Genomic DNA, 144,179 nt, shown 5'->3' on the forward strand with positions numbered 1-144,179 from the left:
TGGCCATGTTGTTAGTTAAGACAGCCCAAACAGTATTCAATCTTTCAGTCAGATCCTTCAAGTTTTTCTTGCACAAACTTTATTAAATTATTGATGATACAATGGTTCAATGTAATAAAAATGCTTCAAAAATATTTCCCGACTTTGATTACTTGGGAAGAAGCAGATCAATCTTACCTGAACTTTGAAGCTTTTTTTTTTTAACCCTAGCATTCCCTACACTAATGCTACATATATTGAATACTGATTATTGCTGTAGCGACCAGACTCTCAATATGGCCAAACACTGGCCAGGAAAAACAGATCTTATTGGGCAGAGACACCTCTGAGCCTGCAGATGTTGTCAGTTTGCCTCTCAGCAGCTCTGGGGTGCAACCACATCTGCTGCTTCCTTCAACATTCTTTTCTCCCTCCTCTGACAGAAGACAAGACCAGAGATTTGTGATTTTGAGTCGGTAAAATCTTATCTCACAGTATGTAAAAACGCACAGACACAAGTTCAGAGAAGACTAAGAGTAATAATCTCTGGTTTAGATAGAGTCTGGGAAGTATTCCCCAGACTTTAAAAATCCATAGATATTTTCTTCTATTCATCTGTCTACATACAATTTTTGCCCCCTAACCTCTCAGCCATAAACTGTACAAGGTGATGGACAGGTCAACTTCCTGTCCATACAGCAGCCTTTCTTCATAGAATCATAGAATGCTCTGGCTTGGAAGGTACCTTACAGATCATCTGCTGCCTTCTGTGTCCTTTCCCCAGTGGGCCAGGGTACTTATCACTAGATCAGTTTGGTCAGAGCCTCATGTGTTGTATAGGTCTTTTCATGAGCAAGTGCCAAGAATCCAGATCAGATCTATTTTTCCATTACAATGGAAAAGCTAGAAGAGAGTTCTTCCAATCACATCCTCCTGTTAACTGTGCTCTGTAGGATTTTTCTTACCTTTGTTATAACTTTGTTTTTCCAAGTGCCTACCTGCTTCTCAGTCTGGCCGTTATTGTAAATGGAGGAAAGAGTTGACTTTCAGGAGAAAATAAAATTCTAGAATATGTAAAAAATTAAATTTCCCTATGTGAATGGAAACCCTTCCTGTATTAGCAGCTCCAGCAGAGGAACAACTGCAAAAGTGCTGCTAAACTTGTTTCCTGACACCTTTTTCTTAAAGTCTTATAATTGACAGTGACGTTTCTTCATACAACTAATGAGAAGGGACTCCACAAAATCTGTCATCAGCAAGTAGATTATTTTGTCCTACAGTACAATACCTTTATTAGGAAGCACGTGGAATTGCCTGCTACAATCAATGCTTGACCAACTGTGCTAGAGAATGCTACCCATACCTCCACCTTTCAAATTAAATTGAAATTATTTTGACCATCAGAAATTTCTGGGGTATACACACTTTCTGCCTGACGTCACTCAGTTATCACTGAATTAAATGAATTTTCACATGTCTGAGAAAGAGTTTCTTAAATGTTACCTTGGACTAGCCAAAAACCCAGTGTTGGGAGAGGGCAATGTCACACAGGTGGCTTTCAAATAGGTTATTGACAAAGATGCAATTTGAAATATGCCAAACCAAATTCAGAATTTAGAATTTAGATATCATGGTTTATTTGAGGTTGTCACCTCAGAGCTACTGTTTTCTTCACAGCATAATGTTGGCATGTAGAAGCAGGCATGTCCCCATTTTTATTTGAAAAATCATAGTTTATTTGAAAAGTCATAAAGTTCTATACTGCTTTGAGATGAAAGCTATTGGAAGAGAAATAAGGTTAATTTTAAAGCTATGTGGAGGACCATAGGCAGCCACTTCTCTGTGGATGTTATCTGTCTTTCTCATGGCTTTCACAGCAGGCATTAATGCTTTTGAGCTTTTCCTCCATTTCACTGAAAAAATTACAGATATTTTCCAACTGAAAAATGTAGTGATTTGCTGAAAAGTGTAGTGAGGAAGATGAGTTAACCAGGAAGAAAAAAAGAAACAGGCAGGGCCTTCTCGAATAGTAAAGTGTGGTTTAAGAACCAGTTTTGAGTTTCCAGCTTTTCTTCCAGTGAGCTCATAAGTCTATGTAGGTGCTATTGAATATCTGTCAGGTTCATTACTCTTACCAACACCTTCCAGGATTACCACCTGGGGGAATTGCATCTAATTTGGAAACATCTGCTGTAAAGGTTTGTACAGAAAAACTTGACACAAGCTTACCCTCAAAATCCGTATATTAAAAAAAAAATCTCAAACTGAAAAGTACTTGTCAGCATTTTGTCTTAGCAGTACAGTAATCCTTAATTTAACAAGTCTCCATTTATTTTGGAGGAGGTTTTGCACGTATAAAAATTATAAAAATTAGGAAAAAGCACTAATGAAAAATGAGAGGTATATTCCTACCTAATATTCCTACTTCTTGCAATTAATCATATTAATAGACTGGAGAATAAGGTTGACATTAGCAAAATAGTGTGACAGTATTGGACAAACCTAATTTGTTCTTATGAAAATTAAGATGTTAAATTGTGGAAGAAAGCTTTGTAGATTATTTATTTTTCCATCATTTTTACCTACACTTTATATCTGAATAAAAAAATGGGATAAAACCTCTTTCTGAAGCAATTAATATAAGAAACAATATTGTTGAATCCTGGGTTGTTTTTTTTTTTGTTGCTGAAAAAAATAATCTTACAGCTGTCTTAGTATTAATATTTTACAAATAAAATTTTAAAAAATGAAAAGCTCTGCTCCAAAAATGTCACATAGAATATTTAATGAGTCACAAAGTACTTTTTATACTTTTAAAAGGAGTTTTCATCAACCAGCGTATTTTCACAAATATCTCTCTGTGAACTCCATATTCTTTGTCAAGAAGTGATGGACTGGAAAAGATCTGACCATATCCAGAGAGACAGATTTATAATGAAAGCAAGCAATATTTTGCAAAAGCCTCAAAAATCTTGTTTTAAGATTTATTTAAGATGTTTTAAATTTTGAACTCTATTCCCAATGGATTATACAGACTGAAAAAGCACAAACAAAAGGAAAACAAGTTATTTGTTCCATCAAAATCATGTTTTATTCATCTTTTATTAATTATCCAGGAAACAGAATAGACATTAAATTTGTAGATGAAACAACCACATAGAAATGTGTTCCTTAATCAGTTTCCTTACATATAGAACTTTCCCACATCCATTACTTATATTAGGTTTTGCTAATTATGAGGGGTTTGGTACTTAAATATTTAACACCTATAAGGCTGCAAATACATGAACACCGGAAACTCCAGAAAAATGGTAAAATTTTCTGATTTGTCTTTCAAATTAGATCTTCCTCTGGGCATTTTTTTTATTTGTTTATGTTTATGAATATATATATGTAAGTGTATCTGAAACAGAGTAAAGATAGGTTAGAGCTCTTCCATATCCAACAACATCCAAAGCAAAATAAGCTAATAACAATAATAATAAGAAAGATTTCAAAGAGTTCAATTCTAGAACATCACTCATCATAGCCCTCACATAAATGAAATAACTTGTTTTTGAAACATTTCTCTTTCTAAAGAAGACAAATCAGACGGATCTGAAAGTTCAATCTTCCAGCAGGGAGCTGATGTTCACAAAGATTTTCAAAACAGAGTTTTCTACCTCCTGGTATTCTCAGAGTAGGTGTTCAGTGCAGGCGCTTCAGATCAAGCAAGCACGCCCAAGATGGTTTTAGAGTAAGTAGCAAGTGTTCTGTCTGCTAACACGGGTCTGCTGCAGATCAGAGATGAGCTCAGGCTAAGCAACGTGTTGCTAAGGCTGCACTGATGGCAATACCCAACCTAGTAAGTGTAAATCTAACATATGTCTCCTGCTATGAGGCAGAGCCTCATGTGACTGCCCTGGAGCCATGCCTGAATAGCCGCTCTGTAGGAATTCAATTTTGCAGAGCCGCTGCGATGCGATTCAGAATCAATGGTCCCATATGTACTCCTAGGAGGATTGTTCCCCAATTTCATCAAGGCAGTGTGCGGGTAGATGGTGGGTCGAATATATTTGGGTTGTTTTCTCAGCAGTTTAATAAGAGAAAACAAGATTCTTCATGACTACTCTTTTTAGCTGTCTTGAGCCTCAGAGTATAACTGATTAATGGCTATGCCATCCAGTCTCCTGATTTCGGATATAATAACAAAACTACACAGTGCTCTCCATGGCTCTCCACACCTGCAGGGAAAATTGAGGCTGTTGTCTGCCATTTTCCAGCCAAACAAGTAAAAAGTTACTTTAGTAGGAGTGAAAGAGCCCAGGGGAAAATCCTGATTTTCTCTTCCCTTCTTAAAGGAAAAAAAATAAGGTTTTTTTAAGTACATCGTATGCTTCTGTTCCACTGTTGAAATAGCTTAGCAAATGCATTTCATGAACAGCTTTAAATTGTTATTTTTAAACATCTTAACAGGTGTGAACTGTCCACTTGAAAAGACATACGCTGATTTCTGTGTAGAAAATTAAAATACCCTAAGGGGTGCAAATACAGAAATCTTTGGGCCAAGCTCTAAATATACTAATCCTCATGCTAAGATCAATGTATATGACTAATGAACTATTAAGATGGTTTGAGTACACTAAAATGTATCTTTTTAATCCCTTCTCTTGTATTCAGTCCAGAAATCTAAGGTTGACAAACTGGAAAACTCAGTAATCAAGTACTGCCTGCAACTAGTAACAGTTTAAACCTTAATTATTTTTTTTTCTTTTGCCTTTTTATTCTTTTATCAGCTGTGGTTTTTCTTTTGTTATATTTCATGTGCAAAAAAAAGAGTCCCAATATTTTGGAGTTTTTTTCAATTTAGGATACTCAATGAAGACATTAGTTTGCAAGCATTAATTTAAATGGGTAGCAATTACTTTAGCTAGAATCTCTTCTACTTTCCCAATGAAAGAGAAAAATAATTTAGAATGTTAAATATTAAGACATGTATTTAACTTACTTCTTTTCAAATTATCTCTATAAAGACTTATAGGAAAGAAGCATCAATTTAATAGTCTTTTTTAGACTGTTAAATAGGATAGTGGCTGTCCTTCCAAAAGAAAAGAAGAGAAATTAGTTGGAGCTTTCTGAAGGAGTAATTTCTTTTTCAGTCCCAGTTCCCTGAAAACAGAAAAGGACAAAGAATACCCATAAGGAAAGTGAAATGTGCTGTTCATGGTGCATAAACTTCACTTGCAGTTTATCTGTTAAAAAGAAACAAAAAAATACGCAAAAAGGAAAGCAACAGCATTTTAGCAAAAAACTTAAAAAAACCAGCATGATGGGAGAGACAAAATAAGAAGGGGAAGGAAATAGATACCAAAAAAAGTGTCAGCAAGGATCAGTGTCTTATATTAACATTGTATTCAGAATTTGGTTTTCAATTGTATGTAGCAATTAAAATGTAGAAATAGTTGTTTTCCCTTTAAAATAAAATTAATCTCAAAAGCAAACTAGCCTTTTATTTCAGGGATCCAACTACTAGACTAAGCACATCATTCCCCTGTAAGGAGAAGGGTTATACATTTAAGCTTCTGCTTTACCTGATCCTAGCAAAAGCCTTCATTTTATCAACCTGCATCATAGATAAGTCCTGCATATTTGACAACTGATGCAAATTTTCTCAGAGTGTCTCCTGTTAGAGTTTTTTTTTTCTATTTTAATAAATGAATACTCACTGATATAGAGAATCTTGAACTCTCACATCCTAATTAAGCGGTTCACATTATCTGTCGGCTACCTGTCCACCAAGATACACTATCTGTCTCTTTTTTCTGGCTCAAGAGATACTTAACACAAATTACAGAAATTTGTAAAGTGTAAGATCCTGATTCTGCAGACCTATGATGACATTACACTCCAGGAATGTAAAATACCTGGTTTCAAAGGGATACTGGATTGTTCAACTTGGTCCACTATTTCCAAGCTTGGTATAATTCACAACAATGAACATTCCATAACTTACAAAGCATTGTCTCTGTCATCTTAAGAAAACAAACCTTATAAATCTCTCTTTCTGAACTCAGATGAGAGTTTTCATTAAATATTCTAATTTCAGTAAATCATCCCTTTCAAACCAGAAGTCAGAGCAAGTTTTGTGACTCGTTTCAGTGACATCTGATTTACAGATTCGGTCAAGAGATATTTTAGAATCAGTTATGCAATTTCACAGCTGCAGGAAAATTCCTGTAAATAAGTGATAGAAGTAATAGTATGCATTACAGATTATCTGTCTCCACCACCTCCAGCAAAAGCTTCCAAAACATACTCTTTGTTAATCAAGCTATAGTTCTGTAGCTTCAGGAATATACCACTTCAATTTGTAGAAAGACCCAGTATATTTTCTTATCAAGTGGTATTTTCAAAGCAAGATAAAATACCTGCAACCTAAAAATAAAAAGTCAAATCCCATCTGTTTCAAATTTTGCAGTTTTAAAACAATATTTAGCAACAGGATGAGCTGGATTTTGATAACCTTGAGTGACTTAAAATCAACTTGCATTTGGGAACTTGCTTGTGGGATTTCTTAGGCATCTCTAAAGAGAGAAAATTATTATGAAATATTGGAATAATATTGAGTTTTTAGGAGCAGAAGAACATGCAGACTATTTTGGGGGGAGGGGGAAGACCATTTGTAAGTATTGGAGAATGAAGATGTGAGAGAGCAGAATTAATAGATAGATGACTGACAGACATGAATGAACAGCATTTCAGATTAAAAAAGAAAAATCTCACCTTGCTTTATTCACATGTTAAATGTATCATTCATTGCTTTGCTATAAACAATATAGAAGAACAAGTGAAATATTTCAGATAACTTTTATTTTTTAAATATATGTTGATGATTCAGAGATTCTTTCCATAATCTCGAAAGCGGTGATGCTATGAAGAAGGTCCTGCAAAACTGAAGATGTAAGTGGTAATCTCTGGGGTTTTCTTCTTTCTGCATGAATATTGACTCTTTATTTCCAAATTAAAGGTATTTTGGGAAATGTGGTATAGAAAGAATGGTCATTAGAAGCCTTGTGACCGTATAGCTGTAAAATACTTGCATCTCTGTGGGGTTGCAAAGTTTGAGTTGGAAGGAAAAGGCGATTAGACTGGTATGAGTTGCAAAGAATTTTGTCAGAGAATGTGAGAAGCTTTTAAGCTATTTGATCAAAATATGCACCCAGAATGATCTCAGTGAATAAAGCACAAAGGTGATATTCTTCATCTGGGAAATAATTTTTTTCTCTTTCCAAAAAAGTTAGTAGAGCACCTCTTTTGGTCCTTCTACCCCAAGCAAAAAGAAAAATTACCTTCAGGAAAGCCAAGTACTTTTGAATTCTTTCAAATTAACTTTTAAATGAATATGTCCTAAAGCTGCCAAATTAAGAAAATTAAATATTGGATTAAGCAGAGAATGTTGAACGATATTCACAGCTCTAACAGCAATAATAATGACTACTATGCTCTGAGGGAACAACTCCTTACCTTGGGGGAGATAAACATGGTCCTTCAGGGGGACAGCAGCAGGTTTTAGTGATTTAAAAGAGGGGTGAAATATTTTTGTATGAATTACATTGGAGCCTTTGCTTCCTTTTTTAATCCTGGAGGGGGGTTGATTGTATGTTCTGACTGAAAAGCCCATCAAGATGAGATGTTTTTCAGAAGGGAAACTGAAACAAGGATACTACATTATAAAAGTGAAGTCATCTGAAGTTGGAGAACAGTGGGGAATTAATGAACATGTAAAGCAGCAATTCCCAAATGTTTCTGTAGGAACCTGTTGTTCACCCACTGAGAGCTGTAGCACAATTACTTGTACTCCCAAGACAGACCTCAAAAAGCTTGAAGGCAGCTCTGAAATCTGTCTCATTATGTGTTATTTTCAGACATAGGACTGGAATTACAAATTATATAGAAAATAACAGCTTGAGTGAATCCTGGGAGGAGCTGCTTTGACTAAGTGCACACGGCACAAGCAAAAGCTAGGAGGAATTTGAAACCACTATGCAGCAGGAAAACAGTGATATAGTTGCCATCATGAGAAGTTTAGCTGATTTACAGAATTGTTGCAATGGATGACTACAAACTCTCCAGAAGGGGTAGTCAAGAAAGGAGGGTATTGATTGTATGTATCTGAGTGATGGTGATGATATGATTGAGTGTTCATGGATAACACTCAGGGAGAAGGCCAACAAGGCAGGTATCATGGTAGGAATCTGTTGTAAATGACTCCATTAGGATGAAGAGGCAGACAAAATGTTCTAAAAGCGTCTGGGAGAAGTCTCACATACACTAGTTTTTGTTCTTGTGGGATACTTCAATTTGCCAAGATGCCTGCTGCAAATGCAATACAGTAGAGAGGATAGAGTGTAGGAGGTTTCTGCAGTGTCATAAAAAGATTTTTCTGGCACAGATGTTGGTTGTTCCCCACTGAATCTGTAGTTTTCAAACAGAAGAGGACTTATAGGTTGGAGGCCAACATGGGCACAGCATGATAGATTTTGATGTCAGAGAAGTAAGGAGTGCGGATCAGCAGAACTGTTACCTTGAAATTCCAGAGGGCAGCCTTTGACCTTTTTAGGAGGCTTTCTGACAGCACCCTTGATAGACATTTCTGAAGGTCAAAAGAGTCCAAGAAAGCTGGACATTCTTCAAAAAAGAAACTCTTGAAAGTGCATCCAGGCCATCCCACTGTACCAAAAGTCATACCAGTGGGGATGATCACTGGCCAGGCTGAAAAGAGGATTTGGTTGGAGTTCAAGAAAACAGAGAGAATTTAGGGCCTTTGGAAGAAGCAGTAGGCAATTCAGGAGGACTACATGGATATGTGAGGTTATGCAAGGAGAAAATTAAAAAGGTCAAAGCCCAACTATAACTTAATCTGGCTGCTGCCTTAAAAGAAAATAAAAAATGTTTCTGTAAATTCATTAGCAATGAGAAGGCTAAGGAATATCTCCATCTTTCACTGGATGTGGGGGGGGAAGGATGAGAAAAAGACTACCTACTTAATGCAATCTCTGATCAGTTTCTATTGGACAGACCAACTATTCTCAGAATACCTAATCCCTGAGCTGGAAGACAGCAATGGCAGCAGAGTGAAGTCTTGATAATCCATGTGGAAATAGTCAGTTACCTGCTACACCACTGAGAGAGACACAAGTATATCAGTCTGAATCGGATTCACTTAAGAGAACTGAGGGAGATGGAAGTATTTAACTGAGCCACTCTTCATCCTTTTTCAGCAGTCCTGGATGACCAGGGAAGTGCCAGTTGACTGGAGATTAGTAAATGTGACAACTCCTTGGTGGCTGGTCACAAGTGCTGTTTCCCTGGCCTTATTATTGGGTGAGTCCTGCCTAATAATGTAGCTATGATATTTTATGAAAAATCCTTTGTTAGGATTTTCCCCTCCTGAGGAGCTGAGGACCTCAGGAAAGAAATGTAAACAATAACTATCTGCTGTTGTGGAATGCAACAGGTGCATCTTATATTGGTCCATGTGGATTGTTTTCAATTGATGACCAATCACAGCTACTTGTGTTGAAGCTGTGAGTAGTCACAAGATTTTGTTATTCATTCTATTCTATTCTTGTTCTTTCAAGCCTTCTGATAATCTTTTCCTCTCTGTTCTTTTAGTATACTTTTAATGTAGTATTTTAATATAATATATCTCATAACATAATAAACCAGCCTTCTGAGAAACATGGAGTCAAGCCTTGCGTCTCCACACATGGGGAGTCCTCAACATAATAGCTTTATCAGTGATCTGGATGAGGCAATTAGGCACACAGTCAGTTTGCAGACAACTCCATGTTTGGTAGGAGAGTCAGTCTGATGAAAGCTCTGCAGACTTCTAGAAAAGCTGGATTGGCGGTCCAAGGCCAATTGTATGACACTGAAAAAGGCAAAGTACTGGATCTTGCATATGAGTCACAACAACCCCAGGGAACTCCCCAGGCTGGGCCAGAGTTTCTGGAAAGCTTCCAGAGAGAAAAGGATCGGGGCTTTCTGGTCAACAGCATATGAACAGTGTGGGCCTAAGGGGCTGAGAAAGTCAATGGCATATGGCCTGTATCAGAAATAGTGTGGCCAGAAGGTTTTGGGAAAGGATCATCCTCTGTTTGGTACTGATGAGGCCACACCTTGAATCCTATGTTCAGTTCTGGGTCTCTCACTACAAGAAAGGCGTTGGTGTACTGGAGTGTGTCCAGAGAACAGCAGTGGAGATGGTGAAGGGTCTGAAGCACAAATTCTGTGAGGAGTGACTGGGGGAGCTGTGAATAAAGGATGCTTAGGCAAAATCCATGGGAAATTGATAGCCAACCCAACTTGCTGCAGAAAGTGTGTTTGTCAGTAATGAAGGTAAAAAAAAAAACAAAACCAGAGATGAGAAGCTAACGGAGCTGTGAGGGTGCAAAGCAAAATTAGTGTAACTAAAATGCTTTTGTTAGTTTTTGTTTCTTCAGGTTAGGAATTTCAAATTTACAGGGGATTATGTTTCCAGTGATGTATCTCCTGGGCAGGGGCAGAGTCAAATTGCCATTCTTCAAATTACTCTCTAGGATCTGTATTTCAGTGGACAGTTGTCAAATAATACCTTCATATACATATGGGGTAAATAACTGCAATTTTTTAAAAATTTTAATAATCTTTAAAACAATTTATATAGATTAAATTGATCTGTGCCATCTCCAGAAACATAAACAAGGTCTGCTTGTAAGAACAGCAGGAATATGTTATCTGTAATTACCTCACTTGGACAGTAAATCTGAAAGGAAATGTTGGCTAAAAGAGCCCTGCATGGAAGGTTATGGTCTATGAGTGGTGTTGCTTATGGGGTTAGAGAGATGTCAGGGATTACTGGAGTTTTAAATTAGAGAAAAAGTGGCGAATGATTTTGAACCTCAGGGAAAAATGTTCTCTCATTAAACTCACAGGTGTATCAATTTATTCTTGTCTCAATAAACACATAGTAAAAAATAAGTAGTAATATGAATTATATAAATAACTGCAAAGAGCTGTCAAAGTTTTGGAGGGATATGTTGTCCCTTTGATGAGTGTTTCTTAAACTTTCTTGATCTGAAACACTTATTTTTACCACTAAAATAAATAGCTGCACTGAAGTACTGAAGTTCCTACACCTTGTTTCCTGACAGGTGTGATGCACAACTGTACCATCACAAACAAGTAATCTGGTGTGATTCCAGAAAAAAATAGCTTTACTGAAGGTAGAAATGGCTTGGCTCTCAGAATGAAAATCTGTGGGATACCTCTAACTCTATGACTTCAAAGGTTGTTTGACGCAAACTAGCTGTTCTAATACGAAAAGTACTCTGACCTTTTGAGTCAGATAGTACATCCAGATTGCAGAGAACAGAATAGCTAAACAAGACTGTCAAGCATTGTCCTCTGAAATTTGTCTCTTTACGATGCTTGTTTTTTTAACCCTTAAGATTAAGAGGCAAGCATAGAGAAATTTCCAGCTGGATGGTTTGCCACAAGCTAAAGCAATCACTTATCTTGATAGGAATATATGGTGTGAGGTTTTGGTTGGTTTCATTTGGTTTTTTGGTTTTCTTTTTGTTTTGCTTTTATTTTTTCTCATGGGGCACTGTTTATGCCTGCATTCCAGGAACTAGAGATGTCCAGAATCCTTACTCTCTTCATCTGGAATCATGAAACTTGATTACACATGAATATTTTAAATAAGTCTGCTAAATAAAAGGCTGAGTAGAACATTAACTTCAGATTTGTCTAAAAAATGGCATTTTCCCCCCTAGATTCTCATAATTATCCAGACCTGCCTTCCAGTTTCAGGGAGATAGAGTATTAATTTGGGCAAATTCATGTCAATTACCATTGACTTTTCTGATATTTCTCATTAAGGATTGCTATCTCACTTGCAACTGAAATGATTAATTTGAGGTGTCTTGCTTTAAAAATTTCTGTCTAAACCCATGCATTTATTCCTGCAACCTTAAGAATTCCTGTCCTAAGTATCCTAAGATGCTCTTTTAGGTGGCTGGAAAGTGACATCCTAGAAGCAAAGTTTTGAAAAAAATGGCAGTCTTCATTAATACACTAAATGACACAACTGAGGCACATTGGCATATATTTCTTTTTTTTTTTTTTCCTTTTAATGAGAGGAGGATGGAAAATGTAAAGGAATGGAATTGGTTAGTTCTAAGTTGTATTTAAAAACAAACTGAAAAAAAAGATATTAAAGAAAAAATGCAAGACTTTTACCAGAAGCTGTTTCATACCTCATGGAAAATTACAAATATAAACAGGGTTCTATTCTGACACCTCCAAATATACCATAGAAAGAGATTCCTATACATTTAAATAATCCAATAATCTGTTTTCTCATCATGTTGTATCCATTGTTATTGAAGATAACAATGAAATAGGGTATGAACTATTATTAATTAGAATGATAAATCCTGCCTTTTATAGGATTCTATGTAATATTTTGTTGAAATTTTGTTGAAATAGATGCATACAAGATTTTATTCTGTTATACCTTCTTGAAATCAATGAATTTACTTCAGCTAAGGACTAGGGTTTTGCAAAATAGCTGTCATTAAGAGATATGGTGTCTTGTATTTCCCTCTGTCTTTTACAGTGTAATGAGATTTCCATTGTGTCTTGTTCGGTCTTTTCTTTTCTCTGACCTGGGTGCTGCTCAGATAAACATGTTTTCTCTTTTAAAATTCAGTAGCAGTCTGGATTTATTACTCCTGCATATCTGATATTCATTTTCGCTTTTTACTTACGCATATTTATCATTAATTCCAATCTTCATCTTTGTTGTGGTCCAACACCTGCTGTCCCAATACCGAATTTCTTGAAACCTTATACATTGTGTCTTATATATGACCATTGTTTTCACTTAGCTCATCCATCAGAGTTCCTTACTCTCTTTTTGAATATCTTTTAATGCATATGCTCTCTCAATTGAGCATTGTATGCACTATATATGAATAGCAAAATTTTTCTTCATTGTTGAGATGAGTAAACACTAATTCATTTTTTTTTGCCGTATATTCTTATAGCTAATATTTAATTTTGTTTGGCTTTTCTTTAGCTAAAATGGACTGGTATTTTCCCACCTTTTCTGAATATAGAGGTTTTTTGTGCAATATGTGAAGCATGTGATGCTCTAGAAGACAAATATGAATATATGTGAGTTGTAGTGGTTTGATTAATATTGCATCAACATCTTGTTTAGTAAATAATGTACTTATTGCTCCTTTTAGAATATTTTCAGAATAACAATTTTTATATTGCAGACATATTTTTTATGACTAAAACTTATATGAAAAGAGAGTAAATACAGCCACAGGATAGAAATATGTTACCTGTGTAACATACTTCCCAAAAACAGCTTCTGACCTCCATTTAATTCAAAGCTGATAAATCAGACATGAAACCTTCTCATTCCTGATTGTTCTAAAACATTTTAAATGTTGAATTCACTTGAGAAATTTAAATTAAAAAATAAGGAAAATTGTCCTTTTCCAGAAGATGAAGTGATTTTCAATGAGATTGTATTGCATCTGTTTACCTGACTAGGCTCCTGCTCTACCATGAGTCTAATCCTGTTTCAACACTTCATGTCAGTGTGATATTGTGATTTCTCACCTGCTTTCTAGTTCATACAACATCTAAATATGTTGTTATGAGTGTATGCTCTGTTCTAATATTTATTGTTACAACCTTGGCCAGAAATAGATTATTGTACTTGAGTTTATTAAATTCTCTCAAACATTAAAAAATATTCTTTGTATTAAAAAAGTTTACCTCATGAGCAGTAGTGCACTACTGCTGAAGTCAATTACACAAACATTTTTAGATTAATAATAAATAGATTAGCAAACAAATTCATTCTCAGGTGTGGGTTTTTTCATTCAAAAATACATTATTAGCATTTACTAATTATATGAGACATAATCTCTGTTTAAAAAGGTAGGAAAATCCCTCAACTTGTTTGACAATTGAAAAGAAATAAAAATTCCAGTAAACAAGTACTAAAATAATTACTAGCATTTAGCAATTGACATTTAACAATTGATATATAATGACTGAATTGAAAAGACTGTGCTTATATATATATACATTTTTATTAATCTGTCATTTATTTGTGGTTAATGAGCAGTTTCAGGCAATTTTGAATGCAGAAAATAGTCCATTAAGTTATAAATTCATTGAAGTCCCTATACATAAGCTGACATAATATAAAAAATATTTGAAACACTCCATAATTAAAGCTGCTAACATGTAATAACCTGGCTGCATGTTTGACAGTTTTTTTACACACATCAAAGTTTAGCACTGCAAAATATTGTGCAAATAACAAATTAATTTCTAATGTCTTGGATTTAAAGTCATTCAGATAGAAAGGATCATGACTGCAATAAATTTATATTCTAATCCTTGGGTTCAGTGCCTTCCTGTTATTTTGAAGGGCAAGGGTCATAATGCATTTTCAGTGTCTACTAAATCATCAGGAGTTTACTGAATTCATTATATACAGACATTATCGGTAGTGTTACGGAAATATTATACGTACCAGCAAAGTACAGAAAAATGGTTCTTTCTGGTGTGATTTCTTTTGAGTGTCTCTAGCCTGCAGCGCTCTTCGGCCTAGAAGGTCAAAAGCTTTTTCTACTTTGTGCATTTAAACAGTTCTAGGAAGTACAGATAATTCTGCAAATGGCATTGGCTCATCTGACTGGAGTAGACCACAGAAACCATGGCAGGATGATGTCTATTCTCTGTTTCTGGGTCAGTCAGCTTTAAGAGTAGCTTTAGTGGAGACCAAAGGTGCCAAGCTCTCTGTTGAAACACACAGGAAAACCTCACTGATTCATCCCATTCATTTCCTCTTTGGGCAGCTAAGCAAAAGAACGTTGAAGAACACATTTGTATTCTGGCTTTTTTTTGTCTTTTATTCTCAAGAAAAATTGGCTGGAAAATAATCACTTTACAATTTAATGCATTAATTCTAGGGAATTTAGAGTTGAAAAACTTATAGCTTCCTCCAGAAGGTTTTCTCTAAGTTGGTTTTGCACTTGCAGTGACAACTCAGCTTTCTTCCTGACTGTATTTTTCTGATGCTTTCATTATTGGGTCACCAAGGCCTAATGATAATTGGAGACAAATGTGTAACCCTTCTAATACTACTGAATCTTCATTATTCTATTTCAACATTTTAGGTCATCTTCTCGGAAGAGCTGAACAGATGAAAGTGGCAAAACACCAAAACTATTCTAGTGAACTTATAGGGTTAAATGGGCGACCTGATGAGTGACATCAGCATTTAGCTCTATTGTACCAACAGATGCTGGTTCAAAAAGTCCTGCATCAGCCTACTTAGTCACTGGATGTTACTGGACATTAGGAGTTTTTAAGTCACAGCTAAGTCAAGGAAAATGATCAGCCTAAAATTGAAATACACAGTATAATACATATTCTTCCCTCTGTTTATCTCTCTGAAGTAATAAGACCACTAGACAAAACACCGTAGTAGAAAAAGTAAGTTTTACGTTCCTTGACTCAATTAGTTCAGCAGCTGGACAATAGCAGGGGGATACAGCATAGATAGAAAGTTCACATAAAATTCCTATTTGATAAATATTGTCATACATTTCTTCTTCTCAATATTTTTTTCTTCATTGTACATTTTGAAAAAAAAATTCCATGACACTTTTCTTTATAAACAATTCTTTATATTGGCAAGTGATGGAAAAAAACCAACTTGAAAAATGTTGTGTATTTTTATTTTAATATAACATTTAATTTGGCTTTTTAATTACTCTGCACGGTTTACATGAATAAAGTAATTCAAAATACATGAGAACTCTGAAATGGTGGTTTGAAATCAGATGCAATATATGTATATAATATTCATCATAAAATACAGTGATTCATTTATTTTAAAAGTTAATACACAATTCACATGCTTTTTAAATCTTCAGTATACATAGGCAGGTATTTGTATGGTACAATATTGCCCTTTATTCTTTTTATTAAATCAAGCAGGCACTGGGAAAAATGAAAGTAGGGAATAGGCATTATCCAAACACATATGATCCATTTTTCTTTTCTTTAAAATCTGAGTCTATTTGATCTCTGTAAAAACATTTTAAACTATTATAAAATAGATTATAAAATACTATTATAAAATAGAGGCTGCTCAGGAAGTTATCAGATTGATTTCGAAAATCAGGAAATTTTAAGCTAATAAACTTTACCCAAGATAAGTCTTATTTATTTATTTAAGTCTTATCAAAGAGTTTGAAGGCTCTTTTAAGTGCAGGAAGAAGGCTTCCTAATTTTTAGTGCATCTTAGTGATGCTGATATTGGAATTTGGTATTTTTATCAATAGCTCTCTTTTACACCTAGCTGAGAAGACTTAGTTGGTGATTTCTAAGTCAAAAGTGAATTGCTGCCTTAGGATATCCTTTGAGTTTTTGTCTGGCTGTTCATTTATAATTTTTAAGGTATTAAGTTAAACATTTCTAACCCAGTAATGTTGTGGACATGGAATAAAAAAAAAAAAGTAAATCTGATTAAAACTATGCTTATATGATACAGATAAAGATCAAGAATTCATAAAATTAATATAATTAGGCAAAAAGATATGTATTAATGTCACTTTACGTTGATTTTCTTGTCTGATAAATATTAAGGGAAAAATTTAAAAAGTATTAAAGTTAATTTTAAGTTACTTAATCTTCTATTAATATATATGCTCTCTATAGATATACTTAACACATATTTTATATATATATATATATACACACACAAACAGTATATATAAATTATATAATGGTAAGTTACTTAATAGTAACTTAAACTATTTAAATATATTACAAGTGTATAAGTCAGAAGTTTGATAATGTTTTGAGAAGATATTTCCTTATCAGCTGAGATAGAAATGAAGTGCTAACACCTAAAACAAACTAAAAGCCAGTAAATAACGATTAGAAATAAATACTGGTGATTAATTGGAAGAGAATATTTTAAACTGGAGACTTTAACAATTCATGATAATGTCTTGACTTTTATGGATAATTCATTCTTATTATGAAAAATTAGAAAATCATAATAATAAACCATGATAATTTTGATCATATTCTGCTTTGAAAATATCTTAAGCTACCTATTACTCTTACAATGTTGAAGAGTGATGTATCAAAAAACTTTACAAAAAATATTTTCCATTCCGAAGAACTTACTCCACAGTTACTTTTACAGAACACTGCACATGGCAGAGACATAGCAATTTTTATTTAAAAATTGTATTCAACATTAACTATTACACTGAAAAGAATGTAAATGCTCTTCCTTCAGGAAATAATTTAACACTTAGGAACAGGCTTGAGGGCAAAATCATCATGTGGGGAAAGAATTGTCCCTATCACTTGCTAATCTCTTTACATCTTCACTGGAAATATTTGACACAAGACCAGGAAGATCTGCTGAGAACCACATCGGACTCCAGAGCAAAGAATATGTTTAAGCTTTTGTAGCCTTTTTATGATGTCATTTTCACTCTTCTACCCTCAAATAAAATCTTTTTGTAATTGGATGCATCAAAATAACTCCTGTCTTCTACCGTATTCAGTGCTAGCTGTCTTTTGCCTTTTAAAGCCAAAAGGATGTCATTGTCATCATGAGTTAGATCCAAGCAGACGTTGTATACTATAGTGGTTTCTAGTGCCTGAGCATGCAACCCCCTGTACACTAGAAAGATTTTCAAGGTTGTTGAAAAAGATCACAATTGTAGTTATTATTAGCTTTCATATGCTTCTGCAAAAAAATAGTGAAGTTGAGAAGCTGAGTTTAAGGAAAAATAGCTCTATATTAGTCTAAATTTGTTCCTAACAGGGTACTGAATTGAGATTTAAAACCTCAAATCACAAATTTCTTTCCGATACATTTACTTCTTATAGGAGGCTACAGATGAAGAATGTTTACATAGATTAAAAAAATTATTTAAGAAATTAGGTGAAAAATTCCACTGGCATTACTAAATACAAGGGTGGTACTTCTGATTGTGATTCCCGACTATCAGTTTGCCATGGCTTGGGAAAGAAGACTACATCCCTTTTTCTCTTTCCTTTCATTTGCTACAAAGCAACTTGATCTTTTGTGATATTTCTTTGATATCCACTTGCCAGTTCTTCTGGTGGAGTATTTTTGTTTTCTGACTAAAAATAATGTAAGGAAAGTTACATTTACTTCATTATGGAAAGCTGACCTGCAAAGCTTTTAAGTGGAATAAATGAGACTAAATTAACTGGAATTTTGCTGATTTAAACAAATGTTTCATGAAAAGTATGTGCCATCAAAAAGATTAAAGGAGATAAAACACAGAGAAGATAAATCATGTAGTAAAGTTAGGATAGGAAAATGGAAGCAAATGAAATTTTGAAATTACAAATTGAGGTTGACTTTTGATGTATGTTCAGTTTTTTCTGTCAATGCAAATTTTAAATTCCTTTCAAGGGAAATAAGACTTAGGATTATTCCATTTTTAATTTTCAAGTAGAGCACTGAACACACTCAGTTGCCTGTAAAAAATGTATTATTTTGATTGGCACATAAAGAATTATATTATATTATTTATATTTACCGTGAATATCCATTCCCATGAATGTTTGGAACACTCTTCCTCCAATCTTTGAAATCCTGTAGAATGAGATTCATGTGATAACAAGCCATCCATACAGTGATTCAGCAGTACAAGGATTGCCCCTTCCTCTGTCAGAGTCTGTATATCAAAGGTCATGAGATAATTGCATGTACCAGCAGCATGGAGCATTCAGCCTCACTGGTCACAAAATCCTTCCTTGCTTGGAGTTGAATATTAGCAAGTAGACATGGTATTCAGCACTTCTGCAGAGCAGAAACTTTAGTGAAATGTGGGCATCCAGAGAAAATTAATTTAAAAATAAACCTACTTCCAAAAAAGAAGAAAAGAAAGTGTGATCTTTTGTTGAAATACTTTAAAAACTTAACTATGGATTCTTAGCTGGACAGCTACAAATTGTTCTCAAGAGTTCAAAGCCTTGCTTAGTGTTCTTGTTAAAAGGGAAAAGGGTCTCCATTAGGTGCTGAAAAGGTATAGAAATAGATCATTAGGGTTCAAAATAGGGACATTTTTTTTTCCTGTATTGGCTGTAAAACTATCATCAGAAAGTGTAGACAGTAATCTAAAATACTCCACCTCTTCTCTTGATTAAGGTAGTAGTATTCATTCCAAAAGCTTGTTCTTTCATTTTTTGCAAGCAGTTATGTTTCTCATTAAATTTATTCATTGGGTCAAGTTGTGGAAAGATCATAACATGGACTTCTGTTAAGAGAAATAGTAAAGACACAAATAACTATATTTTAAAATATTGTTAAAGTTAGTATATGTAGAAGCATGTGCTTTCAACTGACATTCTTAACCAAATGAAAACTATCCACATGATGAACTTTCCTTAAGAAAAAAATTGTTTCATGGAAGGCTTGCTGAAACTGATAGTAGCTTTCTGTTGGTGGCTTTTTAATAGTCAATGGATACTTAAAATGTATAAAATAAATATGGGACAGGAAGTGAAAACAGTAAAAGGGCATTTGAATTTAGTTTAAAGTCCTACTTAGGTATTAGTTTCCTCACTTGGTTTTGGGTGATAACTGTTGCCCCTTTCTGATATGAGTTAGAAATAGCCCTCATTTTCTCAGCATGTGGTAGCTCTCAAACCTTTAAGAAAATCTGTTCTGGCTTCTCCCCTTCTATCTGCACATGTAAAAATGGAATAGCTTGCATCAAAAGGTAGACCATTGTACACAAGTGTTCCACTGGAAATGTGGGCTTTCACTTCCACAGATATCTTTATTTCTTTTATAACATCTCAGAAAAAAACGTGTTGTGCTTTTTTAGGGTGCCCATAATTTTATTGTCTATCTAGCAAGAAAATGTGTTCTTCTCATTAGGTTGCAATCAGCAAGAGATCATGTGCAAGAAGAAGCATCTATGAGATTAATATTAACCAAGCATCACCGTAAACATTTAATTTTAAGGAAAGCATAAATAAAGCTTCTTCTTATATTGCAACAGAACTAATTATTTTTCCCTAGATCTGATAAAGTACTCTTTCGCCTGATTGTTGATATTAATCTGGAGTCTCAACAGATCAGTGCTCAAAGCCATGAAAATATCTGCAGAGACTGGTACCCTCCTAACAGGCAGCAAGGTTCAGTTGCATCTTATCACATTCCAACTGTGATGTGTTTCGAGGCACTTGCAAGGGCAAGTGGAGGACAGGGTGGGAGGCTACTTGTGCAAATCTGGTTCCTGTCCTCCAGAACCAGAAATACAGATATAGTTGCAGTTTGAGTAAAGCTGTGGTCAAAGAGAGGGAACGCAGATTTAATTCAGCTGAGGTTTAAGTAAATATCAAAGATGTAATAGTATTAGGAGCATTTATCAAAGATGGCAGGCTGTGAGAGGTGCATTTAATATTGTCCTAAAATTAGAACCTGATTTATTGATTCAGTGTGTAGAAGTTAGGAATTTTCCCACTCCAGAATACAAAAACTGTGGTTTAGGTGTTTTCTCAGCATGTGTAACTTATTCAAGCAACAGAAGGAAGGATTTGTGTCACTGCACTGTCCTGTTTCCACTGTGCAAGAATCATAAAGCGAGTAGGGAGGTCTGGTCATGTACTGCCTCAGTACAGAGCAACATGTTCAACTCCCATGCCTACTGTTCAGTTGTCAGTTCCCACAGCTTTTGATCAACCCCCGTGTCAAGGCCCAGAACATCTGGTATAATTTGAACAAATGACAAAGTTAAAAACAGAATAGCAGGTTAGTCTTTTCAGATCCTCATTCTTAGATGTGTCTTCATTTCTGTCACTCCATCACTTTCAGTTTTCTTGCCATAACAGCAAGATGACAGCTCTCTGTGATGGCATTGGCATGTTCATACTCTTTATGACAGTTGTTAACAACACATAACCTATTAGAAAAAGATAGCTTAATTTTTCAGACTTTTGGCTTTTTGTCCTGATTTCATTCCGCTTACCTAATCTCACACAGAATTTCCTCTGAAGTTTTGAGCAATGTTAAGGTCACCAGAATGTCTATTAGCCCATCACAGCTGCCAGTATTAGAAATTGGCTTTGTTAATTACATTTCAGGCACACAGAGCCATCCCAGCTCAATCAATTTATTAAGATATTGTGGCACAGTATGCTCAGTTGCCATGCAGTGCTGTAAGAAAGTGGTTTGCAAACCCTGGAGAAGAGTCTGCAAGCAAGATGAGAGCAAGGGTCCCAGCGGCTTTGTTCAAGAAATGTCCCTTCAATCAGTGTCACAGAGAGCGGCAGCAGGTAAGTCAATATGCCAAGAGGCTGCCTGGAGAACCCTGTGACACCATGGCCCTGTCTCTGACTGGAAGTCTTTGCAACTGCTTTACACAGCTTCCTTTATCTGTGCACGATGAGCAATTGCAGGCTTCTGCACAAAATTTAAAATAATTATTTTCCCAAGAGGAACAGACTCTCACTAGGTATCAAATCCTATTATATTAAATTAAACCCAGTCTGATCTGCCTTTCCTCCTCACTTGGTCATCCTAAATATTTAATTTCATATAGATTTACCTGTTTATTTTGCCCTGGAAATCAATGGTAGAAACCATGCTTACTAGGATTGTCAACGATGTGAGAGTATGGTTTTGTTTATCCCATTAATTACTCTGCTTGGTTTGGTCTCATCTGGGAGGGGACTTGGAGCCATTGCAGCATGATGGATATTAATTATCTTAATTGTTTAATCTAAGACAAATTATAATACTATTATTAAATATTAGAACAATATTATAGAGAGAGCTAATATGAAAAGTAACATTGAATTTTAAGTTTTTCTTATTCTGTTGTATTCAAGTCAGGAGAAAGCAGATTAAATTTCTATAGTTATTGTGTGGCTATTGGTTTTATCTTGGTTTGGGGTTTAGGGATTTCTTTTTTTTGGGGGGAGGTGGTCTTTTTGCTTGGTTGGGTTGGTTATTTTTATTCTTTTTTCCCCCTAAATGAATAAAAAAATTATAGTTATACCTGCAAATGGCTTCAAGAAAATTTGCTAAGCTATAACCTGTTATTTTAGAACTCCCTTCACTCTGCTGTTAGGGTTTTTTCTCCTATTTTTCAAATGAATTTAATAACCATGAAGAAAAGCAAACTAATTGAAATTATTCCCCACAACATTACCTAAATTTAGAGAATGCAATTAACGATGGCATACACATCAACACACTTAATTCTGTAAAACACTTATCTTAGGCAGAAATATTGCCATTACTAATTATAAAAACATAATCTGCAAGAAATAACTAATACGAACAAAATGAACAAGTAAATTGTATTAAAAAGTTAAAGGAATGCTGCAGAACAGAATTAGAGGTAGGAAAAAAAGGGATTCTAGCCTCAAGAAACATGCTCAGTGATGCTTCTGTTTTATTTTGTATGGCATGAGTTGGTCTGTAGTTGATTCAATACAATCTGCTTATCAGAAAATATTAGAAATGTACAAAATATTAGAAATTCTGCCTTTTCTGCTGTAAAAAAATATTTTTTGGAATTTCACATAATGGAATACATTTATCCAATGTTTAAGTGAACTTTAAATCTGATACCGTATGTGAAATGTGCTGCTGTTCAGGTTCAGGATTTCAACTTCTTTTCATACATTTGGTTTTTTGTTCATATAGACTACAGCATTCAGCTTCAGTCCAAATAACACCAGTTCCAAGCCTGTCTTTACCATTTGCCTGAAGTGTAAAGACAGGAATGGCCACCTCTCTTCTCTCTGTTGCTAGTTTCATTTAAAAGCTCCAGACTTTCCCAGCCAAGGTAGGGAGAGCTATTTCTGCAGAGTACATCACTCTTGCCATACATAAAATTGACTTGTTCTGACCATGCCTCCAGACTGGATTTTCTTCTCCATGTAAGATTTCCTCTGCTCCCTGCCTCTACACAAACTTCATCTTACCATTTTGACTTATGAACTCTTTGGAACAAATGGCAAAATTTTACAAAACCTGATAAAATGAACAATTATCAGGCTCTAAGAAAAATTTGGTTTTTTGCATTCACTAACATTTTATATCAAATTGCTGATGCATGGTTATGAAGCGGTTGCATTCTTAGACACTAATGAATTTCTTACACTTTACAGGGGGTTATATTCAGAAAATTTCTGAGGAAAAATAAGTTCATTCATTTGGAAAGCACTGACACTCTGTTGTGTTACCAGCATCACCAGCATCAGCATCTTTCACTGCTTTTTTTTTTTTTTTTTTGTGTAACTTTACACCCTTTTTTTTTTTTCCTCAAGCCTCTTTTAGAGCCCTGGGTTCTCCACTGCTGTGTTTAAAAATACTCTGTATCTTCTTGAGCTCCATCTAATTCCTTGATTTTTATTTTCTGATCAATGTAGAATATCCTGCAACACATTCACTTATAAATGAATGTTAGAAATAAGCATATAATTGTAATTGAAAATCTACATAAATTCCTTTATTCTTTAAAATATTTTTTGGTTTTTTTTTTTACTTATTTTTCTGACTTGTGAAAGTTATTTTGCAGGTACAGAATGAGAGACCATGGCATCAGATTTTTCTGACATTGGCAACTGGAAATCATAGATAAAAGAAATACTAAAACGAAAAGTGCTTTGATAGTATCCTTTGTCAACCTGCTGTGTTAGGATAAATATTGCATGAAAGTTTTATGCTCTATATTAATGCAAAAAGTACAGTGCCTTAACAGCAATGCAAAGTGAGGCATTATGATTGGGTCTTGATCCTGGTACTTTCTATGTTTTGAGTGAGGTTATGTTCTACAATAAACAGCACTAAAATGTTCAAAGTACTTTGGGTGGTGTTAATTGAAGTATGTTATGGTGCTGGCATTTAATGTATTTATTTTTAGTTTCATAGTTGTCATTATGTGGAGGAGACAAATAGTTCTTTCTAGCAATCATGACATGAGTGTCTTAAATTTTATGTTGCCCAAAAAAAAATTTGACATTTTTCTGATATTTTGCTGCTATAAGTGTGGGGACAATCAAGACCAAGTGCAAAAAATTTGTTTCATAAATTTATTTAAATAAAATACCTTAATCCCAAAAATCTCTTGAAACATCAAACAATACCAAAAGAAACACGAGTTGAGGGAGATGCTTCTAGTTGTTTAAATATCAGCTGCACTTGAAAGTTTCTCCTTCCTCTATTAAGTGAAGTACTGGGTTTTGCTGCTACTTTGATCATAACAAGGGGCAGGTATGATATTTAAATCCTGTTGTTTGGATATTTATATCTGCTTATAAACTTAGAACAGTCTTTATAACTGCAGGGTCAGGATGCCTGCTAAATTTTCTGATGCTGAGATGCATAGGTCTGTTTTATTATGGCAAGAACCATGAAACATTGCTGTAAATTATTTTTACTGACAAAGCACAAGTTGCAGCACTCACATTGTAAAAGTGAATTCTTTCAGCCTGTGAATGTCAGTGGCTATTTTCAAGGACACAAATTATCTTCTGGGAAATCTGAGTAATTTATATGACATATTAAATTTTGATGTGGGTTCAGTTAGGTGCTGCTTATTCAAGAAGAAATCTGAATAAATATTAGCATATTTGTGAGACTATCAGAATAGTAAGCAATATAGTTACTATTGTTCATATAAGAAATAAGAAATATTGTAATATAGTTGCTAGCCAGGACTAAAATCAGATAATACTGTGAAAGGCACTGTAATCTAGTTTGAAACAGTGCCCTAATTTGACACTTCAACATTACCTTCCCAATATACTGGGAAACCCTACAGGTTGCTTATTGTCAGCTGGGAGCTCCTAGCCTCAGTAGAGACAGTAATCTTCCCTTGCCTAAGCATCCTGTGTTTGCCTGCTTTCCACATCTGAAAAGCTAGGCAGTTTTTTTTCCTATTACCTAAATCCAAAATTAAACTATAAACTGCATTTTCTACTTTATTGTTGTTGAAAGCTTCCTCTTATTCTCCATTTTTAATTTTGTCTTTTCTCATTTTCTCATACCAGAGGTACTTGATTTCTGATACATTCATTGTCTTCACCTTAGGGTCTTGTATGTTCCTTTGTTTTGTCATTTCCTTTTATTTTTGGGGTGGGGGGAGGGAGCTTATTTCTTTTTTCCCAAATAAATTTCACTGCAATTCATTGCTACACAGTAGAATAATAAGGAGGGATACTGTCAAGTTGCCATTGGTGACACAATACCAATCTTTGACTTCACTTGATATGGAATTGCTTGCTACAAGGATGGGAAACAGCATTAATTTTCTCTAGTAAAGTCTTTAAATGAAAAACTCATAAGTGAATATTATTTCTTTCAAAATCTGAACATTGCTACAACAGAGTTCAAGTTGAATGTATTCCAAGATCCCTAATTGTAGCTGGAGGTCTGAGCCATGGATCTTTGGAACAGCCTTTATTTTCTTCATCTCATTATAGTTTTCCATTGAGGAGACACGGGTGTCTATTCACTGAATTTGTGAATCCTTATTACAAGGAGGATTCTTTCCTTTTCCTGCTGTGTAACATAATATTACCACTTCAAGACCTCAGTCCACTCCTCTGAGGTTGCTTTGTGGACTCTGTGCGTGCAGACTCGAGGTACCGATATAAAATCTGCTCCTTGTGTTTGCTGGGCAAAAGAAAACAGTAATTGATGTAAACAGCCTCTGTTTACTCTTAGCTATGTTGCTTGCAGTCCTGAAAGAGAACAGCAATGCATGGAGGTGAAGCACTGCAGTACAGAGGAATAGTCAATCTGCCCCTTTAAATAAACTTCTGCCAATACATGAACTCAGAGAGCTGGAAGGGACCTTGAGGTCATCTACTGCACTCCCCTGCTTCATGGTTGCATCTCCTACTGCAAGGAGTTACTCTTAAGGAGATGTCTCATTTATCTTGTTCCTAAATACCTCCTGGTGACAGAGTGCACATAGACTTCTAACACTTCTCCTAACCTTTACAGTTTTCCATTAATGTCTAACCTGAAAATCCTAAGTGGAAATTAAGGTCTTTGCAAATTCTCCCATTCACCTGGAATTACAGGCAACAGGTTGTCCTTACAAATTTCTCCCTTTATGAAAATAAACATTTAAAATTGTATTACATTTGAGTGTCTAGGGCAAAAAGTACAGCAAATTCTCAAAAAGTAAAACTGCTCCAAAAAGGTTTACTATAAAAGGGCAACTTCTTTCACAATTTCTTTTGTATAATATTTATTCTAATGAAGTCCTGCAAAGTAACCAAAAAGGGGAAAGTGCCAGTGATTATTTTTGCAATTGTAAATATGATACAAATTTAGGTGTCCCACATCCCAAAACAGTTCCATGTTTAATAAGCACTTGGAGAGAGATTCCTTCAATATGTTTAACTTAAAATTGCCTTGATTTTTCATGTGCTAATGTGCTTGCTGCATACCACATTAAGAAAGTTAGAAAGTTGTCTCTGCAAACACATTGTACCTTGACCAAGAAGTCAACTGTAATGAAAAATTTATTATATTCCACTAAACAGATGGCTTTCTGGAGCCAGTAGTGACATAAAGTCTCTGTCATGCTATCTTTAAATATCACGTGTCCTAGAGTCTCTTAAATCCTTACAGTAATTAATAAGATGAGATCCTGATTACACATAATGACTAGTAAAATGAATGTGGATAGTATTACTTTAATCAAGTTTATATCTAGAGAGATGTATTTTCTCTATACTCTATTTTCTTGCTATTCTTAAGGTTTGGTTTTGGTTTTTTTTCTGTTGAACATTTAGGCAGACTTTCAGAGGACATTGCAAAAGATTAGACTGTAAGATACTAACATGTGAAGATGTGCCAAATACATGAACATTTTAGACAATAGTAAGTATATTAAATAGCTGTGCTCATTACAAATTACAGAACTGTGTATTTCCAAGAAAGAATAGCAAAGTAAAGAAGAAAAGACCCAACTAAATTCCTTTCTGTTGATCACCAGATATAGCTAGCCAGAGAACGAGCTGGTGTGCTTTTCAGTCATTACAAAGGCTGCAATGAAACAATGCCATTTTTGGTGTAACAAAACATAATAAATTAAACACTAGGGAACTGGCTAGTTCATTATACAATTCAAATGTAAATACATATTGCATCCCAAACTTAGAAAAACACAAAATAATATTGGAGTATTTGACACTTTTAGGAATCCAGGTTTTTGAGATGTTTCTGAGCATCTAAAGGAGGCAGTCCCACAGCTACATTTATAAGGGGGCTTTTTATCTCAGGTAGTTTGAGATGTAAATCAGAGCATGCTCAAGCTGTAGGCTATTTAATGAAAGCTCCAAATTTACTTCATCTCTTAGGATTAGCCCAGTTTTGAGTACGTTGCACAGTATATTCAGAGGTGGTTCTGAGCTCTTGCAACACCAACCTTTTTAATGTTCGATGCCTACAGAACCAAATATAATTTGAGCATGTTCCAAAGTGGCAGAACCCTCATATGGCAGGAGGAGAACCCTCACAGAGCAGGAGAAGATTATTATCAGTTACCCAAGATCAGCAAAGGAAAACTCTAATGGTAGAGTACCAGTAGTAGGCTGTTAAAATATGCATGCAAGCTTGTTAGCTTGCCATAGAGTTTCTGGTCCATTCGTTTTGTTTCCACATTTCCTTTTAACTTGCCTGATACAATGTCTTTTATTATATTTTATTTCAAGTAAAACTGCCTTCAGTGAATTCATAGGGCAAAACCAGCAAATTTTACCTTCAAATGTTAGACTTCAAAATTGCAAAGTAATTGCCAGTGAGGTTGATTCTTATGCATGCTTTCGAAACAATTCCTGTTCAAATTTTCTAATATCAAAAGTAATTTTTGCTTCTTCTTGCAGGGAAGGAGGGGGATTTTTTTCCATGATACACATTTTAAACCTATTTAGGTTATATCACATTTCTGTTTTTACACAATTAATTTTTAAAAACCCAATGAATTTTGGGTACTAAGTAACATTTTTTTATTCTTCACTGAGAAAGAAACATCTCACAACAGTCTTCATCAGTAATGATGCCATTGAAAAATGTTGTATAAACCTGGCAATAACCTGTTCTCACAACACATCTACTTAATTGCTTCTGCATTTATAATAGACACAACAGATGATTAATGCTTGGTGTACTGAACAGCAATCTTTGGGAATTACTTAAATAACTTTTGTATAATACCTTAGGCCATAATTATAAAGGTTTATGTAACTTGCAAATGATGCAAATCATGTTTTCTGCAAATATTTAACAAAACACCAGCAGAACAAACTGTGTTTCTGAACAACTATAAACTACTCTTCATTTATTTGGGGCATTCCATAACTTAAGCTAATTATGGTTGTTAGCTGTAGATAAACACATTACTAAAATACCCTTTAGTGCCTTCAAAAAAAAGAAATATGAAAGTTCTACAGTTATTAAATTGCTCATGAAAAAAAGATTGAGAAAATATGTCTCTTTCAAAACTTGGAACAGAAGAGATGCCCCCAGCACCTGTAAATTTTCATCTCCAAATTTCTATTTTTAACAAGGCAATTATTTGTTTATAGCCATGGAAATTTTTATGAATCCATATTGACACCTTGCGGATAACTTGCGGATAAATGCAGTGAGCAAGTTCCTGTACTTATTTAACTTGGAATATATTAGTCCTATTACCTAACTCATAATTAAGCACTGGGCACTGTTTCCATTTGAAGCTCTTATAGTAGTTCTGCATTTTATGAAGGGGTTGTATCTAATATAGTTTTTAGATGTAAAAAAAATATCAAAAAGAGATGGATGTTGACACCTATAAAATATTGGTCTTGCCAAAACTGTTTAGCATCATATTTCTTTTTAATTACTCAACTTTAGATGGGAAAAATGCTTCTAGAGCAATCTACCTTAACCATTAAACTCCTCAGCTCAAATAGAAGGACTTCAAACTTATGGAGGGAAAATTTAGGTTAGATATATGGAGAAAATTATTTATTGTCAAGGTGGAAGATGTTGCCCAGAGAGCCTGGCAGTATTCAAGGCCCGGTTAGATGTGCTGTTGAAAAACCTATCTAGTGAGAGGTGAATGTAGATAAGATAATATTACAATATTTATTTTTCATATCAGATTCTGAAATTCCTTTGCCAAGAAACTTTTTTGTCTACAGAATTGCGGAATCCGTTGCACCATGCAGAGATGCGCCATGTGTGCCTAAATGGCTTATAGATCATTTGCAGAGTTTAAGGAATTAGATGTCAAGAGCTCAGTCAAAAGGAATGTCTTCTGTACGTAATTACAAGAAAAAGGCAATCATTTTGCTTCTGACAATGACAAGAAACATGAAGCAGTCCAGTGAAGAGTAATAGGCATCAAGACCAAGATCTCCCACTAGCTTTTTCTCATTCTTTCTCTTTCTCTTTCCTTTCTTTTTCATTTTTATTTAAATTTTCTTTTGTTTACCACCCTCCAGTTTTCATTTACTTTTTTTTTGTTTCTTCAAATAATGTGTTTAGCTATCAAAACTTTTCAAACCCCAAGTCTTGTCTATCAAATAAGATAGGGTATGAGCCATTCACTAAAGAGTTTTACTTGATTCAATTCTTCAATTCTTGTGGGTCCCTTCTAATTAAGAATATTCTGTGATTCTCTGGTAATTTTAGACATATTAGTTAATCTAATCTGTAGAAAAAAAAAAAAACAACAAAAAGCTCTTTACATAAACTATGTAAAATCATGAGATTAGTATTAAGATTCAGAAACAATGAGTAGTCTGCCACTTATGGCCTCTCTGAGAAGTACAGGTTATTTGCATTCTTCAGAAATTTCTAAAAACTGCTACAGCCAGGAATACTCTAAAATTTGAATCTCAAGTGTTAATGTTTCTTTGAGCAGCATTGTTTTCTGGTTATTGTTGATTAGGATCTGCTTTTTATTTGCTTGACAATGAAACTGGGCAGTAGTATTGAAGCTTTGAGGGACAGATGGGCTGAGCTAATGCTCTCTGGAGCTCCTATCTTGTCTGTATGGATTCTGTGCTGGTGCCCTAAGGAGGGCAGGGAGAGGGATGAAGGTATGTTGTGCAGAACTAGAGTACTCTCACAGGGGAAAACTGTATCTGAAGTGTCTCATTTATTTGTTCTGTTTGTGTTTTCTAACAGAATTAACATACCAGTATATTAAGTAGCTTATTCATTTACTCAAATGTTAGATAAAATCTTGATCTGAGTATCTGAATATATTTATGCCTTGTGAAATAGAATTCATATATGTGTATCATGTACAAACATGTCAAATTAAAAATTGTTTAAGCTGAAGTAAAACTTTGGCCATGAACGTTTTCTTGAGCGATATAGAATCGGATATATGTGAGGTTAAATATTTAAACCAATATCTACATGTTAATGCTGGTTTTGACCTTTTTTAATGCACTTCAACAAATTAAAATACATGTTACCTTAGGTATACCAAGTCTTAAGTAGAAGACACTGATCAGCATTTTCTTAAGCAACTGAAATCTTTGCCTGAATTCCTTTGATAGATTAGAAGAAACTACTGCTGTGAAGCTATGAAAATTGCATATATAGAATACACTGTTCAAAAAACATCAAGAAACAACCCAGAAAAATAAATTCAAATATTTGTAAATGTTTTCCATCAAGGATTTCTGAGTCAGAATTCTTCAGAATAGATGTAATTAATATTTGTAAAACTAAATAAATCAATACAATTTTCCTCTATACAATTAAGTAACCAAGAGCAAAGCATCAGCCTCTCTAGGGATGCCATGTGTTGAAGACTAGAAAAACCTGCACAGCAGATAGACTGATAATGACAAGGCAGGTAAGTGATCACTGTATATAATTTCTAGTTCTACTCTGCATTCAAACCTCTTTCAAACAATTAATTTAGGAATCTAACTCCTGTCTGTAGTTGAACTGGTTTACTTCAGTGAGTCAGAGTACATAAGCTTGCTACACAGGATATGAGCTGTTAGATTACTGAACCATGACCAATATCAGTAAATAACAACAGCCAGCAATTAACTTCTCCTCTTAAGTCATTAAAGACTTCAGATAATGGCCTGGAAAATTTGATGGCTTAAAATGTCAACAACAGCCAAAAAAAAAAAAAAAACCAAGCAAAAACCAAACCAAACCAAAAAACACCACAAAAAATTCTATATTAATGTGATAGTAAGTTTTAACTGGCAAATTTCTTCACATTTTCCTTGGATCTATTGAATGTTTAGAGTTTCTGTAACACTTCAGTGCATATTTCTTGCTTTGCCTTGCAAGTGTCAATGCTGTGCAGTAATACCATCTCTCATGTTGTCAGAATGCTGTATTCATCTGCTTGGCTGATAATGACACATACTGCTGGATAAGATGCTGCTTGGAATATACCTGTGTCTGTCTGACTCTACTCCAGTCTGTTCAAGAGACTATGTTAATTTTTTAATGAAGCCAAACCCATTGGCTGTCCTTGCAGATATTTGGAAAGGTGGAAGAATTAACAATGGTATTTGTGTGCAGGTCCAGGATCAGTGGAAGGTGGTTCATGACAATGTCTAGACCCAGATCCTATTTTAAGTATTGGTAAGAAGGAATTTTGGGAATGAAAGCTAGACAGAATGGAAAGGAAAACAAAAGGTATAAAATGGAAGGACCAGATGTTGAAATGTAGTGAGGTTTTGGTAAATATTTTGGAAGATTTGAGTACAGTATAGAAATGAAACTATGTTAATAAGACATCAGAACACACATAAATATATCATTTAATGTGGGACCTGAGCACAGTAAAAATTCCACGGAACACGGGGTGGAGCCTGTCTTAGTCTGGCTGTATTGCAGTTACCTTTCTTCACAACAGTCCATATGGTGCTCTGTTTCGTGTCTGTGGCTAAAACAGCAGTGATAAGACAGCAGTGTTATGGCTATTGTCAAACAATGCTTGCACAGTGTCAAGACCTTCTCTCTTTCACATTCTGCCATATTCTCCTCCTCCCAAATGAGTGGGCTGGCACAAGAGGCTTGAAGATAACATAACTAGGACAGTTGACCCAAATTGACCACAGGGTTATTCCATACCGTAATACATCATGCTCAGCAAAAAAATCTCAGAAAGAGGAAGATGAGGAAAAAAATAAAAAAACAACACAGAGAACTCCAAGGACAGAGAAGGAGGAGGAAGATGGAAGAATAGATTTTCACAGTACTATAAGGGAGACCCACAACGAAGCAGACTTTAACTGAAGGATTATAGCGCATGGAGAACTCTTACTCAAGGAGAGTAAAAAAGTCAGAATGAAGAAGCAGCAATGTGAAGCTGTTATGTACTGACCACAAGCCAACTTCACCATTGTGCCTCATGTATCAGGGCATCTACATGTGGGCATCTGGATGTGAGACATAAAAATTCAGCTCTTCATTGATGGGGAAACTTGTCCACTTGTGCAGGTTATCTATGAAACATACACAACAATTCTTTTAAAAAATATATCTGAATGCTGAGTGGATAAGTAGGTCTGGCAGATCAATTGCACTGGGCCACTGCCACAATCTGCAATTCGATCACTGTATGCTTACTGTGATGGAGGAAAATGCCAAGTGGCAGAAACCAAACCTTACAATCTATTCCCGTGTCCAAAGCATCATTCTGCATAAGACCTGTGGCAACACAACACCCCAGAAAGAACTATGATGGGACTCATCTCTGAAATAACCCCTGAGATACATGGGCCAGGAAATGCAGCTTTGAGTGTATCACCCTATCTCCCACCAGGCGCAGAAAGATTGAACACTGTATGGGACTGTTAAGTACCAGGCAGTGAATGATGGAAACTGGGGAATAGAAATCCTAGGGTGCACATTTAGCAGAGCCTCTTGTCTGGTCCATCAAAGATCAGAAAAACCTGGCCCTGGCCAAACAAAGCCTTTATTCTCCTACACATATGTCTTTTGTCATTAACAGGTCATAAATACATACTTATAGTGTTGGAAATCATTAGTGAAGATCATCTTTATTGTTGTGGTTATGTTATGATGAGAGGGTTTCAAGTGCTGTGGCAATGTTAATACAGTGGTCAAACCTGTCACTGTATCATGTCTTAACTATAGTTCATCTTCAATAAGTGACTCTTCTACACTGCTAGGAGACACAGTCATTAAAGATTTTTAACTCTATTTTCCTGAATTCTCTTATCCTAATTCTCAAGTGGTTTTGGATTTTACTTTCCTTATTTCTCTTTTCTGTATGAAGAACAAAATTAGAACAAATAGCAAAATGTTCTTTTAGTGTAAAATTTATAAAAATATTCCACTAAGTGATCATTTAGGCCAGAGCTGTCTTATATGTAGAATATAAATGAAGAGTACTTCTAAAAGGAAATATAAAATAAACTATTTTTTCTCCTAAACATAATCTACAAAGCAAGAATGGGGGCACTATACTTTAATTGTTTGAGCTGTTAATGAGAATTCAAACATACTACTCCTAACTTTGAGTATAGAATTTTATTATACAAGTACACTAAACAGCTCTGACTGCTGAAATTGTATCTGACACATAAATATATTTCAATATTATTAAATTATTAAAATAATGGTTCCATAGGTAGAAAATATTTATAGAAAAATGTAAATTCACTTTTTTTAATGGCAAAGCAGAATATTCTCATAAGATGTATGCATATATCTATACTATATATATGTACACACATCTATCTTAATTGTAAGACATTCCTTTGTTTTTACCAGGTTACTTGTTACTAAGCAAAATAGTATATGATTATATTAGTATATGTAAATCTATACATTGGAAATAATTTTTGCAAGTTAAATGTGTTCCTTTATTCTTGTAATCGTTTCTGAAAATATTTTCATGGCTCCATCAGCACAGTTTTGCCTAGTATTCTTCAAATATTGGTCTTATGGAAATCTGTGATCAAAAAAAGTACATGACTACATAGGGGTTTAAGTATGTTTCCTTAGATCAGTCTTTCATGGGTTTTGTCCATAGATATTTGGAATATCTAGTTAAGGTAGTGACAAGCCTTGATGGTTGTTAAATCAGGTCCAGTTTACATAAAGAAAAGCAACCCAGGCACAGATCAGCCTCACCCCTGATCAGCCTTACTCAGTGCTTATAAGCACTTACCTCCTTAGCAAAAATGCAGTGATCAAAATGCAGATCACTCTATAAATTTTTTGATGTATATTTAATTAGATATTTGATCTGAGTAATGGTTATGGAAATGTCTTGTTTACTTGTTTATTTCAACTTGTTTCCACTGCCTTACAGGGAACTTCCACTTGTTAGATAATTGGAAGCACCATACATTTGGCACAAACAGGTCCAGAAGAATCCTGAAACATCTGGATGGTAACTTCATACCATGAAGTACCCTACTTGTACCTTGTATAGGTACAAGGGGTACTAGGAAAGATGCCCCTCTTGATTTGTTACTTACTGAAAGAGGGTGTCTCAGGAGTGAAATGGTGATTGGTGGCCACCTTGGCCACAGTGACCATGGAACAACTGGGTTTAAATCAAGTCTGACTGGACAGAAAGTGCAAGCAAACCTTCAGCCTGGACATGAGAAGAGCACTTTTCTGGCTCTCAGGGATCTAGGTAGGTCTCCTGGGAGAATGATCCTGAAGGTGCTGGGGTCTATCAGTGCTGGTCACTTTTTGAGCACCACATCCTAGGAGAACAGGAGCAGGCAATCCAAAATGTCAGAAGTCAAGCAGATGAGGCACAGCGGTAGCCATGGAATCTGTTCTGTGCAAGGACAGGAACTGGACCTCAATGAACATTCTGTGTCCATTCCAACACAGGATACCTGTTCTGGCTTTACAGACAATGAGGTTCATAAGGTCTAAATCTCGTCAGCTCAAGCTAACTTGCATATTTTGAGGTCTTTGGTCATATATTCATGTTAGATTTCCAAGTAAAAATTAAGACATAAATAACACTAAAATATAATTTAGACAGGTAAGAATGGTCAGTTCTAAAGCATTCAATTCCAGCAGAATTCTCACTTGTTCAGGCTATTCAACAAAACTATTTGTCTTGGGTGCTACATAAGAATAGATTATGTCATTTATAACAGTCACTGCCTGCAATTTCTGAGGAGAAATTAAATTATTAAACTATTTCTCTGAGCTTCTAGTACGTACTGACTAAATTGCAAGGATAAAATAGCATATTATAAGATATATATCAGAAATCAAAGAGCTTTATGTAAGCTAGGAAATAGTCTCATACATATCCATGCCTTATGGGGAGTTTTTAATTAACAGATTGTTGATATATTGTCAAATCTCAAGCAAGTAAATGTAAATGCGATATTTTCTAATTTTAAAACAAATTATAATGAAATTTATCTCTAATCATAAATTCAAAATTCTACTTCATACAACTGAAGATGGATTTTGATCAAGGAAAGTGTCATAATTCTGGATTTTTCAATACAATATCCCTACATCTACTTATATGCAAGTTGTACTGACCTCTGCTCTCGGAATATGCAATGGTTTGGGGGAAGAGGAATTTTATCCGTAATTTTTAACATCTGATTCTTCGTAACTGTGTAGTTTTCAATTAAAGATATTCCATTCCAGAACTGTTATTCATAAAGAGTAAATGTAATCAAGCTCTTGCAAACCTCAATTCTAGCTTAACAGTTGATATGTATTATTTATCTTATACTGGTCAAATCTTTTTGAAACCAGGGGATTCACATGAATGAAAGTGCTATGAGCCATCTCACATAATGCAAAGATTAATTACAGTAGAAGGGGCAAAAGTGAACTGATTTACATACTTCCAAATGTAGCAAGTGTAAAATATTCTTCAAAGTAAATTATCACTAACTTGATGAGCTGAGAGACAGAACTGTATTTGCCATGAATCGCCTTTATCTTCAAGACTGAATATAAGAATGGCACATTTGCATAAAAATCTGAACTGTGGATCTCAACATTAACTTCTAATTGAATATTCCTGATTAAAATTTTAATCCTTGAAAGCAATTACACTTTCTTCTGAAGACATTTTTGATTGATTCCTTCAGTAAAGATGCTGAGAACTCTTTGGAAATAATTTTAACAGTGTTAAACTGGTGCCTCTTCACACATCAGCCTCCTGGGAATGGCTAATTATGAGCACTATCTACAGTCAGGACTTCAGACTGGTTCTACATTTATGTGAACCTATTTCTTCCCAGCACGAAGAACGCAGCTGGCAATTGAACAAAATATGCTAATACGGCAGGCCAGAACGAGTCAAAAATCATGAACTTTCTGAGAAAAACACTATTAATTGTAGAAAAAAAAGTTATTTCTATTTTAGCTGCTGCAAAAAGATATGCTCCTACTTTCCCGTTGCTTTAAAGTGCAAAAGAACATATGCTGTAGATCATTATATGAGATAAAGCTGAGGGAAAATTTTAGCTACATTTTATCATGAAACTCTAAAAGAAATAACTATAAACTAGTAAGGGACTTGGGGGGAGGGGGTGGGTGTTATGTTTTTGGCAACTGGTGTTGATCAAAGTTTTAATCTTTTTTTTTTTTTGAGGCGCAGCATTTTTTGTTTGTTGTCTTGTTTGTTTCAACTAGAAAATGATTGGTTAAAACAGGAATTATCAGCTCATCAGAAGAACACCATCCTCTCTACTCTATATTTTATGCTATTTATCTTTTGTACTTGTGTAATTCTGATTGTGGGGATCCACAATCCTTCTTTGTCATGCTGGATATTAAACCCAAAGTTTGATTTGGGTAAAATGAAAAATTTTAGAGGTAAGCCTTCTGAGGATAGTCTTGGCACATTACCTCCAGCATGACAAAGAATGGTTTTCTCCCAAGCATTCTATTTTGATTAAATTTAGTTCATTTTATTATCTTTAATATCTTTAAATTTATATCACCCTGTTCTTTTATTGAGAATTCTATATAAGAACTGCAGGAAAAATGGTTTTGTTTGGTGGGATTTTCTTATCACAGCAGCAAACTCTTTTATTTCATAATATCAGGAGGTTTTTATTGCCTCTTAAGCTAGTAGTACTTTTTTGAAGGGTCACTGCCATTTAAATTGATGATATTAGCCCTCTAATTAAAAATTAAGTTATTTGAATGAAATCAGAAATGTTGCCCTTGTTTTTGTCTCCAACAATATGGTAAATTTCCTGTGCTCATTTATGTTGTCCACATGAAGTGCTGCAAATGAAAGGATGGGTCATTTTATTGGCTGCAATACTCTTTGGATATATTTAGAAGTAGCTTTACAATAATGATTTTGGCATCCCCTCTCTGTATTATTTAAAAACCCAAATGCTTCTGTGATTCCTCAGTGCACATGGAGTAACTTATTTTCTCCTTTTTCTTGCAAGAAAAAGATTCAATGTGAATATATGCCTCTTACTACCACCTATTTTTAAACATTTAACAGAATTTTAATGTTTGATATTTTGTGGTTTGAGCTTGTTCCAATGTATTCAGACACAGAGTGATTTTCATACTCGTGGTTTTTCTTTTTCCTTCCTTAATTTTCACTATGCAATACAGAACAAATTAAATCTTACTTTGAGTTCAATAATAGTTATACAGAACAACATGTAGTGCCACCAAGAGAAGATCAAGCCATGTCAAATAAGCCTGATCTTGTACTGAGGTTACTCTAACAAAGAGTTTGAAGTGTTCCAAAGCCCAGGAAACTGTGAGCAATACAGCATTTTGTGTCTCTAGCTGGGAATATTGCCTCAATTAAAGGTGATATAGTAACAAAGGTATATAACACAAAGAAATGGCTTCATGAAAATTCAATGGTCTATATTTTAGTCTTTCTATCTTTAGAAGTCAGTTTCTTCAATAAATGTTCATCAATGGAATGGATAATTTTAGTTCCTGGTACCTTACTTCCCAATTCCTGATTTTTCATTATTTTCAGTGACTTTCTGAATTTATTTTTTTTTGGTAGCAGATCTGAAAAATATAACAATCCTTCCTCTCTCAAGTTTGTAATGATACTTGTATTGTTAATGTTTTAAATTCTTCATTATACAATAGAACTTTCTTTGCAACACAGAGGGAGTGGTTATAAAAAGCTCATCTCTTTCTACTGATTGGTTATTCCCTTGAGACCTTTATGCTAATAGCAGTTGAAATGGAGTATCCAGTAAAAGGCATACAGTCTGAATATGTGTTTCCTTAGATTCTCAGTCTTCAAATAGTCTAAGTCAGTAAAAGGAAGGTCAGGAAGCCATGTGTTTTGTTCCACTTTCTACCACCTTCTGTCTTAGAACACTGGAAATTCTGACTCAGGCGGCCAGTTCTTACTTGTTATTGTGTGAGACATTAACAGCAGCAGTTATTACTACTTGCAGTGATGAATAATGTGAACTTATTAAGTATTCTGTTGCCATAGAAATTCCAGAGGTCTTTAATAATTAATGTATTGTTAAAAGTGAAAAGTATTTAACGCATATGTTTGTTGTGAGGAATTTATTTTCAAGACAGTTTTAAAAGCTTTTATAACAACTCAGTCAAAAATAACTATAATATCAAAATTTATCCACTTCCAAGTGCAGATCTTAACAAAAAATATGTCCCACTAAAACAAATACTAATTAGAAAACATTTTTGCCTTGATTTACAGTAAGCACAGAGATTAAGCTCTTTTCTATCTGTACTGAGTAAGAGGAAAGTTCTACTTTGAAATAACAAGGTATATGGTAGTAGTCATTAGAACAGAATGGATTTTTTTTCTAACATTGCTCCATAAAGTGTTATAATTTACTATTTGAGCTATCATTCTCTAGATAATTTTATATACTGTGTCTCTTCTTACATGAGCATCCACTGGAGGCAACTGTAGTATGTTACTCAAAAGATCTGTATACATTAAAAAATTATTTCAGATGCAGACTATTATGAATCAACTCACAGTACTATAGGTGGAGGAAGAGAAGAGCCTTGAGCTGTTACATGATATTCAGTACACGTGCATGATTTGTGGTGTGGGTGAGAACATCATCCCCTGAATGTTCTTTTAAATTTGAAAAGTTTATTAAAGGCAACTGCTGTGGCTGTATGGAACGAGGGCTGCTCAGTCATAATATCACAGCAGAGAAACAAAATTGCACATTGCACCAGGGTATAAAATGGCTTTTGTTCTGCAGACAACAGAGAACAAAGCAAACAGCTGTTTTGGATTATACAGGACATATGACTGCAACTGGATTAAAATCCTTCCTTTTTATCTTTATCTGTCCATATCCTTTCCTAAAACAGGTTGTATATTCCAAGAGTGAGCAACAAATTTGGTGAGTACTTTTCAGCCCTCAGTGCCTTGCAGCACTTTTTGTTCAGGCAGCTCCTGAAGTGGTAAGTGGCCTTACCAGCAGCATTCCCCTTCACAGCCACCTTTAGTGCCTTGGGCAAACCCGTGCTGCCTTCAGCCAGCTGTTAGAGTCACACAGCACATCCTGCCACATCCACCTCCACAGCTCCTAAAACACAAGTGGATGTAGGTCAAACAAGCATCTTGTGAAGGTGGCACCAGAGGTTTGCTGGGTGTTCATGTTACCTTCCCTGATGGTCTGCTGCAGGTGGCTTCCACAGATTCAGCACAAGATGATTGAGGCCTTTCATCTGTTGTAAGGTAGCTCTCTAGCACAGATGCAAGGGACATGGAGTCATTTTCTGTTGGACTTGTTTGGCTTGTTTTTCATTTAAAAGACTAGTAATATTCTGAAAACAGCAATAATGTTGAGAACAGGATTTACAGGAGTTTTTGGAGATATAGAATGCTTACTCCTGATATGTCCTTTGCTCATCATTCAAGATTGAAGGTGACAATCCCTTCTCTAAATGTGATTTAACCTCACACTCCCTCCCCTTCTGCCAAGAAATCCCCTGAATATATACTTGATTTTCATGAAGTATTGAGAAGATCTCACTTAATTCTGATGTTTTGCTGTATGGTGCTCAGCACTACTTCTTTTGTTAATAGAGATTGAAAGGGCTACAATTTTCAGATCATTTAAATACCACCAGATTGGGTAATTATATTTTGATCAAAAGGGAGAAACAGTGTTTGATGATTCTGAATCATTTTGTTGTGCATTGCAGGGATGGTATGATAAAGATCTGATCAATATTTTTAGAAGTTCAGTCTATTAAATTCTACAGCACCCACTGTAAACATTTTTTAATGAAGTATTTCTGCTATTTTGCCATGCATTGAAATTGTTATTCTCATTAAGCTTCGGAATGACACTCTGCAAACAAGAAACATTAATCAAAATGTTTTTTATAATATCAGATCATCTCTTCACTAATTATTTACAACATGCCTAAGGCTGATCTCTGAACTTTCTGCATGGAAAATCCTGTTCATCTCCCCTAGCTTAACCCCTGAGAATTGCTTGTACCTCAATGTTGAAGCAGCAGGTAAAGGAAAAAGCAGGGAATAAAAGAAGCTGAGGACTTGATTGGACAATGATTTGTAGTATAAAACATAGAGAAACAAGATTTTGTTTTTCTCTTTCAAAAACCTTACATTGTTTTCATCTACAGAGAGGATAGTGGGCACCTCTATAACCCAGTGGAATAGCTGTACCTATATACTGACACAAGCTAAAAGTAAATTGAATCCCTAAATCACTGGCATTTATTTTTTATACCATGGCTGCACATTTTTCTCCATAATGGTTCTGCAGGAGTCGTTCTTGCTCATTACTTGCTTCTGGTCTCAAAAGCTACCCAGTTATCAACAGAAAAAAAAAAAAAATCTTCTTCTATTACTGAATCCACATAGCTACAATACAACAGTCAGTTCTGTGAGCCAGCAATAATGCTCTGAATCTCTTGACTACTATGTCTTATAGATGTAGAAACACTTCTTTAAAAAAAATATGAAATTATGCATATAAAAACTATTAAATAGAGATTTAAAATTCTACCCAATCTATGTCAGATATGCCACTATATTTTCAGTGTGAGGTTTTACTCTTACAGCATTATGCATCCTACAAGTGGCCACGTAGCAACTGTTGGCAGAGAATTGCCTCCTGTTTAGAACTGAGCAAGATTATTCCCATTTCAGTATAAAGCCTGCTATTTCTGTATTCTATAGGCACTGCTGCTGACAGGTCTGTGATAAAGGGCTCACCATCTATGTTCCAAAATCCTTTCCTGAAATTAAACTATTAATCCACAGGGAAACTTCTGAGCAATATTGTGTTGCTTCTTTATTGTCATATTATGCTGCAATACAGAAGGGAAACTCTGTAAAAGTAAATTTGTTGCTTTGCTCAAAACCTGTCATTTTCACTAGGGAGCAGCTGCTTTGTAAAAATATTTGCTTCAAATAGTCATTCTGCAGAAATTTTTACATTGAAGCTGGACTTGTTGAAATTAAAAAATAGTAAGACATTTTTACTTGCTGATGAGTATGCAGGGAAGCTGTAGCTTAGTATAATTATTCCCTGCACAAGAACCTTAAATATCATCTAGTCCAACCATCCTGCCATAGGCAGGCACATTTTCCACTAGACCAGGTTGCTCAAAGCCACAACAAAGTCTTGCCTTGAACATTTCCAAGGGCAGGGCATCCACAACTTCTTTTTGCAACCTGTCCCAGTGCTTCAAAAAATATCCTCCTTGAACCTACCCCCCTTCAGCTGGAAGCAATTTTCCCTTGTCTGATCACTACCTGCCCTTATCCTACCCTATCCAGCTGTCTTGAGGCCCTCTTTAGGTGCTGGAAGATGTTTTAAGGTCCTCAAAGTCTTTTCCCCTCCAGGCTGAGCAACCCCAACTCTCTCAGCCTGCCTTCATAGGACATCTGTTTCAGCCTCCTGATCATTTTCCTGGATCTCCTCTGGACCCAGTTCAGCAGGTGTCCTTATGTCAGGAGTCCCAGAACTGTTTATTTATTTATTCAGTTGATCTGTTACCTTTAAGTTAAGTTAAACAAAATTTATGAAACAAAATACATGAAAATGCATTAAACAGGTTAAACAATGCTATTTTCACTAGAAAAACTGTTATGATGATCAGATTTGTTAGTCTCCCAGACCCACCTTGACTGTTTTAGAGCAATATATTGAAATCTTTTCACAGAATCCCAACTAGAATTACAAAGAGGATCTATATATTTGAGCTGTTTACTGACACTCAGTGAAACAGCTGAAATAAAGTGGTTAGACTAACTTCAGTATTGTAAAGGTATGCATATGGTGGGAGACAGGGATGGTACCCAAACCCAAAGAAAATTTAATTTTCAATAAAATTCCAACATATGTTGTTTCTATTTATCTCTCCCACTGATAAAAATTTATATAAAAGTAAAATATTTTATGGATCTGTCTTCTGAAATAAGTTTAAGCTGGAGATAGACATTTGACAATTCAATATTTGTGGGCTGAGCAATAAGAATAAGAACTGATTAGTTTCTGAAATATATATTTGAAATTTTCTAAAACTACTGTAATGATGGAAGAAGTGATAAATACACTGCTGATTTGGCACAATTCCAAAATAGTTTAGGATATACATTCTAGATTTAAGATGACTGAATAATCTTAAACTCTCCTGTCTTGGCATCTGGGGTTGGTTTTATCTTCCAGAATATTGTTCTTCAGTGGAAGTTCATTCCAATCAAATAGAGATGTCCATTAGATCATATCACCTCTTATGATATATGCACTATCATGAAGAACATATTTGCCCCTTTATACCAGGTTATAGTATTTTTTACTCCTATACTAGGAGATTCTGTTACATATGGTAAATCTTATGGGTATTTTAATATTAAATGAACAGAAGGTACTTGCTTATGATATAGATTTAAAAAATCAGTATCATTTGATATCATTTGCTTTGCATAGAGATATTTGGAGGCAAGAGAAGTAATTATGAAATGCATGGAAAGCACTGAATGGCTGGAAAAACACCCATTTAAAACTGTCAGGATGCAGTACACAGAGAATTCTACTTAGTCCTTACGTTTGCAAATAGCACAGCGTGAATAATAAATATCAAGTTTATCTAACTCTGGGAGGATAAGAAAAATGGAAGCAATCTCTTGTTGCTCACTTGATGAGATGTTACTGAAAGATAAATACTGTCTCACATCTATGAAATGGATTTTCTGAATTTATTTTTTTTTAGATTGAGAAAGCAAAATTTGATTTTTGATAATTTTGACATCTGTATGCATAACAGGGAAATAATTCTCAAAAGGGAATCTCTTGCTGTGTTCTGAGTTTTTGATTTGTGAAAACCTGAGAATTAAAATGGTCAGAAGTCATGGCAACTCTGTAAAGGTATCTTCTTTCTTCAAAGTCTCCAGTCTCTCAGTAAGAGATAGTGAGGTGCCAAATAGTGGTTCCCCTTGAGAGAAAACATAAACCAAAACATAACAGTCAGTGTCAATCTTTTATTAAGATTAAATAACTTCTTTTTCCAAACAAAGCTTTGACTTTTGGCAATGCTTGCCAAACAAAGCTTTGATTCCCAAATATGTATGTAAATATATTGCACAAGCAGATGAAAATAACATATTCTCCATACTTCTTTTGCCCCCTATGAAAAGTCCTTTTTTTCAGCATGAAAGGACCAAGTTCAGGTTGAGGTCAGCTATCCACCTTCCACCTGCTCAGGTGTACTGAGTTGGCCCTGGAAGTTGTACTGGCCCAGTGGTGAGGTAGGACCAAAACCAGATTTAACAGAGACCTGTGCAGGCTGGCACACACGTTGCTCATTCCCTCGCAAAGGAAACAAGATACTAAAGGCAGAAGTGAGCCAAAGCTGGTAGGTCACAGTAAGTATGATGTTATCACTTCTCAGGCTAGTATTGAGAAAGAAGGGAGGGTAAATTTGGCCTTCCTTCCTTCCTTCCTTCCTTCCTTCCTTCCTTCCTTCCTTCCTTCCTTCCTTCCTTCCTTCCTTCCTTCCTTCCTTCCTTCCTTCCTTCCTTCCTTCCTTCCTTCCTTCCTTCCTTCCTTCCTTCCTTCCTTCCTTCCTTCCTTCCTTCCTTCCTTCCTTCCTTCCTTCCTTCCTTCCTTCCTTCCTTCCTTCCTTCCTTCCTTCCTTCCTTCCTTCCTTCCTTCCTTCCTTCCTTCCTTCCTTCCTTCCTTCCTTCCTTCCTTCCTTCCTTCCTTCCTTCCTTCCTTCCTTCCTTCCTTCCTTCCTTCCTTCCTTCCTTCCTTCCTTCCTTCCTTCCTTCCTTCCCTCCCTCCCTCCCTCCCTCCCTCCCTCCCAGCAGAGTGCAAGATGCTATGGCTCTCCAGTTTTGGAGAAACTTTACTTTTTTTTATTATTCTCACTCCTGTCCTGGGAGACTGAGGGCATATTTAAGACACCATTGTTCTATGACTAGACATGTACTCTAGTCACAAATCTAAGATGACTTTGGAGGAGAATTCTGGAGCTCATGATACAGTAGGATAGTCATTAGCAGAAAACCAGAGCTTACATCACAGAAATTCACGTGGTTAGTGCCCAGGAATAGCTGGTTAGTTCCATTAGAAATAAATAACCACTTTGACTGTTTCTTGTTGAAGGGAAGCATAACTTTGTACTCAAGGATGATGCATAGTAGATAAAAGTACCCTTACAACAATCATACCCACAACAATGCAAAAGCTCTGCCCTGTTTTTCTGATCATGCTTAGAGGATTTCTTTTCTTGCAATTTTTTCAGCATATTGGTACTGAAGTGTTAAATCGTCCTCATGGCCATTCTCACACTGTTATTTGTGCTCTCCATTTATCCTGTCAAGGATTATATTTGGCTTCCCCCCCAATCATCATTAGGTTGGCACCTTAATTTCTTCTGAGATTGCTAGTAACCATTTCTGTAGGGAGTTCCCTTCCTTAAAACGTTCTGTATTCAGGGCTGCCATTTTTCTTCTCTGTCTATATCAGTTTGTATTTAATGAAATCAAAATGTTTTTCTATGGACAGGCTTTTTTAATCAAATGCACTACATCATGTTGCATTTCTCATTTATCATACCACCAATATATGTCTCCTATGTAAACTACCTCAGCAATATTTACTTTTAAATATTTTTTTTCCCTTATTCATTGTACATAACTTCATTTTGATTTTTTTTTAATTTTACTTTAGATTTTGTCTCTATGTGAACCGGAAAACAGAGAAAAAAAAAATTCTTTGGATTTATCCTGTGCAAGCAATGTGACCATTCCTGTGTAGTAGCTGTTATATTATAAGGTAGTAGTAGGCAAGAGTTTCTTGCTGTGAATTATACATGGTGGAAGTCTGTTTTCTCTAACAGAAGACTGCAGCTCATGGACTGGTTTACTACCTGTAGAAACATTTATTCAATAACTGTCTTTTCTTCAGTAATGATACCTGTGGTGCTCAGTACTTCATCTTTTATGTTTTACTAAACCATATTTCTTATTGTGAAAACATGTTTTTTTGTGTCTGCCAAAGAATATTTAACATTCTAGGTAAGTAATTTTTGAAAAGAGACAGGAGATTTTCAAAATGGAATTTTTGGTAATTTTTTTCAAAGATTTTGAATTAATGCATTGCATGTTTGATTTCTGGTTACAAAGAACCCAACCTGAACTTCTAAACACAGTAAATTTATTCATAAGAGCTAGTAAAAGATAGCTTCAGCATCTCTTGAATAGCTGATGTGTGTCATACATTAGGAAAAAAAATCATAGGACCATCTTTTTAATTTTAATAGGTATAAATCGTTTATGCTAATTACTCATAATATTCAATGAAGATACAGGCTTTATGTTCCCAACTGGACCAAAAAGCAAGGACTAAATACAAGTTGTTTTATTTTAGAAACAGAACTCGGTTTCTAGGGAAGAAATTCTATCATCACTGTAAGCTCATATTTTGCTTATCAACTTCTGCCAACTCTTTTTCTATAGAGAGAAAGCTCCACCTGTTAGCTTCAAGTCCCTTTGAATTTTCACTTGTGAAAATTCTTTGTATTGTCTTTGGTTCACAGAAAAACTTTTTTTGACTTTTCCTTTTTTTTTTCTTTTTCTTGTCCTTTTATTTAAATTCGTTTTAAAAATTTCTTCCCCCTGCAGATTGGCACTACCATAGATTCTTTCTTATCATCTAAGACTTGAGTTGACCAATTTTTTTCGTTTAACAGGTCTGCAGCTTTTCTAGTGCACACAGAGAGAGCTTGTCAAAGAAGCTGTGTTTTTGTTCATCACACTTTTTTGGAAAGTTTCTCATCTGTCTTTGAAGCCTGCCTCTCCCTGGGTGTTTTTTTTTTTAAAAAAAAAAAACACTTCATTTTTAAGCAAGTCAACACCAAAAGAAAAGTTTGGAACTTTTTTCTTTTTTTTTTCTTTTTTTTTTTTTTTTTTTTAAATCTATTTTCAGTTTTGTGCCTCCAGAAATTAGTAAGGGTTTAACTGAGCCTTTAAGGTCCTGGGCCATGCAGGGGAAGGTATGGATTCACATTCCTCCAGTGGCACTCTGGGAGGCATTCTGCCTCCGGTAGCACAGTACTCTGTACAGCCATGGAGCACTGCCTGCTGCTCCCTTCCCTAATTGCTGCTTCCTCCCACAGCCAGCAGCTTCTGATGATTACTGAGAGGAGACTGTGACCCCATTTCATCTGCACCCCTTTTAGAGCTGCTGCTGCTAGTAGCACTAAACAGAAGCTCTTTATGGTTTATTTTTATTGTACATATGGTACATGTCAGAGATTTACAGTGTTGTGCTTCCCTAAAAGGCAGTTCCTAAGAGCTTAGCTGATTCATTAGGGTATATATGTATTATTAGAGATTTAACTCTAGTACTAAAATAATTAGAGCTTACGAAACAGAATGCAGAAGAGACAAAAGTGTTATTATTTTCCTTTTCCCTTGATAAATTTTAACAGTATGAAAAATCTGTGATTTGAAAGCTTTTAGGTTTACTATCTACCTTTCTGCATAGCCATTGGGGTAAGTAACTTCGGATTATTCTCAATCCTTTGGTGGAATTTTCTAGGTGATATTGCAAATTTTCTTTTTTTTTTTTTTCTGCAATGATGAATAGTAGTGTCTGTTTTAAGTACCTTAGTCACCAGCTGCTAAACAGGAAAAAAAGTAAGATTCAAAAATAAAGTCTGTGTTTCTCTTTAAAGGAATCAGAATTTAATCATCTTTCAGTTCAGAAAATACAGAATTGCTCTTCTGCTTAGAAAAAAAAGGTTTATGAAAATTCTCAGAAAACAACAACAAAAAAATTGCTCTGTAAATAATTTAAAAAAAAAAAAACAAAACCAAACCTGCCAGATTTGGGGGTTTTGTTTTTTAGTGGTGGGGGTTTTTTTGTTTGTTTTTTTGGGGGGCTTTTTTGTTTGTTTTTATTTTTGCTTGGTTTGTTTGGGTTTTTTAAAAGAGATGTGGGAATGTTCACTAGCTTTCCTAGCGCTTGCTGTTTATTAATATTCCTTATCTCTTCACACAAATGTCTATGGCATAGTTCAATTATAAAGAAAGAAAGAACTGAGGTACAAGAAAACTTAGCAAAGGCAAAATGTGCTTTAAGGACTTATTTTGTTACAAAGAAGGAAGGGCTTAGCACACAGCAGTACTGTGAATATTTCAAAGGGCGTAAGAATTTTGTGATCATCTTTGGCATGAAAAAAGGTAGATTAAAAAAAAATAGGTTTTTTACCATCGAAATTACTGAAACAAATCAATATAATATCATTCCCCTATCAGAAAATCAAAAAATAATGAAATAATTTTCCCTGCAAGGAATTGTCTTTGACAAAGGCACTTGTTTCCATGGGAGATTATTTTTATGTTAAAAAATGTAAAAAAGGAGAAATTATTGTGGACTATCTCCATATCAAGGAGTGTCTGTGGAGTGCTGGCAGAGGAGGCTGATGGGGAAAATGATGGCTCATGGAAATGGGGCCAAGGCTCAGACCTCTGCCCTTGCACAGGTTCCTTCTCAAGGGCTGACAGTGGCTGCAAGCCCAGGGTGAGCATTACACCGAGTTTGTGCAAGCAAGCACTCTGTGAATTGCCATGGCCCAGGGTATGAAGGGCCCTTATGAAGCTTTGTAGCAGAAGCAGCTCTCTGTCTTAGCTCGTAAGTGGCTAAAAACTGACTTTGAACTGTGAAGGGATGTTTGCTTGTATAGGAATGATATCCTCAGAGGAGCTGTTCTCTTTGAGAGTAAAAGATTGTTTTAATAATAGATTCAAGTTCTGCTCAGAACAGATATTTTAGAACAAGTTACCTAGCTTTGAAGTCATAAATAGATACATTTTTGGATCCAGGTGTTTAATATGGAATGTGAATTTAGCATGGTAGATGTATGGATAATTGAAAAAAAATAATGCCTGCCTTAAATCTTAGGTTTATGAGCAAAGCTGGTCAAACAGTTTTTCAGCATAATACATCATTTTTAATTTAGTGAGTCACTCTGCAATAATTCATTATGGTTCAGTTAACAATTCAGATGATAACTTTCTTCTCCCATACAACTACTTTACTTTACTTCACTTTTTCTAGAAACAGACTGATTTCAAGGAGAAACTATCAGATCTAGGATAGACCCTTTTGAGGGAACAGAGAAGGGGAAAATATGAACAGAAAATGTAGCTCGTATATGTGGCACAGAATTAAGCAATTTCAAGTTCAATTTTCTTGTTCTGTCCCTTTCCCAATTAATTTCTTGAATTAATAAATATTTCTTTATGAAAAAATAAATATTTGTTTGTAAGAGGGAGAAAAGAAAGAGAACTAGACCTCATCTATAACCACTATATCTGGAAGATACCAGAGTATGTGTCCTGATTGAAGCTCTTTGCCTTAGAAGCTCAGTGAGTATTGGCTATGAAGGAGTGAAACTCTCTCAGCCAAATTTCCCAGTCTTACGTTCTCACTGAAATTGAAAAACTTTTATAGTTTCTCATCTTCTTGGTTTCTAACATGTCTATTAATATTATCTTCTAATATCACATGATATTTATTGTGGGTTTTTAACATCCAGTCACTGCAATGTCAATTTATCAAATATATTTTACATTCTTAGTCAAAGGAATCATTGGAATTTCTTTGTTAAAAAGTATTAAAAATAACCCCAAATACTCAAAATACTTGGTCATTCATCAACACATATAGAGCTAAAGAAAATAATAAAAAAGTTAATGTTTCCATCTGTGTATGTGTCATGAAAATATTTTGCTATTTGGAAATAAAGTTTAAGGACTTGATGGAGATATGAATAGAAATAATTCTAGATTTTGAACTATTTGCAGACTGAAGAAACCTTGGTTTTTTTTCTTGCTTATGTTTGCTTAAAATATCTGCAAAATACCATAATTTGCTTAATTCTCAGTAAATTAACAGTACCTGTAGAGTGGTGAATGAAGATATTCAAAAGGTAGAAGTTAAAGAAACATATTATTCTTTTAAGTAAGAATCATTAAAAAATAAAAACCCACTTCAATATATAGGAATATATACCTTACATATGCATACATGTATGTTTTTTCCTCTATGGAGACTACACAAAAGTAAATAATATTGAGGAACTAACTGAATGAAATAATCCTTTGGCATGGGGATATAAAACAATGGACAGAACAGGGTGTAGCATTGTACTGAATGTTTCTATGAATATTTTAAATACATATAGCTGTAATATGTGATTAAAGTTCATATAAAACAACTGTGGAGAAATTAAACAGGTGTAAGTTTTTTATTTAAATGAATCTCAAGAGCAGAAGACCTCATCTGTGGTAGGTGCCTGGTTCAAATTAAGATTTGCCGCATGTAGGTAAGATGGATTTAGGTGCATACACCATTATCCATCAACATCTCAGTTCTTAGCATTCTATGTCAGCACGCTATGGAAGCCTCTATGTGGAAATCAACTAACAAAAAGATATTTTAGGAGGTTTTAAAATATTGCTGGAAGGAAATTATAAAGAGTTTATGCTGCTATTAAACTGCTTTAAATTTTATTTTGGAATAAATTCCAGAGCTGAGATCTGTCTCCTGGTTTCCTCTGGGATAATACAGTAATTTTCTCCACAGCTTAAATTAATGTGACTTTGGAATAGAACCTCCAGTAAATCATCAGAGAAATATTATCTTCAGCTGAGGTGAGCCAAATTACCTCAAGCAAGAATCTTTTGCAGAGTGGATGAAGTTACAATTTAAATGCAATATCCTACCAATGTTCCCAAACTAAGTGGATAGAAATTATAGAAATAACAGCTGACATTTAGATCCTTATTTAGGAATGCACTGGAGGCAGATTGTTCTAATTCCAGTTGTTGTAATTGCTGTAACTGACAGTCTTGTGGTTTGTGGGTAATGTTTTGTCCTGTGAGAAGTAATGTTTCATTGGTAAACAACAATATGTCTGTCTTGAGTTCAGACCCACACAACCTTCTATATTAAATGGGCTTGTATAGCCTGGATGCCACAGTTCCAAGTTGTGTTTGGAAGTCATGGAAGTAGCTGCTGCCTTCAAAGAACAGGATAAATTTTATGAATACCAAGGAGAGAGGACATTGAAACTTAAACAAAAAAGAAACAAACAAAAAACCACAAACCAACAAACAAAAAAACACCAAAAAACCCCAAACAAACAAAAAAAACACCAAAAACCCAACAAACAAACAGACAAAAAAAAAAAAGATCAACATTCAACAAGCTCCCTGAAACTTACTTAGCAGTGTTGAATGTTTCTTTTGCATAGCCATCTGCTTTCTGCAGAGACCATCTCTGCCCTTAAGAGTTCATACAGAAGATCAAAGAGTTAACTGCTGTTACCCTAGTACATGAAAAGTGCTGGATTTTAAATTACAAAGTATCCTTCCTTAAGAGCTCCATATTTATATGTTGAGATTAAACTAAAGTAGCATCACCATCTGTTACTGTGCCATGTTGTGATTCCACAGCACCAGCAGTGTCCTAGGGAGTGTCAGATAGGAAAACAGGAGGAGAAAGAGGACAGATGCAGTCAATAGAGCAAAAGTACAAGTTCAATAAATCCAAAGTGTATTGTAATTTAAAGACAGTCTTTTAAACTGGACTTAGAGCATCTTGCTTACTGTGCTCTAAACCTTTACCCCCAACCTTTATAATAGCTGCTTGTCTGCATCAACATAAACATGTCTGTGCCTTGTTCATTTTTCTTAAAACTGATTTTTGTATAAGGCCAAGTACATGACAGGTGTCTCAGAAAGCCATGCATGGAAAATTTTCATTCTACTTATTTTAATTGCCTCACCTAAAACTGCAAGACATATTGCTTTAGAATGATGCTGAATTATGTAGAATACTTTATGGTATTCTAGGATTTTTCATTAGATTGCATAATTAGAAAGAAATCACGCAAATATCATCAAAGTCTAATGCTAAATAGATACTGTGGATAAAAAGAAATTGAACAAAATTGCCTGGTTTAATACCATTATGTATATTGTGACCATAAGGGATGAATAGCATAATATTTTTTGCCTTTTTCTCCAGAATATACTTTGATTTTTTTTTATGTAATTTCATGTACATACATTGCATATCTTTCCCTTTGCACTGACTAAGGTATAAGGCTTCCAGCAATCCTTAGGATAAAGTAGAGTGGCTGAAGACCTGCCCAGTGGAAAAAGACCAGGGGGTGCTGGTCAATGGTGGTTGAACACGAGCCAGTGTGTGCCCAGGTGGCCAAGAAGGCCAATGGCATCCTGGGCTGGATCAGAGTAGTATGGCCACCAGGACCAGGGCAGTGATTGCTCCCTGTGCTAGGCACTGGTGAGGCTGCACCTCAAATCCTGCATTCATTTCTGGGCTTCTCACTCTAAGAAAGACATTGAGGTGCTGGGGTGCCTCCAGAGAAGGGCAATGGAGCTGGGGAAGGGCTTGGAGCACAGCTTATGGAGATTGTCTGAGAGCTGGGGTGGTTTAGAGAGAAGGAGGCTCAGGGGAGGTCTTATAATCTCTACAACCATCAGAAAGGAGCGTGTAAGTGGAGGTCAGCATCTTCTTCCAGGACACCCATGACAGGACAAGAGGACATGGCTTCAAAATGCACGAAGAGATGTTCAGGTTGGAAGAATTTCTTCACTGAAAGGGTATTCCAGCACTGGAATGGGCTGCACAAGGAAGTGGTGGAGTCACCATCCCTGGAGATGTTCAAGAGCTGCCTGGACATGGCACTCAGGGCTGTGGTTTAGTTGACGTGCTGGCATTCAGTCAAAGGTTGGGCTTGGAGATATAGGGCATTTTGTCAAACCTTAATGATTCTGTGATTCTGTAGAACTTAAGACAGATTTGAATGTTGTCTGACTTCAAGTAATAGCCACTGTGTAGAATCCCCAAGTGGTCCATAGAAACAGTAGAAAGTTTGTTCAGTGCTGAAAATAGTTACAGTTAATCCTGATTTATAATGTTCCCTATGCCACTCTTTCACAAATTTTAACCAGGGACAGTATACCACAATGAAATGAATGACATGTATGACAGGAGGATATGTGAGTCAGAAGAATCAGTCTCAGTTTGGAAAAAAAACCTCAAATTTAGTTAGTGCTTAAAATAGTATGGCAACATGATTTTGCTGTTTTTTCATCTCTGTGCTTTAAGCAGTAAGTGATATTTTTAAAAGCATCTAGTGATTGATAAACGAAATGGTAGTGAAAGTTAGAAGCACATGAAAGCTATCAGGAAGCAAACATGAAGGAAATTATTACAGCAAGTGTTTGCTAATAGCTTTGATGTTAATAGTATTTCAAAAGAAGAAAGTTGCCAGTGTTCAAATTCTTATGTTCACCCTGATTATACTTTTCTAGCGGCCAAAAGGAGCTACGTAACAAGCTTTAACAAGCTCTGTGAAGTTTACCTTGAAATACACTACATCTAAATTACCATCAGCTTAGGAACCTGGAATAACTTCTGAAGAGATTTGGATAATAAACCTGGAAGCATTTTCAGCTTTAAAAGACTCAGCTGCACCTGGGCAGGCAGGCACAGGAGGAGAAAACACAAGCATAAGTTGTAACAGAACTGCCTATCAGGAAAAGTTGTTTGCACTGGTCACACTTTACTTAAAGGTGAGGACCCAACAGGGACTCCCCATCCTCATATATTGAAACAAAATAGAAGAAGTGTAGTTTGAAGCATGCTTTACAGTGGGTATACTTCTGCTCATTTTAGGTGGAATCTAGCAGGTTGCATGTCTGAATCAATGGGAGTTTTTTGTCACAAGCATCATCCTGAAATGAAGATAATTTTCCTTTGGACTTCTACTGTGGATTCATCTGATAAGGAGCTTCAGAAGACTCAGTGCAGGCTCCCCTGACACACAGCCCAGCATGGAGTATTACATCTACTTTGACCTCATCTTCTAACCCTTAGGCTTCTGATGAATATTTGAAGCCATCTGTGAACTCTCCTACTAATCAGTCAGAAACTGGAGGAACATTAGCTTTTATTTTGTTTTTTTGTTTGTTTCTTTGGTTTTGTTTGTTTGTTTGTTTTTCTTAAAACAATGTATCTTTAAAAAATGTCCCCATTAAAAATCTATTTAAGGTAGATATGGGGAAATATCTGTGCTTCAAATTAAAATATCTTATTATTTTCCTGGACAAATGCTTAGGTTACAGTGAACTATCTTGTAGGAAATAAACTTTTCCATAGCTTTTCCAACCTGCCAGGAAATTCAGCAGCCTGCTGCTCTAGTTCCTCTGAGATGTCCCTGATTTAAAATTATTTGCCTCTGTTTTGTCAACAGAACACATGCCAAATCACAATCAAAGAATTAAAAGTTTTTTCTGTTATGCTCCAGGTGCACTTGAGTAAAAGAATGGGGATGCTGCTTCAAGTCTTGATTCTGAATTTCCAGAAAAAGCTTTTGCAAAAATTAAGAATCACTGCAATACTTCATGATTCCATTGAAGAGATACGGTTCATAATTCCATTGGAGATATATGTGTTGTGGATGTGTAAAAAAGGAAATAGTAAATATGTACTTGTTTGGCCAATATATCAGGTAGACGCAGGAAACAACTATCAGAGTTTTACTGATGGATCTTATATTTTCTATGTTCTTTGATGTCAGGGGTTTAAAAATGAAACAGGAGGCATTGCTTCATGATTTTTTTCTAATGGACATAATACATCTCTCTCAATTGTAATGTCAGAAATTTAAGCAAGCTGGCAGCCAATAACCCAGCAAAAAAAAGTGATGGGTTTGCCCTCTTGCCCATCACCAAAACAAAGCAAAAAATCTCTCTCTTCTAAAATCTTACCAACTCTACTGCATTAGTTAATCTATCCTCAGGTAAGTGTCTGATAAAAAAATCCTTAATACAAAGAATGTAATGAAGTAGTTACACACACACACAAAAGGTAAATCTAAGGATAATGGATTTCAAAAGATTAAAATATTGTTTACAGATATTGACTTAGGAACTATAAATCTGTCTCTGTAAGGAGCTGACTGTAGGCAGGAATAGAAAACCAAGCCAAAAATCATTTAGCAGATGTCTGGGTTCCAGCAGTTCATTCTGTACATTATGGAAGAATAAAGAGCTGCAGTGAGCCTTTAAAGCTTTTCCAGCAGGACCTGAAGGAATACACTGAAGTTTTTAACATTAATGTATCTGACACTTTAATTTTTTTAATTTTACAAATGATGTTAATGTGTTGTCCTTTACTCTAAATATAAAACTTATTTTCCCCTTTATTTATCTTTTTTTTTTTCTTTTTAGTATCATGTTACCAATTTAAGGTGGGTAATATTTTAGAAGTGTTTTGTTAAAGCATGAGGCCCAGGTGGCACCACTAGCCTGATGTTAGGAGTAGATAATTAAAGCAGAACTTTGGTCTGCACAATCTTGTAGAATAATGAAGATATTGCTTGTATGAATCAGCCATTATAATACACATTAATGTCTTTATCTGAAGCATATCTTCATGTAGCTTGACTAGAGTCCAACCTCTAGTGGTTCGATAGTGAATCCAAGAAAATTTTTACAAAAATATGCTTTGTCCTATCACCTCCTCATAAATCAAATAAAAGCAAAGGCAGTGTTTGTCAGAACAGACTTCACTTTATCACGCATGTTCTAGTTGAACAAACACCACAATTACTTATTTCTCTTATGCAGCCTCTTGGTTTAATTGCATATTAAGTTTTAAAGGCTGTGTCAATTAATTCGAGTGTTTGACCACTTCTGCTATGTGTGAACAGAAATCAGGTCTTCCTGTAGGAAACTCAACTTCAGGGAGCAGAAATTAGCTGACCAAATCCTGCTCCATATTTAAATTTAACCAGAGGAAAAAAACTGGTTTTTTAGACTGCCTTTTGTAGTTTCTTTCTTTTCTGTTTGCAATAATAAATAAGTCTTTTATTTATTGTGTCCTGTCTGTCACACCTTCTCTCTTCATCGCCCAAAAGGAGAACTGCAATTCATCACTTACCCCCAGACCTCCTTGACATAGGGCTTACACTCAGGTTAGCCAGTTCTGATCATTCAACAATGTAAGGCAGTCTTGGCAGAGCAGGTGAGGCTTTGACTGCAGGGAAAATTTTCCATTTTCATTTTTGTTCACTAACTGATGACTTTTTCCCAAGCATCATAGGTTTAATCCTCTCTTCTGTCTCATCAATTTTGCATTGACATAACACATTCTTTTGATGGTGCAAGTCAGAAGTAATTCCAATTGGAAATTTTTTTTTTCATATTTACATTTTTTCACCTGATAATTTTCTTTTTTCTTCCATGAAAAGCTGTTATTTCAATGCCATACATCTGACAATCTGTTTAATTGTTCAGTTGAACATGCAGAGGCAACACAAGTGGGGCAGTGGGAGTCGACAGACTTCCACTCATGCCCAGAACAACATATGGAACATATGGATTGTCAAGAGAGTTGAGAAGCTTTCATTACTTCCTGTTATCTGTCAGTTTTCACATTATAGGAACAGCATATATCTAAAGCCTGTTTTGGGGCCTTTTTTTAGTTGTGGGATTAAATTTAGGCTGTAGGTCCCATATTTGTAGCCACTCAGCAGAAGTGTTTATGTGAAGAGCCCTTTGTGGACTCATCCTGGCTTGACTAGATTGCTGCTGGAAGCTATCAAAGAGCCATAAAATCCCCAGCAGTGGTTTTACCTTTCCTGTGGGCATTGACCAACATGACAGTTGTTTCACTTCACAGCTGTAGCTACAGCTTTTCCCTTTCAGCTCCCCAAACCACTCAGCACAGGAATGGCAGAGCCTGTCTGTTCTGACCTGCAAAGCCTCTCTCATTTCTTGCCGTCTTTGTGCCCAGGAGAGGATCTAACACTGCTACAGCCTCTGATTAGACACGGGGCTCTGGAGAATGGCTGACTCCAAAGCAGAAGTGCCCAAGCCAGAAAAGCATTGATTTTTAAACATGTGGATCTGAAATCTAATCAAATTTCAGTAATATCAGCCCGTGACCTTTTCCCTTATTAGTGAATTTATGCACAGCTTAGTCTCTGACTCCCTTAGTGCTTTGTGTGTGCCGGTGTTGCCTTCAGCATAATTATTGGAAAATTTTGAGTGCTAATTGAGCATGACTGAATTTTGATATAAAGCATGTGTACTGTATGTGAGAAGAAAAGCATGCTTGTGTTTTTCTCAGAGTGGAAAGGGATTGGGAAAGCAAGATTTACCGCAAGACATAGAATCCTGATTTTTCATGATCTAGTTATTTTTAATACAGTTCCATTACCAGGAGTCTGGTGACATAGTTCCATGTAGAACAGTACATGTTTCACATAAAATCCATTAAATGCATAATCATAAGACTCCTTGCAGGACTGAACTGAAGCTCAGATAACACTGTCAATGATAAACCCCTCTATTTTCAGGTGTTTAAAGCAGCAAGGAAATTTTGCTTCTGGCAGAAGCTTGACTAATGTCCAAACATCAAAAATAATTTTTATAAAATTAGTTTTTACACTTTGTGTAAAATCTTGGCTGTCCTTTCAGAAATAATATAAAGGTGATGTCCTAGAATACTTTGCTGAGTATTTTGATACTTTATCTGTAACCAAAGCTGTTGCTTTCTTTCATCCTATTTTTTTTAAATTTATTATCTGTTAAAATTGATTATTTTTTACATCTACTGGTGAAGATGCTTTAGTTTCACCATTGAATGAATGTATTGGTTAAGTAAATTAATGTGATTTCAAATAAAAAATTGCTCAAGAATTCTCAAGCAAATAAGACCTAGAAATAATGGTTTAATTCCCACAAAGTAAAATACTGAAAATAATATTTGAAAATATTTGTAAACCATCTATTTGTCTAAAACATTTAGATAAAAATTTAGAAATGCAAATTGAATCACAAGGTGACTTTTGCCTAGTTTCTTTGAATTTTAGCTTATTAGCAAAGCCCATGCTGGGTGCCCAAATAGTTCAGTTAATTTTTCCCTGTGAACATTCAATTCTGGTTTTATTCTGATTTTAGATGTTTTGAAATGTGATCATCTTTTTTCCCTTGCAATAAAGTTACTTTTAATTTTGAATAAGAATGAATGGAGATGATAAATTGTGAAATGCCCAAGCTTGATCCAGTTTTCTTAGTATAATCAAGCCTGAAGTGTAGATGAAAATCTAAACTTATATCTGTCTTTTCTAACATATAAGTTTAAGATAGATTAAATTGACAGATTTTAAGTTAAAGCAATAAATATCTGTGATTCAAGATTTAATTTTATCCTTGTAAGTTAAATATCTTATCTAAGAATATAGGATTTTTACAAAAATAATTGCTAAATACTTTGTTTTTAAAGACTATTTTTCTAAGCAGGCTACAGGTTAATTTAAAAAATTCACCATGCAAAGCTAGCGTTTAAAATTTCAAACATAAAGTAAGCTGAAGCTCAGTCCCTCAAAAATCTGTTTTCCATTCTTTTTAAGGACAACATATGACTTTTTGTAAGAAAAACAGATGGTTCCTTCTTAAGCAAGTCACAGAAGAGACCATGATTGCAAGAGAAATGCTCTAAACCAGCTCCTCAGAAATTTAGAATGAAAAGAGCTGCATATATACCTAAAATTACATACTTCTAACAAAAATTGTTTTAAGAGTCTGCAATATGAATTTTTAAATCTTATAGCAATTGTAATTAGCAGACTGAAATTACATGGATAATTCTTTTATAAGGTCAAATTAATCCTAAAGCTTTGTTTGGATTATGAGGAGAAATTTAATAACATCAGCAAACATGAAGAAATGTGAAGGGGGAATCTTTTCTATTTATTCACTTTTCTTAGTTTCCACTGAAAACTCTAGAAATACCCAGCTCAGGACAGCCTCTTTCCTAAGAGAGACAGACATCCACTGTGGATGAAGAATCTGTGAATAGAACATCCCACACTAATAGTTCCTTTTAACACTTTTTAATTTATTAGTACCTTGCTAAGACTAAGATTTCTTCCGCTTTATTTGTACTCCTTCATTTTCCATGCACAATTCTGACCAGGAGGACATTCAGTGTTTCTGACTCCATAGGATGAAGAAAGTACTGAAGACTAACTAAAATAAATGTCAGAGATATTTCATGTCATATGTCTAAAGCTCTTCAACTAGGTGTAATGAAATTCTTCAAAAGAAACAAAATACTTTGAATACATAGACAAAATGTGTATAAAAGGTTGGATTTTATATATAACCTTTGTTGCTCTTTGTCTTTCTCACATTATAGACCCGAGTATTCCTCATACTAACAGTGGCACAGACAAGAAACTTGACTGCTTCAGAAGAACTTAGAAGCATTTTTGCCATCCAGTAAGGGATTATGATTTATGGGGTTTGGTTTTTTTTTTTATTTTTTAAACATGTTTATCTCATTTTTAAATATAACATTACTTGATAGTCCTCTGGCGAAACCTGGAAAAAAGACATAATTTCTCCTTAACGTCAATTTGTGATGACATCTCGTAAACTTTAGCAATGGAGAACCTCTCCAGTGACCATCACTTAGAGTCCACAACCTGCAGGATATGAGTATTCACTGGGATGAACATTTCCATGATTTCACATGGTGAAGAGGCTGAAGCCTCACTGTTTCAAACACATTAGAACACAACATTATTTTGCATCTTGCAGGGCTCCAAGGGAAGACTAGTATATCATTCATTAATACGGAGATGAAAAGGAGAGAAGGCAAACTGTTCCTAAATGTAACTATAGAGAGTGGGATGAAACAGCACATAGTAATTTTTTTAAGCGCTCTGGGAAAAATCCGAACTTATATGAAACAATACAAAATATAATTTAAATACAATTGAACTGAAAGCTTAGAGATTTTGGGAATATAGTGTTATTAGTACCAGATAATAATAACATGCATAGTAGTAATATTCAACAGATGTTATAAAAATAAGATTTAAAACTCATTTTTGAGAACTTAAAATATGTGACTTTAGGCACGGCCCTTTTCTATAATGTCTTATGCATCTAAGTTGTGCTGCAGCTGGCTGCTGGATCAGATTGATGCTAAGCACATCTGGTAAAACAAATTTTCTTGGTGGGGTACAACTGAACAGAGAATCATAAAATAGTTTCAGTAAGGAAGCACCTTCAAAGACCTTTCACTAAACCAGGTTGATCAAGGCTACATCTAGACAGGCCTTGAACAATTTCAGGACTGAGGTATCCACAGATTCTTTGGGCAACCTGTTCTATTGCTTGCCACCTAAATCTTTAAGTTTAAAATCACTGCTCATTGACCTGTTGCTACAGGTGCTGATAAAAAGACTCTCTCCATCTGTGTTGCAGATGTCCTTTAACACATAGGAATGCTGCACTAAGCTCTCTCTGGAGCCTTCTCTTCTCCAGACACAACCACCTTTCTTCACAGGAGCAGTGTTCAAACACTCTGCTCTTTCTTGTGGCTCTCCTCTCTACCTGCTCTAGCAGGTCCATATCTGCTTTGTACTGGGAACCCCAGTGATGAGCCATTCTATGACATTTATTAGGAGCCTTTGCTTAGTTTGCTTATAGGACAAAGTCATGGTTATTACGTCATTCAAAAGAAAAACAACAGGTAAAAATTCAATTATTTCTAGTAGCTAGTTACCTGTACAGCTGACAATGCTCTTGCTCGGCAGAAAATTATGATCAGCAGATATCACCTGGGGATGCTCCACAGAACCTTATCTTTACAATGCCTTTTAGTACTTTTCATTTTCAGAAAAATGTCAATTTATTTTTTCCTTAGGTTTACAGCCACCGTGTTATATTTTAACAAAATATTGTAGCATCAAAATAACTGAAACAGCCTTTGCTGTTAATTATTCCAGTGTTATCAAAAGCCATCAATGTGAAAAAGGTCTTGTTGCCCAATGTGATTTGAGAAAATGAAAATTTCCCTAACTAGCAAAAAACCCAAAGATAAAACAGCCTCCCAAAAACTGCTGTTGCCTACCTCCAAGACAACCATTCTTTCGTTTTTCATTTCCATTACAGTATAAATATTGTTTCTAGTCAAAAATGCATAACAAGGTGAATTTTTCTTTACCTTCTCCAAATAAAAAGGCAAAATCAAGGGATATGTTAAAATATGCCAAAATAAAACCATGTGAGAAACACAGTATTAGAATTTTTAGTTTGCTTTTACAAATTTATAAAGCATCTGTTAATATTTATATATTTGTACATTTATTTTATTATAAACTCAGTAGACTTTTGAAGAAAAATTTTTTTTCTAAAAAGACCAAAGCAGAAATTATATATTTTGAAATATTAAATATTTTATGTGCTATTATCGTGAGATCATCTCTAGTTTCCTGTTTAAGTAAGGAAAAAAAAACCCGAACCAGAAAAATATTGTATGCCTTCACGAAATAATATTATTTGAGCTACATTTTGATAGCGTGTTAATTAAACATGTTAATTTTGATATCGTGTTAAAAGTTGCAGTGTTTCTCCTTTAGGAAGTCTCCTTTTGAAAATTAAAAAAAAAAAAATCAAGGGAAGCTGAAGAGACTTGAAGAGAAAAAGCTGTAGTAGTACTCAGATCTTGTAAAACACCTGACAGTTATAAAGAAATGAAAAAAAAAAGAAAGTTAGAAATAGTATTTCTCACCACTTCACCTTTATCATTGTCCCAGAAAAACCCAGACACAGGGAGATGCTGACCTGTCTCAGCACTACACAAAGCTGAACAAGAATGGAAATGGAACCTTGTTGGGCTTCTTTTCCAAAACACTTTGGGGTCCAAAGTTATTGTATCCATCAATCCATTAAGGCAGAATTCATATCTTTTTCCTGTATTTACTTTTAAAACTAAAATTTCTGCAAGACAATTGAGGGAAAAGTGCTGAAAGAAGGCAGCCCACACTTTCCTACTCACTGCCCAAATGGCTGAAATTAATCCCCCATGTTACTGGTTGCCCACTGATAACTGCATAACCGTGGAGTCTGCCGAAGATTGTTGGTGATTATAGCCAAGGGTTGTTGGTAATCACACACTGTCAGAGAGAGCAAGATGTGGCTGGAGGAGCAGGCTCTACAGAGGTAGGGCATAATTTTTCTGGGATAAATGTTCCTGTTCAAGTTTCTGGGAATAAGCACAACTCAATACTGTGCACGTGCATGCCTGATCTGAGTTTAGGCCCCAGAACCCCGGATACCCCAGCCCCAGCCAGGCTGATTTTTTAATTTTTTCCTTTCTGTCTCCCTCTCTTGAATTAATCTCTCTCTTTCTTTATTCCTATTTACCCTACCCCTTTATCCAAAATCCACTGCTGTGTGCTTTAACCAGAAGGTCAGGTACTGACCAATTTCCATGTCAAGAGTGTAAGTGTTTAATAATACTTTGTAATTATTTTTTTTTTGGTGGGGGGGGAAGCCTCACATTTGTCCTTTCAACCATGTGCATCCACCAATCTTGGGTGTTCCCTGCCCCAAAAGGGTGGGACACCACAATTTGTGTCATAGAGGATGCCATTGCTTTTGGCAGAGCTTGAATACACCTGAAGGACTCTGCAATGCATAGACAGGATATATACAGGATGTACTTCCTGTGTTTCACCCCTCGGTATGTAAACTTCAAAATCTGAAGCATAGATATGGAAATTAAAAGGAGATGAAGATTCTTTATTTCAGACTGTACAATTCTGACTTGCTGTGGTGGTTTATTGGTAATGTCCTTCTGAGGAAAAAAAATATAAGAGATATCACATCCAAAACACTTCATTTTTTCACAAGAATTTCAGTTACTCTGGAATATTTTGATGTCTTAATTTCTGTGACAAGGTGTGCTGTGCTTTCCCAGCAGAAGGAGCAGAAGGTCTGGAACAGCAAGGCTATATTTCCTTTTGATTACTCCAAGCGCTACATTGAAATACCTTTAATGCTAAGTACACATTGAAAAGTTGTCATTTGAGCTTAGCTTTTTGAAAAACAAACAAATCTTTTATACATCATCTTAGGTACATAGGTTAACATGAAATAAGTTATAAACTCCTTTATAATGTAAGGTTGCATAAATTGGATTCCTTGAAAATAAATTTCAAAAAAGTACTAGGTAAGTTAAGAAGATTAATGAGTTAAATCTCTTTACACATTATTACTCCAAAGTCAATCTCCTGTTTCCCCTCTAGCAAAATCACTGTTCCTAGCTTGCTTTTCTAAATGCTGCTGGATTTTTCTCAGTCTGGAGGAAAGTTGAGGGACTAGGTGATGACTGGGATGGATGACAGATGATACACTTGTTTTACTCTGTTTGAGGCCATCCCCAGTTAGTACCAAAGATTATATATTGCATTTGATGTTGTACAGTGAATTACAGACCTGTCAATAAGTTATTAAGAGTTTTCTGAGCTATTTGGAGAAGTTAGGGTATTTTCTGTCTCTTGTGTTGAGTTTTAAACAAGCCACCCTCTTCTGGCAGTGTCCCTCCCATATCTATTCCCTCATGTCAGTGAGCCTTAAATCACTAACAATAAGATCTTATATCCTATTGCCTGTCCTCATTTTCTCATTTCATGATTTTTTTTCACTAAGTGCAAATATCCTTAGGGCATGTTATTTCCTTTCTTTGCTTTCCCCAAGTGTTTTAGCCTTATTACTTCAGTCAAAGATTTTTTTCACACCCTCCTCCTCTAGTTCTGCTTGCTTAAATCATGAAGCTGTACTTTTTCTTTCAGAGAGGATGTGCTTACCCTTTCTCTGCCATCAGAAACTGTCCCAGTTAAACATTCATTTGCTTTTTTGCAAAATAATTGTTGGATAGTTCATTTTCTTCCAGCACTTTAGCTGGTTAATTTTTTTCTCATTAGGGTTTCTGAAGGATCCTTTCTGTTTGCGTTGTTATGCTTGGAAAACCAAAGAATTATTTTTTCCCTGTCTCAAGGACATGCAGTCTATCAGCCTTGGTATAAATTCATATTAGATTATGTGTCTGAATGTATTGCACAAGATCTAATTTTTTATTCTGTTTTCTTTTCCTCTTATATTTTTCCTTTCTTCTCTCAGGAGACTCCTGCATTGCCAAAGTAACATAGGGGAATATATTCCTACATTTTGTGCTTATTTAGCAGACTACTTCAGAAAAGAAATTTTTTGAAATTATTACTGAACAGAAAGTGCCTCATTCAATGGTTAAAGTCTTGGAGGAGTCTGCAAAATCTTCTGACTTTTTCCATTCTGAACTCTCCACCAAAAAAAAAAAAAAACCAGCAATGCACAGATAGTGATATCTGCATCTTCCAACAGTTTCTTTGGGTATCTGATATCATTACAGAGATTAAATAGTAGTTCTGAATTTTTGTGTAAATGGAAGTGTCCTGCTCATTTAATTTCTTTGGTCTATAATGCTTATAAAAACAAAACAACCAAGCATAAGGATATTTTTAAACCAGAATTTTTTTTAAATAGCCAGGTGTATGACATGACTTAGAAACTCCCAAGACAAAGGCAGTATTGTTCAGATGCTTTTAATAATGATTATTTTCATCTGGATTCTGGCCATCAGAAAATACATTAGCAGAAATTCAAGTATTTTACAGCCTTTAACAGTTTCTGCTGGTTTACACACAGAAAGCAGTGACATTTTTCATAACCAAGTTAAACAGTTGTTTCAGGAACAATCCAGACCTTTTAATTCCCTAAATATTGCTAGTGAGTTGGTGAGAAATGTTGCTGAGTGCCTTCACAAAGTCCATGTAACAAAATGTCACTGGAAGAAGGTATTCCTCTGCTATGCTGTGTGCAATACTGTCTCCTTTCAACTACATATCTCACAGGTAAGAAGGGATTCTTCAAATATATTGATGAGGTCAGAAGAGATTCATGAGGGAGAAAAGCTCCCTGGAATAGGCCATAATAGGACAGGAAAGCACAAATGACATGCCACTGTAGTCAGCACTGAATAGAGGATTATGACAGAACTGACTACTTTAAAATATTGTTCCTGTCAGCTCTTCCTGCAGATAAGAGAATGAAACACCAAAAAAAGTGAAATAAGGAAACTTTTTAGGCAACATTCAAGTTCTTTTCTTTCTCTTAAATATTTTTTGTTCAAAGCTTATATATTTTTTATAAAGTACTGAAATAAATTCAGAAACTTTTTTTATCAGAAGAGCTATATGGGAAAATCATCAGAAACAAAAGAAAAATAGAATACATAAGAGAGAAAATCATAATTTTAAAAAAGAGGATGGTTTCTTTTCCAATTCTTTGAAATTAAAATAATAATACCAATTATATTTCAATATCTCATTTTAAAGAGGTGATATCTCGGTAGAGTCATGAGCTTTTCCAGCATCATGTATAAGTCAGAGATCTGTCTCAAAAGCAAAGGAAATTAAGAATGATTTCTTCACAAGTTGCTTGTGCAGTTTAGGTTATCATATCGTACACATTCAGGTTATATGTGACTATTCCAAAAGAAGACTCATAAAAATAGGTAGAATCAGGCTTATTAATTTTTTTCTTAATCTATGATGACTTCATCACTTTAGTAGTATCTAGTCCATGGCGTCATATGCAGCTAGTTGAGTGATATCATTACAGTGGTTAAATGTCAATTCTGAGTTTTTGTGCAAATGGAAATTTCCTGCTCATTTAATTTCTTTGGTTTGGAGACCAAAGTCAGAATATTTTTCAATATTGCCTCTAAGACAAGACGTAATACATCAGCAGTGGGCATTATAAAGTTATTAGAAAGCATCCAAAATAAACTGCCTTGTGACACCAACCTCACATTTGAATTCAAATTAAAATCCAATTTAAAAGGAGCCCAAATTAAAAAAGCTCACTTGATTCCTTCAATTTGCAGAACTATTCCGTTCCATTAGGCAGCTAATTTCTACCTGTCAAACATGGCATAAAAGTGGCCCCTCTCTGGAGGAATTTTTTTACTTGTAGTAATTAGGTATGAAGAACTGAGGAAGATGCCCATACTTTGATAGTAGCCCACACCTGACTCCCAAAGTGTATCAGCCCATGGGTAAATTCAATTGAAGTGTCATTTTCAAGAGTTTCATGCTACAGAAGGCTAAAATTATGTTACATATTTCAAAATTAAATAACAAAATTATTTTAATTTTTGTTAGAGAATCATGAGAATTACCTTTGTGAATCCCATGTGTATAAATCCCTTTTGTTGATCTATTATGCTAATAAGCTTTTAGAGACATTATGAAGAGGTCTTAATTACTCTTAGAGGATAAGAGCCAGTAGTATGCAAGTAATAAACAATATCAAGGAAATAATAAACAACATGAAGCTAGCAGAATTCTGCAGACAAAATAAAATTGATTCTCCCACAATTCCGTTTGGTTTGCACCTCCATTTATCTGTTTATGTCTTACCTAAGAACATGTAACAAAATAGGTGAGAAAATAAAACACATGCACAGTTTGCTGGAGGAAATGAAACACCGTATTTGTCACTTAAAACTACTTTGTGCTTGCTTAGATACAGTGCAATTCTTAAGAAAAAGAGAAAAAAAAATCTTCATCTAAGTTCATATGCATTTCATTGCCTCTTTTTACACAGAGATAATCCATTTCTGGATGAGATGGAGTTTAAGTTGACCATCCTTCAGTTTAGAACAGATAGTATTTTACTGTTTCATAAAACGATATATATTTTATTGTAAGGGCAAAGGGGAAAAATAATTACAATGATTTAGTACATTATTTCAATTTAAATCAAAACAAGTGTGTCATTTGTAATTTTTAAAAGTCCAAAGTGTTATAAACTGATTTGGATGTGTATCAGTGACTTATGGGAAAGAAAATATTCAGAGTAGTGGAAAGATTTGCTTTATTTTATTATCTTATCCCTGAAGTATCTTCATTTTTTTACAATGTGAGCATTAAGCTGCCTGCAAGTCCCCTTAGGGTTGAACACAAGCTTTGCAAAGTTTAAATAGGAAAAGCTCAGTAAATCTCGGTTAAGAAAACAAAAGCACCTTCTAACTGTTTCCATATAATAGGAGGAAGGGTAATTTTTATATTCCTGCAGAGTTTCTTTTATTAAATTGCATAATTATCTTGAAAGTAAGTTGCTAACAGATGAATGCACACACCAAGAATTCCACAGCATACCTTCAAGAATGGCATATTCAGAAAACAGCAACCTTTTATTTTACATTTTCTGCAATTCCTACAAGTAATTTTGTTAATGTTTTAAAATTCATTTCATCAGTAGGGGGTTGTGATCCCACAACATCAAATTAGCATAAGAACAATCCTGTTGCATATAGTCGAGGACAGAAAGGCAAAGCCTTGTTAGGAATTTATGTCAGGAAGAAAAAATGGTTTTGTGCTAGAGGGGAACAAATTCTCAAAGTGCACCCCAGTTTAGCAGAAAAAGTGGGGCTGCCTATAGCACTTTGACCTGAAGTCTTAACTTTTAGATATTGATAGAGAGGGTTTTGAAAAGTGATATTGGTTGGGATATAAATAAAATCATTGTTCCTTTATAAAACAAATTGTATTGCTATTGTGAATGCTGAAAGAATACAATTAAACCCTAGTACATTGCATACTCCATGCAACTAGATTTTACTTATTGGGATATTCTTGAATCTAAGCAATGCCTCAATATTTTTTTTTTTTGGTGGATGATCTTTTCTTACCATGAGTATGCATGTGTCTGCATCATGGAACTATGTTGAAAACATCTTTGTCACCATTTTCTTCCACCAACAGACTTATAGTAGGCAGTGAAAAAAGAAATATGCATTTAAAAAAAAAAAAAAGGTGTCAGATTTCTAGACTGAATAATATGTCTTTGAAAAGAATTAAGAATATTTTCTAGACATGGAATCTGGTCTTGTAGGGAGCTGGAACAGCATTCTCAGGTTCTTGCCTGCAGTTTGAAAAGCAAGTATCATGGGAAGGATATATCCACTAGGCAAGGGCAAGTACTGTCTAGACATGTTTGAAAATATGTTGCATATAATAAAAATACATCTGTCTAGACATATTTGTTTCAAGAGGAGATTTCAGTCTGCAAAAAAGAATTTTAGAGATATTCCTTTAAAAATAAATCCAGTATTTTCACGTCAGATGAGTATCAGTTTAACCTTGTTTGCTTGGCTTTTGAATTTTACCAGTATCAGTTGTATGAATATATTTGGTTATCTATATTGTACTGAATATTTCTACAGTACAAAATGTTAATTATTTAAATCATATCTGCCCTTTAATGAAAATACAGAATTTCTCTTTCATATGCGGAAAATTATCAGTTCTTCATTTTACCTTGAAATAAAAACAAATTCCAACACAGTAGAAGATGGAGAAAGAGCTGAAAAGCTGAGACACACCTTACATCCTTCTTACAGATGATGAACATTAGCAATTTGGAAATATGCTTTAATAAAAATAACATGAAAGCTGAGGATATCAGTGTGAAAAGTGACATGATATGGAAAGACAAAATATAAAGACTGATCTCTATATTTACTTTTTCTCATTTTAGATGCTTCAATTTAAAGAATAGAAATTGCAATTGATTTCCTACAAATTTAAAACAGTGACTAGCAAATATATTTTCATTTTATATACATCAAACTTGTGGAACCAATGACCACTGTATGTCATCTGAATAAAGGAATTTTGCCTTAAGTAGTGGGACTAGAAATAAATATTGAAAAGGTATAAATATTGAAAACCTCCTTTTTCAAATCATCAGTAAACAACTAAGTTCAGAGGGCTTTTTCTCTTGGGGAGGATTTTCATGTTTCTTTATTTAATGTTGTTTGGGGTTTTGGAAGTGAGGCAGGTAGTGGAGGTGTGTCTCAATAATAAAGAGTGTTGGAAAGCCTGCACAATAGTAAATGATTACTGATCTATATTCTTACTTTTTCCATTACTTTCAAAATCTGTGTCAGCACCAAATAGAAGCAAATACTGGGAAATTCCATCATATGTCTCTCATTCATACCTGTCCCATCGTAAAAAGTCATAAATGCTAGGATTATGGCAAGGAACAGCCTATCCTCTCATGGATATGGGTAGATGCCCTGACCTTCTCCTAACTTCTTTATTACTTTGGGTATTCTCTAGATGATACATACCAAAAAAGGCAACTTAGTGGCTTGTTTTAGTGGACAGTGAGAGAAAAAGAAGATGAACTAAACTTAGAACACTGCATTATTCACCTGAAAACAAAAGGGGGAAAGTGTTTTGGCTCTGTGTTTACTGCCTTGGTCCTTTTCCATTGATTAGTAAACCACCCCCAGCGATAATTCCTCAATACTTGGATTATTGATTGTAGCCATAATTACATATATTTTCTAATCCAGGACATTTTTACTTCATATCTCCAAATAAAATACCTACAGATTAATTCTAGTAATCACAATTTACAATGGTCATTCATATCCTCTTTAAAGCTGTTTGTATAATTTTTTTTTCACAGCTTTATTGTTGCTCATTCAAATAGTAAATATGTTATAAAGATTAGATTTCCTTTTGGGATTCTTCTGACTTGTATACAGAAAGGATGGTCTTCTTTGTAGTTTTTTAAATGCAAGAATGGCTTACCTTTATGTTGGTTTCTTCCTGAAATTGACACAGAAAAATAATGCAGTTAATTTTTCACACAGCTAAAACTCCTAGTGAATGATGTATTTTACTTGCCACTAATGTATTCCTCTCTCAAAATTTTAGGAAATTTTATTATTTTAATCATGAGTTAGGAAATAATCAAATTCTGTGATGAAAATTAATGGCCCTTGCAATTTAAAGTAAAGGTGGGCAAAGGCAAATGATGAGCCAAGAAAATGAACCAACAGCTTCAAATCCCTAACAAGTTTTCAGGGCCAAGTGCTTATTAATATTCTGAATAAAGTGATTAGTTTTATTAAAAATTAGCTAGCTAAAGCTGTTTGTGAGGCTAATATATTATTAAGTTATGCAATATAAAATAAAAAGCTATTGGCTTTAATCTCTATTTTGTTAGTGATCTCCTGAATAGATTTTGGGAAAGTCACCTTATGTGTACATTATCTTTTCTACTTTTAAAGGACTTAACATCCAGTGATACTAGCTTAGTTCTTTAATCCATTTAAAATTTCAAAAAAGTTATTTAATGCAAGAGACAAAAAACCCTTAAAATATCATGCAAGTTTGAATTACAGCGGTAAGAAGTAGGATTTGTTTTAGGTGAGTTAACTAGTTGTGGCTAGTTAAAAGGTACAAAAAAACCATTTTATATTAGGAATTCCAAATAGATATAAACATTACCTGAATATACATAACTGACATTAAGAAACTAACATGAGATGGTTCCCAAAAAAAGTTAAATTTCAATTAAAATTGGAGTGTCCCTAGACATATATCATCATTGTGATATTTGAGTCAGTATCTGTCCAAAACTTGCAAATTTGTCATGTTCTAGAATCATCTCAAACTACAGACAAATTAATAGAAATGAAATGAAGCTAGATGTCTCTTTTGATTGTCGGAACCCAGAGCATCTCTCTGGATGCCCTGGATGTCTCAAAGCCCTGGCAGGGGCTCGGAGACCCTGGCAGGAAGCCAAAGACACCTGGAAATTCGATCTTAATTCATGGAGCAAATTGCCAACCTTATATGAAGAATTACAGGTGACAAAAGTTTAAGTAGCATAGTAGCAGCAATCACAGGGTGAAGGAAAAAATTTTAGAGCACTGTACAGGTGGGTTTTGTATTCTGTACAGGGGGTTTGAAATTCTGTACATGGGGGTCAGGAGTCCCAAGATGGAGGAATGTGGGCATGCCCTGTCCTTCTTCTTTCTTCTCCTTGGCATCCATGTTCAGGATGATATTGGCATGTGTGGATTGGTTCATAGTGAAAGTGCACTTGCCAACAAGGGCGAAAAGTATTGGAAATTGAAGGTAAATATCTAATACGTAGTTTTCACTATAAAAGAGACAACCGCCCTGTGGGCGGGAGAGAGTGCCCTTGGCTGTCTTGCTGATCAGACCTCAGCTGGACAGACAGAAAAACTTTGTAGATAAGGAACAATAAACTCAACTGAAGACCGAAAAGCAAGAGTCCAGACTCCTTCTTTGAGAGCGCGGCCTGCCCAGAACCACCTTTTCCCATGCTGGGGCAGAGACAACTGACAGCCGACCCCAGCATTGATTTCAGTTGTTGCATTACTGGAGAAATGGCTACAGCAATAGTTAGAGCACTTTAGAGAACCCTGATTATGATGCACATTTTATACATGCAACATTTGTTCCAAAGTACCTGGATGTACAATCTATTTTGGTAAATATTATGGCAAATAATTCCTTTAGATGAATGAGATTTTTTGATTGCTGTCTTAATTAAAAGCATGATTAATGAATTACAAAACCTCATTAAAATAGGTCTAAATATGATATTTGAGATCTCAGGTTCAGACCTGTTGTTAGACTTCCAGTATGCCACCTAGGCTCCAATGAGTATCATTAGGGTCTGAAGATAGTATATTTATACTCAGGGATGCAATTAACTTTAATAAATCCTAAATTAACCTCAATTTTTCAAATCAGAATAAAAATAATCTATGTCTAATAAAAATCTTTTTGCTATTAGTAGTCTTTTGATATGTTGCTTTTTTAATGGGTTAATTGACCTAGGATTTCTGGAAAACCATGTTTGATAAATGAACTTTTAACTTACATAAACTCACTTGTTTGTAAAGGTTTTAAGCATTGGACTACAGTAGCATTATGATTGCTTCTAAAAATCAGTCTCAGCATATGTTAATGATAAATTGATTATGAGGGTTTATGCAAAACAGACTTCTCAGTCCTTGAATGTCTTGAAAATTCTTGCTAAAATACAGAATGTTCTTATTAGTACTGCAAGTGTGATTTGGGTAAATGTCTGGTTTCCCTAACAGGAAGAAAGGTGAGAGAAGCTAATCTGTTGAAAAAGTCATATGTGGTCTAACAAAGAGAAGACCAAAAAAGTGTCTTGTGCAATGGGATGTAAAATTATTTATTTATACATCTTCAGGTATAAATAGGGTGAATGATGAGTTTCAAGTTTTTTTGCTTATATGACTTAAAAGTAATAAAATTGGAAGACATAAATTATTATTATATCAAATGTACAATTTAAATTAATAAAAAATTAAAAAGTATTCTAAAACATCAAAATCTTTTATCGTTTTCCAATTTTAAAAAGAGTGAAAGAAAACCGGAAAGATAACGGCAAATAACTTCAGAGTATTTTTTTAATGGAGATACTTTAAATATTATCTCTAAACTAGTCACTTTAAATATTATCTCTAAACTAGCCACAATTAATAGAGAATGCCCATAACAAATAATTCCTTTATAGTAGTCAATATATTTTATATATATAAATCTATGTTGTACTTGGTTTTGAAAGTACCAGCAAAATGCCAGAAACCTTCCGTTTTTATAAACTTATCAGGAGTATAAAACAGTAATTCCAATACTTTTGCAACAACTGGGAGTGCCACTAGTATCCTTCACACTGAAAAGCCTGCTAATTGAGGAATAATCTTGAAGAAGAACACTTACTGTAGAATGTGATGCTGAGGAAGACTTACTCACTGCAGTAGCATGCCATGTTCTGGATCAAAGTTTCAAGTACAGTTTTGCATTTTAATGTTTATGTATGTATTCCTCTAAGGTAACAAGTAAACATTCAAAATGAATAGCTTTATTTATCTTCTAGCAAATTTATGAAGGCCTTAGAACTACTTCTTGCTAAAAAGTGCCATGCTGTTCATACTCAGCTGTCATTTCAGTAAAGCATGCTGATGCCATGATTCTTAGTATTTACTTTCCTTAATCATGTTAAATTAAAAAATAAAATGTATACATTTGAATGACACAGTAAATATTGCCGGCATAATTATCTTCAACATAATGGTCATGGAATGGGTCATAGAATGATAGAGTAGTTTAAACTGACGGGAACCTTATACACCATCTAGTCCACACCCTTCCCAAGGACGAGTTCACCTTCCTCTAGACCAGGCTGCACAAAGCTTCATCCAACCTGGTATTGAACACTTCTGGTATGCACAGCTTCTCTAGGCAACACATTCCAGTGCCTCACCACCCTCACAGTAACGAATTTCTTTCATGTATGTGATTTAAATCTACCCTCTCTTAGTTTAAAACTGCTGTTCCTTGACCCGTTACTTCAGGCCCTTTAAAAACGTTTCTCCATCATTTTTATAAGCTCTCTTTATATACTGGAAGGCTCCACTAAGCTCTGCCTTCTCTTCTCAAGGCTGAATAGCTCCAACTGTCTCAGCTTTTCTTCATGAGAGATGTTTCAGCCCTTTGGTTTTCTTTGAGGCCTGGCTCTGCACTCTCTCCAACAGAATTATGTCTTTCCTGCACTAAGAACCCCAGAACTGGATGCAGTACTCAAAGTGAAGTCTCACAAGAGCAGGCAGAGGGGCAGAATCACCTCATCTCACCCAGGACACAGCTGGTTTCCAGACAACATCCCTATGTTCCTCTTGGGATACCTGCCCCTGGTTCCAATGCCTGTAAATTTCCTTCTTGCACTTAATTTGGCCAGGAGGTTCTTACTTACACATGCTGGTCTTAGAAAAATGTGCTCTTAGAAACAAGTTGTTAAAGAACTGCCAACTCTGTTCTGATCCTTTATCCCTGAGTTTCCCAGGGAGTCTCATCCACTAGTTCCTTAAGTAACTGAAAGTTCACTGCTAAAATTCAGGGTCTTGACTTTACCCATTGCCTGGCCTATATCTTGTGAGATCACAAATCCTACTAGGTCGTCAGAGCTGCTGCATCAGGCAACCACCAATCCTGACCCCCCCTAATTATTTCATCTGTGTTGATAAGCAACAGGTCCAGCAATGTTTCCCCTGGTCAGGCTTTCTGTCTCTCAGATTAAGAAATTATCCCAAAGTCCAAGAGACTCCCAGACCACTTAGAAATTTCTTCTCTTTTCAAGAGGGGGTTAGGATGAATGGAGCCCCCCAGCAGAATCAGAGCTTGGAAGTGCAACTCCTCCTCTTTGTAATCCGCACTACATGTACTGGTACAGACTCCAGTACTGTGTCATAGTTTTAGAGAAACAAGTCAAAATTCCTTTGAGAAATTTCATGGTTGTTTCTCTAGTGGTTCTCAATATGTCAGCAACTCCTGGATTTTCTGTTACTCAAAGTTTCATCACTTTCCCCATTAAATCTATGTTAAAGCTCTCCTTATAAGTCTGTCCATTTTATTGTAAAAGACTTCTTGCTTCACTTTGTTATGTGAATTCCATCAACTCCCAACAAATCTGACATCTCAAAGGTCAATAATCCATGATCATCAAAGTCAAAACCACTGAGTATGTCACCAGCCATGCAGCCAAGCATTCACTAGATTAATTATTCTGCTTCTTCCTGAACCCTCTTCCTCTGATTGTGAAGATAGAGAGCACCTGTGCTTCAGCTGTAAGGAGCTGAGTTATCACTCAGCCTGGGACAGTGCATAAAATCATGCATAAATCTGCTGCTGAAATTCTCAAATATTGTGTTTCCTGTTGAGCTCCTCTTGTTGTTTGATGTAAGTAACCCTTGAGGTCTGTAATGTATTCATTGTATTCTAATTAAATGTTCCTTGTAGAATACAATACAGCTCTTCCCTCATTACTAAGAATTAGAAAAAGTCTTTTTCAAAGTAAACGCCTAATAATTATTGTTTATTAAAAAACTTTCATGAAGACTACTCACTTATTACACAGATTCAAAGCAAGTTCATGAAACCTGTAAGACTCCAGCTGACTACTGCAAGTCTGGAATATGAGTTGCAATATTTTTTATTGATCTAGCAAATTGGTCATGGGACTTAGTCCTGTGCAATGTCATATTTCTTCTTTTAGTACTCTCCCAGTATTTAACTTTGTCTTATGCTTTCTGCAAATGAATGGGCCTTGAAGGTTTTAGAACTGATGTCAATATGATGCTGGAACAAAGAAGAAGCTTCAGGCTGAGACCCTGGAGAGCTGATTTATCCATCACTTTCAACGAGCTAAAAGAAAGCTGTTGACAAAAACAAAATATTTCTGTGAGGAAGAACTCGCAAAACTGTCCGTGAAATATGTTTTCTATTTTTTTGGCAAGATATAATACCTCATCTCCTAGATGATAACATACATTTTTTACCAGGCTAGACACTCAAGAGTTTTTTGTGCATAAGCTGAATTTTAATAGCTCCCACAGGGAGGCATTGTGGAAATTGTCACACCATGTTTGATCACTATCTCCATCTAGGTTTGACACTATGAGAGGAAAGAGACATACCTGCTCCTTTAAAGAAAGATAAATCCTTCCCTTTCTATTCCACATGATCATGTGTCATTATTATCAGACCTGTTTGCATAGAGGCTATTCTCTATGGCAATAAGGAGAATTTACACTTTAAACTGTAACATTAGATTCTGTTTTATTGGGGGTATATTTTGCTAAGGCAGAAGCTAATAGTCATAAAACTGCTAATTCTGTCAAAAAATCAAGTCTTTTTTTTTTTCCTTTAATGTCCACTTATGGTTGTGAATCTTAGAATTTAACAGCAGACTGCATAGGGAAATACATACATATCTAGGTCAACAAACAGAAGCAATTTTTTATTAATGAAAACAACAAAAAAAGAGCAGTTTATTTTGCTTTATTATTCTTTCAAGTTCTCTAGTTTTAAATTGCAGAAAAGGAGTGTTCCTTTTTGTTTTTCTGTAATACAAGAGATTTATACTATCTCATAAAATTTATGCTGCAAGGCATAACAGCCGTAACAGAACTGAGAGTGCTAAGAAGGTCATAGAATGAGTCTTTATTTTTTTTCCAGTTAGACAGAATCAAAATAATTAGACTTTAAAAGATGGAAGAACATATTAAAAAGAGCAGGATATTCCTACTCATGCTTCACATGCAGCTGGAAATGGAGACATATTTCACAGATTTCACAGAATATTCTGAGCTGAAAAGGACCCACAAGGATCATTGAGTCCAAGTCTTAAGTGAATGGCCCATACAGTTCTCATTAAAAAAAATAAATAAAAGGTGTTAAAAGAGCAGGAAGATAACAGTCTCATCAATTTAATTAAAACTCTTAAAGGTAAGCTCTAAGTTGATTTCAGAAGTCTAGCAGGAAGAAAGCTTTTCATTTTCAATCCTCAAATAAAGTGACTTAACTTACTTAAGTGTAATTATTAATTGCAACTGTGGAAATTAAAAAATGTACCTAATTTAGACGTCAAAACTGCAGGAAAAAATAGAGGTCTCTCTACAGAGTTCTGCATAGTGGTGAAGGAGCTCTGAGACCATCTGTCCTATACAACTGTCAAAAAGGAAGAGCAACTTGTGTGCAAAACATAAGCAAAGACTGAATTTATCAAGGAGTTTGTTCTAAACAACATGAAATATTGTGCCCCACTTGCCTTAATTACAGTGCTGCATCTGAACACTAACTTCCCTGCATGTTGCAGGGCTCCTGTGGAGTTCTCCTGTAACTCCATTCCTTAGAAGTTTAGCAGCTCTGAAAGATCCTGGCATTACCTCCGCTACGCCGCTAACGGCTGCCCTGGCTCGCACTGGCTCCAGGGACAGGTTGGGTAAGTGGTGTTACAGCCTCAGTGCAGCTGTGTCTGCAGCTGCAGCCCTGCTGGAGTGAGCCTGCTGGAGTGAGCCTGACTGTCCCGCACTAGCAAGGGTCACTCGACACCCTTGGTTCACCAGTGAGGGGAAAGATCAAACATGGGGGTTTGTCTGTAGGGTGCTATAACTCTCTGAGGGTGGAATTTCCTCTCAGGAGGCATTTTATCTCTGTGGAGCATGTGCGCTCATCTAAATCCCTTTTTCTCTCTCATTTTCATGTGTTGCAATTATGAAGAATTTAATAAAGAAATAAGTGAACACACAGGATATTTGTCCCAGGAGGATACATGTCATGTGGGTAGGACAAAGAAATCACACTGCAGACAATTGAAACATCACTGAGCTTTGAAGGTACATCTATTTGCCTGCTAGGCAGAGAAGATACACATCTGAAAAAACTCAAGAACAAAGAAATTCTTGTTTCTTTGGCTTCTGTTAACATGCTTAACATTTCAATAACATTTTTTTGTTTGATTTTTTTCTAAAAGAAGATTATTTTTGTTGTTGTTTGATTTTTTAACAAAGTTGGGCCAAGTAATTTCAGAGTTTTACAGAGAGTGAAATAATTGTTCCACTGGGATTACAGGAATTTTAAGAGCTGCTTAGCAACCGCCAACTAACGGCTTAAGGTCAAGCTGTCTTCAACCACCACTATGGCCAATTATTTTGAAGTTGTTTCTGTTGAGCGCCAAAAATTGGATATCCAGCATGAGGCATAAGTGAGATTTGGGAGGAGTAAAATTCTGCACCAGACTCCAGGCAGACTGGCCTCCAGGCTCTAGGGAACTGCCGAAGGGCTTGGCACCTTTCTCTCATCCTGCACATATCATTCAAAATAGAAGAAAAAAAAAAAAAGAAACTGACAGACTTTGCTCCTTTGGCAAAGTCCTAACTGTCTGCATACCCTTTTTTATTTGATATGTCACTGAAAATCAGATTATTACAAAATATTAAAAAGTCAGAGAAAATTTTTTTCACTCTTTGTATGTCTTTTGAGAGTGTTTTCTGTATACCTTTAATTGTCAGAAGAAATATCATGTAAATGCTAACTCTATGCAAAGAAAAAATAAAATTGACCACTGAAAAGTATAGTAAATTGAAAGGATCACATATTTTTTGTGTTAATAAACAAAGAAACTGTTCTCTTTTCAGTAAGTCTGTTGTCTGATGAGCCATCACTTAGGAAGATCAAAAATCTGACAGGTTAAATTGATACAAATTGCATTAAAGCAATTAGAATATTCAAGAGTTTTTAGCACTTGAGCTTCCTGACAAATGGTCTTATAACAAGAATTGGTCAGTTTATCTCCTTTTCTGTCAAGTATTCACCTTCAATGAAAGTTTTGCATGCATTTTAATTTTTCTTAAATTTATTCATAACTAGATTAGCAGTTTCTAGCAATCATTTGTTTTGCTTTTCTGCTTTCAGCCATCTCTTTTTTTATACCACCTGCTGTATTTGCCTTCTGTTCAGAGTATGCATTTGACAGTTACTAATAATGCAGATTAAATTTACTTAGTATGACAGGCAAAACACTGTGTAAAACCAAAACAATAGAATCCCATATTCTTCTTCTCTGTTTAAGTAGTAGCTTAAAAGGCCAAAACAAATTTTTAAGATCATTAATTAATTAACAAAGCAGGTCTCTTATAGGACTTAAAAATTGACTGTGTGGAAAGCTGGCTATGGTAATATATTGCAAGGTTTTAACAGCTATATATATACATCTCAAGAACAAAATACAGTTACAGGTCAATTTTAATTTTTTTGGAGCTCATTAGCATTTGCTACTAATCAATATAGAATTTTTTTATGGAATGAAAATAAATGAAAATTAAGCTTAATTCAGATGTCTTATTTGCCTATTTTTATTATTTATTTGTCATTTCTAAAATGTCTGTCATTCCTTCTCATTCATGATTTTAAAAAAAGCTAGAAGAAAACTATTAGATGCCACTTTTTAGATGTAATGATATGGCCCAGACAGAAGCTGTGTTTATTATGCACTTAAGATGTGTGGTTAGATGATGGCAGAAGCAGTGAGTTTATTAAATGACTGCCCTTTGCACCAGTGGATCATTGACCTACAGCATCCTCCACATGGCAGCCTGGCAAAACTCCTGAATTGTAGCAGTCTGTGCCTTTTCCATGTATTTGACTTGGAAGATGCATGAATTCCAGGGATCGCATAGAAAAAGCTGTAGTGCCTCATACTGCATTATAATAGGATTGTTCCATAATTGGCATTGTTAATGGAAAAAGATTGGGTTGTTGGTTTTTTTGTTTAAATCTAGGTCAAGATAGAATAAGCATGTTAGACATAATTTAGCCCCCAGATGCAAATATAAGGACTCTTTTAAATGGAAATAGGAATAATTTAGAACATTAGAGAAGAAAAGATGACCTTCAAAAAGAGGAATTTCAGTAGATACATAAAAGGTATATTATAGAATATGTATACAATAGTAATTCATAAGTAGTCAACTACGCAGAATTTCAAATTAGCTGGAGATTCACTGACTGATGTATAAAAAAAGAAAAAATAATAAAAAGAAAAAAATGTGAATATAAAATTGGAGCTGTTAAAAAATGTTATTTTTCTTTCCAGCTGGGCCTTTCCCAAAGACTTTCATTAGACCTACAGATTGCAATGCATAATGTTCTGCTGTAACAAGGGAAAGAGGATTTTTTTCACGGTGTCTACATTAGACACCTAATTTGGGAGACAGTTAATTGCCTAGGCTCATTATATATCCAAAGAATAAAAGTAAGCATCTCCAAAGGGCACCTCAGAGCATCTCAATTAGGAGGAATCTACCTCCATTTATTATACAGAGAACCGAGACTTTAGTTTTATGGATCAGTTTTCTTAACCTGTGCAGGGACCGTGAATCTTACATTGGATTACCAGAGTTTTTAAGGAGATTTCCAGCAAACAGGTTGTCACCTGCTGAGAAGAAATATCCAGGTTTCTCTCCAGCTGTCATTAACAGAGACCTCAGCCAGTACCAAGTAGCTCATTTAATGCATATTGGTGAAGGGACAATAAAAACATCCAGACTTGAATAGAAGCAAGATGGGGCTTTGTTGTTTTTAACTGAGGACAATAGTGCAAAGCATGAAGGCAGAGTCAGTGGAGAACATGGAATGGTAGCAGGGGAAAAGAAGATGCAATAAGAGGGACTGCAGCAGAGCCCAGGGTGAAGGAAGCCAAGCAGCAACAGTGACAAAGTGTTTTGGTTACTGCCATAGAGCTTTCAGAGTTTGTGAAAGAGAAATACTAGGAGCATCTGCCACAGTAGGCTACAGCGAGTGAGTGGGTTTGGGATCTCAGAAGCTGGCACGCAAAAGCCAAAAAAAAGAAAAACAAGTGCTGGGAAAGAGCATTCACATCAGAGATCTGCAAAAGCAACCTCCATGCATCATTAAAACAACTGATATGATGCAGTAGTGAGTGTTACAAAGTTACAAAATTCTGACTTAAAAGAAATGGCAAAATGATCATGGCTGCATCTGGTAGTAATAGAGTAAACCTCAAGAATTGTGTTCTGGTACATAATTCTAGATTAGAAACTCTTAATTTTGTACCTTGTGCATGATGATCCAAAGTAGCTGCATGTACTCACTCTGAAGCATTTACAACAGGAAGATAGAAAAGGAAACTATCAACAATAAATAATTACATATGAGAAAATATTTCAGGGAATACTGAACTTATATGAATAAAAATTATAAGTGACATCAGTAATTATAAAGGAAGTGCTGAATCTGACATATTTAATGATAACATCTAAAAAATGTCAGAAATGGTTTCTGATAACATAGGTGGGAGTGACAAAGATGCAGAACAGAAATTGGGAAATAAAAGCACAAAGGACAAAAACAAATGCACCTCCTGAAGCAAACAGATCTGTGAATCTAGGCCTAAGTAATCAATAAAACATAGATTACTGTATATTTAGATAATTAAAAACTCATCTTTACTTGATACCAGGTGATAAAACTTTCTATGACAGTACCTTGGTCTATATGGACAGGTCATTTTGCTTTTGCACCAATGCAGGTAAAAGATTAGAAGGAAACTGAGAGTCCCTCATGTCAAATGAACAAACATAAATGCATATGCAACCTACATCAGAACATATTCTCATAATCTGTGCTGGATATGTATTCAATAGAATTTTGCCTTCTCAAATCATAAGATGATTAACTATTGAGAGGTGATACTAAAGCAGAACTGGGCCTTAAAATTTGACTGTCTACACTGACAATCTCAACAGAAATTGGGCACAGGACAAAACTGGGAGCCCAAAACTTCTGAATTTAGCACTTGAGATATTCTGCAAATTCACATGCATCATGAAGATATATATTAATAAGAAATTAATCTATTATGTCAAAGTGCATTGCCTCCACTGTCACTGAGTTTTGTTCACTTGTAAAACTACATTAGTCACTTTATATAGCTTTGGTCTCAGCTACTGGGTATAGAGATTTCCAAAAATGTACTGCTTCATTGCAAACCCTTTTTCTGTCTGTGGTTTGATATCTAACTTACTTACTAACCAAGACATTCCAGAGACTATAATTTTCTCCTAACTAGTCTCAGTATCACCAACAGTTTTTGTGATAATGATTTGGTAATGTGTGACATTTCCCAATAATTCTATTTAACATGCAATAGATGAGGACCTGTGCTCCATGGGGTCATGTTTTGTCACCCAAAATCTTCAAGTCTTTAAAAATTTTGCCATTGAAAGAAGTATTATAAAACTCATTGTTTTAATTTAAAACTGTTTCATGGCCAGAGAATTAAATACAGGCTTTAAAAAGCCAAGACATCAGTTTAGCCTCCTGGATCTCTGAAGTCAGAGAAAAAAGATGACAATTAGACAAAGAATAGACAAGATAGAGATAGTAGTAGAGCATTATAATTATTAATATTTTTGAAAAGAAGTCCAAACATGAAAGAAATCAGAGGAGAAATGTGCAACACAGCTAGCTTTTATCTTTTATTTGCTATGAGAAACAGCCTCTAGAAAGAACTTGGAAAGATTCAGGCACAATAATAGTATGCTATTAATAAAAAATACAACAGCAAGATGAAGGAAAAATCAAGGGACAAAGAAAGGTACATGAAAAAAGAAGAAACAAAGGAGACAGAGAATGAAGCAAAGAAAAATAATTCATTGCAAAATTTCATTCCTATCCTTTTATTTTCCCCCATCCATCTTCCTTTGTTCTTTCTTTGTGGTATTTTAAGATATGAAGATTGAATTTCTCCTTCTGAACATTGACTAGCATGCTGTGATTGACATGTCATCTGACAAATGTTTTGCAAAAATTGAGCTATATATCATGTATAAATTGTTCTGCAGTTGGCTTCATAAAATTGCTGTGCTGCAGTTAAAAATCTTCTAGAAGCTACTCACAATGGTAGCATCAGTCCACAGATAAGAACTGAAATGTTTTTATTTTAGACTGGTTGATTCATCTTTCATAATTCTATGAACAAATCATTTGCAGTTGGGTTGTAATAGACTCTGGTGTCATTTTTATTTTTCTTAATACTTTTCTTAGTCCCAGGGAAACATATTAGATAACATCAATTGCAAACAGAACCAGTTTTATCTCCAGTATTAACTGCACTGAATTCACAGTAGTGTTCCATTGTTAAAAAAACAACCAAACAATAATGAAAATAAAAAAACAAGGAGTCAAAGCCCTCATTTAATAGCACTGAAGTTAAGATTTTGCCTTTAAAAAACACATATCAGGTTCATCACCTTCAAGCAACCAACCTTCTTATACACTTCTGTTTTATTGTTGAGTAAGTCACAGACTCATAGAATCATAGAATTGTTTAGGATACAAAGGTCCCCTAAGATTATTGAGTTCATCCATTAACACAGCACTGCCAGGTCCACCACTTGTGTCCCAAGTGCCTACATATCTACACATCTTTTAAATACCTCCAGGGATGGTGATCCAGCCCTCGCCCTGAGCACCTGTTCCAGTGCTTGACAACACTTTCAGGGAAAGAAATATTTTTTTAATATCCAACTTAAATCTCCCATTGCAACTTGACGCCTCTTGCTTTCATCACATTTTACCTGGCAAAAGAGACAAGAAAAGTCTATTTTTCATTATATCGACCAGCTCAATACCACAAGTGCAGAAATTCACATTTTCCCTTACCACAGTCTCAATTTCCTTGTACAAGTTTAGCACCATATATATTCACTGGCCACTTTCAAATAAATAAAGAAAATATTAAGCTGGAACTATAATTTCCTGGAATTTCCCCCTAAATAAAAAGACACTGAAAATCTATGGCAGATATAATTTTTATTGGATGTATAGATTGTAAAAGGATTCTCTAAAACTGCTCAGAGATCCTGTGGTCTCTGAAATGCTTGGGAAAAAAAAAAAAAAAAACCTTTAGCTCAAAATAGGAGAGATTGGTTACACTGACACAATGAGTTTGAAGTCATATGAAGCTGTAACCTAAAAATCTAAGCCTTCTGGAATTGCACTATCAGAACAGAGGATTTTTTCTATTTTATTTTCTCAAGTATCTTAACATTTTTTTGCCTATTTAAATCATGACTTTTGGAAAGCATGTGTGATAATGCAAGGAAAGTCTCTTACTTGTGCTGATATATGAAACTTGGGATTAAAAAGGCAAAAATAAAATCCGGAATATGAAGAGAAAGTTAGCTTACATAACTCAATTTATACTCCAAATAAGCGAGGGTCACATAATATTTTGCTTATTTTGCTTAATATTTTGTATATTTTGCTTTCTTCTCTAGGTAAAAATACTATATATATTCATTTCTGACAATGAAAATGTAAACATTTTGAAAAATTATATTATTTGAAAAAAAAAGTTTCACTCATCTTTCTCTTTTTCCCATTCTTTGTTTTTTCCTTATCTGAAAGTGCCCAACAGGGAATGAAGATAGAACTCACGGATGTCTAACTGCCTGCATGCCATCAGAATAAACAGAAGTAAAAGATGGCATTATTTCCTAATTATAGCTGTATGTATGCAGGCATCAGATGTCTTAGGTTTTACCCCCCATTAAATGGAATTGTGTAGCACATGAAAATTTTTTACATCAAAAAAATCTTAGAACTGCAGTAACATGGATGCAAATATTACTTGCACATAGACAGATACTAGCAATAATTTTAAAGTATTCTAATTGTTTCCCATTATAATTGAGATTTTCTTTAAAAACATTCTAACAAGTATTTAATTTATATTAGTTGTGGGTTTGGCAGTTTTGACTGATTTTTGATGTATTCTTTAAAAGTTTAAAAGTGTTTCTCTTTATACTAGGTCTATACAACAGTTTATAATTCTTTAAATATCATTAACCTGAAACCAAGATTAAACTTTTGAAGAATCTAAATGTCCCTGCAAATTACTACCTAAAGTCATAAAATCATAATATATGCTGAATTGGAAGGGATCCATCATGATCACCAAGTCCAACTTCTGGGCCTGCTCAGGACACCCCAAGAATCACAACATGTGCCTGAGGGGGGTGTCCAAACTCTTCTTGTACTCTGACAGGATTAGTGCTCTGAAGTCAGATGCCAATTTTGCAACCAGTTGCATTTTCTGTAAGTTTGAGGCTTAACTTTACTTAGGAACCCTATGACACTTGGGGTTATTCATAATATGCATTCAGATTTGCTAGTCCCATCGTTTCTTCTCTGGTGTACTCTTGGAAAAGAACAGGTGATCGCATTCAAGTGCTGCAATCTAACTCTTGCACTCTGAGTGCCCCATTGTGGATAACAATAACAGTTCAGAAGGGGGTTCTTTTTTGCTCTTCAGAATCCTTTTGATTAGACTGAAATTGCTAGTGCATAATTTAGTTCTGGTGAATGGTGAAGAGAGTATCTTTTGAAAATGAAAGAGAAAGAGAAAAACACTGATTTTCACAGGAGTGTATTAAGGATTTAAGCATACATACCTAGATTCTGATTTTGAAGTACATTGATTGTTTTCTTCTTTTGTTGAGCATACTCAGCTTCTAGTAAAATTCAGCTAAGTCTGCAGATTGTAGCACATAAAGGTGATTTTTTTGCAGGTTTTCCTTTATGAAGATCTGGAATATATAAATAATATAGGGTCATTAAAAAAGTAATAATTGTTTTGATTTCACAGCTATCTAAAATGAATTATGTTGAAAAATATTTAAAGATTACAAAGATTAAATAAAAATGTGACTTATTATGACCTTACCATGAAGGATACTTTCTTTTGTTCTCAAAAGAAAGAGTTCAAATTAAGCATAAAAGTTTCAAAAAAATTTTATTTAAAAAGTTACAATAAAAGTATTATTAAAAGTTTAAACAAAAGTTAATTATAACCTAAAATTTTTAATAATTAAATTTTATGCAAAGAGTTCCATTCCTGTAAAAATTTGTGCTCTGTCTTGGAGGGCCTTTCTGGGACAGAGACAGTATACCAAACCACTGCCAAACTCTGCACTCTATATTTCTAAATATTTTCTAAAAGTATGGCAGTTGAATATTTTAAACAGGAAAGAGACAGTGAAAAGGGATGTTATTTCCTTCTAGAGCTCTCTGAGAAATGTCTCTGGAATTGAGTCTCAACATAAACACAGAAAGAGGATATAAAACCTGAACCTTAAAATTTTAATAAATGTGTGATTCATTTGATTACTGATGATGGATTGACCTTGATTTCCTGTTCTAATTTCACCACTCCAGATTTATAAAGGAAAACAGCCTTTTGTTCCAGGGATCAAAATTCACTCACTGTGCTGCTGCTTTTAAAGAGCAATTGAAGCTGTCAGCTGCAATTGGCAAAGGAGAAAATAAATAATGAGTCCTTGAATTGGGTATGATTCACTGCTATGGGAGACTTGAAATGCTACAGAGTCTGCCTCCCAGTAGTAAAGCCTTAAACAGGGCTTTGCAATGCTGTCTGTATTCCTAAAAGTCAGTTTCTACAGTACAGTTTTGAAGTGTTACCATGCAAAACGACTATTCTTTACAGAGTGTCTTTGCAAGCATCTCATTGCACCTGCATTAACCAGACATGAGACAACAGCCATGGAGTCATAGAATGGCTTGAGGTGGAAGGAACCTTAAAGAGCACCCCTAGATCCAACCCCTCTACCATGGGCAGGGATACCTTGCACTAGACCCCACTGATCAGTGAGCTACATCCCGATGACACGATGTGGTGTGTGATCAGAGGCCAAATGACATGAGGCATTTACAATTCCCACATCCTGTGGTGCTGAACCTCAGAGAATAAATACATCTGCATGACCACAAAGTCAAAGTCTAAACCCCAGGGACTGGGGCTAATATTATGGTGTATGCTTCTATGTACAACGTTGCCTCACAAGGTCCTTGACTTCTGTATGCAACACTTCAGTTTACGGGAGTGTTCAGAAATATGGGAAATAAGTACAACAATTGCAATTTTACATAAACATGAAGGCCACTGAAAAAGCATTTTAACTGAAGAAGAATAATAAGAGAACCCTTGGAAGAAGTAGTCTTATTTAAAAGTTTTTACGTGAAGATGGCCAGCATCCTTTCATGTAAAATTAATGTCTTTTTTAAGGACAGTTTTTATTGCTCTGTGGCAAAAAAATCTGCTGTTATTAATTAAATTAATTAAAAATTTGAAATAATGAAAAAAGAATCCAGCTTACCTATCACTATTTGTATAGTTAGAGCAAGGTGCAACCTTTGTGATTTGCAGCACAAAAACTTTTCTGACAATTGTCCTATTTGTCTTTTTGAAAAGAGGAAAACTATTAGACTGGAAGATTTAGAGTAGAAGTCTTAAAAATGCACCTAGAAGCTTATGTAGCAAAAAAGTTAAGAACTTATTTTAAAGTTATTAAAAACTTCATTTGAATAGCTAGAAGCTTCTTTCCAAGCTTGTTAAAAGACATTCAGAATCTGTGTCTTTGTTCCCACCAAGCCTTGAAGGCTTAGAATTTAATTTAAAATAGTAAAGTTTTATTTTCTCAAGCTCAGAGGCTCCTTAAAGCCTAAGTAATTCATAGGACAATCAAATTCTCTTGTATATGACGTGACATAATCACTTTTAAGAAAATTTAAAATGATGCCATGAACTGTACTAAGTCTTCTGGCCTTCATCAACCCTTGCAGTAATTATCTGTCCCAGAAAAAGGCTTTTGGAGACATGAATTGGTTATAAATCACTGAAAGCATTCTTGCTGTACTTTTTAATTAGCTGATTTGCAGCACTTATTAAAAGATAACTTTACTTTGTGGCTCCTGTCTGTCTGAAATAAATTTGATTAGACAAAGACTTTTTGACACCTAAGAAGAGTTGTTTTCAATCACTTTTATGTAAAATAATTGCTCTTTGACATTGCAGTTTAATGCATAGTGTCAGTTGTGCCAGAAAAAAAACAACTGAAAACCAAAACCAAACCTCAAAAGCCCCAAACTCAGAGTTCAGGGCTTCACTACAGGTTTTATACACAACCTGTTTTGATTCTGGATTGCATTGTAGGTTCAAGACGTTGAAACATCCTTTGTTAGCATGCCAGTGTATATAAACCTGAGTTTATTAAAAATTTTCCTACTTAATACTGACATTTTCAACTAACATTAACTTTGCTGTTAAAAAGGTGTTTATGTGAAATCCAGAGTAAATGTGACACTAATAAAACCTGCACTGTAATATACTGAATCTTTTAAGTCTGTTGTTTGTAAAGCAAAACTATCATTAGGATACAGCAAGGAAGAGTGCTTCATGCTGAAGATCTTTTATGATGATACATCAAAGAAACTGCCTGATAAATCTGATTCTTAGATGATAGGTACGGAAATCTTGCCAGAGTGTTGGGTTATTTGGTATACCTTGACTAGACAATGATGTGATATGAAATTTAAAACTACTCAATAGGTGATATAATTGGGTCTTTTTTGTTTATGAAATAAAAACTATTTGATAGTAGATTTTTTTTTCCTACTTTTCATTATCATTAATTCAACCAGCTCAGTTTTATATCGGAAGAATGTTTTGAGAGGCAATGTTTTCCTAAATTCTGTGGGTTCAATATTTAAAGTACCCCATGGACTGGGTTAAGAAAGCCTTCTGAATATATTAGTGAAGGCAGGGACATCTGAGATTAAGTATACCACAAATAGAGAGGTTTTGTTACAAAGTTTGGAGCCAGTATTATATGATATATTTCATATTAATAGTAAATCCATGCTAATACAGCAGTCGCTACAGAGAGCTTAAGAAACAATAGCAGTAGAAAATGTAAAGAAAATGTAAATGTGGGGTTTTTTGTTTGATTGTTGTATTGGTTTTTTGTTTTGTTCTTGTTTTTTGGTGGGTTTTTTTGACACCTTTAATATCATTTCTTAGGGACTTCATTTTCCTGATATTTTGTAGGAAGAAAATAGAAGATGCTTAGGAAACTGACCAATTATAGACTCAAAAATGATGGTATGAATTATGATTGTCTCTCCAGGAAAGAAACAGTGTCTCTCTGTTCCTCTTCAAAAGTTTGTGGCTCAGCTGATGTAATATAGGTTTGCATTATGATATAAGGATCTCTTTCTTAATGATGCTGTTTTACTCTTCCTGTATAAATTCCATTGTTGTAGTAGCTCATATACATCTATCATACATGGAATTTATGTCACTCATATGCTTGGAATGTGGTTGGAAACAACTGCAAACTCACAAAGGCATTCACCATCTAGTTCTCTCAAACAGATTCACGTACTATTACATACATTTTAGTTCTCTGCATAATTTAGAATAGAAATTGGAATTTAGACTCTAACTGAATGACTGTGTTACTATTTTCAAATTTATATTTCTTTCTCCATATCCTCTTCTTGCCCCAAAATTCTGTACACACCTGTCCACCAAGTGGCAAAGTTTCAACAGTTTCAGTGCCATCCTCCTGACCTATTTTTCCAGCCATACATTAATATAAATAAATTACTTATATTCTAATGTAAAGGAAAAATCAATAAAGTGTCATCTGAGGATTACAGACCTGTGGGAAAAGATGTCTCTTATCAATCCAGAATTACTATTCAGAGCTCTGGAGAAGCTGAGATACCAGGGAAAGTTTTTGCATGTCTTCTGAGGCGAATAGTAACCTTCTCACTCTGTTAAATTACAAGTTGCTGCTGGTGTTATGTGATGAGCTTAGACATCCAGCCCTTGGGTGCAGATTCTGCTCAGAGTAGAGGCTCTTCAGGAGCACCACCAGCATGCCCAGCTTCCATCTGATGATGTGATGTGTGCTGTAGATTCTCTGCATTCTGTCATCTTGCCCTGTTGATTCCCAATTATACCAGATTTTCAAGTGTAGCCAGAAATGTAGGACTGTTCAAGCATTGCTTTGATGAGGATTGTACAGAGTGTGTTTCCTCCAATTTAGATAGGATGGAATTGGGTGTGAATTTCAGCAAATTTTCTGTGGCCTTAATCACTAACTTTATTTTATTATTAGAAATTAGGAAAGAAAGGAAGAAAGAGGGATAATTAGATTTCTCCCTGCTTCAGGCTCCATCAAAGATACATTAAAAATCAAGCTACAAAGAGATATCTAACAGAACTTTTTAAAGATAGAAAACTAGTTAAACAAAATGGATAAATACTTCCAACTTTTCCTAACAGATAAAGCCTACACTGAATGCTTTGAATTAATGTAAAAATGTTTTACATAAAAAAATGAAACATAATATGAAGATCTAAGAATATGTTACTGTGCTTATCTATGTAAATTGCTTAACATCTTTCCTCTCTTGTACAAGACTTTACAAAATTTCTGATTTCACTGTATCTTCTTTTCTGTCAATTCTGTCCTTTTTGTGCCTTTTATTTGTACTTCCCTAACCTACAAATAATGGTAAATGCATGCAGCAGTCCCAGCCCAGTTGCTCTCCCACTCCATTAACCTATAGAGAACTTGGCTGTGTAGCAGTTGCTCATCCAAGTGAATCATCCTCGTAATTAGGTATGTTGCAATTGTCATTAGGTGATCACAGCAAAATGCTAATTCAGAGGAACAGTTTGGTGGAACTAGTTTTTTCCCACTCTTGGACTCTTTGAAGCAGAGCTGTCATACAGTTTCATGGCATTTGTATATTTTCTTTCTACCGTTAGAAAATAACCTCATCAATTTAGGTCAGGTTTTAATCTCAGTCATGAAGACACTCAAGGCCATGTGCACTTGGCTGCACTCCCTGCACCTGAGGGGATACAGCTGAAGGACCTGCTGGATCACCAAAACTGTCACATCTCATTGTTTGGATGTGATTGACTGATGCAGTACCACACTTTTCATGCTTTAATGAAAAACTCCAAATCATGCTTTTCTTTAAGCAAATGCATTAATTTTTAAAAGATTATCTTAAGCTTTCTTTTCCTTTTTGTCTTGTTTAGGGAAAGTGAAAATAACAAATGAAGAGGCATCCATTCTGCATAAGAATTTTGATGTAAGGGAATAACCAAGCATTAAAAAGTCTATCATTTGCAGTAATGATGCTATCTGCTACTCATTTTACAATTTATTCCAAAGAAAGAGAGGTTCTCATTCAGATCCTAGACACATTTTTCACTGTGCTTAACTGTTAGATTTGAAGAGGCTGAAGAGAAATTATTATTAGTGTCAGATACAAGTAGCACTGCTGATTTCTGAAACAGTCTATGTGATTGTATTATTCTGTGATTCACTCTAGTTTTGCTGGGAGACTGTAACTCATACTGTATATGAACTTTATGCTTAGCCTTTGAGACAAGTCTTCTAACTTTACCTCATTTTTGCACTTAATATAGTTTGCCTTAGGATAAAAAAAATAAAATCCATAAGATTTCATTATTTAGGGTGCCCTGGCACGCTGCTTAACAGAAACTAGTCCCTGGGATGGAGTGAGGTTTTAAAAAAATGTAAGAACTTATGCCATAGATTTTTATCTTACATCTTAGCTTGGATTTTGTCTTCTCTTGTCTAACTTCATGAGATTTCAGTGTACATCAAGGTTGTGGGAAAAACCCCAAAGTTTTCATTGAAGGAAATTCAGAAGGTCCATTTTTTTACTTTATACCTGTTTAAGGTATTATTTTACTCTCATGCTGTATCAGAATAGAAAACTGTAGAATAAATAAGGAACTTATAATAGTGCATATTTAAAAGTGACAATTGTCATCTTTAATAGTGGTCAAAAATAATTTGTTCTTTGAAGACTAACCTAAATTTGAAAACATTCAGTTGCAGTCACTCTGATTGACAGTTCTTCTGTTTTAGTCATTATTCTGATGATGTAAGAGCTGGAGGGTGCATCAAAGTGGAAGATTCAACTAAATGCAACATTGTCATATTTGCCACATATGCATGTTTTAAACTAAAATGAATTTTAATCTATATCATGGAACCATAAAATCATAGAATGACTTGACTTGGGTTGAAAAAAGACCTTAAAGATGTAGTTTTAACCCCCTTTCAATGGACAGGGTCACCTTTCACTTGACCAGGTTGGTCAGAGCCCCATCCAACCTGGTCTTGAACACTTCCAGGGATGAGGCATACACAACTTCTCCAGCAACCTTTTCCAGTGCCTCATCATCCTGAAAGAATTTTCCCCTAATATCTAACCTATATATACTCTCTTTCAGTCTGAATCAATTCCCTTTGTCCTGTCACTACACGCCCTTGTAAACCATCTGTCTCCATCATTCTTGTAGGCTGTTCTCAGGTACTTGATCAGCTGAACAATCCCAATTCTTCTAAAGATAACTTGGAGAAAAAGAAAAAAAAAATCACACTATTGAGTGTGGTTATCCGCTCAACTGGAAATTTGATTACAAATTTCCAGTTTCAGCTTTTCATTGGGTCTGGCCAAAATTTTTAAGTTTTATAATAGCATAAGTAAAAGGAAGATGTGACCCATATTATCATGTTCTTCAGAGACCTCATTGCAAAGAAGGTAGAAAAATGTTAATAACTCTTTTCCATGCAAAATTTATGTCTTACGAGAAAAATTGCATTTTGTTTTCTCTTGCCATCTCACAGAAACAAAGGTTCATGCACATTTTAAAACCTATAATGCATTTTCTATTTAAAATGCAGTCATTATAATGACAACATGTCACAGATGGCAGATGGTAAAAGGGACAGTTTTGCAAAAGTATATTCCTAAACTACATTTATGCATACTGACAAATAAATAGAATCACAAGGTCAGTTTGTATATTCCCTGTTCACATTTATGAACACTCACAGACATGGGAAACACCATTACAGTCAATGAGATAATTCTTCTGGATAGCTCTCAGCATCTGCAAAAGGTTAATCACCTGATAGAAATCATTTTATAAATGATTTGACAAAGATAAAACAAGGACTACAAAGGTACAAAATTTACAGTAAATAATTTAATAAGTCTCACTCATAGGGAAGTCATATTTTATTAAAAATGAAACAGGGTTATTGCTGGGATAAATAAATAATAGCAAAGGACAAAAAGGCACATTTGAAGGAGGACATAAATCCACATATCATAGTGAACCAATTGATCTGTCACTGAATAATGTCCATCTAAGCAAACTCATTGATACTGGGGGAAACTGCTCTTGTCATATGCTAATTATATTTTTATCAGAGTACTCAAGAAACCTGTGCAAGAAATCTTCTCTTTTTATGCATCTCTATACTCTCAGAGACCTCTGTAGAACATATTAATCCCCCACTCTCCCTCCAGCAGGTTCACCTGGAGTGGGATGTTCAGGACCACATCCAAGCAGGTTTTGAATATGTCCAAAGAAGGAGATTCTACAGCCTCTCTCAGCAGCCTGTTCCAGTGCTTTGGAATGCTCAAAATATTAGAGAAGCTTTTCACTACATTCTAATGGAACTTCCTGTGTTTCAGTTTGTGCCCATATTGCCCCTTGTACTGTCACTGGACACCACTGAAAAGAGCCTGGCTCCATCTTCTTGAAACCTGCCTTTAGGATATTTTTATGCTTTGATCCCCTCTCAGTCATCTTTTCCCAAGGAAAAGAGGCCCAACGCTCTCAGCCCCTTATCCTCTCATAACAGTAAATAAAGTAGAGATTATACTTTTGCATTAAAATATCTGTTTTTAAAATGACATTAATATATACAGCTTCACTCTGTCAACAAAAATGCCTAAAATTTACAAAAAATATGTCTTCAGGAAGTCATATAAGCAAAAATAATTCAATATTTTAATATGTTCACATTTCAAACAAATTTTTTTAGGTTTTTCCCATACATTCTGCACTTTGTTTAATTGCAAACAATTTTATACATATATATAAATGTTTTGTTTTCTGAGAGTGATATTCTGAAGTCATGATGATTGACCAATATCTGAAGTTTATGTTCAGACAGAATTTGACCTTACCTCAGACTCAGAACACGTTATGCAGGTCTGCTGGATCAGTGGCTCACTGTTGCTTCCTCTTCTATTTTGTTCACAACAACTCTTGCATTATATAAAATTTTATTTCCTTATTTTAGTTTTTACTGGGAACTTTCAATGATATTGACTCTTACTAAAATTCAGGATTGGTTCTCTCTCTTCAGTAAAGGTTTAGTAAATTTTTATTTTGTTGAAACTACTGTATTCTTTACAGAAAATGTAGGGAAAACTTACACAGTGAGAGAACTTTCATAAAGACCATCTTAAAATATCTGAAGAAAGAAAAACAACCACAGGTCTCAGATTTATATTTGGATCTGCTATCTTCAGTTTAGCTTCTCCTACAAAGCTGAAAAAAATCTTATAATCATGGTTGTTTTTTAGTCTGGACTGCTGAACTCTTCAGAAGCAGAACATCTCTTCCCCAGGAGAACAGAAAATGCCCAGGGAATTCAGCCATCTCTACACGGAACTATGAGAACTGAGGGCTCAGGCCTTTCATGGAGACTGTAAACATGCCTGCTTTTCATTTGAAATTACTGTGAAGCCAAGTTTTAAAAAAGTATTAAATCTCTTTATGAAATAAAAATTCCACATTTTTTTCGGATACCACTCTGTCTCTCACCCACCCCTAAAGAACATAGATAATTATTGCTGCAGGGTGAGAAAGCAGAAAGAAAGTGAAGGTTGTTAATGGTTTCTATTTTTACACAGATATAAATGATGTTACCCAGTGGGACCATATAAGAATCTAGGTGGATAGACATCAGCAATCATGTTACACAACTAGAAGGAATAAGATTATATCCAATGAAAATTATGAGAATATTTTATCTATTAAATAATCTTTTGAAACTGATTATTGCACAGTAATAGAAGTACACAATAATTATAGAGGGAGAAGAGGGAATATAGGGATCAAGTTTTTCCACAACAGACAAGCCAAGTAGGAATAGATAACAATAACTTTCAAGAAACTACCTTTCTATTCCTGAAAAGCCATTAAAATATTGTCCCAAATATCTCCTAAAATCATTAGAAATACATAAGTGTACTGTAAATATAGCATTTTGCGAGCTTAATTATTTTTTGGACATACAAACATCTTTTGAAATTTGAAAGGATCTTTAGAACTCTCTAGACTCTCTCTTGTTTCTTGCATTGCATGCATTCCCCTTTTTGCTGCTTTTGGTACATCTGCACTTTGATTCTAAGGTTACACTTCAATGGAATAATCATCTTACAGGGCAGATACCATCTAGGTTTAAGACAATGAATTCAAATGTTGCTGCTGCTACAGCATAGAGGTCAGTCCAGGCACCTGCGCTCCCCAACATCCTGGGACAATATTCATGCAGCTAAACTGATCTAAGGCAGTGCAGTCGACTCTCTTTCAAAGCTAACCAGCAGAAAGCAAGTTTGGATATAGCCACAATAGCTGTACTCGTGATTGCTTTTGAAGGTGTTGACATATCTTAAGGATGGTATAATCTTACACACAATCCCCTGAAGTGTTAGCTGTTCTGGGCAAAAATCTCAGAGGAACAGCTCATTAGTTTTGACTTAGGAGCCACCTAAGTTGCTCTTGTAGAAAGAGCCATTTAACTGGTCTGACAACCTGGTAATTAATAGGATACTTTGCAACTTGCATTTACAATCAGAAAGGCAAAATTATTGAGTCTAATCATTAATAGGGAGATCAATTCTCTGGCGTTAGATTTCTCCTGTAGACAAACTTGGAAAGGCAATATATATATTTATTAATCTTAAAATATAACTCATATTCAAGTTATTAAATTTTTCTATGATGTATTATTTTCTGTAAAATGGAAATTCTTCCTTAGGGTTTGTTTTTTTCTTTTTTCCCTATGAATATTTCCCTAAGAAGCATGTTATTGCTTCTTATAGGATTTGCAGAGAGAGTTTACATTCAGAATGTGAGTTTCTAAATTATAGTTCCAAATGCTGGCACTGTAAACCTGAATCTTTACACTTACAGTATAATAACAGTCAGTGATACTTGTGTCCGTAAAAACATTTTGAATTTCAAGCTAGGCACAAGCAGTAAATATCCTAAATTACTTCCAAAAGCACCTGGATTAGATGGATTCAAGAAATTATATCTCTGATAATACTGAAAGATGAGAATCAGACTCAGTGGATTTACCCCTAGAAAAAATGAAATCAGAATTTAGCTCTTTCATAGAATGAACCCTCAGCAGGCACTTCCAGTGTTAACATTTTCTCTAAAAAACTCTGCAGATGGAGGATCTCTTGCCTACATTGCCACTTGCTCCAGAAGTCCTCCTCCTACTGAGTTACTCCCTCTCTTTGTTTCTCACCCCACAACTCCTTTTTAACTTTACCCTGAAACCAAATCCTCTCTCTGCTCAGCTCAGCACATCTCCTCGCTGTGCTCACTTCAGGCTGAAGGAGAACACTGGCATCTCATTGCTTTAGGCTTTCAGTGTGCTTGTTCTTTCACTTTTCTCTATCCGCACACGGCATGTCATTTTCTCCTAGCTATCTGCATGAGTGTAACTATTGCTACTTCTGTGAAACATTTGCTCTTTATTCTGCCTCTCTTCCTGTGGAACACTTTATCACAGTTCTCATAAAGGCCTTTACAAAATGGGGAGAAAGAGAGGCAGTCTCTTTTCTATTCATTCCTTCAAACTGAAAGTTGAGCATATGCTCGCACTTGTTTTCTTTGAAAGATGTGAGGAGAGATTATACTGCCATATGCACAGTGTCCTATAATGCTGGTGGAAAGGAAGGTCAAAACCAGCTTTTCATGAGCTCTGCACCCAACAGAGCACCAGGTCCATTCACAGTGATATTCCCAGCATTATCAGACTGCAGAGATTCGTCTGGCCATGTGATTCCTCTCAAGTGATTTTTATCCAGTGCCATGGCAAACATTAAGCCTTTCTTGTTCCCCTTTACTGACAATGAAAGGTTCAACTGCATCCTGGAGCATAAGTGCTACAGACAATGTAAATGCAACCAGAAACCTCTGAAAAGTTCTTTTCTCTCTTATAATTGTTGATCTAATATCTCTAATATTGTTTCTTTGTATTATTGTGTGTCTCTCCTCTGGCCACCCCTGCAAGATTTTTCCAGGCTGAACTGCTTTTCTAAGACAATTTAATAAAACAATAAAACTTCTATAGATTAATGTAAGAAAGAGAGTGCTCTTGATCCTCAAATATGACAGCATGGGTTGACTTGAACTTTACCCATATGACTTATTGAAACTGATGCATTAAATTAAATCAATGCTCTGGATACTACTTTGCCATCTACTGGTACATCTAAGCTGAAATTATCTGATGTGGAGTGAATTCAGGTGGGAGTGAAACAAAATATTCTATACCAGAAGGCAGCAATTCTACTTGTTAATTGATGGGTTGTTAGCAAGACTTTAAACAACTTGGCAGCTGGCTGGCAGGCCTTGTTCAGTGGGTGAGCACATATGATGTATTGATATTTAAAAGGATATAACCCACTTACAATCCATATAATCACACTTCTTCCTCACACTTTTTTCTACCTAGTCTTGTCACAGTCAAAAGCAAGGAGTTATGGCATTCTTTCTCTTTATTTAGCTTGACAGCATTCAGAAAACAGTGAATTTCACTATTTGCCCTGTAAATTTCCAGCCGAAGGACTAAGTTTTGTTCACCTAGATAGAGACCAAGTATCCTTTTGCACTTTCACAAATTGTTTTTCTAGTTCTCTAACATAGTGATGAGTTAGAAATTAGAAAGTGCAAGTCAGAAAACTTAAAAATCATCAAGCAGACCAAGGCTAAGAATCACTGTAGAGTTTGTTCTGGTTTTCTTTCCATACAGTATTTATTACACATTAAGTTCACTATTTTCTTTTTATTCACTGTTCTATGTCTGTATGTGTTGTTCAAGACCATTGGAGTGGTATAAATGTACTTCACAATCTTTATTTATGCTTATAACTACTGTGCACAGACGTTATTTTACTCATTTTATAAATAATAAATTGTAGCACAAAGAAAATAAATTACTTTCTCAGTGTTAGAGAACAGAGAAACTTGAATCAAACCTTCTTGTTCCAAAGATGTGTACAAACCTGGAGTGTATGTTTCACTGGCATTATAGAGGGCTACAGAGGTCACAGTTTCACACTTCCCTTGCTTCAGATGTGTTCCAGAGCACATCTACTCTTTGATGCCCAATGAACCCCTCTCCTCACCAGATGACTATCTTCTTTTACTGTGACAAGTCAACACTGTATACGGAAAATTACTAGATGTCATCTGAGATGCTGACCCGTGTTTAGTGACAGTCTCAAGTGCAGAATCAATCCATTCAGAGAGACACAGAGTTGCAAAGACTTGCTAATGATGTGGCAAGTGCAATGCCACTTGCATTTATTTCTGCTGTGCAGTTCAGTGGATGCACAGAACCACCAGCTATGAGTGCCTCCCTAACCCGCTTTGAGTCCAAACCAGGAGCCTGCTTCGAAGGAGACTTATCCTGTCCTACCCTGTATTAAGTCACATTATGGAAACATCTGAACTGAGCTGTCTGGAAGATATGCTCCAAAAGTTGTTTTCAGCACTCCTCACAGCACCTCACAGGACAGATAGAGCTAGTCTAATGCAGGCCCCCCTGAAATACACCAGAAATATATCAGATGGATACTGGTCATCAGCACCTAATGCCTCTGGCTTCAGATTAACCTCTATGACACTAAACCACTTGATTAGGTAGAGACCTCTTTTAGGCATGAACTTTTTTTGCAAGATTCACAAATTAAGTGAACATTTATCTATAGGTCTAGGTAATGTGACTCTTATGTGGATACTCACTGCACAGTCCAAATTAAAGTGGATTCAATGAGAACTCTTTTAAACAAACTTGATTATAAATGTGTACGGGATAGAAGCATGAGAATTATAATGGTTCTTCTAATCTAAACAGTTCTGATGGAGAATGACAATGAGTGATCTCCTTTGCCTTTCCACTGCTTTAGGATAATGAAATACATTATTGTAGCAGGATGCTCTGCCTAAGTGGGGGTAAAACAGCATTGGGATTACACTGCTTATGGTCCTGAAGAATGCTGAGACCAGCCTGACTCTGCAGTCTTAGAGTTAAAAATTCTAAGGATGCGAAAAATAGTGTTTCCTGACAGAAACTGACACTGGTGAGAAGATGGCAAAATTCCTCGTGAAGGAGCCAAGTGATAGCATCGATATTTTATCTAAAGCTGCTGAGCTGGCACATGTAGCCTAGAAACATTTGATTGACAGTCAATCACTTTATGCTATAAAAACTCAGTCCTACTGTTTTACAGCACTAACCTAACACATTTCTTCTGGAGGTGTGTGTGGAGATTCCTGCCTTGAGCGGGGACAGCTCAAAGTTACTCCCTGAGGCCAAGTGAGAGATTTGTCTGCAGTCATTGCCATGGGTAGGTAACACAAATCTCTACTTATTAATTATTAAGCTAGCTTTGAAATTATCAATTTAACAAATATGGCAATATACTCTTATTTATAACTATTTACACTGTGTTAATTCTGATTAATGTATTTTTGGTATAATTATTATAACCAATTTTAATAAATTATCTTTCTATGAACATATTTATATAAAACAAAAAAATAATTATATGTTTGTGTTAATATTCATGAAAGATAAATTCACATAAAGGATCAATTATTCCTATACAGTCCTTTAAACATAAATTTTTGACCAAGTTTTGGACTTGCATTGGATCCAAACATAGCTAGGCTCCTCTTTGAGAAGGAGTTTAGAAAGAGAGCAAGGAGGTTGAACTTCATGACTCAACAGGACTGCTGGCCTGATAAACTTTGCCTGCAGCTGTCATTCTGTCTGTGATAATTTAAAAAAAGGAAAAACATGGTCATGTTTCCATAAGAATGGTGGGGGATTTTGGTGCTAGCTTCAAGGACTGAATATTTTCCAGAAGTCCTAACAAAGGGTATGGTCAATGCAAGTTCCATGTTCAGGGCATCTCAAAATTTCTCTTGAGCCATTAAATATGTTAGCAATCTCCCTTGTGAAGAATAAGTGGCAGTGAGGAGCTCAAAAATATGAGATTATAAATAATATGAGATTATTAATTTTTTTAATTTACAGTTTTATGATGCAATTTCTCACACAAATGAAAGCTCCTCTCTTTGAGGTGAAATGTTTAAAGATGTCTGCACAACTGCAATAAAAATATTCAAGGTGATGAAAGACCAAGAATATGATGAGGTTATTGTAATTATGGCAGAGCTTGCAGGTACAAACCATCTGGCAGAACTGCTAATTTCATAGCATCATATTCTCAGTGTGATAACTTTGTCAAAAGCCTTGAAAGTCAGCATCCATTTCTATTCTGAGGTACTGTTTTCAAAGGTCACTCTCTAAAGTGTTCACACAAAGACAGAGAGAATAGAAAAAGCCTGATGGTTTATTCACATTTTACTTGCACATAAAAGGCAATTCTGAATTTAAGTGGGAGAAGAAATGTGATATCCATTCAACAACTAAGAAACATTGAGCTATAGCACTTGAGAATGCCTTTAGACCTACTGATGGGGTAGTGCTATCTTATCCTGGAATTATTTACACCACCTTTTCTTTAATATGTAGAATTATTTTTTATTACAAGTATTTTATTACAAGTATAAACTTGTAATAAAAATATAAAAATGTAAAAAATAGAAGTCTTTTTATTACAAGTATAAATTACAAGTATTTAATTTGATTGTCTGATGATACATACCCTATATATTTGCTTTCTGGCAGTGGATAAAAATTTCTCACAGGACCAATGATTTATCACAAATTTTTATTTAAAATACTCTAATAATTCTGAAGAAACACTGTAGTTATCATCAATTAACTCCTGACTCCCCAAAGACTGTTGTCTCTACAGACTACATAGCTCCCGAGAGAGAAAACGAATACCAATGTAGTCAGGACTAAATTAGAAACTGTTTCTGCTTCCTTGAAATATGCGTTCTTCAAATTCATCTGCATGCAAACACATTTTGTTCTTTTATTCTTATCTGAGGAATGTAAATCATATAAAAGGTATTAATTCTTTTTTTTTAGAAAGGAAATTTTCCTTTTGCAGAAATCTCAGCTGATAGCAATAGATTTTTATACTGCATGGCCAAAATAAAAGAGATGTTTAAATATTTCCTTTTGGAAATTTTATATTTGGCTCTTAGTTTTCATTGGGCAAGCACACAAATGAATCCCATTACAGTTTTTTGCAGTGATTTTGGGCAGTTTATACCCAGTTTACCAAAACCAAAGGGGATTGTATATGGAATTATTTTTTTTTGTTTGCTTACTCTTAGATTACATATTTATCTGCCTCCAGACAGTAATAAAGACAAGTACTTTCATCCTTGACACAATGTGAATATTTCACCCTGAAATGAGTTTTAAATATTCAAAAAAATGTATTAAAAAGCCTTCAGTAAATACAGATATTTACCATTTGTAAACTGTATATTTCAAAGATGTGTCAGCTGGTATTCTGACTGCCGAGGAAAATAAAAAATCTTCATTTTTTCTGTGCACAGGTTGCTAAATTTAAGACCGTTATACAGCGAATATCCATATCTGAAAGGCTCATATGTAGTGAAATATATTAAGAAATATCATTCAAAATCAGTAACAGTGATTTTTTTAACAGAAATGTCATATTCTGCATGACATATAATAAATTCCACACTTAAGAGATATTTTAAAAGTTAATTTAAAGCTCAATGGTTCAATTTACAAGAGAATAAGGTTTAAAAACAATACATTTCAACATATTTTTCACCTCTTCTGTGATAGCCTTATTGAGGAAGTATCTGAGATCATTTTTGGAAGATTACTTACTGGAAAAACTTGTAGGAATGCAAAATACAAACAAATAAGATATATAATGATAAAAGGAAGGGTTGTAAATATCAAGAATGAATGGCAAATATCCCTTGGATTAATAGTACATGTTTCCTTGGTAAAGTAAACCATAAATAAAGTGGAAAACAAAATGAAAGAAATTAAGAATGGACAGAAGGCTAAGAGAAATGTGTGTGGAACAAATTCAGGAAATAAACTGAAAAATAAAAGATAAAGTATGACAGAACAAACTGCACTTAGAATTTTTTTAAACTGGCTAAAAGCCATGTATTTGATACCATTGGTTGTATACCTCTGAGCTAGAATCTTTTTTTCAGATTTTCTCAGATCATTCACTCCTTTGTCTGCACATGCAGTCACAGTCCAGGGCTGTTAGGAGTAAAGTCCAACATTAGGTTGCTCTGTAGTTTTTACTTTGTAACATATAACAATAGAAATTGATTCAAAAATCAATTTTTGCAACTGGAAAATCTATGGGTGTTATAACAGAAATAATTTAACAGAGTAAAAATATTAGAAATATAAAATGCTTTTCCAAGTGTTTAGGTCATATTCATTAATAGACAAACTGATTTTTCAATACATATGCAGTTTAACAGAGTATTCCTTCAGGGAAGGCTTTTTTGTAAGAGATAGCTTGAACCATTAGTTTTTGGCATGATATATGAGATTTCAGTTCAATTCTATTAGGCCCACACTGTCCTCTATTGATGCAAAGGATATTCAGAAATAGTATGGGAAGCGTGGAAAAGCAGAAAAACTCTATCCCTGTATGTGTGAGAGCAGAATGATGGTTACCCAAAAAACAGGAACACAAAAAGCTGGAGTTACAATAACAGCAACAAATGTTTTTTTTAGGCTACTGATTTAAAGGCAACTGTAGGCCTGTATTCAAGGAGGATGATTGTCTTATTCATTCAGTGGAAGCCAAATACAGAATAAAGCCCTAAATGAGTTTGCCAGCACTGTTGCTGCTCCCTGAAGCGCAGTGAGGGTTATATTTCTGCCCCCATCCTGCAAACAGGGGGATGATCAAGGGGATGTGTGAAAGTTTATAGGCAGACCTGGCCAACCTAATGAGCCTTGGCTCAGTGCTCAGTGGTGGTTGTCACAAAAATAGGCAGTGTTAACAAGTGACCCTGAATGAGTGAGAATATGGCAAATTTTTCCTCAATGAAGATTTCCTTTAAAAGAAATTGGAAATCAGCACCTGTAGAGACAGCTGGTTATCCAGGTCAGATACAGTTCAATTGTTCTGTTCTTTGGTTATCAGTATCCTTATCATGTTGTCTAGAACCATGCAGAATCAGGCTATTACCCAAATGTTATATCATTCAGAAGTGTATTAAAAATATCTTGTACAATATGACTTTAACAATTCCACCTCGTTTTGGGAAGTTTAGGTATAGCAAAACAAACTGCAAAAATAAAATATTTTTATGGAACTCTGTAATTTTGTAGACATAAAAGTGGAACACTTGGATAGATTTAAAACCTAATCAATTACACAGGATTTTACAAGGGAAAGAAAACAAAACAAAAAGCAAACCCAAGACAAAAAGCCCTCTACCAGTGTGATGAAAAGATAGTTCATGTGACTGTTGTAGCATCCTACACCAGTAATAACCACACTAATGATATTAATCTGCAAAGAAAGCAACAAACAGCAGGTGTTCAGGAAGAGAACAGAAGAAAGCAGAGGATTTCTGTCTTTCATATTTGCAGCATAAATTAGAGAAAAAATATTTCCCTGTGCTTCACAAAGATGATGGATAATCTTCCAGCCAGTACATTCCAAGCAAGAAAGAGTGGACCACAGAGAAGCTGACTGAATTTTGTGACTGACAGAGAAATCTAAGAGGCATATAAGAAGGAGGTATCTTCACACAGTGTGACAAAAGACACAGTAGTAAATACATTCTAGGCAGGAGGGTATCAATATACAGTTGATTTGGGGGTTTTGGGTATTCTTAGAAAGCATTATCAGGTAACCAGCTACTTCTTAAAACTTTTGTCAGAATTTTTGGAAGGTTGTTCTAACAGGAATAGAGTAAAGGAATCATCAGCGCTTTGCATAAAGTGCTTCCGAGACTTACAAAACACCAGATAAATTAATTCTCTGCTGGAAACAAAGGATATGAGAAACTACATGCTGTATATGAGAAGCTACATTTGTTAAAAAGAACTTCCAGTAGCTGAAAACTATAAGTTGTGCAATGGAGACCAAGTTCCTGATGTGGCTAATAAAAAACACAAGTAGAATTAGTGAAAAAATGTGACAGCATTGGTTTTTCCATGCTGTTCTGATTTTGATAATGTTAATTTTCTCCATAGTAGGTAATAAGTAGCCACGTTTTGGATTTGTACTGGAAACAGTGTTGATAACCCAGGGATGTTTCTTTATTGCTGAGCAGGGCTTTCACAGTGTCAAGGCCTTTTCTGCCTCTCATATCATCCCACCAGTGGTCGGGCTGTGGGTGCACAAGGAGATGGGTGGGGACACAGCTGGTGCAGCTGATCCCCAACTCACCAAAGGGATATTCCACACCACATAGTTCAGCAGAGAAAGCCAGAGAAAGAAGAGGGAATGGAGGGACTTTTGGAGTGATGACGTTTTTCTTCCCTACTATGTGATGCAGCCAGACGTCCCTGGAGATAGTTGAACGCCTGCCTGTCAACAGGAAGTGTTTAAAAAATTTTTATTTCGGTCCATGAGTTATTTTCTTTCTTTTACCCTTCCGATTCTCTTCCCCATCTCATGGGGGCTGTGTGGGGTTTAGTTGATGGCTGGGATTAAAGCAGGAGATGTGCACACTATACACAAGCATCCTAGATGTGCAGAAAAATCCTGAGCAGCTGGATGCAGTCCCTTGTTGTCTTTATCTGTAACAAAAGGACCTGCCTTCTTTTGGAAATTATTGAAGAAATAATCACCTCTGAAAATTACTGCAGAAATTCAGTATAGACAGAAAAGGAATAATATTGTTAGATCAATACCTTTGTATGAAACCACTGAAGTACAAAGGAAGGAAGTAATTTTGTCATGGATTGTACTTGCACATTTGATATCATATTGTTTGTTAGAAAACTGCAGCTGGATGGAGTTGGTGAAAATATTTTAAAAAATTATACAAAATATATTGGAAATTCTCATTAAAAAAACCACGAGAAATGTGACTGGTTTTAGTTGAGGGTAGGTAAAAAAAAAGGTTGTAAACTTCACTGATACTCTTTAACTGTTAAAAAAAGCCAAGAAACAAAAACAAAAAAAAAAAAATAGTGTTATCGTTATTACTTTCAAAGAGTAGTCATCATGTCTTGATAGGTGATATTTCCCCGAGTGGGCATTGCATAGAAATTTCAGCAAAAGAACAGGAAAAATATAATAATTAATTCTAAATGTATGTAAAAGTACAAAAAAAAAAAAAAACCTCTTAAAATCTTTACAACTCAGTGCAAAGATTTGATGAATTATGATGAGCTCCTTGAATGCAGTACTTTGTGAAAAAATCACCAGAGATGCTAATTATTGTGAGAGATGTAGCTCTCAACTGTTGCTCTTGGGAAAATCTGCAACATTTTTGTGACATGCATATGTCACCATATTCTTCTCTTCTGGTGCAGAAGAAAAGAAACCCATTGTCTCTGGGAAGTTTGTACAGCTACAGAGATGAGAATAGTAAGAGACCAAGTGTCATGCAGATTCCTGCCCTGGTGTATCATTACTCTCAGACATTCTAAAATCTATGTCTCCCCTTTACAATTCATCACTCTCTCAAAGTTGTGGGACTGAGTGATTCTTTATGTACAGGTACTAAAAAAACCCACTGCAGTTAGTCATTTACATCAACTATGTAAATTTTAGTTGAACAATTTAAATTTGAAAAGGAATCGTGACTACAGAGATAATGTATTCAGACTGCTTTTGGCCATGTAGGAATACTATTTATGCTGTACTGTATTTCCATATACTGTTTTATTTGTGAAGTTAAGCATTTATGTCCATTATTGATATAATCATTTAATGTCTTTGGAGAATTAATGAGCACTGATCAATAGTTTGGAGGTTAATCAGTACTTTATTTCTTTACTCCAGTTAAATTTAGTTCAATTAAACAGAACTGATGCTAATTACTGTCCTGATTGAGCAGTGGTTATTACCATATTACCATCCACTATCAGAAAGCTAAATTAGTTCCCCAAGAGGCAGTCCAATAGAGCAGTTATAGTGACATAGCATGCCCCAATTAAACTGTGTGATATGTGATAACATATTTACATAGAAATTTTCATTCTGATACAAAATATCAGAATGAAATGATTCAAAATAGAAACTTGCATTGTTTTCAAAACTAGACAGCCCATAGCCAAGACACAGATGAGTGAACACCAGTGTAAAGATGGAAAAATGTGTAAATTGCACCCATGAATATAAAGACATGGTTATTTCAAGATTCAGTTCAGTAATAAACAAAGAAACCTCTGCTCACCTTGTGGAGGAAAAATTGAGAAACATTCTTTTCTGAAGCATTTAGAAATATAATTTTTGCAAGGTGTTTCACATACAATGTTCTAGTCCTTTTCCTCTTTCCCCATATTCCTTCTCTCTGTTTAGGGGCTGAAGTAGGTGCTGGGATTGAATTTGTACTTGAACAGTCATTTGTGATACACTCTTAACTAAATGGGGTAGCTCTTCTTAACACTGTGATCATACTTTTTAATTTAAAAAAAACAACACCAACATTAAAAAGCATAGAGAAATTTAAAAAAAAAAGAAATATGATTATATCACAATAGTATTTGCTGAATTATTTATTTCATTTTGTTGCTTTTCTCCCCACACCTGCCTTTTCTGAAGGAAGTCCAAGCATCTGTAATAGCTAACAGTGATAAAGGAGCAACACTTTATGTTTTCAAGCTGGGTAGAAACATTAAATAATTAATCCTTATATGACTGCCTCTTCTTTCTTAAGTTAGAAGACTACAATTATTCAATGTGTTTGTATTCAATGTGTCAGATCATCTGGTAAATACAGCTCTGCCTATCCAAATGTATCTGGTTTTAGTGAGATTCATTTATCAGTTCAGCACAAAGCCTATGCATAAGAAGATGAAAATATAGTTCTTCTTCCTATGATATCTCTCTCAAAAGTTATGTTGTCCTAAGAGACCTTCTTCTCCAGTATCTTTGGATCAAAACTTTTTATCTTTCAATATTTATGAAATATGTGTTATATAAGAGTACTGTGCTGATATGTGTGTGGCAGGGGGGAATGTTTGATTTGGTTGTTGTTTGGGTTTTTTTTAACTCAATTTGAATCTTTCATGTTAAGATTATCTTTTGCAACAACTATTATTTAACTTTTGGGTTTGATATACCTTGCTAGGCAATAAGTTATAACAGAATTCATCTGAGTTTACTAGTTATGATTCTTACGGGCAGACAAAGAAGGTAGCTGTTTGCCCTTTGTCAGCCTTCTTCCCCATACCCTTTCTTCAGAGTGAAAGAAATCACGGAAACCAAAAAGAATAAGAAATAAACCCAAAACTTAAAAGCATCTTACCTGCATCCCTCTCTTCTTCCCAGGCTTTTCTCACAGTTTTCTCTATTTCTTCCCCACTAGAGATGCAGCAGGACAGGGCACAGGGGCTATGGTCAGCTCATCACATGTCTGCCACTCCTTCTTCCTCAGAAGGACTCACACTCTTACCCTGTTCCAGCACGGGATCCCTTCCACAGGAGATGGAACAAATGTGTTGGTTTTTATCTGCTCAGGTGCTCTAGGTAAACATCTTCCAGGCTTTACAATCACAGAGATGACTAAAGAGAAGAACAGGTCATAATTTGTTGCTATTTCGCTTAGACTGAAAATGTAGTTTTTAAATTCTGTAAATATTTAAATCACATCTAAAATTAATTTTATATAAGTACATTGCAGTGGGACAAAATATGGAATGCGAAATACAATTCTAAGAAAAGCCGATGGTCGGATTTATACAAAAATGTTTTCTAATTTTTTCTTCATTTCCATTTTTACCCATCATGTTTCATACATATTTTGGAAAATTTCCAATGTTCTCAAAGTATTTTGGTTTTGATTTTTAATATATTTTGTTTTCAGATTGTTTAGATAAAAAATATTTAAATACATATATATCTAGGAAGTGTTGCTGTTATGTATACATAAAGATGCCAAGTATTTAATTTAGGGAATGTATTCTTGTTGAGAAATGAGCAACACAGGATTGTTGGATAGGCAGAATGAATGCTGGCTCTCTCAAAAGATTTTAATCATTCACATAATCTTAGAATAACCATTGGTTTCTTTAGATGCTTAATTTTATCACAAGCAATTTCTGAACCATCGGAGGTGCACAGTGCAGAAATTCTAGTGGAATTCTTCTCTGATGTTTAAGTAATTTGATTAATTATTATAAATCTGCAGGAGCTTGATGGATTTATAAGAAAACTGTGTGCCTTTAATGTAGCACTTACACTCCTGTGGGATTGTTCTAGTAAATAAGTCTTTTTATTGTCAAGATTTACTTTCTTGAGTAACTGTAATGATTTGCTGGTTTCTGAAATTATTTTTTTCTCCTACCACCACTCATTTTGTCTATTTAGGAAATACTCATGGCTCGTAAAAGCATGTTAAGATAGTACTTCATCAAAAAAAGTAAATAGAATAGGAGCTGGTTAAGATTAAGCTGTGTAATTAAAAGTTGTTGTTAATTGTTAATACTTGTGGCCTTGATGCATTATTGTTCTTATATTGGAATCAATACAAATGCATTATTATCATTCATTATGAGAGTAATTAGGCAAGGGAGAGCACATATTCCTATATACATGTGTCTTGAGAACTTGGCAGAGTTACTGAACAATATTTGCTGGTTATAATGGTTTAAATGCGTAATTCTTTATCTTAATCTAATGTAATAAAGTAATAATTAATTTGTTTACAGAGCAAAATACAAAAAAAACCTACCTGATAATGGTGAGCAAGCAGATATGAAAGACTTTTTTGTCCCCAATAGTGTATTTTCTTCCTTTGTTACTCTACAAGGGTTCTAAAATTCTTCAAGGGCTCCTCAAAAGTATTCTGGTATAGAGGAGAGATCCATCTTGGCAGGACACTGAGTAAGGCATTCTGCAGTCAAGAGGTTATGAATAGGAAGAACTGCTGAGATAAATTGAAAGAGCTGATGGTGATGTTCTGATTTATGTGGGGACTGCAATAGACTTCAGAATCTCTAGTATCACAGTACAAGAATAAGGCAGCTCTGAATCTATTCTTCTGCTTCTATATTAGTATTTTCTTTTTTTAATTTTTTGTTTGTTTGTTTTCATTTTGTTTTGGGTTGTTTGTTTTTTTTTGGGGTGGGGGCTTTGACTGGTTTATTTGTTTGGTTTGTGAGTATTAATACCAAAACACCGGTGAAAAAATTATGTATGATTCTGTTTTCTAGAATAACATATGTTATCACCATCTTCATGGCCCTGGTTACCTCCACAAATAAGTAATTATGCAGTAGGTGCATCTATATTTTCTGCAGCAGAGGGTTTAATTTCTGGATAAAGTGATAGTCAACTATATTCTCAGCTAACATATTGATTATATCATGCCTTTAAATGCATATTTAATTTCAAGAGCATCCTAATTCTATTAAACATGTCCCTATCTTTCATTAAGTAAGCTAAGCCCTTCATGTGGTTTTAGTTTATTGCAATATTTATAAGGGTTCAGCAATATCCCAGTAATGTGAGTGAGCACCTCAAATATGCCTACAAATTCAAACTTTCAATAAAAAAAAATAAATTTTAAAGAAAAAGAAAAGAAGCAGATGATTCAATCTAATCACTCCTTGGGTTATGCTGGGCACATAGTTCACTTATAAACAACAGCATCATGAGGCTTCCCACTGGTCAAAAAGATGTTTTACCATTTTGAATTATGTGCGTTTTGTCAAATCAGTGTACTTACTCTGTCTGTGGCATTACACCTCTTGGGGTAGCAGATGAGCAATTTTTGAAGTTTTTATCATTTCAACTAACATTGGCTAACATTATTTTTTTAAACTTGAAGACTGTTTGCAAGAAAAGGTACTCAGGTATTAGATCTTGAGGACAATAGGCCATCTTTAATAATTTTGTGCTCTTGTAGTAACACAGGCCTTCTGCTCTCCAGTAGCAGTGGAATGAAATGTCCTGTTCACATTCCTTCATTCTGTTGAGAAGTCTGGGACAATATTTGGAATCACTGCAACATGCACTGAAGAATATCTGTCAGCTGAAGTATCAGCACAGTTTAACTATTTACACTGACATTAAAGGACTAGCAAAATAATTTCTCTACTTGAAAGTATTAAATGTATTAGTCAATACATTCCCAGGCTATGGCATTCTGAAGATATATAGACTGCTCTTCTGAAATATTTTGGAAAGGATTCAGAAAAAAAAAATCATATGTAAAACAAAACCACATCTTTAGGGTAGAAAATTCCTTCTATATTTTGTATTTATTTTCATTTGCATAAAATAAACAGTACAACCATATGATAATGGTACACTTTTGTGACTTTTTTTTTCCCTAAAGTAATTTCCAAAAATAGAGTAGCAGGGGCCAGGGGCTTTCTGAAGGCAGGGAGTAGTGAGGGAACTCCCAGGGCCACAGAGAGGGCCCACCTCACTGCCTTGTACCAGGGGCAGTCCCAGCTCTGGCCATTGGGCAGCTCCCTGGGGATGGGGATAGACCTGGCGTAAAAAGGAGCAAGAATGACATTTTCTGATTGGAGGACAGTAAACTTTAATCCAATTTAATGTCCCAAACCACACAAGGGGGTGAAATAGACCTAAAGCTTAATGCAGGTGGCCCAGGACCCTACACTTTAATCAGAGCATGTCTGTCACAAGACAGTTTTGGACAAGCACATATCCACAAAATACCATGGATCAGAAACTTCCACACCAACCATTCCGTGAGGAAAAGCTTTCCATCTGCAAATAGACTTCATCCACCATAATTTTGAAAGCATAAAGTACATTCAAGTACACAGAGATTATTAACCTATGAAAAAAATATAACTTTGTATGAGTATAAAGCTATTCCAGTGTCTATGCATGGAGACTAAGCTTTGACACGTCAATGTGAACTGCATTTGTTATAAAAATTATAGTACTTTAAGATTGTCTAAAAATATACACTAGCTGACAGTTTGAGATGGGAATTTATCGGTATTGCTGCAATCTTGAAGACTACTGCAATTCTAATACACTGAGCTGTTACAAGATTTATTTAGACTCAATGGTAAGGAAATGACTAATAGCTTAAGAAATTCTTACAAAAAGGAGGGTGACAGAGAGCCATAAATGTTCATCCAGATTCATTAAAAGATCTTTGAAAATATAAATTTAAGAGGTTTAATTATAAAATCTTTAAAGTTTAAAAATCTCTATCCACTAAGGAGAGCAAAAGGAAGTTATGAGCTTGATATTTAATATACTCAGGGTACCTCAAAAACATGAGCAACATATATGCTGCAACCTCCAGTTTCATTACAGTTGTTGTATTAGAAAAATATCTCCATTAATTTGATGGCTCATTAATCCAGTTTCTGACAATCAGTGGAAACTGTACTTATGCAATTGCAAGTGAGTATATTCAGATATTGGAAATCAGGGTTGAAAACTTACTCCATCAAATTGCAAAACCTACAAGTGCTACATTACATTGCTGTAAACCTACATTTTAATTGGTCCTTACTTGTTCTTTTATTGCTCTGAAAGCAAAGCAAGCAGAACCAGAGTGCAGATTATTTAGCTGAAGTGAGGATGGTCCTAACACATGCACATAGTCCTAACATTTTTTAGGATCAAAATCTGAATATTAAATACCTGGTGCCTATTAGTGACTTACAACAAGTGATTGTGGATTTTGGCTGTTTTAGTTATCTTTCTATATCATATGTCTTAGAAGAGTGATTCTATCCACTTTGGTTCACACACCTTTCATTCCTCTTTGCTCTTTGTCCCCTTCTATTTGCAAACCTTATGGGTGTGTTTCATGATATGAAATGATGCATGTTTCAAATCACAAACATGCTGATTTGGGATTGGATAGCATTACTGTTGGCAAAGTATGTCGCCCCAGCAGAACAGAGTATGTCCAATTACCAAGAGATTATTAAACATTGCTGAAAATAAAACACCTCTATGTAGATCCGTAAGTGATGATTAAAATCAAAGTGATGGTGAAGTATGCTTATTTCAGTTTGACTGCCTTAATTATACATATATATTTGACTAAAGCCTTGCCTGAGATTTATCCTTTCGTCATCTACTCAGCCTTGATGAGGCCACATCTGGAGTGCTGTGTGCAGTTCTGGGCTCCTCAGTGCAAGAGGGACATGGAGCTGCTGGAGCAGATACAGTGGAGGGCAACAAAGATGACTGAGGGCCTGGATCATCTCTCTTATGAGGACAGGCTGAGGGAGCCAGGCCTGTTAGCCTTGAGAAGAGATGGCTGAGAGGGGACCTCATCCTTGGACATAATTATCTGAATGGAGGCTGTCAAGAGGATGGAGCCAGGCTCTTCTCTGTGGTGCCAGGCAAATAGACAAGAGGCAACGGGCAGAAACAGAAGCACAGGAAGTTCCATCTAAACATGAGGAGGAACTTCTTTACTGTGTGAGTGACCATGCACTGGAACATCCAAACTGGAACAGATTGCCCTGAGAGGTTGTAGAGTCTCTCTCACTGGAAATACTCAAAAAACACCTGGACACAATCGTGTGCAATGTGCTCTAGGATGACCCTGCTTGAGCAGGTAGGTTGGATGACAAGGCCCATTTTGTTCCCTTCTAACCCTCCCTATTCTGTGATTCTCTGATTCTGCAATTCTGTCATTCTGTGTCCATATGTAGCAGAACCAAGGCACAGACCCTGCCCCTCCTAAGGGACCCCAAGTGGTCTGTGTCTGCTTCTCTTCTGTGGGATCAGTTCAAGCTACAGAGTCACTATTATAATGCTATTTAGGGATAATTTAATCCTAATCTAGAAGTAGAAAAAAAGACCAGTAAAACTGTTATCCCAGCCTAGCAGTTGAAGATAAGACAAAAAAAGACAAAAAAAAAAAAAAAAAGAGGAAGGTGAATAATATATGCAAATATAACTTAGTTTCACCCTTTCAAATGAAAGTAATTTGCCAATAATTATGGTAGGTTTTTATTCCTGACAATTTTAAATGGTGATTGAATGCTTTGTTTATGCTGTCTAGTTTGAATATGATTTACTTGAAGTAATTTCTGTGCCTTTTGCTAGACAGGACCAAGTAGGTCCTCTTTAGTATATCTCTCTTTAGCCTATTTCTTTTCCTGGAAGGAGGAGTGTCCTTGAATAGGCAAGAGCTGCTTGTGGAGAAAATGTTACAGAGGGACAAAGACATTTGAGATAACTTATTCTGTCAATCACAGGCTAATAGAAATTGTTCCCATCTGTTACTGTAACAAAGATGAACTATGTGCCTGTCTACAGAGGCTGAATAGAAAGACAAGAGCCTGCTCTTCCTGCAGGAAAGTTGATCACCACAGTGATATTTACTCTGAAAATTGTGCTTTATGACTAGAGCTGAATTATTAAGCTTCACCTATAGGCAGGATTTATGAGTTTTACACCTGGAAGTATTGCATGGCTTCCAGGCAAAATCTGGCTCCTAATGTGCATCCTTAAAAGTTACATCATACATCTCTGAGAATATTTACATCCCAAAGTACGAGAAAGATGAAGAGAAAAAAGAAAAACTTTTCACTGCCTATGTTTCCAGACTGTCCTTACCCATAAAAAGAATCACAAGATCAAGTTATCTGTATGAACTAGTTAGCATTTCAGAAATCTGTCATTAAAAAAACCCTAAACCATCGCTTTATATATGATATAAAAACCTCAATTCAGTTGCATAGAGAAGGAAAATTCAATTCCTCAATGAGAGGATTTTCCATCCCTCTCTCTGCCCCAACTGGGAATAAAGGACAAATATTTCATATCTCTGTAGGGAAAGACTTTTACCTCCAGTACCCAAAACCCTAAAAGGTCTCATCAAGAAAGTCAGATTCTTGAAGCTCATGTTCTGGAGTAGACCCCTGGACAATACAGCCTTAATTCACAGGAGACTTTGAAACCATGTAGGATTTGTTATGAAGTTCAGTGAAACTGAACACATCTGATTTGTTGAATTGATAAATGGCAAAAATAAAAATGGTGCTTGCTCCTTTAAAAGACAAAAGGCAACTGCAAAGTTTGTTGAAGTTAACAGAAGGACTTGAAAATACTGGCTATAAATGTCTGTAGTATGTGGCTTTAGTATTTGTAAATTCCTGCTGTGGGTTTTGTCTTTAACCATATCCAGCAGGCAAAATATTAACACCGAAATAAATTAGATAAAGATGTTCTTGTGTAATTTCCATTCAAATTACATGGAAATCTGATTGCCCCTGGAATATGCATCTGCTGAGAAAAAAACACCCTCATATTCATGGTTTTTAAGACTGCAAATCATAGAGTGATTCATTACAAAACTATTTTCAACTGAAAAGCTTTGATAACTTATTAAGTGAACCATTTACTTGATTTTTTTCACATATGTCAAGAGAATAAAATATTTTTTTTTAATCTATGCTGGTATTTTAGGTACAACAACAACAGCAAACAGGCTCAGTGGCTTTGTTCACCTTGGAATTCCTGGAAAACAGTCCTTTGGTGAGAAAATGTAACACCTATTTTTTCTTTGCTTTTTTTTTTTAAGATGAGTGTATGGACTTGGATTTGGTGGGAGTGAAGAGGCTTGTTGTTAGGTGGTTATTTTTTTCTCTCTTTCCCCCTACTTCCATGGAGATTAGTAATTCTATACAGGACTAAATCACTATACAGAAGTTTAACCTTACATAATGAATAAATAATAAAATATTGCACACGAAGGTAGTAAAAATGTAGTTTCACTATTTTGTGAAGCTTCCTGCTACACTAGGAGGATAAGTAAATATAATTTTGGTGTCCTTATCTCCATATTACACACAAGTTGAGGGTTTGTCAATATTCTTCTAGACTCTTTTGAACATTTATCAGTCAGCATTGGCAGCTGTGACAGGATAACTGCTCACTGAATACCAAATGCAGCAACACAAAGATCTTATTCTTCAGCAAGTTATTACTTTGAAATGATTATTTTAAGATAAGTTTTCTACAAGTACTTATGTCAGACTTTCCACCATCTCTGAATTATAGGAGGATGTAAAATACTTTGATGCAAATTTTATCTATAAGCAGTACATGTAATAGGAATCTTTATGTGTAAGTGGATTTTTGTGTTGAAAAGGAATTGGATTATTCCCTAACATAACAAGGTCTTATATAAACTACTGTTTATACTAATGCTTATAATTAATAATCTTTAAATATTTTGGATGGAAGCTCATGCAGAATGCAATGGCATTCTTGGATTAACATGCGAGTTTTTACATATTTATTTTAAAAAATCCAATTTTACTTTTATTAAACAGAAAACCTGCACCACATTAAATGCATAGAATGACAAGGTTAGAGGTGAATAATTTCTCCAAGACATGGAAGTACTTACTTCCAATAACTTAGGAGCTGAATTAGGGTGCAGTGGGAAGAAAAACGCTTACCCTAAAGAATTACAGATGTGCATTTGGAATAGAACAGTTTCCATATCATTATATATTTTTGCATCTGAAGAGGTCTTTGTTTCTGCACATTCTCCACTGCTGAGGGTAAATGAAAATAACTCAAGAGCTAGAGATAAACCATGTTTCCATTAAAGAAAACCCTGATCACATTAAATTTTTTATAATCATCCCACAGCAAATGAAATGTAATGATTATATTTATGCAATGTAGAAATTATCTGACGGGTAAAAAAAATTGTTTTTGTTGATTACAATATACACTTTTATAGCATATCTTGAAGATTAAATTCCATCAAACAGATGAAAAAAGATTAATTAATTAATTTATTATATTAATTTGGAAAGATGTTGGAAATGGTTTTTATATAATTTAATTTCCATTTGTTCTTGAAATAATGTATTCTAGTGTAATAATAAAGATAATCCAGTTCCTTTTCTCCTGCAAAAAATATCTGGTTATGTAATAAAAGAAAATGTGGTTTCAGAGTCTGACAAAAGACTAAGGTTTAAAGGTTTCTAGAGAGTGGGAAAAACCTGCCTTTTAACAGCTGTAGAAGCAGTGTACAGTATAAAATGTTCCATACTGCTAATGGCATTCTTCTAGGTGTACCTTGCATAATATTTATCTAATTTAGCAAATGATAGTGATAATATTTTTTTCACAGTTAATATTTCAAAACTTTTTCTGTTGTCTTATCCATCATTTTTTTTTCTGCATATTTTAGTCTCATTACTATTTTCTTTGGCTCTAACTGGTATTGTTGCTGCTTCTTAGCTGAGTAAAGACTACCTTCAAACAAAGTTTTTTGTGAGTGTTTATGATGCTGGAACTCAAATGAATATAGAAAGAAAGAAAACACAAAAGGATGCATATACCTTTAACGAAAATTCACTAATAATGTGAATAAATACCCTGCAAGTGACATTTACTCAACTGTATTCTTAATTACACCTTGAAATCTGCAAGCTTAAATCTATTGCTTCACTTAATTAGGCTTTTTCCTTTTAATGCAACTTGTATTTTACTGGTTGTTTCTGGATCTCTATTGTTAAAATGGTAGAAGTTCAATTATTTCTTGATTTGCATGTAAAAACAGCATCATTAATGACATTACAAAAAGGAAAACATTCTCGCTTTTTAATGTAACATGGGTTTTGTAGCCCAATCTCTAAAAAGGTAATTGTGCATCTGCTTTGTTTAATCCTGTTTAGAATCTTTGTGCTCCCTAACTGATGTGCCACAGCACACACTAGCAATTAAGAGGAAGACTGGGGCTGATGGTAACCATTGACTTTGGAGTTAAAACAATTAATTCCTCCAACTGTGAGCTGAGTGTTCATGTTATTTGTTGTTGTAGCTATTCAGGAACAAGTTCAGTAATTTATGTAAATATCTGTCTCCAAGAGTTCCTGGGATCTTTGAATGGGTAATTAATCGTGGTAAACTTCTCATTCGAAATGGATCGTTCATTTCCCCACTTAATCTTTTTATCATCACCGGGCAAAGGAGCCACAGGCATGGAGTAGCACTTTTGTTAGATAAGCTGACTTAGAACTGCGCACAGACCTAACCTGAAGCCAGCACAGTCCACATGGAAGATGAATGCATGCACACAGAACTGGGAGAGCAAAGAGAACATAAAGCTTACTAGGAAATTCCATTGACATATCATCAGGAGTGTTATTTGCAAGCTTTTTATTAGAATTTGCATGGAGGGGAAAAAAAATTGAAAGATTTAAAAGGGTCCGTTCTTCTACTTCTCAAGACATGGTCTTCAAAATGTGAGAAATAGTTTGTAATTTAAAATTTAACACATGAGCAATAGAGGCAAGCATAAGCAGAAGTGGGAGCCAGTAATGAGTGTAAGGTGACAATAAGTAGGAAGGGACATAGCTGTGAAAGATTTTGAAAGTGAGGAAAAGATCTTATGCTTGATTTGTTGGAAAGCAACAAGCACCAAAAAGAGTGGGTGGTATCAAAGCTTAGAAAATGTTTTTCAGAGCAGCATTAAGAGCAGGATGGATCTGTACTTATTATCAGACAACTGAGGTGATGAAAGCCAGAATATTAGCTGCATCTGAGTTTCCAAGTCCTTAAGGACTCCTGACTCTTAAGGAGACAAGGGATATCTAAATTATATCTCCTGCAAGGCAGTGAAGGGCAGTTTGGGTAGAAATATCTCTCGGAAGTAGGACTGAAGGTTTATTGGGTTTTTTCCCTGTTCTTATTTAGTTTATTTCATCTAATCCAGAGCAATTTTGTTGGGGTCAGTTCTACAATAAAGAAGCTTACTTTGAAGTTTTCATAAGCCAAATGACATTTTAATGGACAAGGTCATTACATTAAATGAATTTTAATGAAATAGAAGGTATATTTTCACCAGGAAATCATTCCAAAGAAAAATCTTTAACTATCTTAAAGTGATTTTTTTAAGTGAATATTTTATAATCAAATATCTAGCAGTGATTATGCAAAAAAATATTTTTGAATGATGATACATTTTGCATGCAAACAAGACTGGGTCATGAATAAATTGATAATCAGAAAGAGACTGCATTTGCATATTGTTAGTAATGACTAATCCATCAATATTTAAGAAAATATTCCTGAATTTAATTTTTTTTCTTTTTGTTTCTGTGTACTGCACAAACTGTCAAAAAATTATACGTTATAAAATTGTAAATTTGTATCTGCAATGTCCTTATTAGTTTTTTCTTCATCACAACTACTTTTCTTTTTCCTTCCCAATTTATTATAAGACATTAAGTATAGCAAGCACTGTAAATTAGCCTACAGAGAGTAAATGTACAAAAATAATGCTGTGGGTAAAATACCTCTGAATTATTTCTGCCTTTGCACACTAACATGAACCACAGTTGACAGTATTTGTATATATTCTTTTAAGTGAGCTCATATTTTAGAAAATGATGCAATAGTAATAAATATGCACTCATACATTCTGTAGAAAATATTGATAGAGCAAGAAAAATCCTCAAGAAACTGGTAATCCTCTTCCTCTTCACTGAAGCTTGGAATCACAATGTTTAGTTGGTCACTAGAGCTTGCCACTGAAGTATTGGTAACGACCACCTTTACAGCCCTAATCTGTGATGGACTGTACTTGTAATATTTCTCATTCTGGGCCCTACCTTTCATTGAAACATAGAATCAATTAGGCTGGAAAAGACCCTTAAGATCACCACCAAGTCCAACCCAGTATTACCAAGACCACCACTAAACCATGTCCCAAAGCACCACATCTATGTGTCTGAAATATTTCCAGGGGTGGTGACTCAACCACTTGCCTGGGCTGGGCAGCCTGTTTTGATGCTTGACAACCTTTTCAGAGAATAATTTTTTCCTTAATACCAATTCTAGACTTCCTCTGGCACAGCTTGAGGTTGTTTCCTCTTATCATTTGTTGTCTGGGAAAAGGGAACCATCTCATCTCTACAACTTCCTTTCAGGTAGTTGTAAAAAGCAATAAGATTTCCCCAAACCTCCGTTTCTTCAGACTAAAGACCCTCATCTTCCTCAGGTACTCCTCCTAAGACTTGTATTCCTTCACCAGCTTTGTTGCCCTTCTCTGGATGTGCTCCAGCACCTCAATGTCCTTCTTGTAGTGAGGAGCCCAAACTGAGCAGAGGATTCAAGGTGCAGCCTCATCTGTGGTAAGCACAGAGGGATAATAATTTCCCTGATTCTGCTGGCCACAGTATTAACGATACTGGCCAGGATGCCATTGGCCTTCTTGGCCATGTGGGTACACTGTTGGCTTATGTTCAGCCAGGTGCTGACCAGCATCTCCAGATCCCTTTCCACCAGGCAGCTTTCCAGAAACTCTGGCCCAAGCCTGTAACACTACATGGGTTTATTTTGACCCAAGGGCAGGACCCAGAACTTCTCCTGGTTGAACCTCATAAAATTGGCCTTGGCCCATCCAGTGATACTCTCCAGATCTCTCTTCAGAGCCTCCCTCTCCTCCAGCAGATCAACACTCCCACCCAGCATGGCATTGTCTGTAAACTCACTGAGTGTATTAACTCTCCATATTATTGACAAAGTTATTTTAGAGAACTGGCCCCATAATGAGCCCCAGGGCGCAGCACTTGTGCATAGACTGAATTCCATTTACCATAATTTTTTGCATGTGGGCATCCAGAAAAGAGCACATCCAAGCTATAAGTAGCCATTTTCTCCACAAGAATGTTGTGTCAAATACTTCAATAAAGCCTTGGTGATATCCACAAACTTTTTCACTTATATCAGACAACCTTCATGAAACACCATTACAACTTCTGTATGGTTTACTTGACAACCATATTCACTAGAAATCAAAAAAAAATTTTTTGCAATATTTACACTATTTTCCATATACTTACTTCCTTCTTATGTAGTATCTATGGTTCAGACAGCCTGCTTTTCTCTTTCTTGAGAAGTGTTTTTCAAGTACGGTTGTTGTCATGTTCATTATCTTGTAATGTCTCTGCATATGGTGGAACTGCTCTGCTAAAACTTCACAAAACAATTAGTCCACCTTTTCTGTGGAACTATTTATTCATTGATATGATTTGAAATATGTCATTTCAACTGTCAGATATATTTTTAGATTTTTAGATTCAGCACTTGCATGTACCAAAGAGAAAAATATATCATGCCAGTCCAGTACCACTGATCAATCAATTACTGTAAAAGATCCTCCTCTGCCCCTTCCATGCCCATCTTGTCTTTTAAAACATGTTTTCAGAGACTCAGATCAGAAGCAGGTGCTACAAGTATAGGTTAGTGGGTTACAGCCTTTAATTACGTATGATATCCCGGAGGACTAATGACAGTCTACCACACAGATGCCTGCAGAGATCATTACTTCCCCTTTTCAAAGACTAATTATCTCTAGCATGATGAACTATGTCATCTAGCATATAGAAATTATTACTTCAGTTTAAAAATCAAAAATCAGAAAACAAAGATGTTTTGCGTTTTTTTATTCAGTTGTGACTTTGTTCTGTTTCTTTATGATTGATGATTTTGCATAAAGATTGTATTAACATATGTGAAAACCGTAAATGAAATATGTTCATGAAATGCTTTCACTGGGGCCTCTTCATCTCAATTGCATGAGACACTGGTGCATGGGATCTCTCATATTATTGGGTGCTAAATGAATTAGGTGAAGCCTTAGGCTACACAGTACCACAGAATTACCTAATGTGACTACATCCTAAAGCAATGCATGCTCTGCTACATCTTATGACTAAATTGTCTCATGAATATGCAAAATGTGGTTAAATTGTGGAGAATGAAAAATTATTTACAATTCAAATACCATCACCCAAATGCATATTAAAATTAATGACTTTTGGATAAATGCTAATGAATAGGAAATAATTCTGCTTTAAAAATATTCATACATCAATAATTTATGTATTTTTCTTTTGAAACTAAATGGCTTCATTTCCAGTTAGAATAGAAACAATAACACACTAGTTATTTGTACTAAATGGTCTTTTATAAGAAGTTATATTTATGCCTACATATTGCTTTTCTGTTTCTCAACATGGCTTCAGTCAGAATTATTTTATACATAATTAGTTTTTACACATACAGATCAATACCTTGGTACAAACACAACACACTACTAGACCAGGCATGCTAACTGCCAAGAATTCATAATACAGGTATTGACCAAAAGGGAAATGTGGACATGTGTCAGCATATTTGTGTGTGTGTGTGCTCTTTGTGGGGATGGGTGAACTTCTGAATGATGGAAAAAAAGCCCCACTTGAAGTCAGGAAATTTCTGAAGTTATCACCCTAAAATGCACACTTACACTCAATCGTGAAATAGCACAAGGCAACATCTACCATATGTGATTCTGCTTTTCATGTGTCAGTTTCTTTATATGTGGTTTTGTGATGACTTAGAAGATAAATGTCTGGCTACCAGTGTGCCAGAAGGGTTAACTGCTATATCTAGTTGGATAATCTAACATATAATATGGTTCAGTAGAAAATATCCTAAGTAGGAAAGAGATGACTGAAAAAGTCAATCTAGTCATACAGACATGTTAATAAATAACATAGAATCACTGAGAAGCACGGAGAAAGTTCCTTTTTTGCAAATATACCATGTTCCACTTTTCAAATTCCCAGCTAAGAACAGATTAAACATACTTTTAGAATCACTTAGGTGAACAAATGCAAGAACAGGAACTAAATGAAATAAGACTATTCTCCATTTTGCATTTCATTAAAATTGAACTTTAATCTCAGCTTTAGGGAACGGAGGTAAAAAAAGGTCAGATTTTTGTAGGTAATGTAATCTGCAAAATCTCATTACTTCATGATGGTTTGGGCAGACTTTTTAGAGAGACCAGATATAGCAGAGTCATTTCCAATGAAACACTGATGGAAATCCACCTGTGCTCTTCCTCAGTTTTGTCTCCCCTGTGACTCCATGCCATCCTATGCTCTGGCTCCCAGGAGCATTGGCTGCTAGAGGAAGGCAGCTCACATAAAACCATTTTTCTGAAACAATTGTATGGAATGAGGCATCTGGGAACAAACTGCAAATTTCTGTTCTTCCTACCCCAAATTGTTCAGAAATCTCTTTTTTTTTTTTTTTTTTAAATCCCATATGTGTATTGCCTTAGGCTGCACTGGCATCTGTGGCTATGGATTTTAGCAGACTCTTCCTTACAATGTATATCAATTCTTTTCCTGGCTATACAAGATATATATATTCATCCATCATCTTAAAAAAAAAAAAAAAGTTACACTATCAGCAACACTGACTGTATTTCAACAAAAATTAATTTCCTCAAGGCACCAAAAGCAAATAGCACTTTACAGCAATTTCCAATTATTGCAAAATGTTCCACTCCCTCTCCCTCATGGATTTTTGATATTCATGCTCTGGTTAAAGGAGTTAAATACTGTTGCAGCCTAACAAATCTGTCTTGGTGATTTTAGTCTGATTTTTAGTGTGGTCCTCAACTGTGATTACACCTAAGACTTAGAGTTAATGTATTGGTATGAGAATTCCTTGAAATTAAATGTAAAGAATTACCAAATCATATTCTGCCATGATATTTTGTGGCTTATTCACATGTCTATTGGAAAAGGAATATTGGTGCCTTTATTTTGTGAGGTATTCCTTCTACAAGTGTTAACTAATGACTAAAGCTGACCTTCTGATGCATGTTTCATAATTCAAGATCACTTTGATGGATTTGTGATAATCTGAATGCTAAAAAATCTGAAGAATCTCTTAATCCTATAAATCACTTTCAGGCTAACATTACAACGCATGGTGGTGGACACATTCCATACTTTAACTTCAGAGGGTCTGAGAGAAGTATACCAAAAAATAAAAACAGTTCCCCCAAACCAACCTCCCCACTCCCTTTGCAAAAAACACACACAAAAAGGCAAAAAAATCCACAATAAATAAAAGTGAAAAAGTGAAAATAAAAATTTACTCTCTATACAGAAAATATAGGTATTTATAGTATATGTAATTCTTTACACTGACTTTGAATTCTCTTTTGAATGTGGTTGTGGAGCACTATAGAATTTTGATCATGAATGAGGAAGGGCAAAATTCAAATCCAAAGAATTTTGTCCATATTAAAATGAAAGTAATAAAAAATATCTGCTTATGACCTTGGCAAGTCTTTCTTTAATATGTTTGGCTTTCCAATATTTCCTACAAAAAAAAGTACATGATAAAAATATTTTAAGGAAAATAAATTAAAGCAAAGCAGTTAAATAATTTATTTCAATGCAGAAAGAAACTCTCCCGTCTCAATTTTTTGCTGAAAGGAAAGGTGTCTGATTAAATTTTGTATTTCATGCACCAGAAAGGATGCTTTCAGTAATCCAAATCTTTGATCAGCTAGCAACTGACTGGAGACCATGCAGTCCTTGGAGACAAAAATAAATGAAATGTCTCCAAACAGCTGAAAACCAACTTGCTTACTTAGGGAAGTGATAAACCAGGTTTTCAATTTGATTTTGTATAAAAGTGCTCTAGGAATCTTTAAAAAAAATTACAGCACATAGAGGAATCTCATGTACTCAGTAGGTCATATCAAAAAGCAGCAGGCACAACAGATTGTGAGGCTGAATGATTTTGTTACTCAGAAAATGTGCTGTTGTCTGACTTCTGCGATATAAAAAAAAAATCGATATGTAAATGGTTACTTTCTAAAGCTAATTTCTCTGATCTGAAGTCAGTTTTGTATACAAAATGTGAACTGTGATGTTGTGCTCCTGTTGTTAGGTTTCTGCTCACAGTTCGTATCTGTATTTTGTTATTTTTAGAGTGGAAATATGTTCAATTTAGTACTAAATGAATTTAAAGTAGTTCCATCAGAGTGTGAGAGTGTGACTTGGGACACTACTGAGAATAAATAAGGGAATAAAATAAGGAGGCATTTTGGCTATTTTTTTATGGTGACGTGTGGATGCAATGGAATGAAGACTCGGATTCTTGTGGTGTTTTGGTTTGGTTGGGTTTTTTTTTTCCTCTTCTTGATAGTTTTAACCTATCATTGTGTGTGTTCTCTCAAAACACTGGAACAAAAGAGAATGTGGAAATTGTGCTGTTACACCTTTCAAAAACATTTTGTCAAAATGTCTTAGGAAATAGTGTATGTAGCCCTAAAATCTGAGGGCACCAATGGGAATTGCAGAGACAATATTGGTTAAGAGTTAAACCCAGAATTGCTCATTTAGTCATATTATACTACTCTGAAATCAGCAGAAAACCGTAAAACTGAATGCATTATTGAAAGGACATTCTGGGCCTCTTGACCATGTAAATAACATTCAGGGTTCTGGATGCAGGAGCAGTTTTGGCTGGGTTAGACTGGAAATCAGCTTTTACTATGTTCTGCTCTCAGTTTCAGAAATGTGTCCAGAAAATTTAGGTTCTTATACTATATAATAACTTGATGGAACTTTTGGAATATCCAAAGTAGTTGCTTGCTTGTCCCATTTAAAATTTTACTCCTACCACGGTAACATTTTTTCATTCCAGAGTAAATATTCAATGCCCTGAATTACTTTTTCTATGTTTATTATCAAAACTCCAAGGACAAAAGGATGCAGGGGAGTGTTCAGAAATATAAACCAATAGGGATCAACATGAAGCCATAACTCTATGTCTGACCTAAAAACACCCACTGATGCCTTAAGTTTTAGCTTTCATATTTTTCAGATTCTGTACTGCCTTGTGTGTTTCTGAACTTCATATAAAGTATTAGCAAGCTCTTTTCACAATTTAGTTAGACAAAACAATCCTTTTCCAGCCTGAGATCCAATTACACTGTTTCAGCTTCAGGCCCAAAAGTACAAACAATGGTGAATTGAAGAGAGAAAACTGGAAGGATGGGACTTCATGACCTGAAGTTGTAATTGGACAATTAACCCCAATATATAAATAGACCAAAATTTATAAAAGTGTGAAAATTCATAACCAGGAGTCCATCTTGGATAGAGCCACAGCTGGGGTCTTGTACTGCCCAAGGTGTATCCTTTGAAGGCTTTTTAATAAATACCTACTTTATTCCTTTAACACTGCCTAGCCTCTGTTCCAGGCACCCTCTCATCGCATCAGTTCTCTGGCAACCACAAAGGGACAGAAAGGCATCACCATCAGTCCAGTGCTAATTAGCATTAGGTCATGCCAAATTAAAAAGTCTTTGCAGCTTTAAGTGCCACCTTGGTCCCTGAGCAAGTTTGCTGGAGTAGCAGCAGGCAGCATGGTGCAAATGCCATCCAAAGGCTTAGACAACAAGATGCTTGTACTTGCATCCCAGAGTGTTTGTCTGGAGGGAAGTACACAAAAGAAATATAATAAAACATGAACACTGAACAGATTGGAATAAAGCATTTGCATTTATATGTGTCAAAATGTAATCATATTTATCTTCATGGTAAAAACACATTAGCCCTCCTGTTATGACTCTTCTACCATATTCAAAGAAGGGTCCATAGAAACTTGTCATTTGATAATCTCAAAAAGGAAGAACAGCATAGCCTCTTTAGACAGATGGAAGTATCTGAAGCACAGATGAGCAAAATATCCTCTAAAAATTGGATGACATCTCAACATCCATGTTAGGTAGCAGAGAATGGACTACAACTCCAGTCTTTTGACTCATAAATCTTTACATTCCAGTGTGTTTTTCTGTTCTCTTATTAGTTCTCTGTGATATGCTCTTACTGAATTGAAGTTGTAAATTAGCACAGATCTTTTCATTTATATAACCTTTCCTCAAATATAGTACAACAAAGTTTTGTCAAGAATCCTAACATGTCTTCCACTGAAACAGTTCATTACAACAGTTTTAAATTTGTAATCTGAAAGTCTAAAAATAATTGTTCACGGTAAGACAGCAACCAGAGATGATAAATAAAAGAAATTATGAGGTACATGTTCTGTCAGCAGTGAAAACAAGCAAGTGAATGTTACGATTTGTCACTATATTGTTGGCACTTTGGTAAATAATCACTTTAGGAACAATCCCTTAGGGAACAATTAAAAAATGTGCCCCAAATCATGAAATGAAGCTCTAATAATGGGCTTGAACTTCTTCAGCTGTAGTACACAGCGTAATGAAGAGCAAAAATGGAAAATGTTGCTGATAAAGGGCTTTTATACTTAAGTTCTCTACATTCAATTAAAGTGGCAAAAATAATATACACTAAGAACTAGATTCACTAGAAGGAATAATGCCTCTTTAGGCAACCATTTCCAAGAAAGGGTATTTTGCTGGATTCCCTGGACGAGAAGACTTTTATTTTGGCTAGGAGAGCATTTTGAATAAAGGGAAAAGAAAATTACATGAGATTTAGACACTTCCAGTTTCCTTCTGGCATTGGATGTTTCCCAGATTTGTATTGAGTGTGCTGTGAATGCAGATCTTCAGCAGCAATCCCTTAAAATGGCCTTATCCTGCACCTAGAAATGTGTTCATTCTTAAATAAAAGAATCTGTTCCAGGGGATATAGAAAACATATGTTAAAATGCAGATGTGAAAAAAACAAAGGAAGGTCATGAGTGGAAAGAACTTTGTGTACTGCTAGCACAGAAGAGATACGAGGTGCTGAGCACCCATAAGATAGAAATTAGAAGCAAAGTGTGGAGCCCTTCTGTTAAGTAGGTAAAGAAGAATGGAGGCACTTATCTAATGAGAGGAACCATGGAAGATGCAGGAATAGATTCAGAAAGGGTTAAAATACAATTCAGAGAAAGATAAGACTTAAAACATACATATGTCATGTAGTATGCAAAAAAAAAAAAAAAACAGAGCCTTTAGAGTGAGAAACAATAGGATGAAGACAAGATTGAGAGAATGCTTGAAATCCTGCTGGAAAAAATGCTAACAGAATAACAGTGAGGGAAAATCTGAGCTAAAGGGGTGGCTTTCTGTACTGGAAAGGATGAACAGATTGTGAGCTCGTGATGTTGGACACAGGAGCAGGCTCCCCAGGAAAATGGTTGCGGCACCAGCCTGACAGAGTTCAAGAAGTGTTTGGGCAATCCTCTTGTTCACACGGTGGGACTCTTGGGAATGGTGCTGTGCAGGGCCAGCAGTTAGACTTGAGGATTCTTGTGGGTTACTTCCAACTCAGAATATTCAGTGTCAGTCTGTGGAAACCATGTTGTTTCTGAAGGACTTAGTAATAGAGAGCAATAGTGAGAAGAAGTTATGAGAGAAAGCATGAGGTCAAAGGTGTAATTTTTAAGAGGAAAGACAGAACATTTAGGTGACATGACACTAGGCTATATGTGACATGTGAAGCTATATTTACAGTCACATGACACATATATAACTATAGCAGACCTAAATCAGCAAAACACCAACAGACTTCTGTCTGGGATTTCATACATGATCAGCTTGGCTTTTGCCTGGAGTAACTGTATTTGAATATAAAATTTTTTCAGCTGTTAAAGAATTATTTCTCTCTATTCTGATATCTTTGCCACCATTCTTTTGGACTTTAGTCCACCATGGAGTAAAGGAAGAATATAAACAAAACCAACCTAGGGAAAGTTAAGATCCATGTAACTAACACAGAACTGTCCTGTTGATAAATAGAAACACACAGTCGTAACTATGTACAGAATTTCAACATTTTGCAAGTATATCTGGATAAGTACACAAGGTCAGGCATAATTTGTTTTTCAAGAGGTTGAGGACCCCTGGAAGGAATATAGTGCAGTTGAAAATTTTTAGGGACCTGTGCAGCTGCTGAAATCAAGAAAGTAATCAAAACTGTGGGCATAAAGGGAACATTTGTCAAATTGATGGGATGGTACTCAAAACTGGCACAACCTCTAGAGTCAAGAAACAAATGTGGTGTGAGGACCAGAAGTATAAACTTCCCTTCCCTATAATTATATCTCTGAGGTGTGGGAAATAATGTGGGTGGAAAAATTTTGGACCTAAAGTAGACTGACAGTCTGCAAATCATGAGTGGTGGACAATTTGTAACAGAGATAGTCCAATGCTCTTTAATTTATTTTTTTTAACAGAAAACTGGGAGGTGTTGTGGCTCACCAGTGTAGTTGTCCTCTTGCACTGGGTTATTGGGAATTTGCACAGAATAGTTTTATATTGCACTGTATAGCTTATGTTATATCACGTGGTTTGTTACCCCTTTCCCCTATCACATGGTCTTTCCATCACTTGTCCCGGTACCACCTGGTGCTCTCTCCCCTGGGTTACCGCTCCCCTCGTGACTCCTCACTGGTGTCCCATTGGCTGTGGACCTCTCCCTCTGTCTCCATCCCAGGGTATAAAACCTCCCTGCCACCAGGGAATGACCTTTTCTCTCTCATGAGTTTGTCCACATGGTGTGTCTCTTGGAATAAAGGACAATGTTTCCCACGTGGAGGAGAGCGCTTCTCAATCTTTTACCATCGTCTATGAAGTATCGTGTGGGCAAGGGTCTATAGCTAGCCGGAGTGAACCCCAACAGCCCTGGAAACACGATTGATTCTTCAGTGGAAGAAGAGACTATGAACTTTTTTTCTTTTGGTAATCCAAACAAATGCTTATCTAAGTAGTGGATCTCACAATTTAGAAATGTGCAATCAGTCAAGTAGTCTTACAATGTTAATTTTATAGCAGATTTAACAACTACAATAGTGAGTTTAGTGCTTGTTGATTTCAGACAGATTTGGACTACTGATTCAGACAGGAGAAGATTAATTTGCAACCAAACTTTTTCAAGTAGTGTAGAACATGAAGACTTAACTGATTATATTTTTTCATAACAAAAAACAAGACAACACTGGTGTCAATTAGTTCAATTAAATTATTTTGTATTTCCCAAACTAACAGTGGTTTTCTTGAGGTTTATCCTAGCAGAAAAATCATATTTCAAATTTAGTCAGTCCTTAGCTCCACCTAATACTACAGGGATAAAAAATATTCAGCAGTAAGAGAAAGGAAAAAGCATTACTGTGTTATGAGTTAATTATTTACTAAGATTATTATTATAAATTAATTATAAAATAATAAACACAAAGCAGACACTCCAGAGTAGTTTTTCAAAGAGTTACCATTCAAAAATTAGGAAATACAAAGAATGTTACAACCACACTACCAATATTGTATCAGAAGAGTATGCTTATTTTTTTAACTCTGCTTAAATTCCTGGGTCTCAAGTGATAATAATTTCAGTTCTGTTTTGCCATATGCTATGTTTGCATTTTTGGGTACATCACATCTGTACCATACTGTTCTCAGCTTTAAAATAGTAATAACTGTAGTTCTTTATCTCAAAGTATTTCTTCATGTTTTAATATTTTATTTAGCTTTTCACCTGGAAGATGCTCATTGGGGCATTTAACAAAAATAACTTGTGTCACTACCTTTATGGCAAAGGAAAACTGGGACCTTGGACCACAGACTTACATCAATCTTGTTCTTGTCCAGTTTTTTAATTAAATAAAAGGACTTCTGTGTGTATTGTGGACACCTACTGAGGGTTACACAAGCATTTTTCCCGTGTAAGTCTCCTCCACAACTTCATGCACTCCACAGTACACGAGACAATCTCTTGCATTCTACCATCACCTTGCTTCAGCAATTGGTGCTTGTTGACAACTGGGCTCCAGCCCCTATTACCAGTATTGTTGATCAGAATCAGCAAGCTCTCTTTGTTCTGTGGATCTAATCAGACCAGTTCAACCCAGCTGCTCTTTCTTTTGCAGCAGAAAAAGTAGATTCTCCATACTTAAACACACTTTTTACTCTAAGACAGTCCCCCTAAGGTAAGTTAAGTTGTGGGACCACATCCATATAATCCATAACCAGCTTTTAAAGTTAGTGGAAGGCATGTAAGCACACCCAGCACAGAGACCGACAGTAAGAACAAAAGAATTATCTGTTTTTTCTCACCAAGACAAAAAACCAAAACCAACAACAGCAACAAAAACCAGCCCCAACACAGAAGGGAGAGATGTACGATACATCTGCCCCCAAAACAGTTATGATGCCACCTTAGGTTTTTCTGATGGCCTTCTTCCCATGTAAGTCCTAAAATCTTACAGAAATTGATTCAAAAGATACATTTTAAATACAATTTGTAAAAAAAAAAAATATAGGCAGAAAAAGCAAAATATTTTATCTTCTGCGCAACCATTCATACCTGCTGAGTTCAGCAGGTTTTACGCACCCAGTGAAAGTCAGAGTGTGACCCAGATTTAAAGCTTTTCACAAATTTGCAGGTATTTCAGACATTTCCCACGTAAAAGACATTAAAAAATGTAGAGTTTGACTGCAACTAACTGTTCTCCATGAGAGCAAAGCCTCAGAGTATTAATCCAACAGAGGCTTTCAAATATTCAGGAAATTGTGGTGGATTTAGGTGTGAATAGTTAAACAAGAAGAGAGGATCACACTCTATGCAACTGCTGCAATAAATGATGCTCAACAGAAAAACCCAGATTGTGAACAGCTTTATCCTAAACAAGCAAAAAATTAAGAGCCGGTATGAACAATGAGAAGAACAGATCAGCGTCATATATAAAAAAAAAAAAAAGAAGAAACCAAAAAGTGAAACAAATTACATTCCTGAACAACAAGAAGTATACTAAGAATTCTAGAATATAACACAGAAAACAGTTGTGGTGAAAATATAACAGTGTTTCCAAAAGAACAATCACCAGAGAGCAATAAACCTCTTTAATCCCCCACTAATTTTCAAAGATCTGTGCTCCCTAAGGAAACAGAGATATAAAGCTGCTAACCTTAAAATATAAAAAACATCAAAGGCATAAAAGGTCACATAAAGTTCCAGAAGAAGCTTGAAGCTTTACCTTCATGTTAGCAAAGAAAAAATCAGCTTAATTCTTTCATGGTAGTGACTTAGAAAGAAGCTTTTTAAACCAGTTCCCAAGATGTAAAAATGATATTCAAAGGCAGGATGTCATTTTCAAAATCAGATTGGAACAGGATTACTTAATTAAAAGAGACAAATTAAAAATAGGAAATAGTACAGCTGGCGCCTTGGAATTAAAAAAAAATGTGGGATTTGAAGCACGTCAGTAAATGTTAAAAAAAAGAAAAAAGAAAAAAAGAAAGAAAGAGACAAAAAAGTTCTCAGTAGATGTGGACATCAAAAAAGCATAAATGTGGGGATTTGGAAAATAATTTCTTAAAGACATGTGGGCTATAATTTTAACAGCGGAAATTGCATTAAGCATAGACAGAAAGAAAGAAAGAAAGAAAAAGCTTGTTATCAAATATTAGCTTTGAAGTATGGAGCGGCAACAAAGGTACTGTAGTGGATGAAAGCCAGCAATATTCAAGGCTTAATAATTCAGTGTTTCTCTCCAAGGCACTCTCTAAAGCTGTATCAATCAAAACAAAAATGCATTTAGAAATAGGGTGCATATGCAGAGCAAAAGACCATGAAAGCAGTCTGAATATGGAAAAGCTGGAGAACCTCCTGTCCAATTCACTTAAACAGAAGCTCTCATTAAATGTTTGCTGAATGTGTGCAACTATCTTAAGGGTAGTGTAAGATGACAATATGTAATCTTTGTTATTTTTTATTTTATTTTTCCTGATGGACCAGGAGATGGAAAGAAATAAGATCTTAATATTCAGATAAAAGAACTACAGTGTATAATATTGAAGGTTTCACTAAGTTCAGTAGATCCTGTGGGACTTAATTGCAAGGGAATTAAGGTGTAAAGTGCTCACAATTCCACTTTTTTTTTCATTTTATTGGGAAAAGGTATTTTTATTTCTTAGCTCAGACCTGCATAGTGTAGATGATGATGCCTTATCAGACTGTCCTGAGTGACAAGGCACTGAGAATCTTGCAGCTGAACTTCAGGCTGTCTCACACTAATAATTTTCCTTTTCCAAAACATTTTAAAAGCAAGAGCAAAGCACTCCTGCTACACTTCCTAGGCTAATTTTTACAAAGTTACTGAATAGGAACAGACAGACAAGAATATTTTTTCCAAGCCTGAGTTGATAATTACATTTCTAATGAATGCTTGTAAATGCTGAAAATATCTGAAAATCAGGCACTTTGTCCAAAATAACAATCTGTTCAACCAAGAATTTTCCATACATGAAACTCTTTCCTGTCCATCCTGCATTCAGAAAGAGCATAACTTTCTTCCTCTGCCTGTCCGTTCTTTTATTTATTCTCTGTCTACTTCCTGCTTTTACACCCTTTCCCCTCTACTCCCATTTTTATTTATCTTCTCTAGTGCTGTTCTTGGTGGGAGTCTGTTCAGGCATGCTCCAAAGTATACCCTCCTCTGCTGAACACAGCCACTAATGTTAGCAATTCCTTTTGTTTTCTATCTTCTCTCCATCAGAGTGAGTAAAAAATATGACAAGAGTCTTAGCAAACAGGTTGTTTTTCTACTCCTCAGAGCATTCTGTGACATACCAATTTGATTACAGAAGAACATGAAATGGACACATGAATTTAGGAAAAATCTACATTGAACCCCTATCCCAAAAGAAAAGAGTGAAGAAATAAAACTTATTTCCTTTGACAGCATTTTGACATGGGCCAGATTCCTATTTGCCAGCAGGATGGAAAATAGAGCTAATACAGAGAAAGATTTGAACAAAAGAAGCTGAGGTCAAACCTTGTACAATGTCATGGACCTAAGACTTAAAAAGAGATGTAGCTCCATGCAGCCCAAACAGAAAGAGAATGACATAAAAAACCCATACTTGAAAAGAAAAACCCAAATCCAGTTTAATAATAGATTTTTTATTTTAATGGACTCTCTTCCAGTTCACTTTTATTTTTAGGAAGTTGGTGTCTTACCAGTCACTGGAGCTAGACTTGCACACAGTTAGTTACCACATAGCTAATGCAATTCATTCTAAGGAGATTTTGGTGGGACATGTTCCAAGTTTGCCGAGATTATTGTTTAATAAATAATTTAAAATTACACATTTGTACATCTGTACAAATTGAAAGTTTCCACTAAATACCTTGTTATTAGTTTCCTTATGTTCGTTTAACCTCTTCAATAGGCATTTTGTTTCCTTCCCTTTTCTCCCTTTCAGTAATTAACTCAACACTTAGGGCAGATTACAAAGATGTCTACACAGACAGCCCACCATCGAACCCTGTGAGCTGCCTCTTCAAGCCTTGCTATCAGAGATCTATTACACTCATATAACTAGAGCTGGAATAAAGAAGTTCAACCCTATCTGGAAATCTGGACCAGAGCTCTGCAGCTAAGACCTTGGGCTCTGAAGGTACAAGGAGGGGTAATTGCAGAGCCACTGATGTTCAGACTGACTGCATACCCTGCAACAGGCTGGTGGAGCTGACTCATTGCTCTACATGAAGGGATGCTGCAAGCTCATGCTGATAAACAACATCTTGTCTCTGAGCAAGAACAGCTTACCTGCCTTACAGCTTCTGCTGAAATGATAATAGGGCAGTAATACCTCATTCTGGGCAGGTACCCACCATTCTAGCTCTGAACTCCTAAATTCTTGGATTTCTGGTTTATGGTGGACATCTGATTCCATTAGTTCTTAGCTGTAAAAAAAGAGGTCCACACACCAGATTCAGTAAAGGCCAATAGTTTTACAGAATCTAACTGAAGTTAACATAAAAAGAGTGCACTCTTTTTTGCATGTAAAAAAAAGACAAAGTAAAAAAAAGCTGCTGAATCAAAGAGAAGCCACTTAAGGACAGCCCACCTCAGAAAACCCAGCTGTCTTTGGCTGGGTTTGCTGAAACAGAATTTTAAAGTTTAAAAGACGGATGGCCCAGCAGTAGTGTGAGAAGGTATCTTGCCAGGCCATTGCTGTCAGTTATGAGAGAATAAACAATACTGCCACAAGTTCAAAACATGGACATATTGAGGAATCCTCTAGGTAATTAACCTGGATCAGGTCAGCATGTTATAGTCTCCAACTACTGCAAGTCTTCCCTCTGTCTAAAGAAAAATACTTTTTCTGAAGTATATTTGATCATTATTTTTAAAGTTAATGCAGTGCTAACCAGATTTTTTTGTATCTAGTTGGTAACTTTTATAATATCATTATGTTACCTTTTAATACAGCAGTTTAGAATTTTTTTGTGAATACATAATTTATATTCAGATGGCCATGTTTAAATGATACTTTCAATTCTTATTAACAGATATTCTCAAGATGATCAGTTGTCTTATATTTTAGAGAAAGTCTGTTTCAATGTTTGACTATCTAATACATGCAGCAGGCAAACTTGCTTTGATAGCTTAGCCTTTTTGGGGAAATACGTAGTGCAATACCTGTATGCAAATGCACTTGCAGAAGCAGCATTAGTTGTCACCCTTCCTAAAGCTGTCGTGATGACTGGTGATAGAAGACAATGGGTAAAAGTCAGAGCCACTTTTCTCAGCCTTGTTAAACTTTCTCTTCAGCAGCATGTGGCACTGCAGGTAATGAGTTCTATCTGTGTGTCACCAGCCTCACTTACAGAGAAAAAGCACTCAGATGTTGGAGGTAAAAGCTGACTTCAGAGAAGCCAAAGTTTGCAGCTAAAAATAAGGCTTTGCATTTAGAGTTCTGCAGAACTTCCAGATATTCCAATTACTTTTCTGTGTTTGGTACTCAGAAAAAGCTTTTTGCAATGGTGTTATTGCAAAAAGTGATCTAGTTAACTGGGGAAACTAAATACTGATAACTAACAATCAGCAATAATTTTCTTCAGCTATTCTCAGAATTCTGGAATTCATGAGTTCAAAAAGCAGGAAATTACTTTAAACTATTTTTTTTTTCTACAAAAAATATTTAGTATTAAAATTAAGAAAGAAGGTAATAGACAACTTCCATAATGATGAACTTTAACACTATTTGGAGATAAAATCCTATAGCAACCCAGCCCCTGAAACAGCTAAAACAAACCAGTCAGAAAAATTAATGCATCTAAATATTGGGAGCCGCATTAGGTAACAACTGTGTGCATTAATGCACATCTTCTGAATTAATGCAGTAGAACAATCCTAAAATGAAACTATGATCACCTTTCTTTTGCACATTAACATTTCTGCAATTCCCATTGCATCCTTTCATATGAGGTAAAGCAATTGTAATGCTGGTCAAAGCAAACTTTCCCATCATTTGCTATAAGAAACAAATCATCATAACAGTATATCTATGTATATCTATTCAACACCTGTAGCAGTGTCTTTTCACTGTATTTTTTTTCCTTTTTCCTAGTTTTTCAGACTAGGAGAGATTTTGATCTCACACTTCAACTTGCAATGAAATGTGCCAAAATCTAGTAAAGTGTGGGTTTAAACGGAGTTTTTGTTTGCACAATTCCATGTTATTATCTCCTTAATAAAAAGTTAATAAAATAGCTAATAAAAAGTTTATTTAAAGTCACTTTTGTATACTTTTTTTTTTACCCAGTGTGCAGCAGAAAAAGAGTAGGCTAAATGAGTCAGTCTTCAGACACATAGAAGCACATGCCGGAGCTTGCCTGTTTCAGTCACATTTCACTCCCTTTGTTCCAGCAGAACTCTTGTTCACTTGAAATTGAAATTTTGACTAAGGACTGGAATATTTAATCTGTATGCCAAATGGTGGAATAAAGTATGCTGATTTCCCTGACATTTCAACAGCTTTGGCTCTATCTATGCTGATGGTGTCCAGTATCACCAAGCTATATTTTTTCCCCATAATTTTTTCTTACCAGGATTTCATCACTGTTATTTTTTTGATCAGGCTTGCATAACAGAATTGTCATGCATTATCAACTGTGTTGAATATTCTGAAAACTTTCAGAAGCTTAACTTTTCATGTTCAACAGGACTTGACATCTTTCTGAAATAACCAAGTAGTCATCGAAACTTTTGACATTGTACACACTGTGGCAAGGAGAGTCTACAAATTCAGTTCTCTGGTCAATAATTACAGGACACAAAATTCCTACAGCTTATTTTAGTAAAGTGCCTATTTAGGTAGCTTTGGAAGAACCTGATAAGTCACTGGATACAGGAGTAGCTTTCCAAATATTTAAAATATAATAATAACAACCCTAGATAAAAATTTTAATAACGTCTGCTTTAAGGGGATAATATCTCAGACTTTAGAATGTATGATATTTAAATGCCCTTCCAGAGGGCTTGCAAAATACTCATTTCACAGCTCAAGTGACATCAGAAATTATGGGGTTTGCTATTTCTTAGCATGATAATAATACTTACACCATAGCCAACCTTGTCTTGCCTGCAAAAATAAATACCTGCTGTGTTAGCATATATCTAACTGCTAAAAATTAGTTAAACCTAACTTGCTTAAATTATTATGTCCCGCTTGAGGTATAAATGTCATCTATGAGCATAGTAAATTTATCCAACCTGATGTAGCTGACTGCACATATTTCTAAGAAAGGCATTTCAATTTCTTAAATTACTATGAAATATTATCATTGAAGATCTTACCCTGAAAACTGGGATTTTTTTCAGAAATGTTTGAGCAAGCAACACCTTTTCCAGTATTTCTTCTTTTATCATAGTCAACACATCTCTTCTTATCAGCACTGAAACACATAGCTTAAAAACACATACACGCAGATAACGCTTCACTCAATATTTTTCCTGTGTTGATAAGAAAAGAAAGCAATTTTACTGGGATTTGGATACATTTTGGAAAGGCCATAAAAAACTGATGAAAAAAAAACCTTTTTCATATGTAACAAGACAGTGAAAAAAGCACTGCCAAGTCCACTTTATGAATATGGACAGCCACACCAGGGGTTAAGACTATATCCTTTTGTCTTCTTCACTTTGGATCTTCTGTTTAAAAAAAAAAAAATAACATTCCACTGTTAAAACTATATGGGTCAAATCAGACCATTACAGCCTTTACAGCCTCACATTTTGCATATGTTAAGACACCCTACAGGAGACTTAGAAAGCCTCATTTTATTACAGCATTTGAACAATTTTTGAGGCCTTAAATGCTCAATCATACCTTGTTGATGTCTGATCAAGACCCTCATTTCAGCAGGTTTATATTTTATTTCATTTTTACCTTTTGGTTGGAAATTGGTTCCCATCTATGTTTGGGAATTGTTCCCATCTCAGATTCGAATTTTCAACAAACTTCTGACAAAGTACCTTATCCTTCTCTGAAGATGAAGAAAGCCAGGAGTATTCATAGCCTAAATTATTTCTAATAATTTTTCCACAGGGAAGATTGAGTGTATCAAAAGAAGCTAAAAATTTTCAGTCTTCCAATACAATGTGCTATTTTCTGATCTAACAAAAAGGCTCGGTCAAAGTGCAAATTTACTTTTTGCATAGATTCGCTAGAGGAATTGTAAAACCTCCAAATACCCCACATTGAGACAGTGTTAATTTGCTATTGATTCGACTTGGTTTGATGCCACAGTTATAGTATCAATTTTACCAATATTGTCTCTCAATTTATTCTGGTATATTTTTGCAATGTTTATGTCAAAACAGTCCATAAAAATATGAATGATCCTGTTTTTATTACTATCTCTCTCCATTGTAAAAGAAACATAAGTTTAAACATATATGTCTCAAAAATACCTCAGTGTCTGCATGTGAATACATGTCTTGGGACCGGGCCACTTGTGATTCTTCTGTATTTCAAGCTGACCATTACTGAGCCCTGTAGGTACGTGAGCAATTATTCAATGTGAAGTTTATGTATTAACACTGTTTTTTTAAAACCCATATCGGTTATTCCAAATTAACTTCCATCAACAATATATCAGGGAATGTTTTTTGCTAAATACTATAATGAACAGAAAAGTATTCTGTTGTGGCTTTTTAACTTTGTACTTTATTTCACTCTTATCTTTTCATTTCACATCAGTCTTTCTCGACTTTCAGGAAGTTATCATATAAAACCCCACATCCTCTTGTTCAAAAAGCTTTGAAAACACTTTATTTATATTTTTGTGTCTGATAACATATCTATGTCGTATTGACTAAAACCGTCTTCTTAGTAAAGAGTAGGAATAATTAAATATCTGTTTATTTTCCGATAATAACTGTCATTGTGCTCAACTCAATCCCTATTAAGAAGAGAGTAAATATGGCTACATTCTAAAAATAGCAACAAAATTTCAGAGCCTCTGAATAATATTCTATTTTTCTTCCATAAACAAAAATCTGCCATCAGGAGAAAACTATGTAGAAAGCTGGATATTTTTCAGTTATTACTCAATGATTGATAGTAATTTTTTGGTGCTTGTGAGTCAAACTCCTTATAAGTATGTTAAAAAGATGAGCTTAGAATACAAATTGATATTAAAATAAGAAAATGCTGTGTTGGAATAACACATATATCAATGTTCACCCATGTTCATTTTTTGACTTGGTTAAATTATACTAGGATCTTCGGGGGATTTTTCTAAATTCCTGTATAATTTATTCTCAATCCCCTTTGATAATGATCTATAAAAAAATAGTAATATATCTAATATATTTAAGAGTGAAGACAAATAGATGGACTAATGACTGGGTTGTCATCCATAGCCTAGTGACTATGAAGCACAAAATAAATATGGAATAGATATGTTTAAGATTTCTTCTCTATGCTAGACATATACATGCAATATATTTATAAATATATACATATTCCCATATAAATGTATAAATATTATAAAAATATACTTTCTCTGAAGTGAACGTCCAAATCATGGAGCTAGTGATAATTCTTTGTCATATGTCTATCGTATCACAAGACATAGAAAAAATGTAAATCTTTATCTATGTAGTTCAAGTTTCACAACTATTTCTAACTCAAAGAAAAAAAAAACTGACAGAAACTGGAAAATGTGAGGAAAAATATATCTTTAAAAAATGTGAGTATGCTTTATGTCAATCTGTCTGCACTTAAGAAGTATAGTAGAATTTCATATATTTACATTGAAATGAGAATTGATACAAAACTCTTCTCTTGGTTAAGATAGAAATAAACCTTTTAAAACTGAGACAAAAAATATTGTTGAGTACTTCAGTCACCCTCTCATATTTTGCTACCAGTTTTCCAGCCTCATTTATTGGGGGAGGAGGAAGTTGCACCTTCTTTAACATTTCTTTTGTGGTTAATATCTGTCTAAGTTATTTTTGTCAAAGCCCTTCTTGTTATTTGTTGCATCCCTTATTAAGTCTAGTTACAGCTTCACTTTGGTCTTCCTGACATTATCCCTATACAAGTGAACTTCACCCCATACACTTCCCAGGCTACCTGTTCTTGCTTCTACCGCCTATGCCCGTGCTTCTTTTTCTTTAGTTTGACCAGCAGGTTCCTACTCAGCCATGGCTACCTCTTGCCATCCTTGCTCAATTTCTTGCTCCAGGGGATCTCTAACTCTTGCGCCCCATGGCATCTTCCTGCTAGCTCTGTTTTCTCCCATGTCTCTGACAGCAGTCTCCCAGGAAAGACCTCTGACTACTTCCCTGAAGAGGCAGAAGTTTTCTTTCCTAAACTTTAAGGACCTGACTTTATTTCTTACCTGGCCATATCCCTCAGGACTGCAAAGTCCAGTTAGTGATCACTGCAGCACAGGCTGACTCCAGTCTAGGTGACCTCAATTAGTTTGTCTACATTGGTGGCCATCAGATCCAGTATTGCATCCCCACTGGTAGTACTGTCCATTACACCACTTAGGAAGCCATCCTCCCTGCATTATAGGAGTTTCTTGGATTGTCTACAGCTTGCTGTGCCTCTTTCCCAGCAGATTCTGGGGCGGTTGAAGCTCCCACCTGTACAAGATGCTGTGAGTCAAAAGGTTCTCCTTGATCGGGGGCCTGTAGTAGACACTAACCCTGAGTTTCCCTTTGCGGCCTCAGTCTCTGATTCTTACCCACAGGCTTTCAACCTGCTCAAGGCTGTTCTTTAGATGCAACTCTTCACACTCAATCCACCTTTTAAGGTACAGGGCTATACCTCTGTCCCTCATTCCTCTCCTGTCTCTTCTGAACAGGTGCTAGCCCTTGATAGTCACACCCCAGTCATGGGATTCATCTGTGAAACTCAGTGACTGAGTTTCATTTGGACATCTGCACAGCTAAATTCTTCCTCCTAATGTGTACTGCATAGACCCGTGTCTCTGATGTGAGACACACTGTACGTATTTATTGCTGAAAAGAAAATCTGATCATTTAATAAAATAAAAACTCATTAACCAACAATCCATTACAAATCAAATAAATGAAATTAAATTCTCAAATCTTAAGACCAGGTGTTCTAGTAATGTATATAGCTGATTGTTAATCACTTATTTTAGGTTTAACAGTTGATGATTTTTTTCAAAATTAGTATATACCAATTCTTAAGATAACACAGCTGCAACTGTTATTAGTAGAAACTAAGGAAACAAATAAGCATTTGTGTTCTATAATTTTCTTTACTATTATGTCCTGTTAGCTGAATATGGGCATATAAATACTGAGGCAGTATTTGTCAGTATCTTCTTCTTATCATTCACTCTTCTCCCCCCCATATTACCTAACTTCCAGGTTCATACCACAGCTGTATTGGGGGTTGTACAAGCAACTGATTTTTCAGTTCACAAAAGAAGTGGCATTTGTCCCAACAAGAATGGCAATACAAGTTTGGAAATATGCATTCAGTTTTCCTCCAGCTGAGAGACAAGAACAACAAAATATTCTACACTGTTTCCACACTTGAGAGAGCAGATTCTAGACAATTTTTTCATGGATACAGAAAATGGGGAGAAAATGCAGATCATAATCTTTACCAATAAGTAGGGAAAAAAAATTCTACTTCCCTGTCTGTCCTTGAGCTTCTCCTGTCTTTGTCTATTTGCTTCTTTTATATGTAGAACTTCTGGCTGTCACATCATGAACAGTTAAACTGTCTCACTGTACAGTTTGCCCACTGTATTTTAAATCTTAATAGGTGCATTGGTTTAGAAGTTTAAATTCTTTTTACAAAATCCCATTACGGTGAATGTTCCAAAATTCTAAACAATGGGGTTTTTTTCCAGATTTGAGTCTTCACCTTATAAGACTTCACACAAATACCACCAAGTTTTGGGAAGCCGGCTCTAGAATACTGATTCAGGCCAATTGTGGTGGCCTCAGTTTAACTATTTTAGATTTAAAATGCATGTGACCTCAGAATATAACTCAAAAGCATTTATAAACAGATATTAAAATAAAGTTTACCTATATCCATCTCACTGGTATGATAAAACATGGAAATAATATAAAAGCAATAAAGCAGAATATTTATGGGTATCAACTTCAATTTTATTCTGAAAGATTTCTGAATTCTACAATGCATAAATTCACAGCTTCTATGTAGAGGTTTTTACTTTTATTTTTTTCATTTTCTGTGTGTGCATGTGGTACATCCTTATAATTACGAAAAAAAGGCTTATGATTTGCCTTGAAACTATGAATAGCATCTGGGATAACTCATTTCAAACCAGTTTGTTTTCTCTTGAAATATGGAGAGACATTGAAGTTCAGAAAGAAATAGGGAACATTGTAAAATGTTTGGCAGTCTTTACTAGAAGAATAGTTTTTTGAGAGTCTATCTCTCATCTGTAAGGCATGCTTAGATTTCATGTCTGTCAACTTCAGGAGGTAAAAGGGATGTGGAAGAGAATCATATGGTCCTTGTGTTTTTTTGGGAAGTTTGAGCGTACAGATTAACTAGGTGTACCTTACATCTCATATTGACTCTGGTCAACTAAATGAAAGAGTTCTACCAATTCTTTTCTTTTCTTTTCTTTTCTTTTCTTTTCTTTTCTTTTCTTTTCTTTTCTTTTCTTTTCTTTTCTTTTCTTTTCTTTTCTTTTCTTTTCTTTTCTTTTCTTTTCTTTTCTTTTCTTCTTCTCTTCTCTTCTCTTCTCTTCTCTTCTCTTCTCTTCTCTTCTCTTCTCTTCTCTTCTCTTCTCTTCTCTTCTCTTCTCTTCTCTTCTCTTCTCTTCTCTTCTCTTCTCTTCTCTTCTCTTCTCTTCTCTTCTCTTCTCTTCTCTTCTCTTCTCTTCTCTTCTCCTCTCCTCTCCTCTCCTCTCCTCTCCTCTCCTCTCCTCTCCTCTCCTCTCCTCTCCTCTCCTCTCCTCTCCTCTTCTCTTCTCTTCTCTTCTCTTTCTTTTCTCACTCTCCTGTTCTATGAAATGAGGCACCTAGAGAATAATTATATTACTTTATTCAAAACCTAGGTAAAAGGACAGGTGTAATGTAAGCATATATATGTGTGTGTATGTATGTATGTGCTTATGTATGTATGTATGTATGCATGTAAATCACCAAGGAATACTTGCACATTTTTATTAACTATAGAGAATAACCATTTGGTCCATTCCTTGGCCATGAGTAGTATGAAATTCTTCAGTATTCAGTATTATACAATAGTCTTATTCATTTAAGTACCATTTAGTTCTCAGTAATATCCATGGGTATGTTTTCCCCCAGCTCACAAACTGCAAAGACAATTCCTCAGTTCATCTTCTGAACCTCCTTTTTGACATTGAAATGGAGGGGACTGAAGACAATGTCCATTAAGGTTCAGTCTGCTTTCTTTGAGCTAAAAAATTGCAGCTTTTGCATTGCACAACTCTTTGACAAGGTTTAAAAATATACTTCTGAACAGAAGTTGTGCTATCCCCATGCTTATATACCCAATTGTGCTGTAATATAATGCACTTTAACAAAATTTGCAGAAATGTTCTACAAGTGCATGTCAGAAAATTCAAACAGACTGCCTCTGCCATCTGCTACTTCTGATAAGAGACTCATCTGTCTGCTGAGCAGGTAGTGGAGAGACTCACGGAAGAAAAGAGAAGATAATGAAACACTGAAAACATGCTGTATTTCACATTTACTTGTGGACACACATCACCTAATTGGGGGTCAAACCAATGTTGTGAAGTATTTAGAATACATTGTGGATTCAATTTGAATTAACTATGAATATATGCAGAACATTACAAAGTAAACCTATTTATGTAATTTGGCCACTGAACTCAACTCCATCTCTGTTTCAGTGACAAGACTAACAAGAGCAGGTGTAACCGTGAAGGGACACTTATCTCTACTGTGACACTCATAGCACAATACCAAATACCTCAGCCTGCTGGGGGCACACAATTAAAGCAGCATAAAGGTTAACTCCATAATTACAGTAGGTCTGAGTAAGGACAGCACGCAGTTGCAGTGTTCTAGACCAAAACAGAAGTAACTCATTTCTTTTTTTTCCCAGTACCAACAGAAAAGTACTACAGTACTGAGCAATTTTAGAACACAATTATTTTATTTTCCATTCAAATTTGATACATGTGCCAAGGCATTAAAAGCTTGACTTTTAATCAAGCCTGGCTTGATAATTGCATCCTTTGTAGGCATGGTTTCCATCCCATGCATACTATTTTGAAATGCAGGTAGCTTAATAAGCCCTTAATGCTCTTGCACCCTTTATTTTCTTTCATGTTGCCAGACAGACAGTCCTTCCAAAAGCTAATGACATTAATGACATCTGTTGGCTGCTATGGCATAGCAGCCCGCCATTAGCATCTGTTGCTCTGTGACAAGGTTAACGCTGAAAAAAAAGTGTGAAAAAATGAGTTTAAATGTACACCTGAAGAGGCCATGGTCATGATGAAGAAACCAGAATAAAAAGAAGAATCTAAAGCAGATTATAAAGATGTTTAGGATGGCTGTGTTTCAGTACCATCCTAAGAGAGTATAGGGAGAAAGACAGCCTCACACAGACCAGGAGAGGCTGAAAAAGGATCTGTCACTGAGGAAAATGAGAAGAACCAAAAGATACGAACTGTGATTAGCTCCAGGTATGGATCCTTAAGGGGAAAGATGAACTGCAGAAGAACGGCTCTGAGTGGGATAGAGCTAACCTTCTATTTTAAGTGCCTGGAATAGAGAGAAAGCCCACATACAAAGCAATGTGTTCTACAGTGGTGTAGGACTCTGTTCAGGATGAAAGGCACAAGGCCTGGAAAGGGTAGACTTGAGGGAGATTTGACTGAATGTTAGATACTCTCCCACATGAGGTAAGTAATGCCAAAGGGACTACTCTGAAATGGCAAATAGTAGAAAGTATAACAAGGAAGAACTCTAGGGTAGTGAGACTTATCAAAAGACTAGTCAGGATAGCTTATCTTTTACAGTTCTCAATAAAACCTTTCTATCTGCTTTTCATTCTCTCTTGTCCTGTCTTTCTCAGTGAAGTAAATCAAGAAGTATCTCTCTCCAGGCTGGATGAAATATTATGTAGATCTTCTTCCTTTTACCTGACATATTCTATCACCAATTTCCACAAAAGGATTTCTAGTGTTCATCTCTTCCACTGACCTGGCTGTGCCCTGTTTCTAGATGTTCCTAGGTTTCACAGGCTTATCTGAACATTTTGTGTTGTTTTGTGAAATGTACAGACCCCTTAGACCTCACCCCAGCTATATAAATGTGAAGAAATTTTTCAAATCTGCCATGATAACTTAAAAATATGGGTTCTAACACAGCAAATATTACTGATGGAATGTATTTCAAATGATAAAATATCCAAATGTTGGGGATACAAGCCATTCTTGATTAAAACTAAACGACATTTCCTTCACTACACAACAGTTTGGATTGTTAGTCACTATAGTCTTATCTGCCCAATTTCCTTTCAGTGTGTGTTAAAAATTTAGGAACACAGATATTAAATTAGTGTCTATCTTAATGTTTTGGAAAAATAACATTAAATCAATGCAGCAAAGTGATCTTAAAATACAGATAAATACAGTGGAAAACTTGTAGGAGCAAATAAAGATTGAAAGACATTTATGTTGTGTTTTTGTATCCTAGTGTATCTTATTGAATTTCATTTGGAAATCTGATCTCTTTATATTTGTTGAACTAGTTAGATCACTTAAGAGCAATATAGTTTTGTTACTCAAAAAAAAGTGCTTTGCACAGTGAGTAAGAACCAGTATGAAAAAATATTACAATTCTTAGTGAATTCTTAGTTTTATCCCTGCATAAAATTCCACCCATGAATCACCATCAATCTTTCATAAACACTGTTGAAGGCAAAACCTTTATAATTATGGGGAATAAAATGTCTGTTGCATTTCTGTAAAATTCTAATCCAGGTTAAGGTGAGGCACAATGGAGAAAGAAGCACACACTCACAGGTAAAGTACATATTTTTTAGTAGACTAAAATAATAAGGATGAAAGAAAGTTCCTGACAAAATACAACTTAATAGATTCATAAAATGGTTTGGTTTGGAAGATCTTCAGGACCTTGAAGATCATCTGTTCCTTGGGCAGGGACAACTTTCACTAGACCAAGTTGCTCAGAGGTCCAACCAGCCTGGCCTTGAACACCTCCAGGAATGGGGCATCCACCACTTCCCTGAACACCTTCC

At 35.2% G+C, this 144,179-nt stretch overlaps 3 long non-coding RNA genes across 7 annotated transcripts; 2 read left to right on the forward strand and 1 right to left on the reverse strand.

Annotated features, from left to right (window-relative positions):
- The first annotated feature begins 34,931 nt into the window (after positions 1 to 34,931).
- Positions 34,932 to 53,923, forward strand: LOC135278330 (uncharacterized). Its single transcript, XR_010345850.1, has 3 exons — positions 34,932 to 35,090; positions 52,920 to 53,180; positions 53,284 to 53,923. It is a non-coding gene; the product is annotated as an uncharacterized LOC135278330 (long non-coding RNA).
- Positions 53,924 to 58,849: 4,926 nt separating this feature from the next.
- LOC135278324 (uncharacterized) lies at positions 58,850 to 106,331 on the forward strand. Its single transcript, XR_010345843.1, has 3 exons — positions 58,850 to 58,898; positions 98,000 to 98,116; positions 106,206 to 106,331. It is a non-coding gene; the product is annotated as an uncharacterized LOC135278324 (long non-coding RNA).
- Positions 73,577 to 107,707, reverse strand: LOC135278307 (uncharacterized). 5 transcript variants are annotated; one of them, XR_010345827.1, is made up of 6 exons: positions 107,571 to 107,707; positions 106,146 to 106,402; positions 84,199 to 84,333; positions 82,180 to 82,320; positions 79,796 to 79,834; positions 73,577 to 74,595 (listed from the first exon to the last, which is right to left on the reverse strand). It is a non-coding gene; the product is annotated as an uncharacterized LOC135278307 (long non-coding RNA). The 5 variants fall into 5 exon arrangements; XR_010345830.1 differs by lacking the exons at positions 73,577 to 74,595; positions 79,796 to 79,834 and adding exons at positions 100,874 to 100,950; positions 105,072 to 105,211 and having other exon boundaries at positions 79,916 to 82,320; XR_010345835.1 differs by lacking the exons at positions 73,577 to 74,595; positions 79,796 to 79,834 and adding an exon at positions 88,267 to 88,550 and having other exon boundaries at positions 79,916 to 82,320.
- Positions 107,708 to 144,179: the final 36,472 nt, after the last annotated feature.

This window comes from Passer domesticus, chromosome 1 (assembly GCF_036417665.1).
Source record: "Passer domesticus isolate bPasDom1 chromosome 1, bPasDom1.hap1, whole genome shotgun sequence".
NCBI lineage: Eukaryota > Metazoa > Chordata > Aves > Passeriformes > Passeridae > Passer > Passer domesticus.